Raw genomic sequence first — 144179 nt, forward strand, 5'->3', positions numbered from 1 at the left:
AGCTGGCTTCAATTAACTACATTAAATCGCCTTTCAGAGTTTCAAGTACCTAGTTCGTGTGCTGTTGTAAAAGCAGCCTGTAAGCCATCGTCTTCTATGATAGAGCAACTGCGGTTTAGATCACAAACTGTTCCCACATCAGCCATCCCAAGAGTATCACATGTCTTGGCACCGCAGAGGTCCTGTAAAAAAAGGCAGTTTCATTATTAATCGGATCAGAGACTTAACCTTGGCAAGAAACATCCAGCCCTGGCAGTTTGCCTTCACTTATGGAAAGAGCATAAATATTCAGCACTTCAATGGGTATGATGGCAAAAACCTGTCTTTGGAACCTACGCAAGTGTTACAGGTAGAAATAAAATGCATAATTTCCACACTAAATCAGCTAAAAATATATGGGGCAGAAATATGTTGCACATACTGTGAGTTTCACCTGAGACAGCACAAACAGCAAAGTAAATGACTAAATCAAAAGCAGTTCATTTCATTTTTAGCCTACTTTGCTGAAGCTGTCATGACACAAGACTGCCTCTGAGCGCTTTTTCAGAGGTCTCCTGGCAGAATGGTCCTCTGGGGGTAGGGAGCAATGAGCGTGGGCATGGATTTGACCTCTGTGTCCCTCACCTGCCTGGTGAAGAGGATTGCTGTGTCGTAGTGCTCGGCATGCCGGTCACTGGGTGGGTTGTGCTGCCTCTGCCAGCTGCAGAAGTTTCTCAAAGTCAGGGCAGCGTTGGAAGAGATATCAGGTCCCTTCCGCTCCTCATAAATGACCATGATTTTCACCACCACGAGGCTGATGGAATTGCGGATGCTAGGGTGCTTGTACAGCTTGGCTGCCACGGAGAGCAGCGTCAGGAGATAGTGCTTCAGCCCGCTGCCGTGGAACTCGGCCATGGACTGGTCAGCTACCAGCATGGTCTCAACATAGCGGGGGCTGGACACAAACCTCTTCTTTCTTCTGCTCCTCGTTTCTGCATTAAAAAGGGAGAGGCAGAGGCAAGGAAAGTGCATGTTAGCGTTGAAAGAGAAAAACCACTGCAAAAGACCACCTTATGGAACCCAAACTCCATTGATACTCAAGATTTTCACCTAAGGGATGTACTGCCACGCCCGGCTGCCGCCCCCAAAACTTCTGCAACCTCGGCCGAGCAACTCCTCTGAGTCGCCGCCGGGCAGACGGGCGATAGCCAGACCCGCACCCAGGTGGGAGCACCCCCGGGCCGGGGCTGAGGGAATGCACCGTCCGGGACCCTGCAGTCCGCCCCGTCGGGGCGGGGGCGCAGACAAATCTCCCGTTCCTCCCTTTCCCTCCCAGTGGAGGGCAGCGCGGCGCCCCGACGGTACCTGCGTGCCCGGCGGGCTCCGGCTCCGCCGCCTCCGCCCCCGTCTCGCTAACGGCGCAGCGGGCGGCGGGGGCGGCCCGGCGGGTCCCGCGGAGGCGGAGGAGGTGGGCTCCGCCGCGGTGCGCGGTGCCGGGAGCCGGCTGGATGAGGTATTGGCGACCCCGCAGGGAGAAGGCTCCGCGCATCCCCGCGCAGAGGCTGAGGGCGGCGGCGGAGCTGGGGTCCCGGTTGACGGTGCCGGAGTAGAAGCAGCGGGAGAGGTCGTCCTCCGGCGGCGGCGGCGGCCCGCCCAGGTACTGCAGGGTGAAGTCCGGGGCCAGGAAGCTGCTGTCGGGCTCCAGCTCCAGCGTCAGCCGCTCCCCGAAGGCCTCCAGGCGGAAGCGCTCCCGGCCGCCGGCAGCGCCCAGGCGCCGCGGCACCACCAGCGCCTGCCGCTCGGCGGGGCGCTCGGCGCTGCACAGCCCCAGCAGCGCCGCCAGCACCGGCACCAGCACCGGCGGGCGCCCCCCGGTCCTCATCGCGGTCCCTGAACTCGGGGCGGGGGAGGCTTGTTGCTGCGGCCGCTGGCTTAACGGAGCCCTTTTTATTTATTTATTTGTTTATATTTTTAAAAAATTAATTTTTTGCTTTCAGGTTTTGGGGGGATCTCAGTTTCTCTTTCCTGGCGGAGGGGCGGGGAGGGCCGGGCGAGCGCCGGGTCCCGCGGTCACTGAAGAGGTGGTGTCGGCTTCCCCATGTCCGGGGCGCGGCGGCGGGGAATGAGGGTCTGCGAGGGGAGCAGCCGTTCCCCTCTGTCCGTCTGTCTGTCCTCTTTTCTCTCACTGCCGGTTCTCCTTCCCGCCGCCTCCTCAGCTCTCCCCAGCAGCAGCAGTCGGGGAGGAATCTCCGGCGAGTCTCCGCTCGCTCCTCCGGCAGCTCCGGCACGGTCCCGCCTGCACTTCCACGGCTTCGCGGGGCGGGGGGAGGCGAGCGCCGAGAAACCTCCCGTTCTTGCAGAGCGGAGCCGAAAACAAAGTGAACACCACCCCCAGCCCTCGGCGCCGGGCCGGCCGGGCCCCGTTCGCTGCGATCCGGATGGCTCCGCCGTGCGGGTTGAGTGCAGCAACCGGGCTGGCCGCTGCTGCCCTTTATGGGGTTTGCCTGGGCCGCCCCCACCCTCGGCGCGGCCCGCCGCCCCCCGCCGCGCCGCCCCTCGGCCGCGGGCCGCTGAGCTCACTGCGTGCGTAACGCGCCCGCGGGCGGCCCCCGCCTCCCCTTCCCCCCCCCACCGCCCCCGACGGGGCGGGACGGGGCGCGGCGGGCAGAGCCCGGGGTCGGGCCTTGGCTGCCGGGCGGGGGGCGGGCTGCGCTGTGCCGCGGCGCGGCCCCTTCCCCCGCCCCCGCGGCTCCCCCTCTCTGGGGCCCGCCCGGTGGCGGGGGTGTCCTTCCCCCCGGGACCCCGAGGGCAGCGGGGCTCGGCCCGGGGTCTGTGCGGGGCAGGAGGGGTGCGCCGCTGCCGTCGGCTCCGCGGGGACGAACGTCGCTCTGTGGAGCGGCTGGACGGGCTGCGAGCGGCCGCCGGCCGGGGGCTCGGGTCGGCGCCCGGGGCTGGGGAGTGGCAGGTGAACAGCCCCGAGCTCCGGGGCGAGAGGGAGATCCCTGGTCGCATTCGTGGCTTTTCCTATTTATTTATTTATATATATATATATATTTATATATTTATGTATATTTATTTATATATTTATTATTCTTGCCTTTTCACAGCCCTAATAGCTACAGTCAGCCGTGCACCTGTACTTCTGGGAAATGGTTCCTTTTTAAATTGCTTAAACAGAGGCATTTACGTAGGTGCAGCCAATATTTTCCTTTGAAGCCAATAACCAACCATAGTGGTACAGCTAATCCGCTTAATTCTTTATATGGAACGTGCTTGCGATGTGCGCTGCCCGAGTAATACTTCCTTCTCCTTGTTGAGGCCTTTTTGGAGGATCAGGGTAAAGAATGGTGAGCAAATGTGTGAATGAAAACAGAAGCACTCTACCTATTGCTGACAGCTCCCGGGCTTCCTAATCAAACAAAGGCGCTTCAATATCAGTCAATGCCGTGTCTTACACAAGCGTGAAACTCAGAGGCTGAAAACAGACATAGAAAAATACATCATCCTTCTGACAGAGCATTTCATGTATCCACCGTTCTCTTAGGATAGAATGTCCTATTTATGCCACTAAATCTAAACCAAAGGGTTTTCTGTCTCATTTAAACCATGTCAGATAAACTTGGAGCCCTGCTTCTGTGTCAACTGCACAGCCTAATTGCCTGCTAAGTTCCGGTAGTACATTAATTTCCCATGGTGTTCTGTAAATGACACAAGTTTAGAAACATACTTTTTTTGAAGTTGTGCAAGAAGACACACAAAAAGATGAACCCAATTTTCCAGTTGCGTATTCCACTAAAGTCCTGTTGTCCCACACAGTGATGAGCAAAACCAGAACTGGGCCTCAAATGAGGGATTTTCCTTGGTGTACAGCAGGAAATGGCTTTGAGAGGCTGCGACTGCTGCCCGTTAACATGTCAGGAGCAGAAATATGCATTCAGTTACAGCAGAAGCCTAATTTTTCACTGGAGTTGGAGGCTAGTGCCAATTTCTGCCCTTACCTTCGAGATCTGGTAACGCATACCCAACTGTGTCAGGCTTTTCCTAGGACAGAAAATTCACAACAAAAAAATGGTTCATTCATGTTGTCAATTTTGCGTTGCATATGATACATACCTAGCAGTTGTACGTATTTTGAATGTTTAGGGAATTACAAGCTTAGAAGTCTAGAAATATGGTATATAAAACATAGAATTGAAAGGAAAGCATTTTTATAATTTACTTTTGAACTGATGTTACTTTCAAAATAGTTATGCTTGCAAAGACATTAATTAAAAATACGCAACCTCCTAGTCTGTCAGTGTGATCAGTGTAGCGCGTAGATCAGCAAGAACCAGTGCTAGGACACTCTGGTATCCACCCAGAGCATGTTCACCCAGCTGCCTGGTGCACCTGTGTGATATTTTGCTGTTACTTTTTGGTTTAAAATCTCTGATTTGAAAAGGTCCTGACCACCTTAAAAGAGCTTTTTTGATGTGAAAGGCCTTCTCAGTGTTCCACCAGGTGGCACTCGCCTATAAAAATTTTTCTCTGGACTGCTTCACGATTCACGTCCTGGGTTTCAAACTGTACTCAGGTGGGAAAGGCTTACACTTTAATACTGTTCTCAACAGTTCTATGATTAAGAAAACAGTTTTCCTGGCCTTTGCATAATATCCAAGAAAGTGTTTCAGTAAAGAACTCGGCAATTGCCTTGTTTTCCCCTCATTGCCAGTTGTGCTGCTGTGAAGATGCAGGCAGGCATATAAATTCTTCGGGGTACGCGAACACAAATCGTGTTGTGAAGGAACATTTACAGAAGGCTTGCTTCCTCCCAAATGTGCAGTGTTATCACACACCATGAGTATAGTCTCATAAGTGCTTAAATCTATTTCTGTGAATAACCCCAGTGGGTTTAACTGGATTATTTAAGACCAGAAGGCATGTGCATGCATACTCGCCACGAATGTTGTATCTAATCCATACCAGCTCCAGTCGTATTTTGTGTAAATCAAGATTTAGAAAGCTAAATGTACCGAACTTTTGCAGAATTTCACTCAGTGGAGTAAAAACCTAGCAAAGGCGTAAAAATTATATTTTTAATAAATATCTGGTGCTTCTTGGAAAAAAAGAAATCACGAAAAGACACCAAAAATTGTAATGCAGGGAAGCCACCAGATGGAGCTAACAGATCATCGTATTTTAGGCTACAGTGCGGGAACAGGTTTTTTATGGCTTAGACCTCAGTGTTACCCGTACATGAGCAGTGTTAACAATGGTGGGTTTTTAATTTCTTTGCCAGTGTTTGTATAAACTGCTGTATCCAAAATCAGAAGAAAAAAACAACACCAAACTCACGTTTTTTTTGCAGCCTATTTGTTTAAATGCTGCAGAATGATAAATTCCTTCAAAAATTTAGAATTAAAACAGCAGATGGCGCATTAGGCCCACTGAGCAGAGGATGAAAGATCCGATGCTGTTAAAAAATCCTCAGTAGAACACTTCCAATAACCTTAAGCCTTTTCTATTTTATTTATTTATTTATTTATTTATTTATTTATTTATTTATTTATTTATTTATTTATTTATTTATTCATTCTCCTGAGGAATTAATCTGTTTTTACAGAGCTCTTTCCCATCACTGCTTGTGACTAAGTAAAGGTTTGCCCATAATCAACACTTCTGTCCTAAGCACTCCCTAATTAGTTGTTGAGCAGCGTAAGTGGTTGGGCTCTGTGCATACAAAGGGAATTTGTTGTCTTTCAGAGTGAATGATTGTACCAAACAAGATTATTTATGGAGATTTTTTTCCTCTATGGCAACTTCTGTGATATGCATGATTAGTTTATTATTTTTGCCATTTGTTATTGATTCTGATGTCACTAACAGTTGGTTCTTGTTAATCGGGATAATAGGGATAACAGAGAAAATCTCTAATTTTGCCTAAGTGTTTTGATAATCAGCAGTAACAGAAAAAAACCCCACAATGTCCATCACCACTTTGATGAGAAGTATACTTTTTTTTTTTGAGGAGAATGGTGATTTAACGTGATTATATCTTTTCCCATAATATCTGCTTTTACTTGTGGTAATTACCAAAGTTACTGAAAAAATAGACGCAGAAATTTTGGAAGGCCCCAAATTTTATTTCTGTATAGCCATATAGACCTGTATGTACTCAAAACGAAGCACTACCAATTCTTTCTGTTTTCATTAGTAAACTTTTATCAAACTTGGATTAAATGGGAACTTGTTCTACCTCTGACTGCGTGAGTCAAACATTTTACTATTCAGCAAATACAATGCAACAGACTTTGAGGTTCAGGGTTTAGGTTAGTTCAATTTATAAAGGTGAGGGCAGCCAGGAAGCTTGATTTAATTTAAGCTCAGTAACATTTGTAGAAATAAGTATCCATTTATTTGGTGTTAGTCCTTATTCAGATCACAAATAAATTTTCTGTAGATATTTTGCATCACTAAAGTAATACTACTTCTATGAATTTAACACAATTATGGGCATTATAACTGATGGCAAAATTGCTCTCTTTAGCAGTTTTTTACTACGCACAGGTAGGAGCGTAAGTAATCCAGGTCACCTTACATATCTCCTAAAGACTGCCAAACTAGCTTTCAGCTGAATTTTTCTTGTGGCTTTTTCATACAAATTTTTACATCTGTTTTTTAAACCAGTTTTTATTTTAAACAAGTTTTTGTCTGTTTTCTCCTAAAAAAAAAAAAAAAAAAAAAAAAGGCATAGTGAAAAATGTATTGTGTTTGTCCATGGCAAAATGTTTTCAACCATTTTATCGTTGGGCAAGAGAGGAGGAAAATTAAAAACAGGGAGGGCAAAAGTCAGTTCCAGAGTGCAGGGATGGCAGCTGGGGGTCTTAACATTTCCTTCGCTTATTGGGCAGCTGTAAAGTCCCCCATGTCACCTGTGGTTCTCAGAGTTCTCCTCATGGTACAGCCACGAGTCAGCTTTCTCCTGACACTGACCGTAGGTCAAATCCAGTGGTGAAGAGGGTGATGTGGCTTGTGCCGGGACCGATGAGGAGTGTCTTTCCTTCCACTTGATGCTTGTAGTCCCTTCCAACCTGGCATTCTGTGATTCCATGTTTCTGCAGGTGCTTGTGCCCAAAGGAGGATGGCAGCACACTGCTAATCGCTGATTGATCCCACTGGCTCTGTGGGGAAGGGCAGGCCTGGGTCTGGACCAGGAGTTGGCCACGTTCATAAACACGTGTATAACTGTCTACTGTAGCATCCCTATCTGATCCGAGACATCAAAGGTGCTGTTAGCACCTCCAGGCTGTTTGTTGATTGATGTGCTTGTTAGAACCTGTGAGTTAATGTATTTTAAGTGATACGTTCTGAGAGCAGTGGAGGCAAAGCTGCGCATATATTTAATACTAGTTTTCTGGCTAGATCAGCTCCTAGGGCATGGCTTAGAATTTAGTTTTATGTTAACCTCTCCCCCAGCTGTTATCAGTCACATACCACAGCAAAAGTCTGTTATCACAGCACATTAAGTCTGAAGATGGAGGTTTACATAAAAATGTGAATTCAGATATGGCTGTATCACACATAAATCCACAGGCAAGTGGTTTAAAAGGCTGTTGAGGTCTGACATGTATCTCACTCCCTGGTGGTAGAAGTATTCCTACTGAAGAATTTGTGTTACCATCTAAATTGCTTGTGAACAGCTGATCTAAATCCAAATTTTCATGGTCAAAACAACTGCTAGTGTCAGATATACAAAAAATTCTCTCTGGAAAGAAGAGATCAAATAAAAGGAATCAGGCAGAACAAAATGTTGCATTATGGTATATCTGCAAAAGTGTTTCAGAAGTTAAATATAACTATACCGTTGGCTGTAAAGTCCCTCGGCACCTGGCAAGGAGCATATTCATGCATACCCTGAGCTCCACGACATTTTGATATTTTTATCACACTGCGATTCCAACAGATACCACACTTTCTCCGTGTACTTTGGACAGAGGATTTCAACAAGTACTGCAAGAAGTGTTACAGTTTCCATGAAAGTCCTCATAATGGAAACTCATCACTGTGCCTATTAATAATTTTTTACCTTTGAGACATCTATGTGAAGTAGGAGACAATTACCGTCACTTAGCAGATGTGGGCATTGGCCACACTGATTCCAAGGAAATTTCCATCTTGCTAGACGGTGCTCTGCTTGTTGCTGTCCTGATCTACCTGGACACGTGCTGGTAATTCTTTGAGATCAGAGCCTATATAATGCTGATAGACCCTATAAAAAGTACCAAGAAATTTGAACATAAACAACAAATATTTTCTGTAGCATTACATTTCAATCCGAGCAGTTCCCTCACCCTCGTTTTAGGGTGCCATGCCAACGATGGAATCGGCTGAGCAGAGGGTTTGATGCATCGCAGCAAGTGGTGGAAACAGGCAGCTCAGCCTGGTCTGCAGGAGAGGGCAGGAAACCCTCCGAGCTGGTGCTGCTGTCCTACCTGTTACTGGGTCTGTTAGCTCCTTGCAGTGCTGCTTCCAGACCTAAACTGCCACATACACATCGTATTGTACTGAACTTAATGTGCATGAGGATATACTAATGTGAGGATCTATTTTACTAACTTTCCTTTTCTTCTTCGCATTCTCCATCTGTCATTCTAATAGCCTCATTTACAGGTTTTACCTTAGCCATATTTTTGCTTCACCCCTTCTTACCCCACCCTTCCTCCCTGTTATACTGGATAATCAAGAGTTGGCAGTAAGTGTATTTAACAAAGGTAAAAACATTAAGGAAAGTGATTAACCACTCTCCACTCCCCAAACAATTTACATACATGTTTAGACTCACCTAATCTGTGCTTTGCTAAAAACTGGGTTAGATGGGGTTTCCTCCTGGTTTGCAGCTATGGGGCTGGCCCTCTGGAACTGCAGTTCTTAGGGCTCCTCTGGGTCTCAGATTACTTGTTCCGAGAGGGTTCTTTTCTGTCCTCTGTCTTTCCAAAAAGCCTCACCTTTCCTATGTGTCTGAAGTTGGATGCTGCTTGATAAATGGCCTTTGTTGTAGGCATTTGTGTGAAAACCTTTTGCCTGGCACAGCTTTTTGCCTCTTGAATAGCCGTGACATCTAGGGAAGAAAGTTAGACCCTTTCATAGAATCACAGAATTATAGAATGTCCTGAGTTGGAAGGGACGCAAAAGGATCATTGAGTCCAACTCCTGTCCCTGAACGTGACAACCGCACAGTTCACACCATGTGTCTGAGGGCGTTGTCCAGTCTCTTCTTGAACACTGTCAGGCTTGGGGCTGTGACACCTTCCTGGGGAGCCTGTTCCAGCGCTCCACCACCCTCTGGGGAAGAACCTTTTCCTAATGCCCAACCTGAACCTCCCCCTTTCTAACCGTGGTTATAAATTTATGTGTGTGGGTCAGTGTATTGTCTGATCTCTGTTATAGTCCAACACACTGCTTGAGGTTACCTAAAACCACAGTTGTCACAAATACGGACTTGTACTCATCATCAGGTTCTCAATCACCTATGACAGATATATTACACTAAACACAGTGATCAAGCTAGTGTTTAAAACATTAGATTGCAATTTTTCTCCCCCTCCCCCTCTCTCTTTTTTTTTTATGTGGGTCTTGCCTTTCTATACCTTGTGAATTTTTTTTGCACTTATTATAATGAGAGGGAATTTCCCAGACACCAGTCCCAGGGATATTTGGTATCCTTTGTAAGAGTTAGATATCTTGCATTTTAACATCCTAATATGTTAGATCACTCTGTCACCTTTGCTGATGCCATTTATAGTCTTCTCAGCTTGTTGTTTGGGTTCTTTCTCTGAAGTCTGAGGCTTCAAACCAACACACAAGAGTAGCTGTTTGAGAAGTAAATGGGGAAATGCCTTTATAACTCAAAAAGCAGAGTGAAACTTTGGAGAAAAAAGGGTACAAAATTGAGCAACAATTATGCATTTCTGCGTCTAGTGCCAAATGCTCTGAACTCTTCTAAAGAGAGGGTGTTTGATATGCCAGTGAAACTTTTTTAAGGCCAAAAGAGTTGCTAGTCCCAGTGTTTTCACTGATTTCGGCACTAGCTGCAAGCAATCGTAATGGAGATCATCTGTTAGCTTCTATCAATCATGCTGCTAACCTGGACTTTTAAGTGGAGAAAGTACTAGTCCGCCAAGCATGAAATACTCTTGCATGCATTTCTTATATCCAGAACTGATGGAAATAACATGTGAGCAAGTAAAATTCTCAGCAATACATACCTCAAGAGAGAGAACCTTAAAAGGCAACTTCACTTAACAGCAAATTCAGGGATTTGCATCAGGTTCTTTATTTAGATGCCTGAATCCAGGCATTCATCAATTTGTCCTGTGACCTAAGCAAATATTTCAGAAATGCTGCAAGACATGATAACATAAAGTCATAGTTTTAAGCACAGTTCTATGTGTCTTTCTTTAATATTTGCTGTATACCCAAGTAGCACAAGATGTCTCTGTAGCTTTTGGCAGACCTAGCTGTGCTACGGGCTCCTTGTGAGATGAGGACAAAATCAGCTAAGTTTAAGTCCAACAAAATCCATAAGTACATAGAAGTCAGCCACTGAATCCAGTAGCTGGGTCAACTCTATTTTTAAGAACTTGTTAGCTTTCAGGAGCCATTATTAATTACCTCCTTCTAAACATGATATTTTGGACTCATTGTGCTTATACGGCTCTCAAACAAGCAACTCACAATCATAAAGAAGTATCTCCTCAAAAGCCCCTTGCAAGTGATATCCTCGTATAACAGGTAGAAAACTGAAATACAAAGACATTCAGCAATTTATTAGCAATAAGACAAAATACCTTTGTTACACCAATTCAATTCATAGACATTTGTAGAGCCTTTAGCTCTGCCATAACTTGTTTGAGCTGTTTCAAGACAGGGCTCATGATGTTGCTAATGTGTTCTTGCTTTTTAACAGTTTTGTCCACATTTTGAACATGACATGGGATGGCTACCTCTCTTTTTTTTTCTGCTTTCAATCCCTCTTGTTTTCTAATGTTAGGTTGAAACTCCAGATTGCTTCTTTGCACTTCTTTAACGTTAAGGAAAAAGTAAATAAGAAATCCTTGTTTGCTCTCAGGTGCATGGGCAGGTAAGTCAGTAAGACTTGTGTAGATGTCTTGGGGTAGAAGAGACACCTAGAAGGTCTCCCTCAGTTCTGGATATCTCTATATGGCAATGCTGACATGTTTTAATTACAAGGTCAGCTGAGATGGTGACAAGACTTCATCACAGATTTTGCCTGATGCATTGGGATGCCTAGTATCTCCATTTTATCAGTGAAATGAGTAAAATAAAAGGTTGTAATACTCATATTAGGCAAAGAGCTATGGAGTATTGTGGTAGGTTGCTGTTGGCTGGCTGCCAGCTGCCCACCCAACTGTTCCCTCATTCCTCCTCCTCAGCAGGACAGGGAAAAGAATATAAGATAGAAAAGCTCGTGGATCAAGATAAAGGCAAGGAGATCACTTACCAGTTACGGTCATGAGCAATGCAGACTTGACTTGAGAAAAAATAATTTAATTTATTGACAATTAAAATAGAGTAGGATCATGAGAAACAAAGACAAGATCTAACCTCCACTTCCTCTACTTTTTTTTTTTTCCCCAAGTGCAAAGGCACTCTTTAATTCCCAACTACTCTGCCTCCCTTGCAAGCGGTGCAGGAGGATGGGGAATGGGAGGTTGTGGTAAGTCCACGATAGTTCCTCTTTGCTGCTTCTTCCTCATCACATGTTGTCCCTCCTCCAATGTGGGACCTCTCCACGGGTTGCAGTTGCTTCAGATAAAACCTGCTCCACCATGCTCTCTCCAGGAGCTGCAGGGGATCCCTGTTGCGGTACCTGGAGCTTCTCCTCCCCCTTTTCCTCCCCTTCTCCTCTTAGGGCTGTTTCTCACATCTTCCCCTCACCGTCAGGCAGCATTTTCCCCTTCCTCACAGAGGCCCCGGCAGCCCCTAGACAGCACCTGGGCACCTGTGCATGGTACAGGTACTCTGCTGAAAAATGTTGCAGAAAGGGAAAGCAGAACAATATTCTGTAGTTTTCACTTTCTAACTCATTGCCTTTTTTCCACCACTTCACTGCAGCTGTCACTTGCTGCCCTTCCCTTTGCCTCTTCCCTCCACAAGTCCCTTTCTATCCTCAGAGCACCACGGCAGGGGGCAGCAGGAGCAGGGAGAAAGGCCACTGCAGGGTGTTGTGTCCCTTGGTGGCACTCCCTCTTGTGTGTGCACCTGCGGCTTTCCGCCATCATGGGGCTGGATGGGGCCTGTAGCTGTCAGCAGGAGGAGTGGGAGCAGGGGGGCAGCATGGGCCTCCCCTCACTGCTCCCTCCAGTTTTCAGAAGATTTAAAGTCGCTGTCATAGTTCACAGCAGAGTCATGCTCGCTATCTCGCCAGGCCATCTGGAGTGGCTCATGTGAGCCTCTCCTCTGGCATACAACCTCACTTGCACAACTCCATATTAAGACTATTAATACACTTTGCCCGCATGAGCAGCCCTCGTTGTAGCAATGTAACACGTAGCTCAATCACATAATGCTAACAAAGAGAACTGGGGCAGACACGTAGGCCCCAATCCTGGAAATATTTATAGTTAGGCTTAACTTCTAGCATCTTGCTAACCCCTCGAGTGTTTGCAGGAATTGAAAACTTAATAAAATGTTGGCTAAAATATTCTGTTTACAAATGATATCAAGAAGAAGCATGTGCAATGGCTTATACAAGAAATGAAGTTTTTAAAACAAAACACCCTTCCATCCATCCTCTGTGTCTGTTTATACCATAGACAGTGTAAGAGAGCACTGCAAGAAGTAAAACAGACACTAGTAAACCAGTACCCGGATTTGTATTTTCATTCTTGTTATCAACAGGACTTCTGGAAAAACACCATTACAGCTTGAGACCAAACACCAAGAAGCCAGCCCCCCCAAACTTTAACTTTCATTTAGTATCACTAAATTTCTCTGCTTCAATATGCATATGCTTATACAAAATCTTTGCTGTCATGGTGTAGACAGGCTCTGTGGTTTCCAGTGGGTATAAAGCTGAGCATGTGAACACATGTTTGCAAGAGATGCTTGGGACCCCTCTTGATGTGCTGCCTTTGCTATACCACCAACCCCTTTTTGCATAGCGGGGCATGAGATATGTTACTGGTTTTGTGTGATGAGGAACTAAAGTCAGGAAGTATGCAATGTTCATGAAATCTTTTCATTCAGTCTTGTTTCCGTGAGTGTCATGAGAAAGTCACAGCACGTTTGACTGAATAGTTCAGATTGCCAAATTCATGCTTGGAAGTTAAAAGCTATACTAAAGGCAAAAGTAGAGGTTTGGGTAAATGATTAATGTTCATCAAGGAAAAAAATTACAGGTTTTAAAAAGCCTCGAGTCTTCTAGGATTATGTGGGCCTTAAAGGGAAGGGATAAAGTAGGCATGGGGAAAAAATTTCCTGATATTATTATATCTACTAATTAGTCTCAGTGTTTTGACTCATTCTCTTATTGTTGAGTTCCACCTTCTGTTTATTTAGAGGTTTATAAGTTTTAATTTGAAATGTATTTAAATGCATGATTAAAATATTGTGGACAGAAAAATGCATCATAGTTTCACATGGAATAATTTTGTTTTAGCAGAATAATCAATTTTATTGCCTGCACAAACTCAGCTGTCATTTCTGATCCTAAGCCAGGCATCATGGGAAGGTGGGCATCACATTCCCTCGCCGGCTGGCAATGCACTCTTCTGTTGTGAAAGAGGCCTGAGTCTGATGCCTAGTTTGGCCACTGGCCCCCTAGGATCCGCGGGGAGTGCAGCTGAGGCAACCCCAAATTCTTTGGGTTGCAGTTGCCCCTGCCTGCCTTCAGCTGCAGGCTGAAGCCTGGGCAGAGGGACATCTTTATGTGAATCACATGAAGTTCAACAAGGGCAAGTACTGGATTTTGCACCTGGGACACTGCAACCCTGGCTGTGCATACAGACTGAGGGACTGCTGGAGAGCAGCTCTGTGGAGAGGGATCTGGGAGTTCTGGTCGATGGCAAGTTGAACATGAGCCAACGGTGTCCCTGGCAGCCAAGAGGGCCACCCGTGTCCTGGGTGCATCCAGCACAGCATTGCCAGCCGGGCCAGGGAGGTGACTGTCCCGCTCTGCTCTGCACTGGTGCGGCCTCACCTGGAGCACTGTGTGCAGTTCAGAGTGCCATAGGATAAAAAAGATATAAAGCTACTGGAGAGTGTCCAGAAGAGGGCTACAAAGTTGGTGAAGGGTTTGGAGGGGAAGCTGTATGAGGAGGGGCTAAAGTCACTTGATTTGTTCAGCCTGGAGAAGAGGAGACTGAGGGGAGACCTCATGGCGGCTACAGCTTCCTCACAAGGGGAGGAGGACGGGCAGGTGCTGATCTCTTCTCTCTGGTGACCAGTGACAGAACTGAGGGAATGGCAGGAAGATGTGCCAGAGGAGGTTTAGGTTGGACATGAGGAAAAGGTTCTTCCCCCAGAGGGTGGTGGAGCACTGGAACAGGCTCCCCAGGGAGGTGTCATGGCCCCAAGCCTGACAGTGTTCAAGAAGAGACTGGACAACGTCCTCAGACACATGGTGTGAACTGTGGGGTTGTCCTGTGCAGGGACAGGAGTCGGACTCAATGATCCTTGTGGGTCCTTTCCAGCTCAGGATATTCTATGATTCTATGATCAGTGTGCCCCTTGCAAAATACGAGGGGGTGAAGAGGCACAAGAGTGTCCTCCAGCTGCTTGTGGCCCACCCAGGCTGTTTTGGGCTTGATGGAGCTGCTGGCTGATGTCATGTGGCCGCTGATGGGCTCCTCTTCCGTGGTGTATCGGCATGAACAGTGTGGCACTGGCCTAGCCCAGGGGCAGTCCTGGGTAATCCCGTAGGAGATAATGAGGGACATGAACTGCAGGAAAATTTCTGGGGTTCTGTGGCTGACATTCCAAGGAGAAGCATGGTCTGGTTAAATATTAAGTGGCTTCCAAGGCATAAACTAAAGCATGTAGGGAACCCCCTTTCCTGAGACCTGCAAGGGCCCATAGGAGGGCTCTCTCTGAGCCTGGACTTGTTCTTATGCTTATGAAGTAAAACAGCGCAAAACCTGATCAGCTGGAAAGAAGAAAATCAGTGTTACTCTGTGCTGCTCCTCTCACCAACATTTTCTTTCTTGATTATTTAAAAATCTCACAGGTTGTTGCTCAATAACATTTATGAACTGGGTGTAGTATAAAAATCTAGCTACAGCGCAAATATGCACAGCTGTCACATTTAACACACCTTTTAAAACCAAAGCATCATCAGGTATTTTAGCAAACAGAGAGGTAAAAAAAATTCCACTTTATAAACCCACAAATTTATATAATTCTAGTGATGCCAGCTGAGCTGTAATTTCTTTATATGGTAAATACATGAGCTAAAAAAGGTTGTGTCAAGAAATTGCTAATAAGACAAAAAAGTGAAACCAAATTTAACTGAGAGGGCCCTGCCAGATTTATTAATGTGGATTTCAAAGCTCTCCAAGAAAAATGTTCTCTTTTTACCTTTTCAAAAAAATTCAAACTCAAACATAGTATTGGAAACAAGCTGAAAATCTAAACATGCAAGCTATGACATAATACATTAAAAGCTTAGAAACCGTAAGAAGTAACAGCATTAACTTGTGCTGTTTGCTTCAGGGAGGGCAAAAAACAAAAGTCAATTAAGGTGAGGACGTCTGCTGCTAAAACTGCCAGCATTTGTTGCTTTATGCTAATCTCCATGCCCCCAGTCCCACAGTATTTTTCACATATCGCCGGACAGCTGCACTTGAACAGAGGCCCATTGACTTCGTGTCATTTAAGCATCTCTTTTGCATTCAGTGGCTTTGATCTGTGTGGCTGGAAGTCTCTTCTTAGCTTCTGTCTACAGCAGTTCCCAGCACACACTTGTTGCTTGTTTATCATGGTGCAATTCTTGACTACTGCAACTCTGCAAAGAACTATGGAAATACGTTGCATGTTTAAGATACATTAATTCACTTGATTCTACAGTTACAATTTGAGCAGTACCAAAAGCTCTAGCTGTAGGCAATGTAAATGGTGGTTGTCCACAAGCCAGACATTTAATTATTCGTGCCAATGAAAAGAGAATAGACTATTGATGTTGGAGACTGCTGCATCCATGGGCTATGTGGCCTCTCACAGGTGCAGTTTCATGATAAGACCTGATAAGGCCTGCTGTAGGTGGGCATTGGTACACCTGCTTTCCAACAGGAGGAATGGAAACAAAGGCCACAATGGCTGTAAAATTGAAGTTGATTAATTTCTGAATTGAATTATGTGTATCTATGTCCTATCACAGCAGAGGAAAGGATACACCAGGGAAAGAAGTACCGTCCAGGCTCATGTTCCGAAAATGCTACAAACCATACATACACAAACTCCCTGCTTGGACTTGTTTCAAGATCCAAACAAACGTGCGAGCAGTGTTTGATTATCCAAGAGCAGGGGAATGGAAACCTTCTGACACCTCCAAAAAGCCTCCAACAAGCACTTGGACTCGGAAGTGGTGCCTGGGGAACATTTCCACACAGAGATAAGCTTACTTGCAGACATCAGCATTTTGTTGGGGAGGCTGCCTTGTCCAAAATTTTGCTGTGTGTGCATGTGTCATTTCAACCCTAACAGCTAGCAAAAAAGGATCAGCTGGTGCTCTAGGCTTCAAGGCCAAATGCTGTAAATATCTACAATAAATGTTGTTCCACACATGAGTAATTCCTCTGGCTCTGTCTGTGCTGTCTCTGGGCCCATGAGTCAGGGAGCACAATATGAACCTTGACCTGCTCTTTGTGGGCCCATGTTGCTGGGAAGGGGGTAGCCCAGCTACCTCCAAGCCCTGTATTTTCCCTATTGCATGTGAAATGTGGCTTTGCTATGGAAAACAGCTTGTTTGTCCCAAGGTAGAATGGGATAAGGGATAGAAAGGTCTCGCATCTCACCAAGGGAAAAGGAAACCCTGATGAAAGCATGACCTGCTTCACTACATGGAATCTGTTCTTGCCTAAGATGAAACCAGTTGTCCACTGACTTTTTCAAATGGACATTGTTATCTAATCCTGTTTTAGACCATCTGTGGAAAAGGAAGAGTTTTATGTCTAGAGGTGGTTATTAGTTACCACGTACCAGGAGTGTTAATATTTAATGTACACTTTTAATTCTATGGCATCAGTGTGGGTGTTAATTTGGATTTTTGGATGCCTTTTGTTTGTTTGTTTGTTTTTGACATATGGTCTGATTTTAGAGCTAGCAAGGAATACAAAATAAAGACAGAATGTAAACAATTAATTTAATGAGTTTACTGTTGGTCTTATGTTAGGAGTCAGAAGAAAGAAATTTGGTGACTGGGATACATAGATAATTATCTTATAAAATAGCCTGAACATTCGCCCAAGTTGGAAAAAAACAGTGTTTCTAAATAGGAAAATATTTTGCTGCTGGGGATTTGGGGATTTGTGTGCTAAGAAAGGGCTGGGGGTTTCTTTATGCAGCATGGAAACACTCCCAGCAATTTGTCCTCACGTTGAGTTTCTTTGTCATCTGACTACTGCCATTCAGCTGTGTGCGGCCTTCACTGAACTGTGCCTGTGGGGAGGGCTGGAAGCATTTTGGTTCTGGAAGAAGGCTGAAATCTCATAATTAAAGGCACATACTTTAAAACAAACAAACAACAAAACTGAAAAATAATTACAATAAATGCATCAGACTTCAGATGTTACATAGGTGTCTGCCGCCCATCAAGTTAATGTGGGGTTACCATGAACTGAATGGTGTAAGCAGAGGGGGAAATTTGCTTGATTTTACAAGGGTGCACATATACACCTGCACCATAGGAGTGGCCTAAAGGGACTTGTAGAAGCGGTAGTATCTGGCCTGTTTCAAAGAGCTGTTTTGGGGGGTGAGGCTCCTCTGACCCATTTTCTCCTTGATTCTGAAAGCTGGTAGGAGGTTGCTACAGGCACTGCCCATCCCCAGCAGCTCCACAACAGCCTCATGCCAAGCAAAAGAGGCCTACATGTGTATTTTCTCACCCAGCTGTCAAGCATCAGTCTGTCCCTGTGGTGCGACTACACCTGCTCACGCCGCTTGTACCTCCTCACCTTCCTCCCACTGGTTCTGCCAGGTTTGTCCCACAGTGGCAAATAGTGTCCCCGCTCCTGCACCCCCCGACCAGCGCAGCCCCCCTCATCTCTGCCCCTTTGTTCTTCAGAGAGCTCATACACGTTAGAAAGCAAAATCTTACAGAGAGCCATAATGTAGGATAAAACCCCCAAACTCTCTAGGAACAAGTTTATGGAACTAGTAACACCTGGCTTCCTTGCCATGTGAACGATGGCAAATGTGTAATTGATTCGATTAAGCTGTTCTGTAGTATTAGGACCACCCAAAAGATGGCACTAAACAGCCTTTAGTCACACACACATTTACACACACATGGAATTTGCTAATAATACTAAAAAAATAGTTCACCAGCTTAATTCTGTAATTTTGTGAGCAAAAATAGAAGTAATCTTGGATAATTCTATGTTAGACCAGCAGGAAAAGTGAGGACAAACACTTTTATATAAGCAGATAAACTTTGTACTGTAAATACTGCTTTTCTAAACCCACATGAAAGCATTCATATTTTTGTAAACATGACAATGTGACACTTGACAAGCCGTGCAAATGTGTTAAAATTACTCAGAAGTTAGGCACTGCACTTAAAATATTTGTTTCTTTAGAAGCCACTGATGCTATTGCTGTACATTGACCTTTGTAAATCTGTGGTTATTTGGCTTAAAGTGCTTTTCTTAATGTGGGTGCAGCATGGAATCATCACACCAATGCCCACAGAGCTACATGGAGTGACAAGTGTCATCAAAGAAAAGCTCCAGCCTCTTGTCACTACCTTTCTTAGTAGGTAGGACAGATTATTTTGATCTCTAATTAGCCTAGTTGTCTGTGATGAGAAGAATAAGGCATGTTTCTGCTAGTCACCTTCCATCTTATGATGGAGTAGGTGAAGGAGGAAAAAAATTCCTTTCATATTTATAACCTCTGAAAACTCAGTAATGGGATTTAATTTATAATAAAACCTAAAGATGAGTGTTCACAAAAAGTGCTGGAGGAGGAATCCTCACATCCTGTAGGATTAATTTTTTACTATGACTTCAGTTTCATGATTTTAATCAAATACCACATGCTAATAATAAACAACACAAATGGAACAACACCACCTTTGCTTAGAGCAGAAATCATTTGGGTACCAAAAGGAGTTGAGAGTTCTGACGCTTTCCACAAATGTTTGATTGCCCTGTGTTGTGAGGCTTCTCTTTGGAATGTGGTTGCCTACAAACCTACAGCTAAAGCAGTGAGATTAAAAAAATCTTCCCAGGAACCAGGTGAGATGAAGTGGGAATCAAGCATGTAAAGTCTGCCTGGATACAAAACCTGTTTCCACCTCTTTCTCCAAAGCTTGTCCCCTCCACGAGTCTAGTGGTTTTGCTCACTTGTGCTTTTCTTACTGATACAGCCAGCATGTATTCATATGGTGTTGAGCTGTCCATAGCTCTATGCACTCATGAAATTATAGGCATTTAAATCAGCTGTATCAAGCCAGAAAAGGGAGTAAAAGTTTTACATTTGGAGAAGGTGGGGGTTTTGTTTGTTTGTTTTCTGATAACTCAAATGAGGTACTTGGATCATAGAATAGTTTGGTTATGATATGTTTAAATTATAACCACTATTTGGTTATAACAAAATGAAAAGAAACTTGGATATTGGTGTTTTCTTCAGGGAATGAGCTGGAGCGTATTCAAGAGAATTTAGTGGCACCTGCAGAAAAAATGTCCACAGACATGGATGTAGCAGCTGGCTTGATACATTCATTCACCATGTGATAAAAAAGTCGAAAAAGAGATTGTGGAAGTGTACACACAATGAATGGGCGAGGAGCTGGCTTGTCTTTGTGCTTGTAGCACAGCAACGAGACCTACTCACTGAGAGATTCTGCACAACGCATAGTATTCAAAGCCACCATGTATTTCGTGGTTACACTTTGGATCTCATTGTCACAGCCTGTGGAAGCTAAAGGCTTACCAATATTAGATGTGCAATAAGGATACTGAGTTGTAATAACCAGTACTAATATATAATTCAATAATTGACTTTAAAAGCTCTGTAGTAACACACAAATTTAATATTGTATATCAAAGCTAAATGAAACAAATACTTTTGCATCTCTCCAGGGCCTTCATAATTTGATTTTAAACAACTTCATATTAGTAAAAAAAATCTGCAAATAAGTTTTAGCATAAAAATTAGATCACTCCACAGGAATATAGTTTGGGCGAGGGGAGGGGAACAAAGCATTTTTCTGACAATCATTGCAATATGTATAATCTTCACATTTGGAGGGGTTTTGAATTCACTGCAGATATTTTCTGTACCAAAAAGGATGTATTGTTTCTTACACAAGCTTAAAGATAAATTTACAATGAAGTAAGAGCTGGGGGACTTATAGGGGAGGGATGATAGGGAGGGAAAGAGTCTGAACTAGAACATTACTAATTCTCACGATGGTAGCTCAGTGAAAAAAAATGCTGCAGAACAAACCTGCCTTCATCCAGTCATTTTTTGGAAAGAATTATAGCCATTTGGAACTGAGTTTTTACTTGAAAAATCTTTGGAAACAGGATACTGCTCTCAAGCACTTTCAGCCCTTTTGAGACCTGGAATGAGATTCATCTCACTCAGCTTCAGACATCTGCACCGTAGTTGTCTACATCTGGACCCTCTGTCCCTTTGTCACTGGAAAGAAGTACACATTTGTAATGTGTAGTTCATCTAACCTGTGATGGACAACTACTGTGGGGTGAAATTAATAGCATGTGTGGAATGCCCATTTTCTCTCCATTGAATATAAAAGGCACCTGTGAAGACTGATTCAGATGCAGATTCAAGAGTCCATGAGAGGAAACTTGTCCCCAGTGTCAAAATATATTATTTTAATTTTTGAAAGACCATGAAATGGTTGCAACAGTTTTATGTATTTAGACTTATAAAAATAGTAAGAGGAACAGTGTAATCCACTCTTGGCAGACTACATGCCACTGGAATGGCTTATGAGAGCAGTGTTTGTCCTCATAGACCAACCTTCATAGGAGTCAACCAGTGTACCATGAAGCAGCCTGAGGCCAGAGATGGATTTGTCTGGTCAAAGGTGGAAGCCTTCTCCATATCTAATAACCTAGACCAAAGAAGAGAAACACAAGCCTGTGGGACACCATCCATCTTATCCCAAGGCCAGTGGGAAAAGCCACAAGTTTATACATTTCAGATGCCTGCTTTGCCAATCAGCAAAGGTGCCTGGGCTGACTAATTAAAGAGTTGCTGTAGCAAGACCAGTGCTCCTGTCTGCAGTGGGGAACGGCTTCTGGGGATGCAGCTGCAAGAGGCGACTTGAATAAAAAGAATAATTGAGAACGTCAACCTGATGCTGAAAGCAGCTGTAAAAAATCCTGGTGAAAGAGGAACAGTTGTTTTATATCACTATTTTGGAGCCTAGAAGCCCACAGTATGTTCCTGGCTGTGCTTGTGCTCACTGTGTGACTTAAAACAGAATAAATACGACTTTTTTGTCTTCCAGTTGCTTCAGCTGGGAAATAGGGGTAGGGATATCTTCTGGTGCATCTTTGTCACCACTTAATTCGACTTTGTAAGCACAGGCAAATTCTGAAATCTTGCAGTTCAACTTCACAGTAAGGGAAGCTTGGGGATATTTGATTAGGATTATGCTTCAAATGGTGACACTGGTGATAGCTTAGTTCTGGATCAACCCAGCATAACTTGTTTGGGAGAAAATCCAAGCAATGAATTAATCAGTGAAATCACTGGAGATACAAACTTCATTTTATTTTGCAGCATCATATGCATATGCTTTGCCTTTTCTTCTCGTTTGTTTTAATTTTCCTGTTGCTGCAATGCATGCTGGCTCAAGTTTGGGAGCTGGAGACAAAAGCAGGGAGCAGACATCCCTGTTGGGGTACACCTTTCCTCTTTTTTGGAACCGCTCCACAGGGTGGGCTTGTATAACTCCACCATTAGCCACAAAATTCACTTGCACGCTAAATAAATGCTTTAGGGGCCACTTGATGACTCCTGCCATTAAGGTAACCAGTGGGAAGGGATTTTTAAATACTCTGAAGTCCTATTCCAAGAGCTCTCCATGTTTATTGTAGAAAAGAAGCTAAAATGCCTAACATAGCTGTATAATACATCACCTGCATGGAGGAAGTGTAAATCATTTTGAAGGCAAAAATCTCAGTGAGGTAGGTACTTCATGGGGACAAAAAGGGTTTTTATCAGTGAGAACTGCATTAACAGAGAATACAAAGTGATGCAGTCTCATTGCTGAGCTTGGAAGCAAAATTGTAGTAATATCGGCTTCACAATTTTGGATTGGACCTGTCTCTCTGCTGTTATTTTTTCCTTCCCTTCTATTTCCTGAAATTTCAGGCTTGTGTGTGCTTTTTGGGTGCTTACTCTGTCTGCAGTGTATTTCTGCAATTTATTTGCAAAATATCTTGTAGGCTGAAGCTGCTCTGGTGGAAATTATTAATGATCACAATGCGTGCGATGCCTAATTAGTACTGGAACTCCAGCCTTATCTTCTCACATGTAGCGAAAAAACTCAAAGTGACTTATATCATGATGGTTGTGTTGCATTTTAATAAAACTTCCATATTCTATCTATAAAAGAATTCCTGCTTTATAAGTGGCAGTTCGTCTCATGGTTATAATGATTCTTGTTTCATTCATTTTTTTTTTTTACATTCTTTTGTTATACAGGATCTTGAAAGAACAGCACATTAAACTGTTTGCTCAAGTGGTCTGTTACAGTGTTTTCTCATAATAAGAGAGCATGAAATTATCCAGCTATCTGCTGGAAAATGTACTAATTATTTTGTTAGTGGGTAACAGGTCACCGCCAACAGGGCAAGGGAAAGACAAGTGAGCTCCACATAACTGTGCACTGGAATTACACCTGGGGAGGGAAAATAATACTTATAAATACAGTCCATAAAAACAATTGTAAAGCTTTTCCAAAAGCTTTACCATGTTGTCAAACAGGAAATTTAAGAATTATTTTGTGTCCAGACCAGAAAAGCCTGCTTATAGAAGCAGAAATTTGGTACTACCAAAGAACAAGAACATTTCATTTTCAAATTCTTTAAGCAAACTTTGATCATCATGCAGGAAATACACCAGACTTAAGAAAGCCTGCCACTGACCTCTATGGTAGAATAAAACTAAGAGAGAAGGGGAAATAACCCACCAATTTTTTTAATTACTGTTATGCCAAGACTTTTGAGAGAGTTTGAATCTCAAACATGCATTCTAAGAAAGGAAACTGTTTTCTCTCATTGAACAGCCCTGAGGGGTGGCTGTCTTTTTCTTCCCTACCCCAACCTCCATTAGAGTTTTTTATTTTCTTTTTACTTCCATGTACGTGTAAAAATACGAAGTCATTTGTAAGAAGTTCACTTAATTCCTCTCCCTCAGCTCACATTTGTTACAGATTTTGTTTGGCTTGCAGTTTGCCAGAAGGGAAGGGAAGAGTGTGCTCCAGCCAGGGAATGCTGCTGTCCACTGAAAAATGTGTTTGGATGGAGCAGCTCTTTTTCATGGATGGATTGTGGGTTTTGGCAGCAGAGGTGGCAGGAAGCAGTTGCCATAACTACTATACCATTAAAAAAAAAAAAAGGCATTAAGTAAGGAGACATTTTTGAAATTATGCTTTTACTAACCATCCTGGTAGAATCAATCAGTTCAATCTGATGTGTGACAGGATACTGGATGTGGCCTCTTGGGTGTATGCTAAGGATATGCTTTTAGGGCTACATTCAGGCATTGGCTTGTAAGGTACATAGGGGAGGAAAATATGTAGACAGCCAGAGAACCGAACATAATCTGCCTTGCCTGGGATTTCAGGGTTTGGCTAGAATCACACAATGGTGTTAAGTAGCACACTAAAAGAAAAAAAATAAATGTATGTGTTTCAAAAACTTTAAGGGTGGGATTTACAAATTCACTGAAATGATTTAGAAACATGAGTTACAATGTTAAGTCAACACTAAGTACTCCGCCTTACGCATAGACATAATTTAATATTTATCTATATTCAAGGGACAGATACTACTCAGATAAGAAGTCCAGATATAGTTGGTTGATGGTGAATATTACTGGGGTAGACCTAGGCATGGTTTATACTGGGTCAAACCCAGCTGAAGGTTTTTCATCCCCAACATTACACCACACATTATTGTCACTGGCAGATTGCTTTGGCACTTTTTTTTTGTGTGGTATTGGAATCAGAAAATATTTCACACTGCTAAAATAACCTCTATCTATTGCCATATGGATACCAACACAAATTTTGTGGTCCTCCTGCAGTGCTTTGAGTTGTGACCCGAATGACCAAGCTATTTGTTTACTCATGGGACCTTTACTGAACCAGTCAGGTGAATTGGACTCATACCCCTGCTTGAGCACTGGCTCCCAGGCAGGATTCATCCCGTCATTCTCACAAATTTCTGGGGTCAGCATCTATGAAACTGTCCCTCAAAGAGCCTTTGCAACCCATGGTCATGGTGAATCTCCAGCCAGGATCCTTACCCTGGTCCCGCGGAAGAGAAGTGCTCCCACATTTCTGTTTCATTCAGCCAGTGGCTTTCTCTTGTGTTATGACACCAAGAGCCCTTGGGGTATTTGTTAATCAAGCTTAAGTCTAAATCCCTTGTCTGAGAGCTGCATTTCCTGTGGTACATCTTACCATCCTGAGCACGTGTATCAAAGAAACTTTCTAGTCTACCTACTAGCTCTTTGTTTTAAAAGCAAGTGTTACATTAGGAAGTACATTAGGAATTCACTCCCCTTTGTGAGCTGTAATGTATATTACAGCTACAATTGCTTCCATGCAAGAGTAGGAACATTTAGGCATATCTAATTAAATAAATCAACTAAGATTTTATTTCAGGCTTTAAAAAGATTTAAAATGATAAACATGCCTGGGCTGCAATATCCAGGTTTTTGAGTAAAAGTATCCACATTCTCATAAATACTTGGGCTATGAAGCCTTCAGCTGCTACTTCTAATGGAAATCCCTATTTATCCTTAAGAAATTTTTGTTCCTTACATTTATCTGATAAGTTTAATCTTGTATGAAATTATACTAAATTGTCTGAGCTCCCTTCTTAGTTACTTCTTGTCCCTCACTGTATCTAACTGAAAAGTAAAGCATTTTTTTCCTCTATTGCTATTCCATTCTCTTATGTTAGTTGTTCTGCTTTATATTTCAAAGTTTATATGGATTTCTACAAGATCTAAATTAACTCCCCAAGTTTTCCGGAGTTTGTGGATGCTTTGTAATTATGTCTTACATCCAGATTCAAGATAGAAGAGATGTTATTCCTTCTTGGGGCTTTTCCCCTTTTTTCTTTTGTAGGCGTAAATGAGAAGTAACTACCTCTCCTAACTTTTTTTGCCAATGCCTTTTTTTGTTTGTTGGTTTTCCAAATCTACTAGGTCTTTAACATCCTCTTTTACATATTTCTAGAAACCTGACTAGCTCTGAAAACAAACCAGGTGGTGATTTAAATAAACATTGTGAATGCAGCCAAAGGAAATGGCTCCTGGGGTAGAAAGTGCGGGCTCTGGGATGCAGAATCCCGAGACCAGAGCCATACCGGGAAGGCCTTCAGCACGCTGAGGCAGGCAGAGACCTTTTGGAGGCAAAGTTTTTTCCACATTAACCTCAGAACTTGTCTTAGGTTCTGGCTCTGTTTTTGCCTTGCATTAAGAAACTATTTGGGGGAAAAAAATAGCCAAAAATACACAGTGAACTCATCCCAGAATAATAATTATTCTGATGGAAAGGGAAACAAAACATCCTTTGGTTCCTTCTCCTCTCTTCTGAAGGAAAAGTTCTTCATAGATGCTACTCCAGTTCACCGTTTCGTTGTGCCTCGATGCAGGGCTGGTTCTGATGATGATTTCCTGCACACATGAAGGGGCTGAGGTTGCACGGAGAAGTCCCACCACTTCCCTTCTCCCTTTGAAGTGGAGCTGAGGAGCATCGCAGCGTGCCTGTATGGCCCCGAGTCTGACTGTGTACTTTGGCATTCAAATGCCAGACTGGTTGGTAATTTCCCCGTAAATCCTTTCATTGCTCAAATTCCTGTCGAAAGAACCTATATCTCTGTAGCTGCTGGTTTACCATATGGAGTCTGTCTGCGCAATCTGTGGCTGCTCTGCCGTTCGGTTTCCCCCTCAGAACCAATGCCATTTCACGTGCTTTTACTTGGTTCTGTTGCAGCGTATATTTAAAATGAAATATTGGCCGAAACCCCTCTGGATGGCTGTCAGATCTTAGCATGCCACATAAATATCACTGTGAAAACATTCCTCCCAGCCCACACAGAATGCATCGAACACTGTTTTTCCTGGACAAAGCCAGCCCTAGCACAGCGAGGCCTTCAGCAAAGGACCACTTCCAGTGGGCAGGGCCCTGTCTTAAATTGACCACTTTAAAGCACTCTGGAAGTTTCCAGTATAATTTTCCTTACCCTTTAGTTACAGACCACCTTTACTAGGCAATGAAGCTTGTTTGCCAACCCACTGGGTCGCTGCCATCTAAGCACTTGCCTCTGTGGCCTGCTGCCAGCGTTCAACTATGTCAAGATGTGAGTTACCTGGTGCTCTTGGGCACTGTGGGGCCACAGGGATGTCCACCATGCCTTCCTGCTTGCCCAGCGGATATTTCCCCATGGAACCTTCAGGTCTTGATGGGCGCACAGGGCCGGTTTCTGATGGCCCTCTGCTAGATTGACAGCCATGGGCAATTTGCACTTTTTTTTTTTTGTTTTGTTCTTGCAAGGATATGCACTTTATGTGCACTAACATATGCATATGGCCCTTTTGTGGTTCCTGGCACGGCTAGGACAGGAATTATATCTGCAAACCTCACCAGGGCATATGGCCTTTGGTCATTGCAGCAGATCAGTACAATTACCAATGGGCACGAGGACACCCAGCTCCCACCAGCTGAAGGTCTGGGCAGAACACCTGGTACTACAGCAACTTAAAGCTTAAAAGGAGTAAGTGCTTCCAGAACCAAAAAAACCCATAAAATCCAGTTTGAATGTGCTGTCTCAAAATAACACGACAAAAGTGTAATGGGCTGGGAAAAAGGTGACTAGCAGAGCCAGTGCTATAAAAAGAACTAATTTCTGATGTGCATCTGTGCGAGGCGCTCAGATGAGCTGGAGGTAGGCATGTTCTTGCACATACGCAGGATCTTAAAGCTCAGCTGGCTTCACCACTGGACACAGCCCGGGAGTCGATGCCATCAGGGCTCTGGTGTGGCGCTGCTGGGCTCAGTCCCCCATCCACCTCTTCTCCTGGCAGCTGCCAGGGCTGCGGATGTCATTTTCTCAGAGCTTGTCTGGCAGCTGTCATGACTTACCGGGAAGTGTCGCTACTAACATGAGTGTTTAGGAGAACTCAGGCTTGTGCAGACAGAGATGTGCCGGAGGTTTTGGCTTTAATGCTATAGATTGGGGTCCTTCAGGTAGAGTCTTATTGAGACAGAGGAATATGTGGAAGAAATAAAAGAAAGACACACCAGTCAGCCAGCTTACAGGTAGGCAAAGGTGCGTGCTTATGAGCTTCCTGTGGCAAAATGCATTAAAACTAACAAAGCTTACAGAATGCAGCACTTCTTACCTCTTATGCCCCTCTTAACTCTTCTGAGGCACACCTCTCTCTCCCATGCCTAAATACACATGGATTCTCCAGAATTCCGTCTGACTTTCCTATCTTTCTGCATTTGTTTAGCAACACTTGGAGCAGTGAGACTGCGGTGGCAATGACCGCAACGGCTGTTTTAATAAGTTCATCCTCAGGTTGCACATGATTGCTACAACAAAGCTTTACTAAGCAGCTGCTTAAGAAAATGTCCATGCGCTTTCACTTAGACATTTCCTAGAATAATCAAGGGAAAGCAAAGAGATCACTGCCCTGGTCCTCCAAGCATGGAAAATAATAATTTTTCCTTGGCTTTTGTTAAATTATTTTTCCCACACATTTTCTCTTCAACCTCATACTTGGGTCAGCTTAGAATGCCGAGCGGTCTAAGTATGATGAATTTATTACTTTAAACTTTGCAGAGCACAGCATAAGGAGGGTGAGGTAACGATGTAAGCGATGTGGAACGACTTGAACACTTTCTAGTTTAATTATTGGATATATTTAGAGGTCTCCAAAGTGTATGCTTTTTTAAAAAAGGATCTCTTTGGCTAGTGGACTGAAATCAGATCAAATCCATCTTGCATCCCCACCTAAAAATGAGATTGGGGTCTACAAGTTCAGAGCCTTGGGAATAGAATATATGTAATTACATATAGTTTCTGAAGAGGTGAGATGTCACATTATGAAGAGATGGAAAACACATTAAGAGAGAATGAGTTCATCTTCCTGATACAGAACAGTCCCTGAGCAGTAATGGAATTATGGCAGTGTTGGACATTTGAGAAAGTCTACACTGCTGTGTCTGTTCTATTTGATTTGTATAAAAATGGATTTCCGTTCCCCATAACAGCTTTCTCTGAGCTACTGCAAACTCTAAAATGGGAAATAAAAGTGGAATCTTGGGAAGATAGGACCTGCCATAATCACTCAGTGACACTGCAGCTTTCTATGCAGACAAGAACACAGAGGAGGTACTGAGGTATCTCTGAGGTGGTAACAGCTGTGGAGTTCTCTGAGAGGCAAAAAATATCTAAATGTAGACAACACAGTTGTGGCATAGTTTGCATATCTGCTATTTCTACCTGCAGGTGGGCAGGGGGAGACTAGGAGATGGTGAAGATTTTGCTCTGCCCCAGCACCCTGGCTGTGGAAAGACACAGGGAGGGATAGAAACCTGTTGGTCAGTTTTTACCAAAGAATGTAGCAGATGACTCATTTCCCGAAAGCCTTTAGGCAGGATAAAGGGTAAATCTGCCTTCTAGCACAAGTTTCTCACTGCACCCTTCACTGATGTTGACCACTGTATTCTTTCTGATGGGCAATGACCAGTCGTATATCTAGTGTAAATGTGTAAGCAAGATTTTCTGAAAAAAACTTTACATACAGACTATATAATAGTAATATTACAAATATGTAATATTTTGCATATATATGGACATACACTGTACCATGCAGTAGCAGGACAGCTCTCTTGTAACACGGTTCAAGCAGATTTGTATGTAGTGTAACAGATTATTAGACAAAATTTTCTTAATGCCTTGGGCATCTCCATAGGTACTGGCAGCTCTGTAAAGCTTCATGGCTGTTTTTTAACAACCTAGGAAGAGAAGCAACTCCTAGGCACGTATAAATTGTTTCTGTAAATAAGAATCAATTGCATTTACAATTTGTAAAACAGAATAAAGCAAATGCTCCTTTGCCTTAAGAAAAAGGTAAAATCCCAAATTGGTAAAAATGCCAGCAGTCAATAGATTAGACACACACATGGGGTAAGATATAGACAGGAAGAGGTTGCTTTCACTTCTGGAAGGAAAGCACCGTTTTCAGGAACAAGAAAAACTCCAACTTAGTGTTGTGGAATGAGAAAAGATAAGCAAGAAATCTGCGTTAAAACTGGATTATAACGATATGCTCCTATTAGAAAAGTAAATCTTGGTAATAATGCCTCTTAAGAGCCACATTTCAACTGGAGTGGCAGACAACTCTGTCTCACCAGCCCAACCCTCTAATTGCTGCTGTGATCTTTCCTTTGGCACACTGGCTGTATCGCCACTTCTGCGCACATTGTAGGCCAACAGTGCCTGTTCTGGAAAGTTTTTCCTACTCTTAGACTGGTCCATATTGCTAATTATCAATCTCATTCTGAGTATCTTAATCTGCCCTTTCTGCAGGATGTTGCTTTTGGAGAGACCCCATGGATTTCATGGAGATCGCCAGTATTTACCATCCTTCTGAACTGCAGCAAATGGGAACTTTGAGGCTCTGGAAGAGCACCGAATGCTGCTCTCTGCACTTTCCTGCTATGTTTCATGACTCCCAAAACCAATTTGACACAACTCCCCCCCATCACAACTGGAGTGCAATGTTTACACAAAGACAGAGCATTTATGCCTTAATGTAGGGATCAGCTCAATCTCTTTACGCTTGTCTGTCTCCAGTGGGGCACAAATGGCAAACACCAGCCCAGAAATATACCATATAGAAAAAATCTTTTGGACCTACGATACAGTTTGTATTTATTACTTTTACTGAAATCACAGAATCAAATGATTTAAGTTTACAACTGGTAAATTATACATATGTAATAGTTTACAAAACAAAATATTGGCCTTCAATGTGTCATAGTACAGTGTAGACCTTGTACAGTTCAGTTCAAACGAATTTATATTTTGCATAACATATTATTTATGATGTAAACTGGCTGACATAGTAGTGCTCTGAAAATGTTAACTCTCTTCAAATAAACACATAGCAGGATGAAAAGAAGTTTTGTGACACATCTTGGTTTTTCAAGGGGTGTTTCAGCCAAGTTATCTGTAATGCGCAAAGCGACACTTCCCAGAATATGCTGACACCAATAAAATGTATAAAGAGGCACATGAAATAAACTAAGCAAAACCAAACGTTTTGCTTTCCCGTTGGTCTTGCCTACAACACCTCTCTTGTTTTATCTCATCTGATGTTAGGCAGATGACCTGGCAATAGATATTAAATTAATTTATTGCTGTACAGGAGTATACACTGTCTCCAAATTACTTGAATTCAGTATATTATTTCCTGTATCTGATGGCATTTCAACAATGCATATAGGCTTGACTGCCAGTAGGTTCCCTATGATAAACTAGCTCAAAATTTCACAGTTCATATGATAAATTGTGTAAACCAGTTCCTATAAATTAAAAGACAAATTATGCTGTCACTTAAAGTGGTATCAGTCTGAAGCAACTCCTGCGAAGCCAAGTGATGTAATGAAGTTACTCTGAATTTACATAGGTATAACTAAAACCAGCGTAACTATTTTGCCCTGTGAGTGCGAGTAATGGGGACCCACAAACTCATTTGTGTATATATACGTACATGGATGTGTTTATAGATACACAAGTATACGCATGCACACACAAAAACTATGCGTTTGCATTTAGCCACAGTTAAGTTCTACATGTGCCCATGTACGTGTTTCAGCATAGACCATGCAACACTGATGTACGTGGAAACGATTTTAATGTCCTTATGGTGACCATGAGCCTCTACAGGCAACTTCCAGGGCAAAACAACTGTGAGTTTTGTTTTCGACCTGCAACTCTGCAGTGTGCAGAGTGGCGGGACAATGTCCAGATGTTTGGTACAGTGTCTGGAGAGAAGTTCGTACACCACTCACCTGGAAGACTACGAATATGTTTGGGGTGTTTCAAATTTTGAATGCTATCACTGAAAACTTGTACTTATAGTAACATCTTCTAACCCCCAAAGCGGAGGTCCTAATAATTTCTCATATGTTAAGAGTCATTACTGGTACACGTGACAAACCAGAAACAGCTCCATTTGCAATGTTATTCGAAACAAGAATGTTGAAGTAGCTTTACTATGTAAGCTAGTATCAGTGTACCCACAGGAACAAAACCCTCTTGAAAATATTACCAGTAACAAGTAAAAACGTAATTATACACTCTGGTAGCTCTAAAAAACTGATCACTTAATTAAGAAACAAACCCCTCCAAACCAGCAACTTTTTTTTCCTGAAAATTGCAGCCCATGCTCAGAGAATCTAATTTTGCCTCTTGCCGTAGGCTCCATCTTCCTCAGTGACGAAGAACAACATGGCATGCATTAGCACGAGGACAAACACTCACCTAAACGTATTGCTGAAAACCCACAATTATTGATGTTTCATCCTTACAAAACCTTTTTAAAGCCTGCCCTAAAGATCGCCAAAGGCCAGCATCACCCACTGGCCATCGCAGTTACATCCAAAGCCTTGTGGCTGGCGCTGGGGCTTTGGTGGTGCCCAGACGGCAGCCGTCACTGGGCAGAGAGGCTGAGCTGGAGTTTAACCCGGTGGGCACTGACAAGCAAGATAACTTTCAACAGTTTGAAATAGATTATTTGCAGTTTGTAGTTTTGTCCTTAGGGTGAAGTGGCTACAGAAGTCAGTTGTATTGTTAAATAAACTGACTGTAGAAAAGCTGTAGGTTTGTCTATATTGCATTTTTTTTCCTTACACTGGGCTCGATACCCGTTCCCTTGAGTTCAGCAGTAGTTGGACTGGACGAAAAGTGGAAGCAAACATATTGTTATTTTCAAGGAAACGCATGCTTTGCTGGCTTTCTTGCATCTGACTTTGCCTGATGTCGTGCAAAGAGCTAGAATACAATGAAGTAAAACATTGTGAAGCCTTCCAAATCGAACTTTTGACTTTTTATAGCCATATATACATATTTATGTATGTATATAAATGGTGAAAAGACTGAAAAAGTAGCTTAATGGTTCATAACCCAAATGGTACGTTGTTTCAGCTCTGTTTTTAAAGAGGCACACGAGAGCTTCTCCGCAGTGTTTTCACTTAAATGTAAGAAGCTGCATGAGAGAAGACCCACTTGCCAACCTGACAACTCAGAGAAACTTCATTCACACAGAGGACTCTCATTTCCTACAAGTCTGAGCTTGCTCCCGTTGAAGCCAAGGGTAAGACTGACCAGCTTGGGTGGTAAATCGCTGAGGCAGCAGCATCACCTGCGTGCACCTCTGCAAGGCCAGTCTGTTGTCTGGCTTTTCTAGGAGCTTCTGTGTTGGGTTTTTTGTCTCTTTTTGGTCCACAGCCATTTATGACTTGCTAGGTGAGAGATTTTCAAAGTGAATTGTAACAAAGAGCTTTGAGCATGAGGTGTCGCTAAATTAAAGACCTACAACTTGTCTAAGAAAAAGATGGTAGCAGAAAGAGAATATACATCTACACAGTGGGCACACACGTATACACATATACTCTTGTTTCTTGCAGAAAGCTTTCTAAATAAAAACATACAAAAAATAACCAGTGCTATACATTATGTAAACTCACGAGGCGTACTTTCAACATAAATTTGAAGCATAAATTAAATGAGAGTGAGAAAGAGAGAGACAGAGACGATAGTAAAACATTTTAAATATAGAATTTGCACAATTGGTATTTTTGTTAAATAAGAATAAATAAATTCATTACATCAGTTCACATACCAGTTGTAAAAACAATAAATTATTTTATTTTTTTCAGTGCTGTGTTACTTTTTTTCTTTTTTCTTTTTTTTTTTTACAATTGCGATTAATCCACAAGATTATTCCCTCTCCCCCTTGTGATAAAACTGCTTCCACAGGAGGGCAGCTAAATTTAATTTCTTGTATACAGTCAAACTAAAGATGATAGGCTCTCTTCTAATGAGAATGTCTTATTTGAAAAGCAGATGCTCTAAAACCCACTGATCTTAGGGGTCCAGCTCCACCCAGGGGCACTGGGGACGTGTCCCAAAAAGTCAGCAGTGAATGTAACACTGAGGATTGTTTCTTTCTATGCAAAGAGCAACACTCTGGGCTTCTAACCCCTAGATGCATTTTATGACTCCTGTTTGGCAACAGTCAGTAGTAATGTAAACAATGACATAACAGTGTGAGTGACGAGGAATTTAGCTGAGAACAGAGGCTGAGGTGACAAAGTCACATACCTTGCACCAATTTTTCATTCATCAGTTACATGAAATAGCTCTGACTGACAAAAGCAAGGTTTGGAATCGGAGTCTGATTACAAAGAACAGCCAAAAAGCAAGTGTTAACGACAGCAGGGCTGACCCGGTTTATCTCACACTTCCAGGGTTGCTTCCTTGGTCTGTCCCCTTTGCTCCCTCACCGTGTAAAGGCAACTGCTTTTTGCTTGTGCCAATTTGCTTCATCACTACCCTGGTGAAAAGGGAAAAATCACTATAGTGGTTCGTTCTCATACTTATTTTTTATAAATAAACTCTTTCTATGAACAAAAGATACTCTTAATCTAAGGAAGTTTTATTTTTCTACCCGCTTACGATATCACTCTTCTGGAGCCTGAATATCATCCAAAAGCTTTACTCGTCCTGTTGAATATATAATAAATTATTACTATGATGCAAACGCAAATACTTGCACATTCTGCCTCTATTATGATAAAACTCAGGAAACAAATGCCACTTAATAGAGCAGCTGTATGCAGAGACAAATGTTAAGTCTACACTGAGACACATTAAGTCTCCTTATTTTTCCTCTCATGATGTTTTCTATTTGTTATGAACTTTTTTGAGAGGTTCTAGAACATATGTAGTACATATGTAAGTACAAAAATTAGATTACTTGAAAGGAAAATAAGACACTTCAAAGTGATCTATGTTAGAGAAGGCATAAATCTTAATTTTCCAGAACTCTGCAAATATTCAGAGCCTTGATCTTACTTCTTAGGTTGGGAACAGAGATTAAGTGGGGAATTTTCCTCAAGATCCACAGTTTTGCATAGGACTACTCCTAATAAGAAGGCCATGCCATTCTTGGAAGGTGAAGATCACTAGTTTGCAATTCACTTTGACAGAGGAGGATGCTCTGCCCGTATTGCTGTTTATTTAAAACCGGGTACAAAAATAGATCCTTTTCCAGGTTTCGTACTTGCAGATGAAGCAACTTTATGCTGTTTTGAAATCATCACATGCTTTCTAAGAGCTCATACAAACATGTCACAGTTGCGAAAACATGTTTGTGTCAGCCTGGAGCGAGACCTGCCCTTCTTGCTACACATACCAACAAGTTTACTGATTTCATGACCGGGATTTTCAGAAAAGCCAGGGGTATTTCAGTGATCGAGTACCCCTGACTTTACAGCTGTAAGGCTTGTCTGATAATCCTCCCCATACCCTCCTTTGTGGAGGAACAAAGGAATAAAAAGATGGAATTCTATTTTCATCAGTGTGTTATATCCCTTTTTTTTTTGGTTCATGTTATTTTAGGGCTTAATTCAAAGCCCGCTGATATAAAATGAAGCAATTATAACAGGGTTGCTCTCAGGCCTCCACCTGTTATCTGCATAAAGTGAAATGCCCATTCTTGGGTCACAGAATTTCTACCAGACAATAACGGGATTCAGAAATTGCTGCCAATGAAAATTATTACCAGCTACTGCCTGTACTGTGGAAACAGTCTTATTGATAATGGGCAAGTCCTCCACATCCTGATGTGGTTTGACTTCCTACCCTGTTTCCCCCAAAATGCGACAGGATCTTATATTAATTTTTGCTCCAAAAGATGCTTACTTTTTTACATGTATAGCTGCCTGGACACTATTTATATTTACTTTTTTTTAATGAACTGTAACTAGGGCTTATTTTTGGAGTAGGGCTTATATTTCAAGCATCCTCAAAAATCCTGAAAAATCATGCTAGGGTTTATTTTTGGGGTAGGTCTTATTTCTGGGGAAACAGGGTAGTGACCCCTCTTCTTCCCAAATGTGGTAGATATACGAAACATGAATGTCTTCTATAGCTTTTTAAAAAAAACAAAACCCAAACCACACACAAAACAATAAAAAAAGACAAATAGTTACAAACTTTTGCTGGTAAGATGAATACCAGAGTTAGACATGATGGACAAAACAGTGATAAAATATTAACTGCTTGCTGTGTTTTTTTGACCTTTATAGCCTCTTCAAAAGATGTAGGTACATTACACATTGTTAGATTCAAGGTGGAAGCCATAGAGAACATAACAGAGAAAGCAGTTGAACACAGTTTCAGAATAACTGAGTTAGGAGATGCTTGATTATCTTACCTGTAATTTTTGGTTCTCTAACTAGTTTCTACAAAATACAGTATGCCTTTGCTTTATGGAAAGAAGAAGCTAGCAGCTATTGTTCATCAACAACGAGGACCCCAGGCTGTGACACAGCTGGAACTAGTGGAAGGTTCACAAGCAAAGTGTACACAAATTCCTTCTAGCAGCCAAATCCTCCTCCTGCGTGTCAGACATACACACGGTGAGGAGTTGCTGGTGGTACTGGTATTTGAGCAATGTATACGTGGGGATCCTTGCTCTGCAAGCTGCTGCAGTGCTTCTTCTGAGAATTTCTTGGCGAAAACACAATATTTGTCATAGAACAATGATCCGTTGTCAGGAAATTCATAGCATGAAAATGTGTTTCCTTTTGTCAAAACCAAAAGGTATTACTTTTTAAAACCAGCAGCAAGCTCTTCATTTTCCAGTAAAACATCTGCAGCCCTTACTGAAGAATGGACCAAATCCACAAGGGCTGCAGATAAACTTTGGTCAATCACTTTGCTTATGAAGTTCATCTTTTGATTTTTTAATAGAACCAAGTGATATAAAGTGACATACCAAATGAAAGATATTTACAAAACAGTATAAAATAAGCTACTGTGGTGTCATGGGTACATGTGACATGTTCTAAGGACATACTGTATTAGAGGTAGGTGAAAAAGGGGAGATGATTCTGTAACCTTCAAATATCCCAGGATCCTCCATTCACTAGTTTTTCTTCTTTTGCATTATTTTATCTTATATTTTTGCAGGCACAGAGGGCTTATAATAACTTTAATGCTTTTTTTTTTTTTTGACGTATTAAGATCACCCTATTATTATTTAAAGCAGTGCACATCTTCATTTGGTCCAAATAGGCAGATTCTGCCCATAATTTGAGACTGTATGTAAGTACATTGAAGCCTTTGCTTCTCTCTGTCTGGGCAGACCTAATACCAGTATGTCAGCAATGGCTTAATCAAACCTCTTTTAAAGAAGATCACAACCACAGGTTAACACTTTTTCAACAAGCACTGTTTAAATGCTGACGGTCTCTGAGAGAGAAGACATCCCTTAGCTAATTTTCCATGCCCGTCTTTGCACTGGACAGTCCTGGTGTGCCATCCTGTGTCGCATGTTCGAGAACATGAAAGCCACGGCCCCGTAACCCAGCGGGGTTGCGTGAGCTGTGGAGTTACTTTGCTGCTGCTGCTGCCACTGCTGAAGACAGAGTTAGTCATTTGCCCTTGCTTCTTTGGCACGAAGAAACTGTAGCGGACATCCACCGGTTGAGTTGGATCAGTGGCGAGTATCTGCACAATAAGAACTTCTTTTGTGGCAGAGTGTCCCATTGCGTGCAAGAAATCATCTTTGTGGCTCCAGCCGCTGTAGTTCATGACAGTCCCGTTGATGTCAATGATTGTTTCTGATGTGGAGATCATGTATTTTCCATTGACAAGGTACTCACCGTTTTTCTTTTTCAGGGCCAGGTAAGCAGTGAACCTGCTCTGGTCCTTAGTCTTGAACTGCCGAACTTTGATGTGAGTTGCCCCTTCTGGGATTTTCACTATGTCTGTGTAGCCCTTGCTGAATGAAGGAAAAAAAAAAGAGCATTCAGTAGCTAGCGTGAAATAAGCCTCAGGTCTTAACTGCAACGCCTAATGAAGTCGCTGGCATGACACATCTTGCTTCGCTTTAGTTCAGGGCCTGAATCCATCTGGCTTGAGGGTTGTCTAAGATTAATTTAACCAGGTTCCACTGTTCATCTGTTGTATTGTTCTTTATATTCTTGAAGAAATTTCTACTGCACTTATTTCAAATTGTTTAATCTTTAGCTTTAGTAATGATTTTATGTGAGTCAGATAGATATAAGAGGGATGAAAAATAACAGATAGCTTATATATTTCAGCAAAGGGTGGGAGATATGAAATACGATGCATGCTTCGCCTGCCAAGGAAAGATAATGAGATATGCATTGGTTACAGATGTTTCTTGCTGTCTGTGCTATAATGATGATTAAGGAAAGCATGAGCAGAGTAACAGCTGGATAGAGGTACCTTGGGAACATTTGAAACTAATCTTGATCACTGAGAAAAAATTTGTTTACTTTTAAATTCATAAATCTGAAGATTAATTGTCAAGTGTCTAGTATGAGCTGCACCCAAATGTTTAATTTGTACCCTCACAGAGTTCTCTCTGTTGCTACTTATGAACGATCTTAATTCAGATTTAGAGAAAGATGTTTAACTTCTCTACTGAAAGTGACAAGCATTCAAAACCTGCAAGTGTGCTTGAACTTATCACTATTTCAAGTATGTTATTTATTTTAACTTTACTGATACATAGACAAAATGTATAGACTATATATAGCTATAAGCTACCAGCTGGACTTCGGAGACATATATTTTTCCTTCTAAACCTATTACAAAACCGTTCTGTAAGTATCTCATATCTGAAAAGTTTAGTGCTGAAACTTCTAGAGAAAAAGGAATGAGAAAATATACTAAAAACATCTGAAAGTGAAGGGGTCACCTTTGGGGTTTTTTAAAGAACAGACTGATAATTTTGAGAATTTTTGACTGCACAAGTAGAGTCTGCACAGAATACAGATTAAACTCCTGTGCTATTCCCCTGTTATGGGACAACAACTAAAACTCTATTGATTTAGCACCTCCACAAAGCTGAAGGAATATCGTGCGAAAAACAGGCTGGAGGGACTCTGCTCTACAGCACTGCATAAATATTTTTACATAACACTTGCCAAAATAACTCTGTTAAAACATGTTATTAAAGTTACAAAATAATTTGTTCAAAAACTAAAAGCAATACTGGAGAATTCAAGTCATCTGCACAAAGAAGCACGTGCAGCATTAATTCTCCTCTTTTCCAATTTCTGACGATTTGGCTTTACAGCCTTTAAAAACAGTTCTTAGGAAGCAAGCTTTCCAGAAGATTATGTTTTGACTGCTTTAAAAGAAAAAAGTACAAACAAATGTTATTATAGCAATTGTCTGCAATGGAAAATACTAGTTTTCCCTTGTACATTTAATAGTTTCCCTGTACACTTAAGGTACAGATTGCTACTGTTTGGTTTATGATAGACAGAAATGCAGGAGCTGCTATTTTTCAGTGGAGAAAAGATAATTTTACTGTAGCCACTGCCCTTTCATATGTAACAACAGTTTACAGACAATTAAGATTTCATTATTTTAATGAAAGGCTTATTTTAAAATAAATTACTTGCATAAGGGAATTATCTCAAACACTATTTCCAGTAGAAAATAAAACCTTGTTACTCCAAAATTCAATCAAAATTGAGTTAGAACATACTTGTCACTTACAGGTTGACTATTACTTTCTAAATGGGGCAACTTTTTGAATGCATTCAGGTTGAATGAATATTTTACTCTCTGACCAGTCTCATTTCAGTTAAAGGCATGATTTGAAGAGTGAGACAGTATCTTCGTAGGAATAATTATAATAGGATCTTTCCATTTCCAAGTATATCTATGCTACAGATCTGGCCTTAGTGACATTCATGGGGTTCCTTTAACATTATTGCTGGAGCCTGGATTCCAGCACAAGGTCCATTTCTGAATCACATGAACTATATCTCACACTGTCCTCTTCATTAAGACATCCCAGATATTTCAATATTTACAAATTGGAAAAGATTTTATTTACGTAGTTAATAATTTGGATGGAAAGTAATTCTTTTTGGCAGAGGTGTTTTGTCATCTCTAGGTGGTTTACCAGGAAGAAGATTAGTTACGTTTATTTTTAGAATAAATTCATTCTCAAAGCCATTCTTCACTGCTATTAATCAGTATGTCAAAATGTATAGAAACTGAAGTTCATTTCAGGAGTCAGATTTCAACTTCTAGTAGCTTTCAATGTGCTGTGTAAGAATATGGAAGACATAAACCAGAATCAAGTTTATGCACAATTTAAAAGATGGTACACTAATGCAGTCACACATATAGAGTAAAAATTGTCAACTGAAAGTTTCTAAGAGTAGGTCAGTACATCAGTCCTTTGAGATCTTAGAATCTATATAAATGATAACTAAAAATCTTAATTTTTCTACTAATCTTAAGACTTGAAGAGGGAGGGAAACGAGTTGAGACAGGAGGCAGACTTACTTGACAGTGCTATCTCAGTACAAAGCTTACTGCTGCCCACAGTGTGATCAGGGAAAACCATGGGTTAGTTCCTTCTATTTTACTTGTATTACATTTTATTATAGTTAAAAGCAGAACTCTGGCAGAATAATGTCTTATGGATAACTGCTATAAATATTTTGGCTTAAAAAAAAAATCCATCTGGAGACCAATATTGGACAATGGACATGAAGGGATATAGCAAATACCATGTTTTAGCCTATGTTTACTTCTGACATCTCATCTAGTCATCTAAACTCCATATATACTCAGCAGTGTGGAAAGGTATTTTTAGGTTATAATCCCTCTCAGCTATTAAGGAAGAATTTTACAGCTGTGCTCTAATGCTGTCCACTTCTCTCCACTAACTACACAAGGAATCCATGTCACTAGATCAGGTGAGATTTCCTCATTGCCATTGAAAGTCAGATGAGATGAAACACGTTCTTAGTGTGTACTTGCCAACAGTATCATATGCGAAATGCAGAGTTTCGGATGCACCCAGATTATTCTGACCCCAACAACCTTCTGATTCATTCCTCTCTTCCCTTTCCTCTCTTCTCTGAAAACCACAGGCCATCTGAACAGAAAGATCAGCAAGTAGCACAAGATGCTATGCCTAATTCTAGGCAAACTTCCTCTTACAGGGTCTTCACATGTGTCACTGGCCCTTGGTGTCAGAAATGGGCTGGGTAGAGTGTTTTGCCCATTGATTATTTGCCAGTTTCAGGGTATTGTTAAGAGGCTAGCTGTAAACATCTGGAAAGCGCAATAAAGCACAGGCAACGTACTTCTTTGCTGAAGCTTCATACAAAACTATATTGCATTTAGTGACAGAAAGCAAGCAAGAACATAGCAGAGTTACTATCTGCACAACGAGATGTATTTACTAATACTCAAGACCAATACCTCTTTTTGGTAAAGGTTCCCATGACTTTTGTACAGCTGGAATTGTCTCCTCCGCACACCCCGCACTTGTCGTACTGGAGCTTTGAACCGATGATGCCATCACAACCAGTTCGGATGCATTTTCCCCGGACGCAGACTGAATTACTGTACGGTCGACATTCAGTACCATCAGTTACCTAGGCAATCAAATTACTGTTAATTAAAGCTACTGTGGATAAAAGTTGCTTTTGTGAATCTGATCAGCAAAACCCAGTTATTTATTTATGTCACCTACTCAGAACAGGGTGCCTACCCTGACAGCCCATACTGAGTTTCTCTCACATTCCCAGCACAAAAGCAGATGAAATTTAGCAAAGGGCTGAAAGCAATGATAGATAACTCCACCATAAGACATTAAAATCACCCTGGCTTTAATGATGATCTCACAGGTTATTAAGAAAACATCAGTAGTTAAAGACAGCCTTGCATTTGAGCTAAATATTACCTTCTCAACATTTAGAGGCAGAAAACTGCAAATATTTGCATGGCAAACCTTTCAGTTTGAATTGCATCTGATATAACAAATTGACCACAAGTCACATCTATACTAATTGGCTAATTATTCTGTATTAATTTGTACCATAAGAGTTACTCTGGATTCAATGTAGTTCATGGTAAAACTTATTACTTTACTCATAGTACTCTCTCCTCCAGAAAACCCCAAATGACAGATGACTCTCCAGGCAGAAACGCTTTATCCACTACTGAAAACAAACTAGCGCAGAGCGCACTAAGAGGCCCATATGTTTCATGAATCCACTTAATGAGATGTGGAAAAAACTTAACTAATTTCAGAGGCCTATGCTGATCCTAATGTATATCCAGTGGATCAAACCATTAAATCTAATTACACAGCTAAATTTTTGAATCATACGATTAACTTCTTTTCCCTCATTGTCGGGAAAGCTCTTTAAGACACAGGTAACTTCTAAACTGGAGCATGAAATCAAGATTGGAGATGCCGTTACCTTCTGAGAAAATACCACGTAATATCCAGTTCCTTTGGCTCGGCAGGTGAGCTTGCAAACATCTCCGGGAAGTACTCCAGCATACTTGGGGACCCATTCAACAAAAGTCTTGACACCCTTTGCATCAGACTGAAAGCCATTCCTTGCTTCACACTGCTCTTGCCGAAAAGATTTAGCTGTAGAATTATTCACATCATTAGTGACTATTTCAGACCATGCTGCAAATATCATTATGCTCATATATTATTCCAATTTCTTTTTAAAGTAATTTTAAAGTTACGTTGCTGTATCTCTTTACTTAGAACCAGCCTTCAAATCCTTCGACTGTTTTAGCTTGGCAATAACCATTAAAAGACCAAAGTCTGCATTATGGTTCATTTTCTATGACTGAAACTGCTTTTCATTCAAGTGTCCTTTCTGTATGGCACCACGCTGGTGATGGGGGAAGAACTGTGTTACTGTATTAATGACGAATGTCTTGCCTTGGCAAATACATTTTGGAGAAACTACAATGGACCTTTGTTGCTTCCTTCCGAAGCTGATGTTCAGTATTTGCTATATGTGAACACAGAGGCTGGAGCACAGAGCCCCTTTGGCACGCAGGCACTCACCGTTGGCAGGGCAGGGCACGACGTTGCAGGAGCGGTAGATGGCCCTCTTGCCCGTGCAGTACCGGCCGTTGTTCCTGGGAGCCGGGTTGTTGCAGTGACGATACGCAAACTGAACTCCTCCGCCACATGTACGGGAACACTGGCCCCAAGGTCCCCACGACCCCCAGTTACCGTGGCTTGAAGCCTGAAATATATGGAATGGTGGGAGGTAAGGACATCACCCACGTGTGAATAAAGGCGCTACATCTCAAAGACACTGCTAATATATAATCCTCAGCTGAAGGCATCTCCTTGGTCATTTTAATCAGGGGTAAAAGGCCTTCGGAGTCTTCTTTCTCCCTCCCGGCACAGTTAATTTCTGTCTTTTATCTGTACCTTGACGACGTTTTATTTGTCACTGGGCATGCAAATGCAACACCAGGCCTGCCTTCAGCCTGCTTCATGGAACACACCATGCACCAGAAATAGTGCCCACAGTCTCATGTGTTGCTCTCTTATTTTTGCTATTCCCACCAATGTCCCCCTTAAACTAGATCCAGGGGATCTGGCTCCCAGAATATGTTCATAAGGTTAATCTATGATTAATTAAGTGCAATTATTGTGATATGTAGGTATTGTTCTGAATTGCTGGCAAGAGATGGAGTGGTCAGATATAGTTTGCAACTGCTAAATTGGCTACCTAGAAAGAGTATTGCAACAGCACGTATAAGCATATAATTCCATTTAAAATGGTGTTATAAGGTCTGTAGCTTGATTTGAATGAGTTTCATAGTTTGCAAATATCTTTTCAAAGCTCTAAAAATCCATGCAAGGTCCCTTCCAACCTAAACTATTCTATGATTCTATACTTCCGTGGGTATAACAGGAGGGGCAGTACTACTGTCTACGCAGTAAATTCAGAAGTCTCTGAACTGTGCAGCTGACAGTTCTCATGAGCCTGAAGACCCTTCAGATGTATAAAGTTGGCAGAGAGGACTCTGTCACTGGAGGTACAAACTTTTCTGCTCCAGAAATTATATTCTGCATGAACTCCATCCACCTTTCTCTTCACTAGAGTTAGGGCCCTGAGGCCTTTCAGATGTGGGCTGCAAATTATAATTACAGATTTAATTCTGCCTCACAATCCATTGCCATGAAGTCAGGAAGGTAAGAATAGGTCCTTGACAATCTTTCCTTCTGTCCTGAGACCTGATTTCCTGAACGGGCAAATCCACTATTCTGAAGGGATGCTCTTAGTTTTCCAGGAATGAAGGCTTTCATACTTCAAGAAGAAAACACGCTTCCTGAAACTCAGCAGTGTTTTTCCTATATCTCTCACCAGTAACACTTCAATTACATGATAAAAATAAGGCAGCTTTCAATCTGACTTCCATAAAGTCCTTTTCACTCCCACAAAAATCAGCACTGTTGACCATCATGCCTTCCAGGATTCCCTAGGGTCACAGCTGGTAACTTACTGAGTAGTATTTCTTCTTGGTTTTGTCAACACATTTTCCCTGGAGGCAGATCCTCCCTTTTCCACATGGTGTTCCCTCCACAGCAGGCAGCTTCTTAGTCAGACAAACCATCTGACCTTGGCGAACAACTGCACACCAGAGGCGAGAGCACACATCCATGCCGGGACACACGGTGTACTCAGGTCCAAACGCCAGTTTGCACTGACGAATAGCATCGTAGGTTTGTCCTGGAAGCTCCTCGGGGCCCAGGATCTGCTTTCGTGGTTGGTCCAGCAAACAGTTACCTAAAAGAGCAAACCAACCTGCTATTACTCATTTCCTAGTTTTCTCTGCAGTGGTGCAAATCTGTCATTCAAGTTAGGCAGAGCGATGATGGCAGTGAACTTCATTCAAAGGATGCTGACGTGAACGGAAAGGCTCTCTGAGAGGTCATCAGGTTTTGGACAAGGTTGTACTATTGAAACTGTGTTCTCACCAAGCAGCACACCAGGTGTCGAGCAATGTCCAGTCCAAGAGTGTAAATGAGTTTTACTCAGGTCCCTTTGGCCTTTCCTCCTGGTTTCCTTTATCTGAATTGACTCTGCATATATGCCACTCTAATTATCCATTTATGATATAAGAAATGGTCAAGACTCATGGCAAAATATGCGAATTTTGAGACAGAATCAGAAATGATAAAGCTTCTAAAGGGATGCCAGAAAAATCACAAAAGCCAGACTTGTAGCCAATGAGGTACTTTTTTAAAAAAAAGAAAACCCCAACAGATCAAAGGAAAAATGTAAGCCGCATATCAAAACTAATGTTGGCGGTAACTCTGGACTGGGCTTTCCTTGTAAGTAATGATACTTGGCTGCTTCTGAAATTAGTTTGAAGAGGGCTATCCATTTCATACAAAACTACATGAATAACAGAAAGAAGATTTGTCTGGCACACTCTAAAAGTGAGAATTCGCATTTAGCTTCTAGAAGATCTACCGATAGATTTTTTTTTACTATTGAAAAACTTGTTGAGATTTATTCAGTGTAAGCTCTTTTACACTTCATGAAAAGGATATGTGGTCTGGGCAAGCTTCACTTATCCTTGGCCAAAATAACTTACCACAATTTACCTCACTTTGGAACCTACATGGATGTTCTTCAGTTGGATCATGGGTGAAAAAAAGGCTATCCAAAAAATCCTCACTATTTACACAAAAATGAGAGACTTTCAAGAGACAGCAATGAATTTAAACAAACCAAATAGCCCATCTCTCAATGGCTTGTGTTTTTCCTCTAGAGCACACACTTGGTGCAACTGTTCTTTTCTTCCTCTAGAGACTAAGGCCAAATCAGCCAAAAATTTTTTCTGTATCACGGTTCACTACCAAAAAAGTTTTAGCTTTTTGCCTTGTTAATCTTCTTCCATTTGTCCTTTGCCAACCCAGATTTACCCTAGCCTTATCTTTAATCAAGGTGTGCCAATGCTAACTGATGAGCTGAGTACCATGAGATAAAGATAACTAAAATCATTCAAAGCCTGGTGTAGTGTAAAATATGAAAGCCATGGTGAAGAGTGAGGAAGCAGTTGTTTGTTTGGTTGGTTGTTTTTTTCCCAGGGTTTCTGAAAAGGACATCATTGGCAAAAGTCGCTGTCAAAAATATAGTCTGTTAAAACAAAAAACAAAGTCCTCTTTCATATACCTTGTGATGAGGGAGGAAGCTAGTACTGTGTCAGGGCAGTGATGGGAAGGCACTAGCATGTAAACACTTAGTGGTATACGCTACTATTATATATATACTGCTTGTTCATCAAACTCCCAACCATTATTTAGTATTTTAACACATCGTAATAACACATAATTTTGTCATGACAGATACTGCTGCCCATTCCTGAGATCTACCAAGACTGACATAACTGGAAATATACATTTAGAGAAAAAAGAAAAAAAAAGTCACATCCTAGCATATACTTGACTTGTCAATCACTTTAGTTAACGCTTGTTTTAGTATCTTTCACATGCGAATAACAAACAGGTTTCACAGGCTTACATGGCAAATATAGCATTTTTTCCCCTTCAGAATACAGAGGAATGAGATCCAAAGTTCTCCTTAACCAATACTGCTTCGAGGAAACATATATTATGTCTATAAAGCCAAGTGTTCCAGCTGATCCAGCTGATCTCACGTGATAAATTCAAGAGTGAAGATAGGAAAGGTCCCTAAGGCTTCCCCACAGGAAAACAACCCAAAACTTTACATTTATAGATAGTACCCATGGTAATCTATGTTTAGACAGGTTGCAATGAAATGCAGGTGTCTTCACCACCAGCTGGTCCAACCTCCTACTTGCAATGGTCAGAAAAGACAGAGTTGAGAAGCGAAGAATGGTTTGCCTCAGGTCCCCTGATTGAGAGGGCAGAGAGGGCTCCAGTTCACTACATTATATCACAACACACAGAGTGTGTACATACTGCTATTTCCATTTTTTGCCCTGAATACCAAAGAACATCTGTGTGGCCTGGAAGAGAGCACCATTGTTGTCTAATGACAGTGTTAATGAAGCTGTCTCATTTATCTCTCCTCAGTGTTATGTGCAATATATCTTGGGTAAAAAAAGGCAGAATAAGATCTGTGCAGGAAGCAGATAACCAGGATATAAATTAATTAAAAGAGAAACAGCCTTTGTTTCAGGTTGCACAGAGCACTGAGCACTCTGACTAAACACAATAAATTGCAGGCAATCATACCACAGCCTAGTGGTTGGCATGACAATAAAAGCAATTAGTACCTTAGGAGAAGGTTGGCTAAAAGCAGATGCAAATAAATGTCACTGTCTTCTGGACACTAAGTGAGTCTTTTCTTCCTAAATGTCAAACTGCTGTCTGGGGTCATCTCATGAGTGTAAAACAAATGGAGATATCATGACGATGATGTTTACAGTTCTCAGAGTGGGCCTCAGGAGACAGGGAATCAGCACCTTGATCCTCCACAGACCTCCTGGTTGACCTTGAACAAGACATTTATATTGGGATTTATTTAGCTGACTTTAACCGTATGTAATGCTGGTGTCTGCAATGCAGTCTGCTGTCAGATGTTTCACTACTCAGGCAAACGATTTTACAATGTAATTCGGCAGCAGTAATGCAACTCATGAGATCAGTCAAACCATTGCTGCCTTTGATTACATCCCTCTGCACTATGATGGGAACTTAAATACCCAGTTTAGGAGTAGCTACCTGCATAGGTGAGCTTTTGCTCACATTTTATAAGATAAGCCTGCTCCCCAACATCGCTTTCCAAATTTAGAAAACATCAGTATTTGATAAAGTGATGCTAAAGAATTGCAGTTGCTCTTACAGCAGTATGGTGTGAACATCTATATCTATATAGGAAACTTACTTTAAGCCTTATAAGACATGGACTATTCTTTTGTAGTAGAATACTGTACACAGATCCAAACTTATGAACTTCATTCGCACTTCTTTGTGATTAGCTGTACGGAGCAGCAGGTGAAGCACTTTATTTATTTCCCCACACCAATGCTGCCATGCCATCTTTGTCACAAAGCACAATCCATAAACTTATGCCTGTTCAGACCAAAAGCCAGGTGCAAACTGCTTATGCTGCCTATCAGAGAACAGAAGACTCTCCTTGTTCCCTGTTTCCCACATAAACATCTGTGCCAAACCTGGTCACAGATTTCCTAGAAGAAAGCCTGGCGTATGAATATCCGTATTCTTTAATTACAACTGCTATTTTCTGCTTTCCTCATCTATGTTATGCCTGCGGCACTGCCCAAAATTACACTGGGATGGTTAAGATTTTTTCCTCTGCCTAGCAGCACTTGACAGAGATAGGCTTGATGGGAAGATTGCAGGGGAGCATCTTCTTTAAAATAAAAGGGGGGGAGCACACTGCAACTACACAACATTACATCTACCCCAGGTAAGGAAAAAAATGAGCAACGCAAAAAGCAGACACACACTTATTCTGAAGAAAATATAGAAATATGGCACGTTTGCACTGTTTCTTTATCAGCCCAAGTGGCATCATGCTCTACTAGGATCCCGTGGTTGCTAGTACTCTCAGCATACGTTACAAATGGGAATTATGGAGCTATTGATTCATTCACTGGCTAAAAGAAGAAGAGAAAACCCAAAGAAGTTCCCTTCCTAAAATAATGTGTGCCCTTTCAGCACAATCATTTGAAGAAGCTGTAATTTAAATAATTGAGTTCCATTTTTACTTCACAGATAGTGTTTATAGTCTGTTAAGACAATTCTTCGATTTCAAATAAATAACTAAAAAATCATAAACTTCAACAGAAAAGAAAGACTGTTACTTAGAAAAGATCTCTGAAGGCCCTAAACAATGTATATTTGTAATCACATCAATAGCATCAGTAATGAAATCAATTCCCAGGGGACTGTGGATCTCTATGATGAGAGGTTCAAATTTTCCATGAATTATTTAATCACATCGATAACTCTTACTCATGAGCATTAGACAGGGCAACATACCATAACCCATGCATTAACAGATCAACAGATCCTAAGTCCTTTCTGTACAGCAAAGAATACACAGACTTTGTGGAAAGTGTCAGCACTTGAGGACTACTAAACTTTGTGTACAGGAAAACAGCACTTAGGCTGAACAAGGAGACCATCATGCACCTCTGAGGGGCCTGATGCTTCTATGTACTTTTACTGAAAGAAAAAAAACCTTGGCAGAGGTAGATTCCTAGACCTTTAGGACTGGTTGTTACAGCCCCTCCTTACTTCTATTATACTTTGAGACTGGGTCCAGCTCATGGATAACGGTCTAAATGTTAAGCAAGTTACAAAGAAGTCAAAGGTGAGATAGGTGGCAGAAACGCTCTCTTTGCTTTCTTAATTGTTGGAGAAAGTAGCCAGCTGGATGCTTAGTAAAGAGATGTCAGGTCACAAAAAACAGGGATATAATGAGAATAACCTTTCTACTCGCCTGTAGCAGGAGAGGAACAGAAGAGACAACGTAGTTCAGAGCTCCTCGCACTCTCTAACAGCTCATCCATGGATTGCAAGGGAGGTCCCTTTTTTTTCTACCCCACTGAACTGTACCTCAGCAAATAAACTCAAAAATGAAAGTTCTTTTCATATGTGGAAACTAACTTGGTAATATTAGGTTGATGCCAGGGCAATATGGACCGTAAAACAGGACAGTGCAGATTAATGGATCTAATAAAACTGAGAGAGAAAATGAAGTCATTCTCCAGCAGAGGAAAAGAGGAGAAAATATTTCAGGGAGTACTGAAATTAGCCGACAAAATAAAATATTTAAAAGCAAAAAAACCTTTACATTCAACAGACATACCATACTTTTTATCCATAAGCATTTCAGTTACCATAGCAACTCAATCCATTCACTCAATTATGTCATTTTTATCTCAGCATTTTGGAATTTGAATGGTTTGTTTAAGAACTGCAGTTGCTTTGGGAGCACAACGAAGACTTTAAAATGCATTAAAGGGTGAAGACTATGCTTTTTTATTACTACTTTTGGAAAAAGAAAGTTTTGCACTTATTCTCCAAAGGCTAAATGACATATGTAACAAATATTAGTTACATGACTTGGAAGATAAGCTCCTGGGGTAGGAGTAATCTTTTATCATATACAACACAGATAAGTCCCAATTCTTGCTTGCAGCACTTCTACACAAACATAATAAATAAAATGGCATTATAAATGTAATAAATACAATGGCATTACAAACATAATAAATGTCACTAATGGTAACAAGAACACATACACTCTAATGCTAAGTAGACCATATCACCTATTTTAATGTCTGTAAGGAAAAAGCCATTTCCTTGCATCCCCTCTTTAAAGTACTCTCTGAGCTCACATCTGTGGCACTTGGGAAGGCAAGAGTAATTTCATGCTTTTAAAAAAACCTCTCAATGTTTCAAACGCAATTATTGCCAACACACACTACATCAACTCTTTCTTTTCTCTTGCATTTGAACCATGCAAAAGGAGGGTCAGACTCTGCCAGCCTTTTAGACTTTTGCCTTGTTTTGCAAGCACTTCCAAGATAGTCCTGAAGACCAAGCAAGGAATGAACAAGCTGGTATAATATATTCTTATTAAAAAATAGATCACAGTAAAAACTAACACATAGCTGATAGAAGGTGTGATAATACATACCATGACCATCATCGAAAAATTCTGTTATAGTTGCTGAAGTGCATTTGGACCAGGGTTTTGAAGAATCAATGCTAGTCAGAATGGAGGACATCAGGCGCTTATCTTCCATGGAGCCAAAGTTCTCCTCACAAAATTTGGAGTCATCATGGGAAAGCCCAAGCAAATGACCTATAGAAATGAAACAAATAAATAAAATTTTCAAACAGCAGCCCAAAACAGGACACTTGAAACAGGGTATCATCTCTGCTTGGAGGCAAAAAAGCTGTGACAGTTTACACCATTACATATAGCAAGGAAGTAATGCCATCCATTGACATGTCATTGAGCTGTGCTAACTGAAACCTGGTGAAGAATAAAGTGAACTGTATTCATTTATATTAGTCAACAACTTAGTTTTTACTGTTTTTCCAAATCATCTGCAGCAAGAAAGATGAACACTTCACAAAGATGATCTGCAACTGTCTTGAAAGGTGCTAAAATATCTTTCTAAATGGCCAAAATTGTCAATATTTGCGGAGCAACTAAACAATCAGTATGTAAATTCTTGAAGGGCACTCCTTGCTTAAGGATCAAACTGAACAATGTTTTCAAATCATGTAGAAAGTCCTGTTTTGTGGGAAGGTGCTTTTTAGTATTGTTTTGATTAGAGTTATAGTTTTGCTGTTTTTTGTTTTCAAATGTGTATGGTTTTGGATATTTATACTGCAGAACACCAAACAACCTGCACACAAAGCAGAACATGATGGAACTTGCAAAAATCCTTAATGTCCAAGGGCGTTTAGTCCAGTGCTAAGTTAATTCTTACAAGTGCAACAGCAACCTTTACTGTAGAGTTCAGTGATCCCTATCTTCTCTAGTTTTTGGGCAACAATAACAGATTGCAGGACTTTGTTCCCTCTGTAAACATCATGTTTAATTTCCATACCCACACTGGATTATTTCACAGCCAACTTACTATCCAAGATGTAGAAGACTGAACGGGAACCAAAACTGCAGGAAGCTCAAGCCTGAACTTAACATTCACAGTCTTCAACCTAGGCCAGGAGATGACTAATCAGACATCCAGGGCAAGACCAAGAGTGCTTAATGATAAGGACAAAGACCACCCATCAAAGCCACTGCAGAGAAACAAACCCGATGCCCTCAAATAGCAGCTTGAGAGACACATTGTATTTTTCTGCAATAACTAAAAGCCTTGTGCGTACCATCAGCTTCACGGTTTGGTATAACTGCTGTAGACTGCCTGTAAGGTGACACAAGTAGGGACACTGATTGAAGGATACCGTATTTTGATATCCATAGTAATACACATGACAATAGTAATAACAATACCTACAATACAGGATGAAAAAAAAAAGAAAATCAGCATGTTTTACCTATTTGCCCTATATAAACTTGCTACTAAGTTGTTTGAAGCTGCTTTGGGGGACGAGGTACAAGGAAAGAGATGGAGGCAGCTCTCACTGTTGAGCTGTATCTGAGATTAGGAAAGCAGCTGTTTGACCAGAAGTCTGTGTTAAGGCTGCAGGAGATCAGGGTTTCTGTCCTGAGAGAGAAGCCAAGGTATCATCTGGCAGCCTTACTCCCAGTGATACTGGGTTTCTGATCTAAGGATGGAGCTACAGGAAAAGTGATAAGAGGAACTTGATCTGTCACCAGTGATGACTGAGAACAGCCAGTGTCTGTCTTCTGCAGCTATCGAATCCCCAGGGGAGGGGAGGTAGGAAGGAGAATGAAGGAGGCATTTATCTTTTTCTCTCTCTTTCCCTGATGTGCACAAATTTACCAACATCATTCAATTACAGCCACTATTTGAATAAAAGGCCCTGTAGTATTATAGATGCTAGTAAGAAATTACTCAAGGAACCTCAGTGAACAGTGATGAGAGTTAATACTCCCTTCCCTGTTATTACTGTTGTTAATTGCTATTGAAGAGATATACCACAGGTACACTGCCGCAAAAACATAATGAATTTAAATTTCATACTGAAGGCGTGTCTAATTACTGGTGTGTTTTATAGGCAAGATTTGGGCTTATTTTTTTGTGATAGGTAAAGCCACTTTCCTTTGGCAATGCTTAACAGATACAGGCCAGATAAAGCTATTTTTATTCTGCACTGAGAAACAGATGAGTATGAGTAGGTACATGTCAAGTTTCAAACTCATCTAGTACTATATAAATACTTGCTCTGAAAAGATGACAACATCTTTGTTTTATTTAAGCTAAATGCTGGTGCTGAGCAAAATAATTCACTAGTTAGATTATGATTTCAAGCAGACACATTTCTCTGACAGAGTAATCAAATAATCAGTGCAAGCCTTCCAACCTATAGAACAAATTCTGTGGAAGTGTCATGGGCTAAGCGTTTAAGGAATCAGCAGCTACTGTGCCAACAATGACTACCTCTGCCTCTGCTAAAGTCTTAGACACCGATGAAAGTCTTTGGGGAAACGCAAAGATGATGTTATTTTTGGCTGCCGTTCTACACAATGCTATCGCTAAGCTTGTATTTGTGCTAATGCACTGAATGGCACCAGGTCACACCTCTTGTCTGAGAACTCTGAGCAGAACTGACAGGTTAATGAACCTCAACGCATGCCTAGTAGTAAAATAACTAGAACCATTTTCTGCTGACGTTAAGTAACTCCTTGTAGCATGTTTCACCAGTGTTTTGCTAACTTAAGCAAACATTTACTAGAGAGGGCTTTACCCTGATCCCCTAGCTTTTGTTGACGTACCCCTGAATATGCAGCGCAGCTCCTCATTTAAATCAGGACCGCACACAAACTGCTTTGCAGGAGTTTCAGCCAGTTTCTTGTACTTTACTTGAATCTGTGCACATGAATATGCATATATTACTAATCAATTATACAGAAATATTTGCAAAAAATTAGTCCAGCAAGCATGAAAACAGCACACTGGTTGATTTAAGCCTCACTATAGCAGCCTTCTCCAAGACAACTTGCGTGCTTGAAGGCGGCAAGAGGAACCATTTGTATTCAATGTCCCAAGACACTAACACTGCAAGAAATTCACTGGAGCATGCTTGTGAAGTAAGGTAATGAGGTTCTGCCACTGGAAAAGGAGTTTCATTTCCAAGGTACCGAATAACAAAAGCTGGAGGTTTGTTCAAAAAGTTTGGCTGAATAGCATCACACGGCACACAATGCATGTTCACTGTAGGATATGAATAACAGTTAGGTGCAAACCCGCAGCTTGAGAACTAATTTTTTTTGAATGCTCAACATTTTACTACATCATTCAAAACTACTCAAAACTCTGTGATGTGAAGGATTCAGTCTTGTAGGGCAGAATTGAAGTTTCTTAACCTTGACAGCTTCTGATACCACTCGGCAACACTTCACCCATTTAAGATACATCACACTCTGTAGGAATGCCTTTCTTGCATAATGTACTTCACCTTTTGTAACTCTGTTCATCTTATGTGACAGACATCCCACATAAGCACATAACAAAATACGTACACTACAGTGCAGATACACACAAGCCCTGTTAACGCTGATGCGTCTGTGTGCAATTTAGACCTCTCTGAGTTTTTCTGCTATCTGTGACATTCTTCTAACACAGTTTTTGTGTGTGTGAGTTCCTCTTTGCACCAACTTCATCAGACCCAGCTTCAGAAAGACCCCTTCATCTTTCTTTTATTTGTCTTCTTGTTTTTCAGCCCACACTCCTCCTGCAGTGCAATTTGTAAGCAATCTCAGCTTAGACTACTTGCTGTCCGAGCCATGTGGTCACACCACATCAACCTATGGAAATCTTACAGCTGGGCAATGCGAATGCCCTTGGAGCAGACCAGGGAATATATTGTGCTTTAGCTTGCTCCTGGCTTCCCTGCCTAAAGATGGTATCACTCCCTTCCCTCTCTGCTCTGAGAGACGCGCTGACTCTGCAGAGAATGCAACTGCTGAGCTGTGGACTCAAGTTGTTCTTTTTCCCTCCTCCATATAGACAAAAATATATCCTTCAGATATGAGAAAGATTGCAGACGACTTTCAAGCTCTTTGCTTTGAGCAGAGAGACTGCAATTTTTTTTTCCATAAAATGATTGCAGATTAGTCTCCCTCTCAGAAATGCCTGGACAGTCTCTGTGGAAAAGTTCAAAGTAAATAAATAAAATGAAATGCTTCTCAGGCGACTATTCAGCACAGAACATTTCATCCCAAATACTTTGGCAAAAGCACAGGAAACTGAGACAGGGTCATCTTCTGGAAAGTGTCAAGCTACTGGCTTCACCTTTAATTAGAGTGCAGCATAACTTCTATCCTTTAAATGATAAATCAGGTAAACTGAGCACATACCTCATTACATTATCTACCTTGTCATATTAAATTAGGCAACTATCCTAATGCATGACAAGAACTAGTCACTTAGTTGGCATACTTCAGCTTTTTGAGAAGAAGCTTCCCAAAGTATCTGTACGTCTCTCTTATTTTTTTTAATTAAAAAAATAAATTAAAAAAACTATGACAAGGAAAGAAGTAGTAAGTAGCCAATAATTTCAAAAATACACAATTCTGATTGTTAGTATTTGAGCTTCTAAATTAGCTACCAGTGACGTTAGTGGCAGTAATATCTGTTCATGGCATTAAATATACGGATTCTACGTGTCCATACGGATTTGCCAGTCAGCTTTGTATGTATGCTTACAAACACTAAAAATGAAACTTTCAAATAATTTTAGGGAACAAAAATTCCTAATTCTTATCACAACCTAAATCTCTCTCCATCTTAAATTTGCCTTTTTTTGAGGCACGCTGAGCAGACTTGAACCAGATTCAAATTTATGACAAATGTCCAATGGCTCTTAAAACTGTTTTTGCCTTTCATTAAAAATAATCACAACTCAAAATATCACAGCGATCTGTTATCTCTAAATACTGCCTACAGAAGTGAGAACAACAAAGTATTTCTACACCTGTGCCCTTTGTCCTTTTGCATCCAAGAACTAAAGAAGGGACGCTTGCCTTTCTATTTGAAAAGTCTCTTCTCGCCACTCCTCACATCCACGAACATGCTGATATTGCCACATATTGCTCAGGACATTAGGGTGGTTTCTGGAATACACTGGTCAGGTGCTTCCTTTCATAAGAACCACTGTGGAAAAGTGACAGGTGATCCCTCAAGTGATCTTGTATGTAAGTATAATTCCAGTGAAAGCTTTGGGCAAAAGCAAAGGCTTAACAAACGCAAATCTTATAATGAAGACTTTAAAAAGCGATGCCAATTTTTGCACCACAAAATTTTGTACTGCTATGAACTTCAAACCAGGCTATTGAAAAAAGGAAAAACAAAAAAAAGACTCCCAGCAGCTGTGTAAAATGATGACTGACTGAGAATGGGTTAGTAGATCATCTGATGTTTTCTACTTAATGAAGCATCTTACTGGTGTTGACAGTTCCCGCTGAGTGAAAATGACATAATATAATTTTACCAGCAGGATGGTGTTTAGTTAAGTTATGCTGTAGGAATGCAAAAAATGGTAAAAGAAACAGATGGCGAGGAGGCAGGGTTCACCCTCGTGCAAGTGAAGAGGAGCTAGCCTTCTTGTAAATTGGTTCCTTCCCAAATGGCAGAAAAACCAACCAGTGAAATGGACTGACAGCCTTTCCTGACTGCCTGCCTTCTCTCCTTGGGGTGAGACTACATCAGTAAACTGTTGAAAGCAGTACAAAAGCAACCTGCAGGCTTTGGACCCTGTTATATTTTGGAAGATCATCTGCAAGGGACTTTTGGCACAGGCTCAGTCTGTTTAGATCCTGAAGCCAGAAATGGAGAAATCAACAGCACTCACCAGTCCCTAGATCCCCTTTGCCTGCACTGTCTGAGTTTCTGACAGTGGACCTTGCACTGCACAAGCTTTCCTACCCCAACATCTACTGAAGGTCAACACCTGTTTTACAGCCCAACAGGAATTAATACCCTCAATGGGTTCAAAAAGAAGTCCTACACCTTGTAGGAATGGGGTGTATATTCCTAGAATAAGGTGGTGGTATTCCAAAGCAATTATGACAACTCACCGAAAACTGAAACCCTGTCTAAATATCAGGAGACAAAGAGCTCTGCAGGTAAATCAGGAGCACAGCAGAACTACGCTGGATGTGTGGTGAAGCACATTGCACTGAAGCTATATGGATATTCCTGGATATTTCTGATTTTTTAAAAATATGTTGCTGGACTATCTGTAGAGGTTCTCTTCATCAACAGCATGCAAAAAATGCTCTAATCTCATTTGTTTTCCACTGGTATCTCAAGTACAGGAGTAATAAAAAACAAACAGCACCCCTAATGTACAGCAAGTCGAACACAGCTTTTGCTAAAACACAAATTGTGGCAGCTCTTTCTTCTGGGAAAAACAAAACCAAACCCAACCTTATCTATGGACACACACAGTTCTCTAGTGCTATAACTGAACAGCATCTCAAAGTACAGCTCTTGCCCTGAATTTGAACACAGGACACATGCAAAGTGACACAGCACGCTAAAAATGCTGCAGGCATTGTAATTTGTTTTCTTAGAAAAGCTCAGCTCTGATGAAGCACATGTTTTTCAGCGAGGTCGTGCCTTTCACCTAATTTCCAGTGGGGATGACTGGGGTACAAAAGAAGGTCAAGTGATTTGCCCAAGGTTACCCAGTGAGTCATCGGCTCTCATGGGATCAGGAATCAGGAAGCTCCTGGCTCAACATTCCTTGGTTTAATCACCAGCCCGTACCTTCTGCAACAGTATCTTGCTCTCTCCTTCACTGAAAAGGGATTGCACGGGGTAACTCTTTTTAAATAAAACATTTTTTTTTTTTTTCTGTATGTACTGTTTTTCTAACTGGTGTGAGCACTTGGCTCCTCGTTAAGAACTGCATACTGATGTTGCTCAGAAATCCTCTTGAAGTCATGGGAATTTTGCATAAAAAACGATGGACCTAAGCAATAATGAGTAATAAATTTGCCTTTTTTTTTTTTTTTAATAAAATGTAAGTGTTTTGAATTACACAAGCTTAGAAAAAGCACGCATAGAATCTAAAACTGGCTATTCCTCTTTCTTCATCCTTGAACTTTCCTTCTGATTTTCTTTTCTTTGACTGCTATCCATCACTTGTGAAAGAAAGAAAAAAATCACTCTTTTAAATCTCCAGCCCAGAGGCAGTTTTTAATATTTCTGGCTTAAAAGAGTTCTTCAGACTGAATGAAACAGTAGTCTGAAGTGCAGCTTCTTTTCAGGAGCAGGCATAAAAAAAAGCCACAATCAGACATTCATACAGCAGTCCTGCAGACTTTACACAAAACAAACTTCTGCTGAAATGGCTTGTTTGAACAGACTTCTGTGGGAGATCAGAGATACAGCACCCCCATCAGACAGACAATTTGCAGGAAAGATTCTGTCCAACCAATGTGGACTAGGCAATCAGAAACCACTGTGTCCACGTACACTCAAATATTCATTAAAAAGATGTGGTCTCAGAGGTCCACACTACATCTGCTGTCCTAATTAATGGGGCATGTAGAAGATAAATATTGATCTTAATTAAATAGTGGGACATGGCAACACCCATTTCACATCTGTCCAGCTCAGAGAATATAATTCATGGCAGCTCATAGTAAATGAATGAACTCTGGGAGAGTAGACAGTGCAAGAATATAAAAATTGCACTGCCTGCTGCCTGTTTATTAGGTAATTCTGCCTTCCTCTCTGTACTTGAAGTACTTTCTGCACTAAAACTACATGATCATATCAGCAGAATTTACCTGTCAAGGAGGAAAGTAATCCCTACTTTCCCCTGCAATCTGGAAGACTGAGGGGTCAGGCACACACAGCTGAGGTGGACTTCTTTTAGAATCAGAGAATCATTTAGCTTAGAAAAGACCCTTAAGATCATAGAGTCCAACTGTAACCCTAACACTGCCAAGTCCACCACTAAACCATGTACCTCAGGTAATTCTTGATAATGCTTGTTCTGATACATTAGGAAAAACCCAGTTTCATCCTCAGTTCCTTTATGGTTGCAGAAATACCAATACTTAACTCTGTAGAAGCTTTTCAAAGCATAGCACTTGTTTAATCTAATTCTTCAGGATGTTATACCTAGATAAAGATCAGCACAACTCCAGAAAATCCCTGAAAACACGGGCAATGTTAGTGCTGTGTCTGAGTCGCTTCCTGAAGTCTCTGGTTGAGAACTTGGCATTTGATCACCTCAATTCTCTATCAGAATTGCTTCACAGACACTAAGAAGGCTTAGAAGTACATACTAGATAAAGAAAACTCAAGCATATTCAAGCATATTCAGATTCAATTTTTCTGCATCATATCAACTCCCCCCTTCCATTTCCTGACTTTTCCATAGAAACTGCCTCAGCTTCAAGTAAAAAAGTTTTTTTAAGCACCATATGTGCTGTAGGTGGAACAATTATATATTACAAGATTTCTTACCCAAAATTTTAACCAGCAACCTTTTGTACAGCTGATGTTTGTGTTTTGAAGCACCAGTTAAACTGTCTGCCCCATTCTTCACCTCTTGTGAAGGTTTAGCTTTGACTGCCCATCTTTTCTTTTAACCAAAGGGGGATATGTTTCATGAGGGCTTAATTCAAGAGCTTTTGCAGGCAGAAGTTCAGATAGAACTTTGAAGAAGGTTCAAAGAGAAAGAATCAAGCAATTTTCCTGATGCATGTCAACAGAGAAGACTTGGATAAGTGCACTCTTTCTCTCTTTTGTTGTTTTAAGAAAGCAAATATGCCTAATTATGATTACCTGGATATTTGCCTGAACTTCGTCTGTCATGAAAGAAACATAATACGAAAATCAGACAACCTTCACCATTTTTTCATGTCCCTATGAGATTCTGTGCCCTTGGCAATGTAACCTTCTTGAAATGAAAGGCTACAAAAGATTTGTACCTGTCAAGTCTGAAGCTTGTCTTTATCTGCTTTATCTTGACAGCCCTGAAATCAAAGGGCTGCATGTTCAGCAGTGGAAAAGAAAAGACAACTGTATTTAGTTATTTTGAATGCATATGAAATGAACACATGTGGCAAAATATGGACGGTATTTTATGACTATTCTGTGTACATCAAAAGCAAGACAACCATTTACACATCATATACATTGTTCTTGGTTTCAGTTTATTCTGAAGAAGTGTCAGAATTGTACAGTTTGCTACAAAGGTTACATAGGTTACATGTGGTAGACATGGCTGTCTCTATACAGAGGCCTACAACTCAAATACAGGCTCGAGCTCTGAATAAATACTTTCAATCTACTCAGAATTCAGCAAAATGGTATTTTGATGTATTTCAGTGAACTGCTTGAGTAGAGACTCCAGGAGTGATACCTCCCTTCTAAAATGACTTCTCTACATAAATTTGTGTTCTCTAACAAAGGACTAAATTTTGCCGACAATGCTCAGTGATGTCAGATGCCACAGAATGGTGGCATGGTGAAAAAGATTTTGTATTAAACACTTTGTTTTCTAGTTTTATCTTCTGTAGAGTTCCTTGATTTTAGGTGTTACACAGAATCGCTGTGGAGGAAGTTGTGATAACTTCACATAACTGTAGAAAACAACCCTGAGAGGAGACCTTGAAAAGCCATCTCGTGCATCCCTCCACCCTAGGGTAGGATCAACCTCCCCAAAGTCACAGCTGCCTTAGGCAGCCAGCTCCTGAGAACCTCCAGTAATGGAGAACCCACAGCCTCGCGAAGCGATTCATTCCTTCCCATAACTGTCTTTCTGGTCAGACGATTTTGGCTAATGCTTAAAGTAAATCTCCCTTGCTGCAACTTGAGGCCATTACCCCTTGTGCTGTCCCAGGTGGACAAGGAGAATGATTTATTATGTAAATTTTTGCAATGATTTTTTTAAATGTATTTGAAGTCGGCTTTTATGCCCTCCTTTGGCCTTCCCTTCTCTAAAGTCACATGTAAAAGATAAAAGAAAACTAATGATCAGAGGTTTAATTAATTCCATGTAGCAATTTTAAAGCTATATTCTAAAAATAAAATACTTGGAAAGAACTTCAGTAAACTGTATTACTCAGGAGGATAGAAGGAGTAATAGCATGCCAGTGTGGTTGCATAGCAGAGAAATACGAACTTTGCAAAGGGTCAAATGAACACTGAGCAAAAAGGCAGCACTTTATCTGTACCTCCTCTTAAAAAAAAAAAAAAAAAAAAAAAAAAGAAAAGTTCTTCAAGATAAAAGAAAATAATAAAGATACATATAATTTAAGTGATTAGACCCATGTAACTCTCACTGAACTAAACTGGAACTTTGCCTGCCTAAAAACTGCAGGAAGGATGCTTTTGTATTTAAGGACTACATCGAAACTCAGGAGACAAGTTTAATTCTTGGCTTTGCTTTAGACTTCCTTTGTGATTTTGGGATATTGCCTATTGATAAAACAAGAAGTAGCTCCAGTTATTTTCTCTTGAACTCTTCTCATTTTGTTTCGGTAAATGAGAAACCCTTTAGGATGGTGGACTGTCTGTACTGAAGCAGAAACTTCTGACCATGACTGCATCACACAATGAAATACCAGGCTACTAAACAAGGAATTGTCATGTACTGGGTATATCCCATTCCAGGAGGTGTTAAACCTAACTTCAAATTGATGGACTGTGCCTGTTGGTGATGTTGGATCATGCCTATCTTCATGGGATACACAGGTTGGTTAATAATTCAACACTGTAAAAGTAACAAAATCTCCAACTCAAAAGTCCAGAGTATTAGAGTGAGAACCTAGCTATTTTGGTTTCCTGATGGTTATTTTAATAAGGGATGTATGGGGAAGCAATATGCTAGTGCTGACCTACGAAAAACATTAAATAAATATCGAGACTATGAGCAATCACAAGTTCTTTAATGCTTTTCTCCAGATATATCTGTGAAGCAGGGAAGTGCATGAAATAAGGAATCATAATTTTTTTACAGACAACAGGCTGATGATAAACAAAGACTTGGAAAATGTCTACATACTGTGCCTAAGCTAGCTCAGGTATTCGTGCAAAGCTATGGAGGCATGGCTCATGGAGTTGCTTCAAGTCAAAGAAGCCATACATATGCCACAACATGGAGCTGAACTGGTGATTTCAGGCAAGAATGCATAAGTCCATTTTTGTGACAGCAAAGCTACTGCTGTTCAAACTGATAGCAGCACATCCCCTGCTAGAAAATAACCATGTATGGATTTACCATTAGTGGCTGGATGTCTGGACAGACTATGACTTAAAAATAACATTTATGCTATTAGCACTGCTTCACTTTATTCTGAGGAGAAACTGGATTATAATCTTCAAAGTTACAAGGTTTCCTCCTGTTTTTTTGGTTGCATTACCCTCACTCGCTGCATTTGACATTGGAGATAAATTATTCCTGATTTTCCTACATACAAGTAGGACAAGATTCAGGTCCTACCTTGTCAATCTTTAGATATGGATCTTCATCTCTGATTGTCAGCTAATCAGTTGTACTAAGAATTTGGTTGCATCTATTTTGTGCTCTCATTTACAGCTCTTTGGAGATTTTGCCTGTTATTGCTGCTCAGTCATACTCTCCTCCTCAAAAACACTGGTCAAAATTCATCTATTTTATCTGAAAGAAATAAAATAAACATCTAACACATAATGCAGTAGAAACCCTGGCAACAGAAGCAGCAGGCTTTATTCTGTAGCAGGCTGCATTTTGGCTCCCTATGCACATATCCAACGTGAGCCCCTGGGCTGTGGATTGTCCTGTTTGGTTGAGCTGCAATTCCATTTACTTTGGTCACCTTCCAGAGAATGAATATGATCCTCAAAAATGCTCTTGGTTCCTTCAGAGAGGAAACAAGAGCATTCAGATCCCCTTGAAGTCAAAGTGAGGACACACAGCCATTCTCTGGACCAAGGCCATGTTAATGCTGCTGCATCTGCTACACATGCACATACAGCAGGTTATTTAAAAAACTGCAGACGATGACTCTGATTCACTTAGTGGCTCACCTTGCTCTTCCTGCTGACAGAAAGGAGCATCTTCAGCTTAGAGTCCTTAGCATCCCCTCTGTCTTACAAGGCATTTCCTACGTTGCCAGGTGAATTCCACCAAGTAACTAAGCCGTTGTAAAATCAAAGCTACACCATAACCCACAGAACAGGGGGAAGTTTAAGACTTCTGAATTGTAAGAAGAAATGTGGTCTCCAAATAAAATAAAGCAAGGTTTTCCCCAAAGTGCTTAACTAAAGGGTATCCATGCCACACTTCTATTTTTCATCTTTTTTTTGACCTTTAATTTAATGCAAGTACTCAAGCAATTTTAGCTGTGTTTTCTTCCCAACTTCTCCCACTTTAGGCCACACACACAAAGATTATTCTGTGACTTGACACCCCTCCTTACTTTAAATCTTATGGTGAGAAGGAAAAAAGGATGTTATTTTAAAGAACCTCAAACTAGATTTTTTTTGTCCATTAGGCACTTATTTATCCATTTCAACTCATGCCTTTTTTACATTGAAATTATAGGTTTTACAGATTCCTGTAAACGCCTAGGTATGAAAATGGCTCTTTTTCAAATATGTGCTTCTAGATTACTAAAAATAATTCATTTGTGTTTACATTTTCTTTGTGTGGAATTAGAGTAATAATATGCGTATTTACTGCTCATCGCTATCTTTATTGATCTGTGTTCTTTCATTTTTGATCTCTCTAAACATGTATTTATCGTTGATAAAATGTTATTTGAGACACATTACTCGCCTCTTCCCACACCAGATACACGAACACTGGCATCACAAGTAGGTCCCTCATCCAACCCTGACAATGCCCACTAACCTTCACCGGTAAGCATCACTGCTGGATGCAAGAAGATAGAAGCAGTCCCTCCAGCAGACTGGCCTTTGAATAATGGGCTAAGTTTGCCAGTCTATCTACTTGTCCCAATTCTAGAACAGGTTCCTGACAGGTCATTAGCTTCACAGCATCCAGATTTGATGCCACTAAACTCATCTGACGTGAAGCTGCATTTGGTATATTGCTGTACTTATCTCCAAATGCTCTGAATTAGTGATTTCAGAGGACTTTTTCTTTATATATATATATATATATATATATATTTATATATATGTGTGTATATATATATATATGTATGTATATAAAAAGCAGTTTTATATATATATATATATATATATATATATATATATAAATACACACATACACACACATATAGGGATCTTGGACTATGTGATCTCCAGACGTCCCTTCCGACTCCAAACATCCTGTAATTCTGGGATATTCTTGTTTATTAAAGTAAAATTTCTGGTCTGGGGACTCATTTTGTCACAACACTTTATGCTTTCCTGGAACACACAATCCCTCTCCAGCCACTTCTGATTTCCTTTCTTTGTGGCACCACAAGAGCAGTAGGGTTAAGTTCACTAATTGTTGAAGGGTCAGGTCACTGACCTGCCAGCTGCTTTTTCATTCTTGGTGACCTCTGGTTGCTAAGCCAGGTATATATAAGGCACACAACTGTTGGGTTCTACCTGCTAGCTACTTGAAAATTGAACTACTGCAATGATACTCCCAAAGCAAACTTTACTTTGGTTTGGCATGAGGTACAAGGCAATTCAGAAACTGGCTCTCTCTGAAAGTTCTCCTCTTCCTTGTTATTTCCTTCCAAGAATGTTAAAAAAAAAATGTTCTCCACTTTTAAATTGCTGTTCACACAACAAAGCCCTCAGACCAAATATATTTCTAGTGAACACAGCTCACGCAATATTAGTAAATTAAAAATAATCAAGATGGCAGTAGTGTCTCTCAAGGAATACATAATGACAGCCATAATGTCCCAGAATATGAACTTTCTTTTGTCAGTAATTCTGTCTTAAGCCCTTCTGAAGGCTGTACCTAAGGCGCCTACATTAAATTGCTGTCCACTGAGGTGGACACTGAAACAAAGTTAAACAGATTTTTCACCAAACCTTTATCATCTAAATTCTACTTCACTTATTTCAGCATTCACATTAGTACCATATATTACCGTAAAGGTGGAATTTCTATACACTCAGAAAAATATTAGAATCCTGTTTTCTTCCGCAAACCCCTTTTCATCGTCCCAAGAAAAAGCTTCATAACAGCAGAGCATGCAAGTAGTTAAAAAAAGGTGAGTTGTTTTCCACCCTTTATGCACTAAATGCATGCGAATTACAGTAGATGGGCCGAACGCTTCCTCAGGAGGAACACATCTTAACATCCTTGGACAGTAGCAGCAGCCTTTGAATTTTCACTTCAACTGCTGCTTAGAAATGACACTGTTAGAAAGGAAACACCTACTGTGCGCCTTCACTTGCCTTCTGATCCCTTATTAGTTAACCCTGAAGTGCATATGTATACAGCCTTAATCCCCAAGTGAGTAGCCGGACCAGGGGAAATCTGGAATTAATTGCCAAGTATTTTGGTTACTAATGCAGCTGTTACAAGTGTTTGATTTGGCAAGCGAACAGAAAAGGCACTGCATACCAATTTCGTGAGCCACTGTAAAAGCTGCATGGAGGCCATCATCTTCAATCACTGCACAGCTGCGCTCAGGAGAACATATGGTCCCAACGTCTGCCATTCCCAGAGTATCACATGAATGATGCCCACATAAATCCTGCCCAGGAAGGAAAAAGAAAAAAAAAAAATCATTAAAATAAATTTTTACACCCATAAGGTAACAACAGGTTAAAGTCACGAGCCCTTTGCAAACAGCAGAGCCTGGATAACAACATCAATATAAGCTTCCATCTAAAGATGTCAACGCAGTAGAGTTAGTGGGAATATTTTCATTAATAGGATTTGTATATATTCTGTAATTGATCACTGTTATTTAAATTTGTATTTCTGTAATACATACAGGGGCTCAAACTTGCACTGAGTTAGGTACTCAAAATAAATGCGGTAGAAGTATTTCTTCAAATAACATCAAAATACAAGAAGTACTCTCTTTATTTTCAGAAACTGAACCAAGGCACAGAAAGCTTCAGATTCCCAATCAGCCCTTGAACCAGAGATCACCTTTCTTTTCAAAAGGCAAGTCTTATACTCGCACTAAAAGAAATGTCATTGTTATATATTAAACCTCATGTCACACATGTCAAGTAGTACCATGTTTAATGATGTATTTCCCAACACACCAAGTATTTAAGCAATTCTCATAGGTTGCTTAAAGAGTCAGTGATATGACAGAGCATAAAATCCCTAGTCTTACTAGTGCAACAACTCTATCACATGCTTCCTACTTGTAGATATGGGGTGTTACCAAAACCCAAGCAGGTAGCATTAGTTTTTTCTTTCCATTCCAGGATCATAGTATTTTAATTGTCAGCAATAACTTAACCCTGCTTCAGGAGAAGCACTGAAAAGAATAAGTCTGAATATACAAATTTATGTTTTTATGGTTGAGAAGGAAAAGTAGGCACCATTTCATTTGGAACACTCCTAGACATTCCATTGTGGTTTCAAAGCACGACAGTATTATCAAATGTTATTAACCAAATGATCAAAGAGTACCTTTTTTTCCCCCCTTCATTTTTAAGACTCTGTTCTTCCCTTGAGAGCTCCTTTTATAATGACTTTCTTTCATGAAAGCTTTCATAATTAATCCATCTAAATAACAGATATCCTGCATGAGGCTCCAGGTCAACAATATTCACTGACTATGACAGTTTCAAACTTAGGCAAACTCTAAAATGCACAGGAATCAAATGCCACTGAAGTCAAAGAAAAACACATTGAGTTCACAGATACTGTGACAGAGCATCTCTTTACATTTTTTTTTCCCCCCCAAGATGAAAGAAAACAATCTTCAAGCTAAAATTACAAGCTAAAATGGAGGAAGGATTTTGGGATCAGTCCTCTGGCTTCCAGGTATCTGAGAACTTTGGCAAGTGCACTCTTGGTGCTACTTAATGTCAAGATTTAAGTGCTACAGTACCAATGAACGAAACAGTCTCACAAGAAGAGAAGGAATAAAGTTCAAAAGTACTTTGATTCTCGAATTTTCACAGGTATAATCCATGGTTTAAGAAAAACTTTCGTTCTTTAGCAATGCACATACAATGCAGAGAATTTCCTCTCTAACGCCACTGGCTACCAACCTTGACATCCGATTAGCTCCCCAGACTTCAGTTCTGGCTCTGCATGGGTTTTGGAAAGGTACACTATAAGGATGCCAATTTTCAAGTATTTTAAAAGAAATCTATTTTTTTTTTCCATTTTATTTAGACAAATAATATCATTTTCAGCATTTATGGACTAATGTTAGAAGAGGCCCTAAGTGAGGTCATGTTACTGTAGCATACATCAGCTGGGACATATTCAACAAGGAAGATGCAATATGCAAACTTAGCACTTTATGTATCACTTCTGAATCTTGCTCTTTCAGTCTTGGTACGTTTTACATAGAGTAAAATCTATGTAAATCTATGTAAATCTATGTAAATCTATGTAAAAAAGGTGACCTCATCACTCTATAACTACCTGAAGGGAAGTTATAGCCAGGTGGGGATTGGTCTCTTCTCCCAGGCAGTTAGCAATAGGACAAGGGGGCATGGGCTTAAACTCTACCAGGGGAAATTTAGGCTGGATATTAGAAAGAAATTCTTTACAGAGAGAGTGATCAGGCATTGGAATGGCCTGCCCAGGGAGGTAGTGGACTCGCCGTCCCTAGAGGTTTTTAAACTGAGATTGGACATGGCACTTAGTGCCATGATCTAGTAAACGGACTAGAGTTGGACCAAGGGTTGGACTCGATGATCTCTGAGGTCTTTTCCAACCCAGTCGATTCTGTGATTCTGTGAAATGTAAGTGGTTTACCTACAGCAGCATGATTAACAAAACTCAGAAAAAATGCATGTGTATGGCACCAATAAAAATGCCTTTTCTTGCTGAAATAATTGGTCTAAGTAAATGAGTGTAAGCTGTATAGGAAGTAAGGTACCTTTATACCAGTGCAATTTGAACTGAATCCACAGAAGCAGTTGAACTGATGTTCTTACACAAGTACCAAAAAGCACACAAATAAGACAGAAGGCAGCTTACTGGAGGTACTTTCAGGTTGGTAGTGCCAAGAGTACTATGAAACACATTAATTCAGGCCCTGTCTTTGCATGCAGATTCTGTGTCATTTGGTCTTTTCTAGTATTTGGCTGTCGTTATTACGTAGATGCTTACATCAGTACTGCTCCTAGTACGGGCACAATTATATCAGAACACAGATGTCTTACACCAATGCATGATTTATTTCCATTTACGTATAAGAAGAAGCTATGCCAGTGATATGGCTATGAAGCTATACCAGCAGACGAAACCAGACCTCACACTGATTCTCCAGATATGATGACACAAGCATAATTAAAATAACACAATTTTTCTAAGCAGGCAATCTCATAAAATTCCTTATAGTTGCTTCTGATGACATGTGTGGAGTATGGAAAATTACGACAGGGACATTAACCATAAGCAGCCCTGCTGACTCTTGGCTGGTTAGTAATCTCACCCTCAAAATTTCCAAAGCTATGCACGGAATTGCATAATGCCACCTTCATTAGACATCAAAAAAAATAGTTACGTACATACACAAGCACTAACGGACACAGCAATATTTGGTTACCTTTCATGTTACGTTTTACTGACATTTTACCACACTGCATGCCCGGCTTTTCCTCAGAACTCATCACTTAATCAAACCACTGGTCCTCCATTTCCATAATTTCCCAGAGTATGACACATATCCACAAATCTCAGCATCCCACTAATGACTTTCAAGGCAGTGTTCATCTGTGTAACAGTTGTCTAGACAAAACACAGCAGGCTTTGCACTTTCTTTATGAAACACCTTAACTTCAGGTCAGATAAACTGAATTTATTGAAGGGCTGTGTTAGTTAATCATAGAATCACAGAACCATAGAATCTTAGAATCATCTTGGTTGGAAAAGACCTTTAAGATCATAGAGTCCTACCGTTAACCTAGCACCGCCAAGTCCACCTCTAAACCATGTCCCTAAGAACCTCAGTCACTTCCCTGGGAAGCCTGTTCCAAGGCCTGACAACACTTTCCGGGAAGAAAAATTCCCTAATATTAAATCTAAACCTCCCTTGGCGCAACTTGAGGCCATTTCCTCTCATCCTGTCACTTGGTACTTGGGAGAAGAAACCAACACTCTCCATGCTACAACCTCCTTTCAGGTAGTTGTTGAGAGCAATAAGGTCTCCCCTCAGCCTCCTTTTCTCCAGGCTCAACAGCCTCTGTTCACTCAGCCACTCCTCATCAGACTTGTGCTCCAGACCCTTCACCAGCTTTGTTGAATGGTCACTCCTAGGAAATCCCACAGCAGAAATTATTCTGAAAATCACTTATCTGTAAAATTACCTAGCTCCTCCAGCACCCCATAGACTTCTGAAAAACAGCTGTCCTTGGATGGCATGGTCGCAACGGTCCCCATAAAGAAGAGAGGAGAGCGACCACGCTGCGGTCAGAAAGCGGTGGGCAGGGACGGAGGAGAGCCCCGCTCCCTTCAGCCAGCTCCGTGACCACATCCGCGCTGAGGCAGGCGGCGTGGGGAGCCCTGCGGCCGCCCACCGCATCCCAGCTGGGCAGCACCAGAGGAGGCTTGTCAAGGACCTTGGGAACAAGGACAGGAAATATTTCCCAGCGTCAGCTTCTGTGTGTGAAGCTGTTATTGGAGGGATGTCTATGGGTTGCCCATCTGACGGCAGAGCAGGGTGTGCGCTGGCTATGCTTTGAACGGGGAGCATGGGCTGAGCCTTCTGTTTTCCATTGCAGACTGCAGTCCTCAGCGACTACGTGAGGATGCGTTTTGTCAGCTAATGCTGACATTGTCAGTAATCACTTAGGCAGATTAGTGAAGACTCAGCTCCTTTATGTTCTCAACTTATATCTCATTTATTCTTTGTTTCTCTTGCCTCTGCTTTATTTGAACTGTATTTCTATTCATAGCATCACATAGTATATACTATGTACATAATTTAAGCCTATCAAGTGGCATCTCTGAGATAAATACTCTGAAAAGTTTGCTATTGGAGCAACTCACCATTCTCCGGGTGATTTACAACTACATGGTCCTTCCCAACAGCATGCTTTTGAGTGACATTATTGAAAACCACACCTGTTTATACTTCAGCTGATTTAAATCTTTATGGCAAAATTTCTTTTCACTTAAACACCTTGTAGCTGTACTGGCCATGGATTACTTGTTACCAGCATCAATAGCTATATTTTTAGTTTTCCTGGGCAGTGTTGGAAAGAAGTCTCAGACTTTTATGAAGTGAAGCTTCTGGGAATACATGAAAAGTTTTTATTTCACTTGAAAATAATTTTTTATGTTAAAACAATCCCTGATGCAATGCAAAAAAAAATCTATGTGGGTCTCCTCAACTTTTCATATTCCAGCTAAAGCACTAAGAAAGCAGGGACTCACATGATACTTCAAATGAGTTTCCAATCATTATTTCACTCTGGTGTGTGGCTTCTATTTAAAAAGTTAATTGCCTACTCCTATCTGTCTACTCATTTGATTGTCTCCAAATAGTGGAAGAAGCTTTGAAGAATAAGTGTTTCTTGATATTTCTAAAGAAGGAATGGTCCTTGATCTGCACAACAGTAGTTTCAAAACAGAAGAATGACTAGGAAATGCATTTGCTACACAGAAGGCAATAGATGTTAAGCTTTGGCAAAGGAGACTTAGGAAAACTGAGCTGTACATCATAAGACTAGTAGTTAATTAGACAGCTTATTAAAGGCCAAGTTTTCTTGGCATTTGTAAGTACATCAAGAGCAGCTGGCTGTTTGCCATGTATACATGGCATTGTTGTGAATGGAGATAACTGTCGTGGCTCCCTGCTGGAACAGTTAATTTATTTTACCTGAAATTCTTTGATTTGTGAAGTAGGCTTAAAAACAAGAATAAACTATTTAGGGAAACATGATATTAGGTCAGACTCTGTGGACCAGATCCAAAACAGGATTTAAGCACCAATGTGGACGGTTTAGTGGAATGTAAGGGCAGAAGAACAAAACTGGCTCCCACGTCCTCTGGTCTTCGAGTTACCCAGCCTTTACAGGGCTTTGCAGTTTGTGACCTTACGGGCCCCGAAGTGCCACAGTTTTACAGTCCTGAGCAACTTAGCACTTAGCTTATACTAAAGCTTGATTGCGGTTGAGATGCTTAATGTTTCTCAGTCTTTGCCCCTGAGGGAAGCCAAGCCTACAGAACTTCTGAGATCAGATGTACAAGAAACCAACAGGATTAGGCTTTCTCTCAGGTCCAGCTGCACATAACTTTTAAAGAACAGCTAACAGCTTTTACATCTGTCCATGTTTGCTTGCTTTTCTGCTTTCCCTACAATAGCTCATCAGTTAAACCCTTTGCTCAATACGAAGGCGATTCAACTCCACATTCCTTTGAGGGATGAGGAGATTTTGAAGCACACTTCGCACGAGAGTGCCCGGCGGTCTATGGTCTACATCAGACTAAGGTCTACAGCGAAGGTCTGCACGTGTCCCTACACGCAGGGAGCTGTGGCTCCTCTTGTTGCAACCCACGTGCCAAAGGTTTCCCCAGCCAGGTTGCAGTTCGTGCTTACAGGGCTTGGTTGAAGGGACCTCACTTTCGGTCTCTATTCCTCAGCCTGCTTCTGGATTTTACACTGAACAGTCCTTCAGTAAATTACAGAAACAGTTTTCTCTCCGTGCTCTGGGAACACGAGCCGCCTTGCTCTAAGCAGTGCGATCCAGTCAGCTGCCTCAGGTCACGATTTCTCTCCTTCTCACCATATGAATCTTGAATTACTTCCTAAACAGTGACATAGCTTTGGTCAGAGGGGTGGAAAGTTTCCTTAACACCTGGAACAGCTTACAACCTACCAGTTAAGGACCTCTCCTGGGAGGTGGGCGATACAAACCTAAAATCCCCCAAGCAGAGGAAGGAATTAAATACGACTTTCCGACTTCCTGCAGCAGCGTTGCCACCTCAGGCCTGTAAAGGGAGGTAATTGGGATGGTATTCAGGACCCACACATCCACCCTCCCCTGCCCCGCTCTGCAAGGTGGGTGAAAGTTTATTAATGTCACAAAAACGCAGGATGGCACATGTGGAGGAAAGTAAGGTTTCACCCAAACGGAAAGTATTACAGATATCACCTAAGAAGCACATTATGTTCAGAAGTCAAAAGGAGCACAGGACCTGAGAAAACTGAAAAGAAGGGCTAACTGTTAAACAAAGTAATTGGGAATCATCTATTTTACCCCTCAGCTGACACTTAAAAAGAGAGACTTTACAAGCCAAAATGGTGGAGCATTGCCCTGGAGAAAGCCTGCTCTGGAAAGTCCTCTTCCTGAGGCACTGGTGGGACTCGCTCATAGGGATGTCCACCTTACGGCAGCAGGGTCAGGGCCTGGCCATCGGTGTGAAGCAAGGAAGGACTCCCATCAGACTCACAGGGATACTGCTTCGACCTCCCATGGCCGTATTTTGAGAGGAAAGACTGATGTCCAGTTACCTTTTGAGGAAAATAGGAGTGGTGATACCTCTCATCCTGACCAAAATAAAAATAATGTATTTTCCTTAAAACCCGAGGTCATCTTCCTTTGAGGTTAATATGCTAAATTCAGGACTGAGTTTTGGGCATTTGAATCTCAAATGCACAGAGTTGTCTTTCTGAATTCTAGATAAGGTGAAAATGAAGAAAAAATAATGTATCGGTGATGTCCTGTTGGGCTAACTTCAGCACATGCATGCTACATTTTCTCCTTCAGAAACCACCTCCTCCCCAAAGTGAATATTTAGGCATGTTCTTACTCTGCCCTTGCATGGTGTGGGACCCCTAAGCATTCGTCATCTCAGGATGCTCTTCAACAAAGTGTTAGAAGTAGAGTCTAAAGTGGATTAAGCTTTTGCCTTCTGGAGGTACAGATTGACAATTTTTTTTTCCCTAAAGTATATAAAGAAAAAAATGCAGCAGCATTATGTAAGCCACAGATTATTTAAAAATATTGACAAAATACGCATAAAGCTTTGGACTCTACATGTTGAGGGGAATGGCAAACAAAGTTTCAGTTATGAAACTGGTGACTGGTGAGCAAGGCAAAATATGTGATTTAACTTGCCTAATCCATAGTTCCTCTGTGAGGAAACTCCACACCATCTCTGTAGATTAGTGTGAATCATGCTACTTCTCCCACACAAATTATGTCCCACTTTATTTTCCCCAGGGACATTATCTAAATGTATTAGATTTACAACAAAATTGGTGAAAACATTATGAAACTGTCAGACACATCACATTATAATTTGTGCAAAGTAATAATAATAAACATTAGTGAAATATATTCTATTGACCATTGATACGGTGACCTGTTTTACTAATATGGGATAATAATTGTGGGAAGATGATAATCTAGAAAAGAAAAAAAGAAGAAAGAACAAGAGCCAAAGAAAGCATGTGTTCCATGCAATGAAATTATCATCTATAGAGCTGAGATAATCCAAAGCTTGCTGTTAAATTTCAAAAGAATTGTCAGATTGACAATTAAACTTTATCACACACACAAGGCCCATATAATTACTATGTAGACAAAGGCAGGAGAGTGGCCTTTGGCTCTACTATGAAGTTTTTGTTAGAGCCAGGCACGAGGGTGCTATCACAGATGATGCTAACAAGCACTTAGGGAAGTATTTTTTCTTGCTCTTGTTGCCTGTATCTACTGTGAGAAATATCTATTTTAATTTTCACATGATTCAGAATTGGGGGAAAGGAAAGGAAGAGAACTGGATTTTGTCCAAATGCATTCAATAGTTCACTTGAAATTTAACTAAGGGTCACTAATGAAACAGACTGGATGAATACTAGAGGATAATTGCAGAGCAGGCTAGACCTTAGAAAAGAACAGTCTGAGTTCAAGTGCAGTTTGCAAGGCATGCCTAATATGTTTTTCTACTGAGTCAGATGATCAGACAACTATTTTCATGCACCCATAAAAACCTGAAGATAACCTGCTTCCAGCTTCCGAGAGCTGTTCACAATGAAAAAGCCTGAGAAAACTAAATTCTAAACTTGTTGTTGACTTCACTGACATCAAGAACAAAGCCAGCTAATCTCCAGGGGGAGAGGGCTTTACAAGCTCTCCTTCCTTCCCATCACACAGTCGCTCCTCTACCACTGCACAGGGCAGAGGACTCACCTGGCCACCAGATTATCAAATCCTTGCATCACCATATTCCATGGAGGATGCATGTGGCCCAAAAATTCAAAGCTGCTGTCAAGGACTCAACCACAAAGTAGCTGAACAGCAGGGGACTCATGTACTCTCTAAGGTTGTTAAGGCCAAACTACCTTAACGAGAGCTCTCACAGGACTGATTAGCAAATTATCAGCTTTTGGTATTGACAAATCAGACCTCTGTCAGGCTTGAGACTGGCCATCATGAGTCAAAGCAACACACTAAGACCACTGGGGAAACATACTTATTAGATTTTGGGAATTTAGATAATCATTAAGGAACCCAACTATGTTTCTGCAGTATTTTGTCCTAGATAATTTCTGGGTCCATTGAGGGTTGAAAATAATGACCAGACACATCATTGTAGTTTTCCTTGCAGTTACAGGGTAAACGGACTCACTGCAGCTAATGGATAGTTACATGGTTCTTGCCACCACTGATAAGCAACATAGAGCCTTAAAATAGTTTTAACACCAGCTGTCTGTGACCTGAACCAATGTTCATATTTATTTACTATTTACTATCTGCAGCATGATTGCTTTAAAGCCCTTATCAAAGTAAATACAGATTATGACCAAAAGTGAGTGAATGTTTTAATCCAGAACCAGTAAATCTCCTAAAAATCTTTTTGTGTGGAAAGTACTTCCTAGTATTAATGATGATGATAATAATTTGAACCGCCTTTACTGATTTTACTATAAGGGAGAGCTGCCAGCACACTCTTAGCCTATGAATGGCTATTAATTTATCTTTAAACAAGTAATGATAACAGAAGAGGAGGAAGCAATGGTGCTGAATTCTGACGTGATTATTCTTTTATAAAGAACTTGAATAAAGCTACTATCTCTTCAGAGATCCTCTATTGGTGTCAAAAATATCATCCAAGCAAATGACACTCCAGAATGAAAATAATTATTCTCTTAGAGACTTGTATGGCAACAGGCATGCATAGTTTAGATTCTAGCTACACATAAACAGTTACATACAGCTGAGGACATGCGTTCAGCTGACAAACTATTTGCAAATATTGTTCTGTTGATGCAGAGACACAAAGTTCAAGGTGGCTTCAGTTAGTAAACAAAGACGGAAAATGTACCTCACACATTTACCCCATGCCTAAAAAACAAGCCATTAAGAAGACATCTGGATGTTAAAACATTAGGATGACGGTATTCAGAGCCCATCAAAACATGCAGCCATGGCTTGGCGTCTAGTAGCTAAGCAACGTACTTCATACATTCAAAACATAGTTGTAAAAGTTGGATCCTCCTGCCAATTGCTGCCACTCTCACTGAAAAGCTAAACTGGAAAAAATCTCTCTTTAGTTCAAAGCAGGGCTGTTTTCTACGGGAAACATCTCTACTGCTTTTTCATCCTTTAACCCTTCTCGTGTTTACATTCCATGAGGAGCAAACAGATTCATGTTGACATTTCAAGCATAAGCATATAAAAATCATGTGGACTCACACACACACCCTGCAAAGAACATCGTGAACACATGTAGCAAGATTCTACAGTCTTGTTCTTATTGAGTCAAATACTGAAATGCAATGCCAAACAATGTGCATGTGCACATAGCAAATCATTAAAGCAGATTAAGTTATACTGAATTCCACTGAGGAGCTAATCCCATACTTAAACGTGTTAAAATGTAAACCAAGAAAACGGAAGCCTGTGCTTTTTTCTTGCAAAGCGTTTACATCCTTAAGTAACAGTTCAAGCAATATTTGCACCTTAAGAGTGAAAAGAGACCACAAGAACGGTGACATCTTGTTTAGTTTAGGTTCTAAATACATCCAAAAGAAGTAACTATGCATGGAAGATACATTGCTCAGGAGTCTTTGAAAGTGGATTACTGATTAGCAGCACACTCTTGTTCTGGCAGGAGGGCATCCATGCAAGGAATTACAGATAAGCATCTGTAAAGCAAGTGCACTTTAAATGCACATCCTATCTCAATCCAAATTAACTTAATAATTGATGTTAAGATTCACCGTCTGCCACCCTAAGAGTTTCCGAACTGTAATAAATCCCAGGGAAATAAATGGGAATACTGGCAGAGAAAACCACTCTTCAGTGAAAAGTGAAGAATTCTGGGCCAGGCTTAATTAATAAGCCATTAGAAAGGATGTTTATAGAAAAAAGCAAGACCAGCCTAGGTAGCCTGCTTTCATTCCGATTATAAGGATAAAAAAATGAAAGCTTGCAAATTGGACTGATGTGCTCTAAAATGTTAAAAAAAAGGCTCCTGCTGTACAAGTGATGCCTGACACAGAACCTAATGTTTCAACTATTTACAGCTATAAAAGCAAGCCAGACGCTTTTTTCCCCCAATCTGGAGCAACTCCTTCCACAAACCATCCAAAGCATCCTTTTTGGCAGGCTCTTACGATGCAGAAAAGCAGGAGAACTCAAATGAACGGAAAGTCAGGCAGTTATTTTTTTCGTACTTGGGGAAGGGAAAAAAAGAAAACACCAAACCCAAACCGCTGAAGGGATATTCTTACAGAAGAACTTCATTGCATAAACTCGGCCACATGTCTACTAGAGCAATGTCCCTTAACGACCTCTGGCAATGCAATTAATTAACAACCAAGCAAGGAGCAAGGCACAGCTCTGCATGAGTAAGACTGGCTGGATCCGACCCACAGTTGACCCATTCTTCACTTGGGGAACGAGAAAAAGACTGCATCCCCTTACCACCAGCCCAACTCACTCAACTTCAGCTCTGTTTACCTGTGGTTTGCATTTACGTCCTACCCTTGAACCACAAGCGCTGCCAGCTTCCAGTGTGGCGGAGCTGTTCTTGCTGGAAATAGCATCCCAATGCACTCAACAAGGAAGCTGCGCATACTTTTAAGGTGTTCTCCACCATTTTCCCTAGCAGGTTTGTTTGGAGGCTAATTTACGTTAGGGAGTGCTATCAGCCCTTTGCCTGGACCACCTTCCCAGAGAGAAAGAGGGGCTGTGTGTGAAGCATCTCACTGGGAAAGATGGAACAACATCGTCTCCCAAGCAGAGATGTTAGGTGACCTCAGCCAAGTCCCCCAAGAAGGCAAATTACCACCCCTCCATGCTGGCATGAGTCCCAGCATGGCACTGGCACCGTACCCACAGTGGGGATGACCTTGCAGGGGAGTGGGCACGCATAAACGCAGACACAATCTGTTGGGTTTTCAACCCCTCTTCCATTCCCGGCAGCTGTGTGCGTGGGTGCTGGTCCCTGAAGATGCAGTGCAACCTGACAGAAAGGCCGAAGGCATGAGTCCGGAGGCGACCCCCGGGCAAAGCCAGGCTGGAGAGGTGCCCAGTCACCCCACGACACATTGTTCGAGGGACACCAAGTCAACATCGGTCAGGGTGATGCCTACCTCACGGGTGAAGAGGATGGCGGCATCATAGTGCTCATCGTGGTCATCGTCGAGGCGGTTGTGCTGGTGCTGCCACTTGCAGAAGTTCTTGAGAGTGGTGGCAGCGTTCCTGTTGACTTCCAGGCCTTTCTCCTTCTCGCCCAGGGCCACCACCTTCACCACGGCCAGCCGGACGTGGTTCTCCAAGCTGGCGTGGGCGTAGAGCCGGGAGGCGATGGAGGACAAGGTGAGCAGGTAGTGCTGCAGCCCCTTCCCGTACTTGCGCACCATGGAGGCGTCGGCCACCAGCAGCAGCTCCACCTGCCGGGCCCGGGAGACGGAGCGACGCCGCCGCCTCCGCCGGCGATCCCCTGCGGCCGCCGCCGCCGCCGGGTCGCGGGTCTCGCAGCTGGTGCGGGCCGGCAGCGTCTCGAAGCTGAAGCGCTCCCTGCGGAAGAGGTGCGGGACGCGGGCCGGGCCCTCCCCGTAGATCCGCGGGCCGGCCGCCTCCCCGCCGCGCCGTGCCGGCCTGATGGTGTAGCGGGAGCGACCCACGGCGAAGAAGCCGTCGAGGCCGCCGCAGAGGTTGAAGACGGCCAGGGAGCGCGGGCTGCCGTCCACCGTGCCGCGGTAGTAGCAGCGCGGCGGCCCGCCGGCCCGCGGCGCCCGCGCCCCCACCGCCTCGTCCCTCTCCAGGTCGAGGAGGAAGCGCTGGCCCCCGGCGTACAGAACGTAGCCCGCCTTGCCGCCCCCCGCGTAGGTCGGGTCGAGGCGCCGCACGACGCCGCTGGCCCCGCGGGGCGGCCCGGGGGGAGGGCCGGGCCGGGGCCGGGGCGGCGGGGAGGCTGCAGCGGGGGGCGGCGGCGCTCCGTCGTCGGCAGGTGCCGGCGGCTGGGCCAGGGCGAGGTGCAGCTTGGCGACCAGCAGCAGGGAGAGCAGCCTGAGGAGCATGCTCGCCTCGCCGTCAGGAGCGGCCACAGTGGTGGTGATAATTAATAGTAGTGATAATAAGAGTTGGGGAGCCGGGGGGTGGGGGGGGGTGGAAAGAGCCGGTCGGCGGAGTGCGGCTACGTAGGAAGGAGAAGGGGGAAGGAGGTGGGAAAAGAAGAAAAAAAGAAAAAGAAAGTTCTCCGTCCCAAACTCAAGTGTGAGTGGGAGAGAAAAAAATGTCAACAAAAGCCGCTCGGGTGTGAACTTTGTGTTTCTCTGCAAGGAAGAGCCGGGAGCACATGGAAGGAGAGAGAGAGGCAAAAAATCCCAAATCACTGCTGCTCGGGAGGCAAGGGGGTGGAGGGGGAGAGAGCAAAAGGAGGAGAGGAGGCTCGGACCCCGTAAGTAGAGAAGTTTGAGCACTTCCCACTTCTCTTCCACTTCTCTGTTGCAGTCACCGGATCATCATCAGCAGCAGCGGCAGGGTGCAGGTCTGCTGCGACTCGGCACTTTCTCGGGCACCGGTGGGCTCCCTTTCCTTCTTTTGCCCCCTTTTGTTTTGAAGAGAAGGAGGAGAAGGGGAGAGAAGAAATTCAGGCACCAAAACCCGCCTCGATCGTCTCCGGTGAGATGGTTAAAAAGAAAAAAAAAGGAAAAAAAAAAAGGAAAAAAAAAAAGCTCAAGAAGCGGCAAGCGTCCCAGATTTTTGTAAAAGCCCCCTCCCTGTATCTTTTCTGTTGTTGTTGTTGTTATCCCCAGTCTGTCGATGTGAACAAGAGGAGAAGAGAGAGAAATGTGAAGATGAGAGGAGGTGGAACAATGAATTTATAGCGGAATGCCATCCTGCAATGGCAATTTCAACAATTCGTCACTGCAGGCTGCCTCTTAAAGGGAGAGCTTCAAAACCACCACTCCCACACTTCCTTCTCATTTAATCAGACAGAGGGAGAAACTTGAGGGGAGGGGGAAAAAGGAGAGGGGGCGGCGGGGGGAGGAGAAAAGGAGGGAGAGAGAGCGGGAGAGAGGGAGGCAGGAGAGTGGAAGAGAGGGAGGAAGCCGGGGAGGGGAGAGAGACCGGGAGTAAAAATGTTTGTGTATGAAAAACCCAAGATTTCCCTTGAACCGCTTAAAGCCACAGAGTAACCCGGCGGTTGAGGTGTCACCGCTGGCCGGGGACGGTGAAGCTGCGCTTACCTCGCATCCTGCCCGCTTCCCCCTCTCTCCTGCCCGGCGCTGCCCTTCATTTTGCGGTGTTCAGCGGAGGAGGCAGGTTTGCGCTTGGCTTTCGGAGGGAAAGGGGAGCGGCCGCGGCTTTTCCGAGAGTGCCGGTGATGCTGATCGCCCAGGGGCAGCGGGAGGGTGGGACGCGCCCCCGCCGCGGCCCCCGCCGTCCCGGCCGAGGGGACGTGGCTTGTCCCTTGCCCCTGCACCTTTCTGGGGTCAGCGGCAGCACCAAACTTCCTCCCTTTGTCTGGGCGGCCGCGGCTCGTCTGCACCCAGCCTGTCATTAAGTCTCGGCAAGCTGTCATCTAGTTTGGGCAGACTGTGATTTCCCCCGAGCCCCCGAGGACGAGGGCGGGCGGGAAGAGTTAATGCTTGCTTTGACCTTTTGAATGACTTCAGATACTTAGATCATCTCCTTGCTGACTGACACACACATTCACTCACCCTGTCCCCTCATCTTCCTTCCCACTCTTCGTGCTCCGCCGGGGACACCACAGAGGGCACATGTCTGCATTTACTTTTTCATCTGCCCTTTCCACCTTAACGCTGCCCGGAGAGCAAGAGGAGATTGGCAAGCAGCTCACTCTCTGCCGACATCAAGGGCTGGAAGGCAGCCTGGGCTCTGGAAAAGTGAGGGGAGCCGGACCCCAGAGGAGTCCAACTCTGCTGGCTTCCCCCCTGCAGAGATGTGGGACCCAGCATCGCCAGGTGCTGTCTCTTGCACCAGGTCAAACACGGACACTTTGGGACACAAGTGCTTGTTGTCGTGCATATCCTTTCCACGTCCCAAGATGGGTGCCAGGAACAGGTAATCTCTGGCTGCAGGACTCCAAAGGGGATGCAGCTCTCCCATTTCATCATAGCCTGCAAACAGCATCTCAGCCCGACCACTCTGTCTGCAATGGAGTGATGTGCACATCTGTCATACTTGGCAGGATCAGGACCGTGGTGGTCAGCTGCACAGAGAAGGGCAGACCATCATCTACCTCCGTAGCTTCCAGAGGCTGCTATGGGAGTCTAACAATTCTGTAAAGAAAGGGTTAACTAATGCCACAAACATTTCAAAACTTAATATTCCCATGTAAATTATTACATTAACATAACCCTGAGGTTATGCTTATTAAATATTTAACGCACCAAAGCTTTGCAGGTGTTCTTTTTTCTTTTTCCATTTTTCCGGAAATGGTGATACCCATGAACAAAAGTTCATTTCTCAACCTCCTGGCATTTCTTTTTCTACATTTCAGTGTTTTACCAGCACCAAAAATCCTTGACTGGAATCAGTAAGTTCCAAAATTAAGAGTTATATATCTGGAAGGTCACATGACATTTTTTGGGCATTGGTCCAGGACTATTGAACAATTTAAAATTTAAACATTTTCTCAGTTACTTTAAACTAGTTATAAAGTTAAGATAGTAAGAAAAAAAATTAAAGGAAGGGACAGAGATGAAGAAGGCATATTTTGATTAAAAAAATAAGCTGTAATCTGCCTCCCACATTTTCTTGAATGGGTTTTATTTTTCATTTGAGCCTAGCGAATATCTGTTCAGCACCAATAATATTTGTATTGACTTCACTGGGACCTGGTCAAGCCCTGGATTTGCATATATGTCGAGGCCCGAACTCCCAGATATGTCTTGGAGAGGTGCTAAAGATGAGATCTGGGATAAGGAATGTAGTTTGGATAACAACCTTAGAAACTCACATTAAAAAAGTGTCAGTTTGTCAATCAAAAGGCATATGATACACAGGAGGCTAGTGTAATGTTCTCCCATGCTACAGCATCACTCCAACAGTCCAGCCATATAGCCTAGGAAAAACAGGAATGCTTAGAAGGGTTAGTGGTAATTAAATGGTTCAGCCAAGTGCTTGTCTCTTGTGTTGTCTTTGATTTCCCAAATGACAGGAAAAGTTGGCTAAGCTTCCACAATGCCCTGTTTCATCAAGCAAGGATCTAGGCTCTCCAGGAAGGTACAAATTAGTCCATGCAGATTACCCAATAGATTATGAGGTCTTTCCTATTTGCATTTCAAAACTAATAACTCAGCAGTGCAAGAATGGAAAGATAGGTCAGTCATGCTTCATACAACAAGAGGAACCCTCTTTCCATCTCAGAGTCTTGAAGTGTAAGAATAAATCACTTAAATAAATTATCTTCTTTTCCCCCCCCCGTTTTGCCCTCTTACCCTCTTTTTACAGTTACAACATTGCCTTTAAACAAGAAAACCTGTTAGCTTGTCCCACGTTGTGGGTGACACCAAGTCCTTGTCAAACAGTCCTGACCTGGAAATCTCAAAGCTGACCTTTCCCAACTGAGAAAGAGAGAAACACAAATCCTCAATTAGTTTTAAGGCACAACACAAATTCTGTACACTTTGGACCAAATTCAATCCTGATGTAAAAAGACATGGTCCTCTTTTAGTCTCTGGGACTTGCAATCTGCTGTCATTGGAGCTGTTTTTCACCTCCTGGGTTTGTCCATGACACAGTTTAGGATCCTTTGAGTAACAGTCTCGGTAGCTGGGGATTTCTGATTATATAGTATTTAAGCCACATAAGAAATATTGCTCTAAGCATTATAAACACTTACATGAAGCAAGAGCTTGAGACAAATGACAATACTGACAAAGTTGCTAATCATTTTATCCGCATGTCCTTCAAACTGTCTTATAGAAGGGTCCTGTTTCATATTACCTCTTTTTCAGTTTTCAGTCACATTATTAGGGGTAGAAAACCTTGAATCCAAGGTGTCAATGAATCAGTCCTGTGTCTGCCTACAGCCCCTTGACAGTAGTCAAGGCCTACCAGAGATATGCTGCCCAACACCACCTGTTTTTAACATTAACTTATCTCTTTCTCCTTGGGAATTAAAACAAAAATTCTGTTCATCTTTTATTGTTCTGGTGTTAAGGTGTCTGACATTTAATATGTTATTACATAGGGGGCATAGCAATTACTATGGGATATATTAGTTTCTTTCTGTAAAATTATAGAAAGGTCCAATCAAACCCAAGAAAATTGCCTGCTCAACATATTCTAATATAATATCAATCAAAGAGTGTTTGATAAACTTGTGATCAGCACAGGCTTATAAATGGGAACCAGACCCAGGTTTGTGTAAGTTCCTATCCAAGAATCTACCTGTAGCAATATGCTTCTTAACATGGATCAGCTCTTTCCTCCTGGGAATTGAAAGCCTCTGTTAACTTTATGGGACATTATTAATATGCGTATCAGCAAGAACAAGCTTGCCTGCAGCAGGAGGCTGTCCAAATCTTCATCCCCCAGAAATCTACCAGTGATAATGTACTGCCTTTCAAATTCACCATGGTTTACTGGTCTTGTCAGCAGTTTTAACAAGCCAAACATTATGATTATAATGTTCAAGACTATTCATTTTAAAGCTTTCGTATGGTGATGCATTAAAACCACTGAAGACATTTATTTCTAAAGTGATAATTATTAAATAAAATCCCCATTATAAGTAATCATGCAAAGAACTCCTGAAGATGAATATTTTTGGTTAGTGTTCTGGAAACTACTAGATAGAGTGGCATTTGGAATAAGTTATACAGCCTTTGACCCCCTTTCTAGGACAGCGGCATAGTCGACATTGTCCCTTATTTGGACTCCGTGCCTCTACGTGGCTTGAATGCTATGAAAACCCACTCATACGGAGTCCTCCTGGCAGTTGTTTTGACTGACTCCAACTTACTTGTTGATATTGAAATAGGTTTGTGGTTGATGAATAAGCCAACATCACCATTATTGGTGTATCCTTCCCGTCGGTCTTACCAGATGCGTGGGGAACCGAGTGCTTCTGGAGACCGAGCTAACTTCATCCTTCTCATATTGCATGTGGCAAGGGCAGTAGCGGGAAGGTTGCTGTGGGCTGCACGTTCTCTCCTTTCCACATCTGGCACTTCCTCTACACACACCTGGCATTTCTAAGGAGTTCAGTCCGAAGTTTTCATAGGCTCTATATTATTTATTTAAGGGTCAAGTAATGTCTACCTCAGAAAACCCAAACAATTAAAAAGTATTTTCACAATAAAGACACAGGCTGGTGTTCCTCAGTGCACGAGTTCCTGGACAGCATTGGTCAGGTTGTACCTTTGTGCCCCTCACAAGCCACCACTGCATATGACCACCAGCTGCAATTGCAGTTGCTGCAATTGGCCAGTGTTTGAATAAAAATTTGGTAAGAAATGTCTTTTTGGTGTTAAGCACTGTAGCTTTAAGGCAAAATATTTTATTTGCTTCTTTATGGTCAATGACATCTTCTTCAACTACAGCCATGTGGGAGTGAAGGAGACGCCTTTGGCTTGGGTTTTATGTTTTTATAAGTGGCATGTGCAAGTAATGTATCAAATATATAACAGTTCCAGCAGACTGAAAATTTTACACTTGACATCAGCTTCACTTTTATGTAAGGGCTAAGGAGGCAGCCATAAGTGGTATAGTGTTAAAGCTGGGTTGGGCACTGTTTAAATAGCTGATTGTTTTAGTGTAACAACACAAGAATATTGTGAATTTATGAGTACTATATCAAATTAAAATAAGGAAATTTCTGAGGCCTGGCTAGAAGTCAAATTGTTAGGGTATCCACTTATGGAGGAGGAAAAGAGATTAATCATTATAAAAATACATCACATAATATAACTATATCTCTTGCCCATGTAGCAGGGTCTGGAGGAGAGGTGAGTTTACTGATCAAAAGGGGTGATGACATTGCCCAGTCAGGAGGAAAAAGAGGCACAAATGACAAATTATATTTCCTAGGTATTGACCTAGAGAATAGACTGGAATGGGGTCCTCACCTTCCTCCAACTGATGCAAGAAATGAGCTCACATAAACCATAACATAAATGAATAATTGTGACCATTGAACCTACTATGAATTTTGTTTAAAAACATATGCTGGGTGGAGGCAGTGCTCTGCAAGAAGTATCAGATGTTAGTATAGTAAGTATCAGACCCTTATATTTTTTTATTTTTTTTTTTTTCTGAACGGCAGCAAGATAATCAGAGGAAGGGTAAGATGTTAAATATTCCTCATAAAAAAATGACACTTGTTATAAAAATACATTTTAAGAGTGCAAGATATGCACATGATGTATTCTACAGCTGTTCTTTCAGAAGACTAGAAGGCCTGAAAAACTCTGGAGTCTAGTTTGTATGAGGAGCAGCAGACATTTAATTAATCTCAGTCCTAGAATTTTACAGCCAATATGTGGTCTCTAAACATCTCTGCTCTAGTTAGCAGAACATCTGTAGTAGAAAAACAGAACTTGAATAAATCCAAGTATTCTTGTACCCCTCCAAGCCTTACTGCTTTTTATCATCATTTCTTTAAATATTTTTCCAAAGATTTGTATGTTCAGCTTCTTGCTGTCCTCCCAGCTCCATTTGTGAATCTACCCTTTCAGCCAACAATGTGCCTTTAATTTTTAATGAGCCACGTCTAAACAAAAACTAATTCAACACTGATTTAGCAAGTAAATTATTCCCCCTCACTTTTACCCAAACCTTGTTTGTTCTTTTTTGCATAGGCTGGATATACATTCTTCCAAATATTCTGAAATAGCTGGATCTGAAATACTAGGGCAATTATAATAAAATAAATGCCTCAAATGGTATTTTTTTTATTTCAGTCAAGTTGGGATAGTTCCATGTGGGCAAACTGTTAGAGGCATAGCTTTATGAATTTACACATGTATAAATGATATTCCAGTACTGTAGGTGGAATATCTTTTTCCATGTCATCTGAGGCATAAACCAGAAAATCTACTTCCCTAGACTTCAAAGTCAAAACTGAAAGAGTGATTAAAGAGAAATTTAAAACAAACATTCACTTGCCAGATCTCACCTGGCATTAATACACACGCTGCACCACTTAAGGTATCGAATTCCGGTTGCTGTGTGCACAGATTTTTCCATCCGAATCCTGGTTGCCCTGAAACTTTGGGAGAGAAAATTTTGCAAGTCTTCTGAGGCAGGAGCCAGGGGAAGTGCTGTCAGGTGGCACCACTGCCTGCCACAAAGCTTCATCTGACTTGTCCTCACTTGAAACAGAAATCTCTGCCTTGAAAGGGAAATGTGGAGACCTTGCAAGCTGCTCTTCCCACAGACACGTCAGTAACAGTAATCCACAGGCAGGAGTATTTTGTGAGCCCTTCTTTGTCTTCTTGTCGTGGTTTAACCCCAGCCGGCAACTAAGCCCCACACAGCCACTCACTCACTCCCCTGGTGGGATGGGGGAGAGAATTGGAAGGGTAGAAGCAAGAGAAGTCATGGGTTGAGATAAAGACAGTTAAATAAGTAAAGCAAAAGCCACAAATGCAAGCAAAGCCAAACAAGGAATTCATTCACCACTTCCCATGGGCAGGCAGGTGTTCTGCCGTCTCCAGGACAGCAGGGCTTCCTCACATGTAATGTCCACGGGGGAAGACAAATGCTATAACGCCAAATGTCCCCCCGCTTATGTCTTCTTCCTCTAGATTCATATGCTGAGCATGATGTCATATGGTATGGAATATCCCTTTGGTCGGTTGGAGTCAGCTGTCCCAGCTGTGTCCCCTCCCAACTTCTTGTGCACCCCCAGCTGGTGGGGTGCTGTGAGAGGCAGAAAAGGCCTTGGCTCTGTGTGAGCACTGCTCAGTGATAACTAAAACATCCCTGTGTTATCAACACTGTTTCCAGCACAAATCCGAAACATAACCCCATACTAGCTATTGTGGGGAAAATTAACTCTATCCCAGCCAAAACCAGCACACTCATACTTTGCCTAAGAAGGCATGAAGGTGAGCAAAGGCTGTATCTATGGTAGGATCATGAATATGCTTTTGAAGTGGTTTTTGCTATGATCTCCACTTACTGTGCTTTGGTTTGCACCAGGTAGGTGTCACGGAACACACAAACGGGATTCCTTTGGGGTTAAACTAAACCAGAAGATATGCTCCTGTGGGCATACAAGGCATAGGGCTGGACTAGAGCTAGACCAAATAAATCCACCTGAAAGCATGCAGAGTGGATGTCACAGCTGGATAGCACCAACTGTTCTGCTGTTCGAATCTCCTCCTATCGAGCTGCACTACTCCCTAAAGCAGGCAGTCATGCTGCTACTATTGAGGAACATCAGGATGACAAAAACAGGCTACAGTGTCAGCTGGAGGCTACACAATATTCCTTTTCAGATGGTAATGTTTTAGAAACTTCTGCAGGCTAGGATGCTGTATGAAGAAACGATAAGAGAACAAATACATAAGAAAGGGAGGTATTTTTCTGAAAGTATTTTACTGTTTTTAATAATGGAAAGCATACATTTTAATGATTAGCACATATTCTGTAATGCACACACTTCTGTCAAAATGGTCAGGAGGTTCATGTAACATTTACATGCTGTGTTAGTCTTACTTCGAGGGCTTAAACGGGTCTCAAATAGTGCATAAAGCTTATGCTGGCCTTGGGCATAAGGTCAAAATTCACCCTTAAAGAAGAGACCAAACATACGTCTCATCACAGCTGCAATATTCATTTCTGGAATGCACCCAGCAGGTCTTATCCAAGCCACTACAGACACACAGTTTGAGTTTTTCCAGTTCCTAATGATTACACAGTATCCTGGAGTCAGTTGGACAATTTCCACCAAGAGTGAAACTCCTTGTATTTAATATCCCCCTAAAATAAAAGTGGTGTAAGAGAAGGGCCTCAGTCTTTTTCTTCTTTTATTGCTGTTATTGAAAAGGTTTAGCCCACAGGGATTGGAGAACTGGGCAAAACTACAAACTATGCAATACATCCTGTTACACCAAAGTGGGCAGATCCTCTCTCATAACAACCAGACTGGTACAATGGAAGACTTTGTCTAGATTTCCTGACTATACAGTATTATAGCGTGCATGGTATTTCATTATGGTTTCCATGTCAGGAAGTTTAATGTTGGAAATCGTTAAGTATCATGACTCCATTTTCACCATTGTTCCGGGAGGGGGTGTTTTTAAAAGGAGTGGGTAGATCTCCCTCGAGCTCTATGACATGATACTGCAATGTACCAGAGGAAATTAATTCCCCCTTCACTGGACACCCAGAATATAATCAAATATGAGTCTTGGAAATATTCAGCAGCCATGTTGCAAATAAATCTGCAAAGAAATAAACAAACGAGGTGCCTCTCTGATGTATTATATGACCAGAGCAGAGAATAGCTTGTTTCTAAGTTGATCTGAACAACTAGTCTTTTCAAAATCCATCTATCATGATCTTCAGCAGGAGAAAAATCAGAGCAGGTCCACAAGACAACAACTCTGCCTCCATTATAAATCACACTACAAAATGTCATTCCTATCTCTTGTGACCTGGATTAGATTTACTAAGCAGTATACAAAATGCACGCACCCATGGAGGCAGCCTGTCTTTCAATGTACTAGGGCAACAGGGCAAGAAACCTCTAAATAAACCCAAATTTTTGCTCTCCTATGTAGTCCAAGTTACAGAGATTTCATCATAGCCTCAAGGGCTGTTTCTGAAATTACCTACCCTCTCTCAGAACCCTTTTGCTTCTCTGCTCCCTTGTCTGCAATATTTTCAGATTTTTTTTTCTCCCAAGAGGACATTTGGAAATGTGCATGTCATGGTCCAGATCATAACCACACCAGGCAACCTTCTTTCCTCCCTGATGTTTACTGGGTTTTATGTTCTCAAATATGAACTGAAAAATGTGTGTACTCAAGCACTTGCCAACAAGCAGCATGACTTTTCATGGTTCATAAAAGCTCACCCATCCCCTGTGTAGGAAAACCATTCTCCTTTGCACAGACCAGGAGTTCACTACTTCAAAACACGGAAACCATATGGCGACATATTTTAAAAGAAAACATGACATGACAAAGTCCCACCCATGACCCTTCCTAACAAAAACCCACCCTTTTCGTCCTGGAAAACTGACCGGTGCAGTCACCTAGTCTACCACAAGGTCCCAGATGCTGTTGTGCAAGGAAGGATGAGTGTTACCACCATGTTTGTGTTTGGCAGCTGTAAGTCAGCCTGTTGTCAGCCTTGCCACCTTCTTCTTTGGTCACCTTCTTCTTATGGCCCAGGCAGACGGAAGGCAGAAGGACATTAAGGAGTAGTTTTTGCTTGAGCCTCTTCCCCTGCTGTGGCTGGGAAGCTCTGACGCCTGAGCCTCCAGGCATACGTGCAGGAGTGTGCACCTGAAGTTTGGAGTCAATGTATGTTTGGGCTTGAGAAGGGCCATGTATTCACACCCCAAATACTCAGCTTGACCCACTTGACTCATTAAAATCAAGATTTTGGTATTTCCCGGGAAGGAATAACAGTCTTTGGAAAGGTGTTTCAATACTTCTTAACTGTTAAAAAGCTTCATCTGTCTTCTAATCTGAATTCATTTAGCTGCAGCGCTCAGCATTAATACCTTTTTAAACTTTTGTCTGCCAGTCTGAAGAATCTGCTACTTCTTTTTCCTAGTTAATAGAATTAGAGAAAATAACCATGTCACTCTAACATTTTATTTGGGAGGCTAAAACACAGTAAGAACCTTGTACCTATGCAAGGGTCTATTTTTCATGATTTCAGTCATTCTCAGAGTCCTTGTCTTAGGCTTCTTCAATTTATCAATATTCTCTCTAAGATGTGAAATTACAGGTGGACAAAGCAATGCTGCTCATGCTAGTGTAAAATATGCATACAACTTGACTTGCCCTAACTCTGTTGGTCAGAGCACCACACCAGGAACTCACATAAGCCACAGTTACTCCCTTTGCTTTTGCAGAGTCCCTGCTTCTCTGGAGAGAATGATGTTCTTCTAAGGCCATGGCTTACAGTCTCTGTTTCCAGATGTACTGCTCAATACATATTCTTCAGGATCCTAAATTCTTTATGTCAGTGTCCAGCCCATTTTAAAGCTCAGACTGCCTTCCAACTTATTTTATGATTTTATGTCTATTTCCGGGTCACTGAAAAAAATATTAAATTGTTTTGTGCCAAGAACAATATTCTTTGGTATGCAGCAGAAAAGTCTTGCTTGATAATGAGCACTTCTTTACAATCACATGTAGAGGCCTATAGGTTTCCAATATAGTCGATGTTTGCTGCATATTTTCTATGCCTAGGCAAATCCACATGAACCACACTGAGCAACTACACTGTAATAAGACTGAATAATAGTTTTCTGTCATATAGTCACTTCCTTCTTCTTATCCCCTGTCTGCTGGAGGGTTTGTCATTCAAGCTCAGGGCTGCTGTCTAGAACATTGCTGTTGGGGTCCCACAGAGCCAAGTCAGGCTTCCCGAGTGGCACTGACAAAGACCTGACCTCACTCAAGCTCTGTTTTGTCTGCTCCTACACATTTCTATTTACAGGGCCCAGATAGCACCTCCCTCCTGTACTTCACAGAGACATAAAAAGCCCTGTCCTTTCCTGTTTGCATCTTCTGAAGAACTCTTCACTTTTTTTTTTTTGGTGTGTGTGTTGTTGTTTTTTGTTTGTTTTGTTTTGTTTTGTTTTGTTTTCCTCTTGGTTAGAACATCTGTCTACACTTCTGTGTGATCTTTAACTCATCACTCTGCTCATTGATCCAGTTCAGACCAATTTCTAGTGAAGAGCAATATAGCAGTCTCACCTACTCTGGGGTTTTAGGAATTAAGGGGAAAACATTTATTTAGGGAAGAAAAATCTGCATATCCTTGATAAAAAGCCTAATGCATATCATTGTGCATAAGCTGTGTTCTTCATTTCTACTTTCCCTTGTGAAATAAAGGCTGTGAGGCCATATTTTCTGTTGTTCTGTTTTTCGTTAACCTGTATGTTCATTTACAGTGATACGGAGTAGTCCCCATGATAATCAGCCAAGGAATTATGACACAGCAGAGTCTTGCTCTCAGTTTGCACATGAAGAAATTAATGACTGCATGAAATTCAAGGTAGTGGCATATCAGACTGTCTGTTCCCTGCAGTATAACTCTTATGAACCTTTCTCCTCTCTCATTTGGCTATACCTGTTTAAACAGGCACCTGGAATGGTGCAGCTCAGATGTTCCTGCTGTTCCTGCTCTGTAAACCCAGAGTGACTCCTTTACATATTTCTCTTGAAGCAGTGACTCGCATGGGGCAGAGGCAAAATTCCAAAACAAAGCAAGCAGACGCTGTGGGTCCATGAAAGCCACATGAAGTTGGAACTCTGATGGCTTTCATTATAATGTGGTGTGAGTACCCTGTCTTCACTTGGCCTGATAAATTTTAGTAAGGTCTGCCATAATTTTGAGCTTCAGACTTTTTCTGTAGATTTGAAGGCACTTATGTGCATGTATATTTGCCTGCACATGGTGGTGATTTTATTTTTTTAATGTTGGAAAGCAAAACACTCATTCTCCAGCTTCTTCTACTTTCCTGGGCTACCAGGGAAACCCTAGGAGAGTTATTGGTCAATAGCTCTTATAGTAAAAGTTAGTAATGTTTCCCAGTAGTAGATGTTGTGGGAAAGACATGAATTCCTTTCAAGTTCTGAATTGGATTCTTTTTGTCCTTCAACCCATTCCTCTGATCTGGGGAATTCCAAAAAGAAGGGTTTTCATACTGAAACCAAACCCATCTATATTGTTAATGGAACTGTCAAACTGCTATATTTACAATGTGTGATTCAGAGAACTCAGCCACCCACGCTCTTAACTGTAACCACAAGAGACAACACTTCAGAGCATCCTATCTGAAAATCCATCTATATGGACATTTCAGACAGACCTGAGGCTCCTTTGCTTATGCTTCGAATTGCCTGGATGTGAGCCAGCTCTAATTTACAAGTCCTGTAGACATGTTAGCTCAGTTCTGTATTTGAGCTAATATCAAAGCCCTTGCAATCATCTGGACTGCGATGATGCCTTGTAGGTAAACCTCAGTTCTCAGGTGATTCAGAGCTATGTTGCCTTCATGGATGTCAGAGGAATTTTGCCTCAGAAGAAAAACATGTAAGGGAGTACGTGCTTTTCTGCTTTCTGTCATGCATATGGCATAGCCGTTGCTCTTGCCCAACACATTTTTCTGCAGGACCAATGCTCAGTCTACAGCCAGTTTCAAGGAGCCTCCTTGCACCCAGCAGCCTCCTCCGCGAACATGAAGCAGCTTCTCTAACAACCCCCACCCCCAGCCTGTCTTTCTTTCCCTTCCTTTGTACCCACTCAGGCCTGGCCAAAATCCAAGCCCCAGCCAAAGCCTGTACGACTGCTCTCCTACTGCACATACTTTACAGATAAAAAAAAGTAAGACTTGCATCAGAAGAAAAACAGCCAGAAAACCCCCTGCCTGCAGTCACGTGTCACACCCAGAAGCAATATCAAGGGCTCTTGGCTCTCAGTCTCAGCAGACAACAAGTTTGCACCTGAATCATTTGGAAGCAAAATCTTTTCAGGAAAAAGGCATCCGGTCCAAAATATAGTATCAATTCCTTTGTTTACTTTAGCTGAATCCCATGGTTTTGCATTTTCATCCCTCAATCCTCCCTACCAGAGAAACAAAGCTCCAGTAATTTGAACACATGTATGCTCCTCACTAGCTCCCAATACTGGTAACTTGTTCCATATTCTCGGCATCATTTGCATTAAATAGTTCGGCCATGTTTCCTCCTTGCTCCAAAAGTGGAGAAACAGATGGGTAAACAAAGCAAAGAACAGCTACGTCTCACTGTACTTGATTTTTTGTTTGAAATCTATGCAAACTTTGAGACTAATTAGGTCATTTCAAAATAAGGGAAATTCCTGTAAAACCTTTTTTTACTTCTTCAAACAAAATGAAACGTGAAGCTTTCTGGATTATGGCATGTAAACTGATGTGGAGATAAGACAGGCTTTGTTTTGTTTCAGACTCAGAAAGATAGTTTAGGTAAAGTTCCTTGTTGCTGGCAGCCTACTTAACTTACTGAAATGCAAGTTAAAGGTATCATTTATCAGCTTTTTTTTCACAACACTTTTACAGAAGTAGGAGGAAAGTGGTAGTGGGAAGTCTTTCTATGGGAGGTTTGCCAAATGATTATGAAAATTTTGTTACACTTGAAAAACTGCAGAATAACTCTTCTGCTGCTTTTTATGAAAAGTCAGACCCATGGATGACTCTGTCTTTCACATCATATTGATACTGTCCGTACCCTTGAAAAACCCCCACAAAATGTAAACAGAAATAATGAAACTTCTCTTCTGTAAAAGGGTGTGCACCAAAAGGTTGTTAGGTACTGTTTTAATCTGAGGCTGAGACAACTGGTATTTTACTGACTCAGACAACAGTGCTTAATGATTGTTAACAGTATCTAGTGACTGTGAATGTTCAACTTGTGTTTGCTTTGCTTTCTGTTTTGCCTCTGACTGCCTCCAGGAAAGATGGCATGAAAACCCCTATGAAAGTCTGAGAGATTTTTTTTTTTGCAAAACCTTCACAAAAAGGCTGGGAGATCTTTGTGAACCTTCAGTGCATTTGTTACACTTTGCCGTTTCCAGCTCTCTGACCTCCAGCTGGCAGATGTTTTCTTAAAACCTCCCTGACAGGTGCTAACTCTGGATTCCCGTTTCTCTCTATCAGAGGCATATAGGCAGCACAGGTAGCGTGGTCTCCTGCTGCCCTGGCTGTGTGGGTCAGTTGGTTCTTTCCATCTCTTTCCAATGCCCAAGAGGCTGTTTGCTTCCAGCAGCATCCCTCAGGGAAGGACATATTTGACTTGTTGCTCAGCCTCAAAGCCCTTCCCTACTTGGGACCTACTTGTTGTTGGAAAGCAGGAGACCAATTGCTGAAAGAAAACTTCACAAAATAAAGAAGTTGCCTTCATCTTAAAAGCTACAGGATATTTTATTTTATTTTATTATATTTTATTTATTTTATTTTATTTATTTTATTTTATTTTATTTTATTTTATTTTATTTTATTTTATTTTATTTTATTTTATTTTATTTTATTTTTAAGGGCTGGGACCTTTTCTTCTTGTTTGGCACGACAACAATAAAAATTCCTCCATTAAAAATAGATACAGATTTGGTATCTGGAAAGGCTAATTTCTGCTTGCATAGATTTAAGAGACTGCAACTGTTAATCAGAGGTTTTCTGGCAATGAGGCAACTCCGCAAGCTGAAGGCCCACAGCAAGTGGTCTTGAAATATCCCATGCCTCTTGTATATGCATAAAAATCTGTACACATTCTGGTGTTAGCACTGTGCTTGGCAAATAAGCATTTTCCAAAGCTCGTTTTATATACCCTGCCACTGCTATATGTTTTTATTGCAAATTTCTCTATTCCTTCTCTGGCCTGCAAGTAGTCATAGCAGGAAGCTACAGAGATTCAGTAGGTAAACATGTAATCAGGCTAATAACAGGTGAAATTCTTCATAAAGGGAGTTACATCAGGCAAGGAGACTGAATGGCATCTATTTCTCCAAGGTCCTCTTTGTCAGAGGATTTGAAACTCATAGTCATTTGCTACATGGCACTGTGGCAAAGGGAAGTTCCTCTTACTCTTCTTTCCAAGCCAAGCAGCTGAGACAAGCTGATACTGTAACATCAGGTGTCATGGTCAGAGTCCTGCAGAGAGCCTGGGCTGGAGGAACAAGCCCCAAGAGCCTAGGGGAGCTCAGTAGTGAAGCTGTTTACATTTCAACGGGGACAAAAAGTCACCTCCATGAGTAGCCAAGGACGGATACATTAAACTGCTCTGGGAACACAGTGACCCCCATTATAATAAATTGTTTCCTCTGAGACCTACTGACAGCCTGTAAAACAGGACAAGACTGGGCTGCTGTCCCGGACACTGCAGGTGCAAGAGCCAGGAGGGCTTATCCTCAGGGCTGGGGCTGACGAGGAGCTGTCGTGGCTTCTCCACCTCCTCCCACCACCCTGCTCACTGCACAGACCCTGCTGCATCCCAGCTGCAGGTGTGGGGCAGCTGCCTGTCAGCAGGGAAGGGAACAACCTTGATACCTCTAAGGATCTTCTGGTCCCCTCATTTACTGATTGAATCCCCCTGTTACTTCGTGCTGCTCAGGGCCTTGTCCTTCTCTTTCTCTTTACCATGTTTGGTGTCAGGATTTCAGCCCTTTGGCTTGCAGATTCACAGGGGATCAAAGCACACACAAAGAAGTGAGCAGGCAGGTGGCTGTCATGTCAGCTTGACATCCTGGCTGAACCACGGTACACTGAGTGGCCTTGAAACTGATAGAAATGAGTAATCTTTCTGAACTCAGGTTTTCTTTTCCTTTGTTTTAGTTCTTGGGGATATCCAGGATATGTTGAGTAGGGCTGATCCCTATCCAAACTCCCTAAGTATCCAAATTTGCAATGAGTTGGAGTACCTAAAAATTACCTATACAAGAACTTTTGGGAAAGGGCAGCAAAACCTTCTCCACAGACTCTCACACTCACATTCCAGATGAGCCGCTGAGGCCTTACTGGAAATCCTAAATGCCACTGAAAGTCACTGAGAGATGGTTATAAAGTTTTCTAAAATCCAAACTAATTATGAATACATTTAGTAATCCCTTGGAATGGTATGCTGGTATGCTTAGGAAAAGCCTAGGACCCTGGGAGGACCTTAGGAACTACTGACCTGTCAGCCTCATCTTGGTGCCTGGGAAGATCGTGGAACAGGTCCTCCTAGAAGCTATGCTAAGGCACATGGAGGACTGACTTGAGATAGCCAGCACGGCTTCACCAGGCGCAAGTCCTGCCTTACCAACCTAGGGGCCTTCTACAATGGAGTAGCTACATCAGTGGACAAAGGAAGGGCTACAGATGTTGTCTATCTGGACTTCTGTAAAGCCTTTGACAGGATCCCTCACAAAATCCTTCTCTCTCAATTGGAGAGATATGTATTTGATGGGCGGACTGTTCGATGGGTGAGGAACTGGATGGATGGTCACATCCAGAAGGTAGCAGTCAATGGCTCAATGTCTGGATGTACATCAGTGACAAGTGGTCCGTACTGGAACCAGTAACATTTCATATCTTCATCAATAACACAGACAGTGGGATTGAGCACACTCTCAGCAAATTTGCGGATGACATCAAGCTGAGTGACACAGCTGACATGCCTGAGGGACAGGATACCCTCCAGAGGAACCTGGACAAGCTCAAGAAGTGGGGCCATGTGAACCTCATGAGGTTCAACAAGGCCAAGTGCAAGGTCCTGCAGCTGTGTCATGGCAACCCCAGATATCAATACAGGCTGGGAGATGAAGGGATTGACAGCAGCCCTGCCAAGAGGGAGTTGGCACTGGTGAATGAAAGGCCGGACATGAGGTGGCAATGTGCGCTTGCAGCCCAGAGGGCCAGTCTTGGGCTGCATCAAAAGGAGCATGGCCAGCAGGTCGAGGGAGGTGATTCTGCCTCTCTGCTCTGCTCTGGTGAGACCCCAGCTGTAATCTTGCATCCAACTCTGAAGCCCGCAGTACAAGAAAGCCATGGACCTGTTGGAGAGGGTCCAGAGGAGGCCACAAAGATGAGCAGAGGGCTGGAACACCTCTGCTACGAGGAAAGGCTGAAAGAGCTGGGGTTGTTCAGCCTGGAGAAGGCTCTGGGGAGACCTTATTGTGGCCTTTCAGTACTTAAAAGGGCCTATAAGAAAGATGGGGACAGACTTTTTAGCAGTGCATGTTGCAGTAGGACAAGGGGTAATGGTTTTAAACTAAAGGAGAGGAGATTCAAGCTAGACATGAGGAAGAAATTTTTTACAGTGAGGGTGGTGAAACACTGGCCCAGGTTGCCCAGAGAGGTGGTAGACGCTCCATTTCTGGAGACATTCAAGGCTCATTCTGAGCAACCTGATCTAGTTGCAGATGTCCCTGCTCATTGCAGGGGTGTTGGGCTAAATGACCTTTGAAGATTCCTTCCAACCTGAAATATTTTATGACCCTATGATTTTATCCCAGCAATGTGGATTTATCATTCCAAATCAGAGATGATTGTGGAAAACCTGAGACAAGACAAATCATTTTAGTTGTCTTTAAAGACCTCAATTGGCATATTTTGTCTTACTCTTCTGCATCTCTATGTCAATTTGTTCTCAAATCCTGAAATATAAGCTCTTTGGTACCCAACCAATTCAAAACTATTTTTCTTACATATAAAATTGCATGTCTGAAAGCATGTGCCTCTTGAATCTATTAATATTATTCCTATATTGAAAAGGCTCTATGTCATGCATTTGATATTAGGACTATGCTGACAGATCTACAGCTTTGCTTAACAACAAAACTTGAAAAAGATTTCAGTAAGCATTAATTTTACATGACACAATTTTATTTTTGTCATTCTGTTTGCCTAAACAAAAGCAAACTTGCCTTGCATAATTTTTCCTTTACTGATGTTAGCTGTACAAATATTTACTGACTCACCTAAGCCAGAGTTTCAACTAAAACCGTTTTCATCCAGCTAAATAAGGTAATTTAAGTGGTTGTATACCATTTAAGCCAAGAATTTTCACATACTTCAAAAGTTAAGCTTTACTTTTGGTGAAATGGACGGTAATTTGCTACCTTCAATCTTGAACTATGCTTTATTTTATAATACAGTAAATAAATTCATTTTGCTACTTATCAGCTCAAACCCAATAAATATGGCATTGGTATATTATCAGACTGTTCAGAACCTCATTCTGCTGTTTTTGTTCAGAGTAAAAGGATGAGTAAACTGTCTCTAAAGGGTGTTTTACCTAGGCTGACATTGCAAAATGAGCGTTGTGTGTTTTTTTTTTTTTTCATTAGTTTGTTTGTTTTGCTGGAGATGGAGACTTGTATCCAGGTTCCCAAATAATGCAAAAATACAATCTCATCAGTGAAAAGATGCACAGCATATAGCAACCGGGGAACCTGGAGGAGATCCATCCTACAGGGGGAAGGGGTAAGGGAGGCACCCATTGTACAGGTTGTCTGAGAGGCCCTGAGCATAATGTAAGCTCTAATTGTAAGGATTTTTTTTTAATCTCCTGCTCCCTCATTTTGGCTTTGGCTTAAAACATAAAATAAAAATAAATAATGCCATTAGTCACAGCTTTGTTAGAAGGAAGCCAGCACTAAATCGTTCTTCCTCCTAGGCTCTGCTTTATATTTTGGTGGTGTGAAAAATGAGATCTGAATGCAAATGGGCCCATTGTTTATTCTGATGTTCTTTTCTATTTTTCTCTAAAGTTTTAGTTTAAAGGTAGCACTGATTGTCTGTTTCTAAGGACATGATTAATGAGAGCAGCCTACATCCTTAGCAAAACCGGGAATGCCTCCTTGACATTTTCCAAGTCTGCAGCAGATACCATATTCCCCGAAATGCAGAGGAGTCATCCAGCTAACCTCAGTGGTTTTGAGCTCAGACCCAAGGCCTGTGGTGGAATGTGCAGAAGAGAGGATCTGGAACAAATTCCTCTTTAGTGTCTATTTTATAGAGGAAGGAACTTGTTAGTGGGCCTTCCCACTTCAGGTCTCAGTTTTAAAACCATTTCACCATCCAAGAAATGGAGGAGAGTTATGAAGAGTCTCTGACTGCTGTTTTCAAAATAAATGCCTTTCTAATGCCTCTGCACTGGAAGCATCTGTTCTTATTTATGAAGTTTTCCATATACAAGAGGATGTCCCACATTGTAATTCTGGAGAGCTTAAGCAAACAAACAACAAAACCCAATAGATGATGAGGTAGTGTCGCCCAGGCTGGCCTCGGTTCATCAAAGCACTCAAGTGCATCCATGTGCCCTGTTCACTCCTGTGGGCCATTAAGATTCACACTGGACTTTATGTAACAGCTGCTGAACAAACTCGTAGTACTGCCTCCCCACAATGATGCAGGGAGAAACCTGATCCAAACTGGTGTAAGAGACTGCTAATGAAAGCCAAGTACTCTGTACAACAACAAGTTTTGTTGATCTCATAGAACTCAGGAACCCTTCTGTTAGGCAACCATCTATTTTTGACTGCCATATATAAACAACTAATCTCCTATTCACATATCTAAAGACGTAGAGCACTTTTGCAGTAAGTCCCAACATTTAAAGTGCACCATACAAGGAACATCAGGACTCTCCACACATGTGCAGCTAAACAAACCTTGTCTCTCATTTGGATATGTCTAAGTGCATTTAGGCTGCCAAAAGTTACTCTGGCTGCTGATTGCCAGGTGCTGTTGCACTATGCAGCAGAGGTAACAAGGTTGGAGAGCCTCTGCAAGTGGTTACAGTGCTCACTGCAATCCTGAATGACCAGGATAAATTCTCCTCTCTCCATCACCACTCACCACTCTTACTAATACCAATACTTGAGCAGGGAATGAACCACTGCAAGTTTTAAAGTTGTGCTGTATTCAGGCATGTGAGGTTTCCAAATTGGAGGTATGGAGAAAAACAAGGCTGTAGTAGAAAGTAACCTAGGATGGTAGAGAGAAAAAGGATGAAGTAGGGAAGTCCTCTTCTGATACACCACCCATTTAATCCACTATTGTTACCTGTAAATTTATTAATTTACAGAGTAACTCAAATTTCTTTCATTGCTTCTGTCCTGGTTGTGCAGGGGGCTAGCTAGTTCCTTTTACTGACAGGTTTCAACATCAGCTGAAATCAGATACTAGAGGAAATGAATTGGATTTATGCAGGTGTAGAAGAGTTGCTCAGGCAGAATCTATGTTTATTAAAGAACTTTTTGGCAATTCTCATAGGATTTCTTTATAACTTGCAAACCTTTAATACAAAAGAAGATTTAAAATACAATCAAGAATACAACAGGGTGTATGGATTCATGCAGTTATCCATCTCCAATCCTATAATCCATCCTTACATAGTGACTAGCATGATTTTGGCCTGCTTCTACAACCCTATTCATTTGGAAATACATATGTTCATATGAATAACTGTTTAAAATCAATGCTATTTTATTACTTGATTTATACATTTCAGAATCAGACCTTCTGAGAAAAAGACAATATTGTTTGCAGACGAAACAGTCAAGACAGAAAGTATTACTTATGCTCAAATGACTGAATGGGAGACTATGTATTAATTTATTTCATATGGGGAAAGCAGTGTAAATAAAATATTTCTATAGTGAAGGGAGAACACTTAAAAAAAAGTGTTCACTTGAATATAGACGTGTGAAGATAAACCTTGGAGAGGTGTGAAGTGGTCATCTAGTCCATGTGTCTCTTGAGGACTGGCTTGTAATGAAAAAGAATGAAAAGAAAACTGTGTCTAGTTAAGTTTATTAACATAAAATATACTTTTACTACTTGGTAATTACTTCTTATTGTGGTTTAACCCAGCAGGCAGCTAAGCATCACACACAGTCATTAATTCACTCCTCTTACTGCAGTAGGGTGGGGGAGACAATTGGAAAAAAAAAGGTAAATCATGTAGGTTAAGACAAAGACAATTTAATAGGAAAGAAAGAGAAATAATAATGATAATAAAAATAACAATGATAATAATACTAGTAAAATGCATGAAATGAGTGATGCACAATGCAATTGTTCACCATCAGGTGGTTGATGGTCAGTTTGTGTCTGAGCAGTGGCTCCCCCATCCAGCTTCCCCCAAAATATTTACTGAGCATAATGTCATATAGTATGGAATATCCCTTTGGCCACTTTGGATCAGCTGTCCTGGCTGTGCTCCCTCCCAGCTTCTTGTGCACCTGACACAGGGTGAGAAGCTGAGAAGTCCTTGACTACTTAGCAATGACTAAAACATCAGTGTACTATCAACATTATTCTCATTCTCAATGCAAAACATAGCACTGTATCAGCTACTAGGAAGAAAACTAACTGTATTCCAGCCAAAACCGGGACAGTTCTCATATTCTTAGAAGAAAAAGACAGCTCTGTTACTATATGGCTGAAAAGGGATGTCATCAGCATGAGTTTTATTTGAATACCTTTTTTTTTTTTTTTTTTTCAGTGTACACAGTGCTTTTTCACTTCTGAATCAAAGATAATTTTTGTTGACTGGGTATCCTAGTACAGAAAACTTGGAGTAGGCAAGTAATTATATTTTCATTTGTGTTTAATTGCTACTACTTATTCTATTAAAAAAGATATTTGAACATGTTTGACTTGCTCAGCAATGTTATCAGTTATTCAGAGCAGATAATTGACGAGCAAACAAGATTACATTTGGGATGAAAAAAAGTATAAATCTGTAGTAACTAAGAACATGACTTTGCTGAAGAAAAAGTCATTTGGAATTAGTACCCTTAAATACAAACTTGTCTCTGATACCAATAAAACCTTTTCCCTAAGAAGAGCTTATTCTATGGCAATTGGCTTCTCTTCTGAGCCTGGAGAGAAAAACAATTTCTCGCTCCTGCTAAACTGAATACTAAAACACAGAATTTTCACCTTCCCACCAGTCTCTGGAATAAATTAAGCCATAGAAGCCTTAACTAGGGAGAGTGCCTGAGCCTGCTCAGTGACTTGCTTGAAATAACTGATTCTTGGCACAAAAAATTATTTGAGATGCTCTTTCCATTGTAAAAAGGATTAATAACAACCAAATATCACTAGTTAATTTCTCCAGAGTCCTTAAAGGGTGGAAACAGTGTGTAGATGACGTAGAACCCTTCCCTGCTCTCAGTATTCAAAACCCTGCTGGGTACTCATAGTCTTTGAAATGTCTGCTTTTAATTATGCACATTGCCTTTCTGCCAGATAGCAGGTGGAATAGCTTTCAATTCAAGTGGGAGCTAATATAAACTCCTCTCAGCAAAGTCTCTTCAAGAGGATTTTCTTTCAAGGCTGCCTAAATCAAGCTGAGACTCGAGATATGTGCGGGAGAATATTCTCCTTTCAGTTGATTGTATAAGAAGTAAGGTCTTCTCCTATATACTGACAAGATTCAGTAAAACCTTAACTTTCCCTGCTCCTCTGTATCTGTCTACTAGCCAGCTATGTGTCTGAGCTGAATTTTGGTCATATAACACTATCTCTTTGTGTCCAGTCTGGCATAACTAATGCAGACCTGCTGTTTGTTCTTATTCATTCTCACCTTCAATTAAATCTGTTGGGGAAAATTTTTCCCCTTTTATGGCATTTATTTCCAGGTTTCCTCTGCATTGTCTCTGGACAGAATGAACACAGCTGCATACGTAGGCATGACTGAAAGTCAGGCATTCAAACTCCTGATTTCATTACAAGCCTGCATATGCCAAAGAGCTTTTGTGCACAGGCTACTTGTTGACAGACATAAGGAGGTAGAGGTTTGAAAATTCCTGGAGATATTATTTCACTGTACCAAGAATATTTGTCAAGAATCAGGAGAAATCCTATAGACCCAGGGTATGATCCTCCAAAATGACTCACAGCACTTTGGTGAAGTTTAGTTAAATAAGACACAGCTGATGACAGACTAAAAGAACATCACGTTTTTAAAGTCCTGATTCAAGAAAAGGCAGGTCCTATATATGTGTATAATTACTTTGCTGAATAAGTATAAATTGAAATAAAAACCCAACCAAATGAAAACCACCTAGTAGCCCTAACCTCCCATAAGCCTCTCATCACCTCGGTTTCATCTACAACTAGTTTCTCTGGTGTAGATTGGAGATGAGAGCTTGTGAGTAGACAGCATGTGCTTAGAACAGCTGCATCTTTAAAAAGTGTCAATATTTGTCTTGGAAATGAAAAATATAGGATAGTGCCACTCAGTAACTGGATTTTACTATGAAAACTATAAGAATAAATCCTACTTCTGTCATGTTGTCTCCATTGTTGTGTACAGCACAGGAGTTTTTGCAGTTTGAGGCCTTGGTTTTGCAAGCACATCAGAAACAACTCTCAAGAGTAGTTCTATAAAAGTGGTGGATATTCCACACCAGACTAACTTTTTATTCAAGAAGAAACTTTCCCCAGAAAAGATGAGTCTTCTGGTGTTATGAAGTAGTAATTAAGAAGAATGCAGTCAGGAACTTGGTATTTCTGGAAGGTCTCTGTGATCTAAGCAGGAGAACAGCAAATGTAAGTGAAGGGGGGACTAGAAAAATAGGGAAGGAGACTACCTGCATTTCATTCAGTGAGGCTGCTTTGAAAAACAACTGTAATAACAACAGTTTTTAACTTCAGTGTTATTACATTTCTTTCCCAAACTCTTAAAAAGTCATTTTTTTATACAGATATTAGCATTTCTCAGATCAAGTGATCAGCTTCCCAGCAATTGTATGGAGATGTCACTGTCAATTTTCACTAGTTTGAAATGTAGGCAAAAAAATCAAAGTGGGGCTTAAGTGTGGTTTAAGATGGGTATAAACTCTTTGCAAAGCCTGAGGAACAGCTGGCACGGAATATAGGCTTTGTTCAACCAGCATGTAACAATTCTGTGTCTGCTCCCCTTACATGAACACCCTCCCGAAGAGCCTGTTAATCCCCGCTGTGACACTGAGTACCATAAACAGCACAAGCACCATAGACAGGGTAACTGAAGCATGCACAGGACTATGAAAATACTTACATGTGACAGTGAAACCTATCAAACTGTAAAAAAACCCACCCCAAAACATGCGAAGTAGAATAGTAGGAGTGATCCCACTGCTCCTAAATGCCCTATCTTTAGCACTGTGATAAAATTTTGTATGACTGTAAGACTCCTCCAAAAAAAGGTTTGACTCTTTAGCATTTGAGTTTTTTTCAAAGATATATAATTGTCCAGATAATAAAGCTGGACACTGTGGCAGAAGGCATAATGGAAAGAATGTGCTTTACTTCTCACCTGTCTTTCCCAAAACGTGCTGGCAGCCAAGTATGATATTTGAGATAGTTTCAAAAGAATGCTTCTCAAACAAAAGGAAGCTTTATACAGATACTTTTTTTAATTCCAAAGTCCAAAAGAGGCCATGCACTTAACATCCTCAGAAGCTGGGCTGGGTTGAAATGGAAATATTTGAGCCAGCACATGTGCTGCTACTTCTTTTGGTTTTATAACTTTAAAAAAAAAGAGAAGTCATTATTAAATCTGCTAAAGTGTTCACTTTTGCATGGTCCTCAGTGACCTGAATCTCCAGGAAGGCAATAAACTGCTCAGCCTCTTCGGGGAATCTCCATATGGTACCTGACAAGTACATGGCTTCCTGACATCTGCTGGAGCAGCAGTACCTGTGAAGCCATGACACTGCTTGAAGTACTGGGAGAGCGCTGGAATCCAACTCTTTAATGATGAATACCACAAATATCCCAATATATCAAGTAAGACATCTGTAGACAAGAGAACCGCTTAGCATCACAGTACTGGGTAAGAATGAGCACAGAAATACATATTTAAATTTAAATGGAAACAGACATAAGCATATATCTTACTCAAATCTACTCTCTAAATTTCCAGTCATTGCAGTGGCTTGCAAAAAATCCATTACCCTCACAATAAGCTGTTCAAGACCACAGAATAAGTCCTGACATTTAATCTGACTCAGAAATCACTTCCTTAAGCTTTTTTTGGGAAAAAAAAATGTAGAAAAATGAATGTTACAAAAGCACCTAATGTAGTCACAAGACTGTATAAGATAACATTTACACAGGTCACTGAGAAATTTCTCAGGATTTACTAGCACATCTTTTTGTTTTTGCTTTCCCACACCTCCTTCCCTTTAGAAAGTTGGGAGTTTTCACAGAACAAACCCACACCCTGAGAACTTGTGCTTTCCTTTTAGAATGACAGCAAACATTTCTTTGGAAAAAACAAAGATTGTCAGCTGAGAACTAATTATTTTTTCATGTTTTTGACAGATTTCAATTGTTGACATTTTTTTAATCACTGCCAGCATCTTGTTTTTCTTTCTTTTTCAAAGCTTGAATTTGATTTTATAGTGAAAAGTTAACATTTTCCATTGCACATTTTCTTGTGAACATCAGTAGTTTTCAGCAGAGAATGAAAGTTTTCTCTCCTGTCCTCTTCATATCTGTTCCATATTTATTGTTCTCATTCTCAGTGGAAAAAGGAAGGGAAAAGTAAGGATAAATACATGAGAACTAGAATCAGTTGAGCAAGAATGGTTTTGCCGCATCTCAGCTTCTCACTCAGTCCCTCTAACAAAGTGTCTGTCACCTCATGGCTTTCCCTTCTGTTGGTTTACCATCACACCTTTATTTCCACATCAGGCTCCATGGCTCGTTTGTGCCTGTAACCAGTGGAAGACCAGATCTCCATGTGGTCCTGCCCATCCCACAAGGCAACAAGACACAAGCACTGTCCTGAGTACCTTATGCTAATAAACTATCCTAAATTTTCATCAATCTGCATGGCTCTTTCCCAAGATAATTTTTAATCTAGACTGGATCACACTCGGAGTTTACAATAATTAGCAAAGAAAAGGAGCAAAGGATTTTCTACAACTCTGTTTTTGTTTGGAGCAGTAGTACAACTTTGAAGCAAACAACCCTGCTTGTCCCCACTTGCTGCACCCAATTTCTGCTCTCAGGGTTGTTTCAGTAACCGTACACAGGTTTCATTTCAGAAGCACCTAAGGCTCATGGTCATTTCTAGTTGCACTCCAAATGCATGCCAGCTCCTAATGGAGACAATGACCCAGAGCAACAACGCGTCCTTTTGGCAGATTCAGACATGATGAGCGTGGTCTGTCCAGCAACCCAGGCTAAATTTAGTCCAAGGTAAAACCACCGTGTTGCATACAATGGACGTGTAGGGGACTGAGCACCATCCTCCCTTACAGCATCAAGCTAATGTAAAGTGGCCAGAAAGTGTTAAATGTGTATTTGCAGAATCGGCTGAATTATGTCTTCTCTGCTAGGGAGTTTAAGTTTCAATTTAAAACATACTAATACCTTTAATAACAAAGACATGATTACTATTATTAAACCTCCATTATTTTTGTTTTCATTTGCTACTAAACAGTTATTACCCTATAAAGCACTTTCACAGTCATAACTTAACTGATCGTCGACAGGTGCATTTTACTATGTATTAACCTTGTCTCCTTTCACTGAGTTCAGCTCATTAGCATATTTTCTCGACACAATCGTGTTGCACCACACATCTAATGACTGAGAGGGAGGTCTTGCTCTTCTTTATGCCTTCCAGAGCAGCCTAAGTAATTACTCCTTAGATGGATTAATTTCCCTGGCTTTACCTCTCAGTCTTTTGGAAGCCTTTCCTCTCACCACCCCTTCCAGCTCCAAATGTTCTTGTCTTGTTATTCCTTGTCTTTTCTTTTATTTCCTTTTCTGCTGTGAATTTCTACATAGTTATACTATCCACTAGTGAAGTAAAAATTTTATGTCATTGTAGATCTCTTTGCAATGGAGAGTGGCCAACAGTAGCCACTGTCCCAGTAAGGTTTACTGGCTTAGTGAAACAAGGTCATACAGAACTCCTCCTTCTCCCAGGGTTTCTTTTCCCACAGAAGTAGCTGGGGCAAAACCTGAAAAACAAAACATTTAGAATTTATATGCACATCACTGTTTTAATTCATATATCAGTTAATGACATTCAAAAAACCTCAAACCTTTAGCAGCACCTGCCTCAGTTCCTGAGTACATGCAGGCACTGTGCAAGGCTCGTGTCTCTATGATTTCCTAGAGAAGTTCATGAAAAGCTTTCAGAAACATCAATAAAATGGAGCTGTTTTATCTTTTAAGACAGATCAGCTGTATTTTTCTCAGTTTTATTTAAGGATGGGGAGTCAATTCTCTTAAACAGCATTCTTCCTCACCAATAAAACATTTGCATGTTTCTTCCTCATGTGGACCTTTGTAAATAAGAATGCATGCAGCATATATCGCACTTTACAAATATTTTGTTGGCTTGTCCATTTCTTCATTTTAAAGATCTTCTACTAATTCTTTTGGCCATTCAGGGTCATTGAGAACTTTCTACTTGTATCTGAATAGACAGGTGATCTGCGTAAAGATAACCTCAAGGCTCAAGAAGCAGAGGAGCAAAAAGTAACCCCATTCTTACTCACAGATTACAAGAGCAACTCAGCAGGCTTGGTGCCATGGCAGAGGCAGTCAAAAACAGCAGGCCTAAGAACAAACACTCTGTGTCACTTGAAATGCGGGGCTGGCAGCACTGCCAAAGGTCCTACGGGAAACTTGTGTACTTCTGGATCAGCAGTTACAGGCCAGGTGGGATCCCCAGGGCATCTCAGACATCCCTGAACACTTGTTTTTTTAACAACTGAATCAGTACTGAAATGCTGCATTCTGATTCCAGGAGGCACGATTCTGATTTAATTTACACTGATGCCACTCCTGATAGAGTTAATGAGATAAGGACCAGCTTTTCAGCTCTACAGGCTGAAAAGAATTATGCTGAAAAGTGAATAAGAAAACCATGTTGATGTCTCATCAGATTGTTAAACATATAAATGAAATTCCTTTCTTCTTTGAAACAATTATATTTTATAAAAAGCAATTCACACTCTTGCTCTAATTTCTTGGTTTTGTTTCTAATGTATTAAAACATTCTTACTGTGCTTTTCAGCTTCCCTCTATAATTATAAATGTTCAGAAACTTTTTTCACCATTGGTGTTCCAAGACATGCAGAGTTTTAGGAGATACAAGTTTAACAATGAAAAATTGCAAAACTTACAATATGAAACATTAAAAAAACCCCACAAGTCTTTTCAGCACTGGAGCTACTAGTGCTGTACTGATTAAACATGACTTTGCATAGCTCAAAGCTTAGAACTGCATATGTTAGAATCTGATTTTCTGGAAAGCTTGCACGTTTTAGCAAAAAAAAAAAAAATGCTCCAGGTTTTGTTGCCTATTAGTAAAGTGGAAATACGTGATTCTAGAAGAGTAAAAGTAGGTCTAATTAAGTGTCTCGTCTGATTGTGATTTGATCATTTCAAGAAGATACAGAGTAATTTGCAGAAGTCTTGGGTTGGTAGTATCCACTTTTGGCTTTGAATTTACTACCTCTGTGACAGAAGTACAAAGTATATTTATGGTGCTGATAAGTCAGAAAAACATAAACTTTAATTCTAAAAAGCCAGAAGAGTGTTTGTTTTTCACTAAAGAAAAATTAAAAAGTTAATAAAGATTGTTGGTCACTAAAACCTTCATTGTTCACTCTCCTTTCTTGTCTGATTTCAATTCATTGAAAGAAATTGAGTAAATGATCTAGCATTAATTTGTGTACCTTTGTGGCAATAAAACGTATTTTCTAAATGCAGCTAACCTAGCTCTCAAAAGGAGTTGCTTTGTGTCTTAAGCTTGAGAACCCATGCTGTTTGATTAGATCTTGGATTCGTGCCTTCTGGAAGACTGGAAGAGCAAACAGAATTTGTAACACCGAAAACCTGGATAATTTACAGGCTTTATGGAAACTGCAGAGGGTTAAGCAATGAGGCCCAGTAACTCCTTCTCTTTATAACTCCTGCCTTGCTATCAGTGCTTGTAGCAAGAAACCATTTTATCAGGCAGGTGGCCCTGACAAGGAAGAGTCACCTGATGGTAATCTAATCTCTGAGAGAGTGTTTTCAGTTGCAGAGAAGATGTGAATTATTCAAAAAACCTCTCAGTGAGAAAATTAAGTAGAGATGAAAAAAAAATCTCTAAAACTCATAATAAACTAAATAAGAAGCAGAATCTATCTTCTATAAAAATGCTGTGTGAAACTGCATTGGAAACACTGATAACTGTTTTAAAAATATTTTTTGTTAAAATTAATTTCTCAGGTTGTCAACCTGCTTTATGAAATACAGCTCAACTCCAAGAAGAGATTCTACAAGTTCTGTACAGCTACCTGAAAGGAGGTTGTAGCATGGAGAGTGTTGGTCTCTTCTCCCAAGTAGCAAGTGATAGGATGAGAGGAAATGTCCTCAAGTCGCATCGGTGAGGTCTAGATTGGATATTAGGAACAATTTGTTCATGGAAAAGGTTGTCAGGCATTGTAACAGGCTGCCGAGGGAAGTGGTGGAGTCACCATCCCTGGAGGTGTTTAAAAGACATATAGATGAGGTTCTTAGGGACATGGTTTAGTGCCAGGTTAATGACTGGACTCACTGATCTTGAGTATCAATTCCAACAACAATTCTATGATCATAATTACCTTACTTTTCAGTCAACTACTGTCAGCTTTTCTATTGCAGAAAATATTTTCCTTTTGATTGTTCTGCTTTCCATGGGTGGCTTGGAAACACTGACAGAAAGAAGTCTTGCTTGGTGGAGGATGTGGGATTTCAGAAACAGAGTGGGTTGGGGAAGCTTGTAGCATTATTATATTATTGCACTTGCCACCACTGAATCACATTTCTAAACACTATAGAAAAGTAAAACTATTATATATGCATGGTCTTACTCTTCACATATAGTTCACTTGCCTTCTAACATAGACAGAGGCTTAGGAATATGTTTCTGAAGATATCATCTAAGAAATTTGTTAAAGGGAGAGGAGATGCTGCTTAGCATGCTATTTTGAAGCTCCATTGCTCACATTTTTGCAGGGTATTATGCCACTTTGCAATTGCATCTCTGATCTAGTTTACACACACTTCATGTAAAATGGCACAGCGCAGTCATAAGAGAAGGAAATATTACTGTATATGAATTGGCTATAGAAGACAAGCCTAAGTCTGGTGCCATGTAATTGTGAAAACAGTGATATTCTGTTGGCTAGAAGAGGATTAGCTTCAGCGTTGATGTATACCTTTCCCGTGATTTACATTTAGTTCTGCTTAGAACAGATATTTTGTTTCAGTCATGTATAAACTTCACCTGATTCTCAAAGTTGAAGCTTTAGGCTTTCCACTTATAATTAACAGTAACAGCATGTAACACTGACTAAGGCACATATTCAAAGCAGGAATTTGGGAGAGCCATAGTTGGGGAGGGAGTCAGCTCAGTTAAAGTGGAAAGCCTGGAAACGTCTGGAAGTGTGCTTTAGTTGTCTTGATTTTCTTCTTTTCCTTGCAAGTATCATTTGTTACAGCTGCTTTCGTTCAAAATTCAGGTCAAGGCATCCAACAGACACCATGGTGTCTGGTAACCAGTCTGGCAGCTCTAGTCAACCATCACAGCTCCCTTCTCTGCAGAAGAGCAATCTGGATCCCGGTGGCAAAGTAACAGCATCAATTTTTTGAGAAAGGTCCCATTTCACTCCTAACTTTTCTTGAGACAGCACTGAACTTCTCAGTCAGGAACACAACACTGTCATCTTCTGAGGAAAAAAATTCTGTGACATAGTGTAAATAATTCCCTGGCAACTGCAAATGTCTACTGTTCTTTAGGAGAATATATATTTTTTATATTGGATGATTTTCTGGCAATTTGTTGGTGTATTTGAAGAAAACACTGGTTATTAGGCATTAAGGTACACAACTCCATCTCACAATGACTTCCTGGACATTTTAGGAAACATATATAGCATTGCTAAATGTTTCAGTAGTTTGTTCCTTGAAGTATTGCCTGTAGTCTTTATCTTCCTGTCTCTTGAGGTTTAAGTGATTTAATTAGAAAAGGTCTGTTAATCCAATCTGCCCTGCATGGGCGTCAAAGGTCTTTGGCCAGCACTGACCAGGGCTGTGCTGACAGCCCCGTGCCGTCTGCCATGCTGCCGCTCCAGCTGTGCTGATGGTGGGTCACTATGTAGGTACCTCAGCTCAGGAAGATGGAAATTCAACGTGTGGCAAGAGGTTATTTATGTTCCTTCTGAAGGGAAAGTTACTGCCTGGGACCAGAAGGAGAAGGCTGCTCCCTGAGGGAGGGCAGCCAGGAGTGACCCGAGTCTGGCAGTGCCTGTCTGTCCTGAGCAAGGGAGCAGGACAGACCCAGAGGCAGTGGCCAGATCATAGAATCACAGAATGTCCTGAGTTGGAAGGGACCCACAAGGATCATTGAATCCAACTCCTGCCCCTGCATATGACAACCCCACAGTTCACACCATGTGTCTGAGGGTGTTATCCACTCTCTTCTTGAACACTGTCAGGCTTGGGGCCATGACACCTCCCTGGGGAGCCTGTTCCAGTGCTCCACCACCCTCTGGGGGAAGAACCTTTTCCTAATGTACAGCCTAAACCTCCCCTGGCACATCTTCCTGCCATTCCCTTGGGTTCTGTCACTGGTCACCAGAGAGAAGAGCTCAGTGCCTGCCCCTCCTCCTCTCCTTGTGAGGAAGCTGTAGCCGCCATGAGGTCTCCCCTCAGTCTCCTCCAGGCTGAACAAATCCAGTGAATTAAGTGCTCCTCGTACGGCTTCCTCACCAAACCCTTCACCATCTTCACAGCCCTCTTCTGGACACTCTCCAGCTTTATATCCTTTTTACACTGTGGTGCCCAGAACTGCACACAGTGCTCCAGATGAGGCCGCACCAGAGCAAATGACCAGGAGTCCAGACCATCAGGCAATATCGTAGTGATGAGGCAAGTCTGGGGTCAAGCTGGGAAGTTAATCCAGTGTACATGGCCAGGAGCAGGTCCAGAGACTGCTGGGCAGAGCCCCAGGGGTGGGGATGGGCTAGGACATGGGTCTGGCTCATGTTGGCCCATGGCCAGGCAGGGCAGAGCTGTGGAGAGCTGGAGATCAGCCCTGCTGTGGTGTCACTGGGGCAGGGGCTGAAATGGGGTCCTGGGCCATGGGCAGAGTGTGGGATCCCCCAGGGACTGGACAGGGACAGTCAGGGTTAATGGTGGCCTCAGGGCCCAGACAGTTGCATGTATGTCATCAGAGTACCCTAGGAACCTAACGGAGGGGCTGGACATACAATAGTTGAAACGCATGTGCGGGTGAAACCTGGGACAGAGGAAGAGGGTATCTCAGCACTCCTTGTCATCTCAGTTATTCCTGTAATTCTTCTGCTAAGAAGTTTGAGTTTAAAGGTCTTTCATTGTTGCATGTTCCTCCCTCTGTGTATTGATACCTCTTTCTCAATAGTTGGAAGGTGGGGAAGTGTTCTCTTTGGGAGATCATCTGAATCATACAGCATTTGTGCCACAGGGAATGGAAAATATTGCAGAGGAGAACACCATTAACAAAATAATCTGGTACAACAAAACTCATCAGTGTGGAAACTGGAGAAAAGTACGTTTCTTTTCTTTTTATCTGTCCTTTCTTTTTTTCAGAACATTCAAAATAAACAGTGATAAGATCTCCAGATACTGAGACATACATAAATCCTATAGTGGTAATTTTTTAAAAAATAGCAATATTTATATTTATTGATTTAAAATGTACATCATAGTTAAAAAATTAGAATAAATAAAAATGAAATGTGAAATTAATCTAAACCAAATTACAACAATAATTCTGCTGAAGTCAGCAGCAGTCTCTCCGTTGAGTTCACTGGACTTTGATTCATTGCAACTCATCTGCCCTGAACCCCTTTTGCTATTTTTTCAGTGTATGGAATGCATTTCAAAAGTATTTTCCATCTTCATGACTGTCTCATGGAAACAAAAATGAGAAAACTTTGTATTTGTGAACCTGTCCTACAAGCTCTCTCCTTTATAATTCTGCTCTTACCCTGGAACCTGCAAACTCTTTTCTGTTCAATTTTACTCTTACAACAAATGGTGGGTGACTGTTCTCCAATTCCTAAAGCAGCAGCAGAAGAACCTGATGTTTTATTAAAAAAATATCAAAGAATCAAACTAAAGATAACATAAAAATATTTTTCCTTTTAATTAGACCAACCTTGCATGTAACTCTTAAGAATCTACCCTTTGTTCTCAAAATAATGCTTCCTCTTTAAATAAAATTACCTTCTAGTCTGTTCATAAAATGCAAGATCATTTACATCCTGTTTTACATCATCTTTTAATGCTGTAAGATGAGAAGAAAATAGTGTCTGGCATCCCTGCTACATAGAGGTCTATCTAAAAACCTTTGCATTTGTTCTCATACAATAGTCTTTGTAAAATGATATCTCTGCCCATGGATGGGAAGTTCTCTAAGATTAAGCAGTCTTCAACTAGCAAAATGCAAAGCCCAATTTTCCTCCTTCTCGAGGCCTCTTGCACTGTACGCTTACTACAAAATCCAACTTGCGATGATGTTACTTTGTAAAAGTATAATGAAAGGATTCAGAATAGCCCTTTTAAGTGAATTGCTTTGCATGATTTACTGTAGTTCATTGGAAGGCACTTCTCATTATACTGTGTTTTATCATAGCTATTAACATTATCAGTCAGTACTTGATATAAAGATTTCTCTTGTATAATGAGCATGATGAAAGACCTGTTTGTGTCTCTCATATCAAGCACACTAGAGATCTCTTGCAAACTAATTACCTTTATGAGAGCAGCTTGCAAATACAAAGCACTCTAAAAACCTAAGCTCATATTTCTCACCTTGTATGGAAATAGACTCAAACATTAGCCTTAAATGAACTACTCTTTAATTTACACCTAAATATATACCAAGAACAATTTCTCCAGTGCAACTTTGTACAATCCAAGGGATCTTCCCAAACAGCTGTAATTGAAGGACTGAGGGCTTTATTTTTTAACTCAGCATTGCCAACACACTAGTGAGTCATCTGGTGACTGTTATAGATCTAAAATTACACATAACTAGGGCTACTTTTGTTCCTCATCCTGATCCCAGACTGTTATGATCTGATGGGTTCTGATTTAAAGGAAGAACAGTTTTAGACCAGAAATGTCATGACAGCATTTAGCCAAGACCCTTCTTATGTAAGGCAAAATGTACAAAAAACAGCTGACATTATTTGTTCTCTGGAGTAAGTCCAAAGCAATTTAACAAAAGGCTGTAAGCATCAATTATGATAAAATAACATAATTTTCTGGGTTTAAAAATCCTTGTATCAAATCAAAGCTTGTAGCCTTTCATGGATTTTGGATTTACAAAATAAGCTGCTAAGGAAATAGATCCATAACTGGCCTAAAGTCAATTAACTGATGGTAAGTTTTCTCTCTGAGCTATGCTCACTCTAGAGTCTTGGTTTCCTCTCTCAGGAGCTGCATCTCTCTATCTTTGTCTCAAGATACCCATAACAGACACTGCAGAACATTAACAGCAAGAATAAAATAACACAAAAAGATTTCCAAGATTGTGATGGCAAATGTACAGTTATAGCAGAAAGGACTGGAAAAGGCCCTTGAGTGAAGTAATGGTGTTAATATGAATAAGCAGGCTGACTGTCTGAACTATGTGATGGCACTGGCTTAAAAGGTAATATACTCTTCAAACTGTATAAAATAATTTAATTAGTAGACCACATACTGGCAGTGTTCATCAAGCTATTACTTAGTCCCATTAGAGGAGGACAAGAACATGGCTTTTGTACAGTAGTGTAAAAACATTATGACTTGTGCAGAAGCACAGCAGTAATGGCAACACTCAAGCTGGTGCAAGAGGCAGCTATAAGGGCTATTCGCATGTACGGCAAGAGGGGGACTCCGTGGGAGGAGGGCAGGAGCACAGAGCTGAGAGGCCTCCCTGGCTCTCAGTAAGAGCTTGAGCAGATCAGGTAGTGAAGGGGAAGGCGATGAATGGCCTGAGGAGGCAGGTTTGACAGTCAAAATGAGCAGCTATGAAGATGGTTTTGGCAGAAAGTGCATGTGCACTTGTGCATTCAAGAAGAAGAGAGTAGGCTGTGATGGGGAGAGATGAGGGATGAGGGAAAAGCTGTTTGAGCAGTGGAACAAGATCTTGGAAATAGCTTGAGAGGAGAGTCAAGAAGAGTTAGATGTGTGAGGTGATGGAGAAAGCAGTCAGAGATGTCATCTTTTTTCTAATTCAGTAGGATAGAAGAGCAGTAATATTTCTAGCAGTGACAGAAAGGCAGGAATGCAAAGTGGGCTGGGATCTTGGCCACAGTATATTTAGGATAAACTCTTCAGGAGAAAGTGTTGAAAACACGATGATGTAGGAAACAATGAAGGTAGGCAGCCTGAGTTAAAAGAAAAATAAATCAGGACTAAGGCTGACTTTTTCTAATCTTGCATCCATTTTTCCTCTGGCTCCAAGCAGGTAAACAAGTAATGTATTTTTCCATATTCAATCATAAAATCACTATCTCTCCCTCATTAGCTTCAGGAAAGAGGAGAAAGACGCAGAATGAAGAGTTTAGTGACAAAGACCCTTATACTATTGCCCTCCAATCAACAGGATTAGTATTCCTGTCCAGTGTATCCTGTACAGTACATTCTCCCATTTTATGTTCAGCCAGGTAGGATTTTATTCTCATTTTCACATTTTTGGACCATGCTTCAAGTCTGCACAGATCACAAAATACTTTAGCATAAGAATTTCCTTCTCCCTGTCAACTAACAGCACATATGGCAGTTCACATAGCTTGTGTCAAAGCAAGTCAAAACTCATTAGAAATTAAAGGGTGGCCATATACTGTTTTCTTTAGGCACTCAATTAAAGGCAGGTGTCTGGCCCCTCATCCGCTGTAGGTGGTCTTTTCCTCTTAGGTTGTTTTTCTTTTCTTGGTGGTGACTCAAGTGCTTTCTTCACTTCCGTAACCTGTAAAACAACCCACGATCACTTTGTAATATTCTCTCTGGTTACATGTGCAAAAGTTTCCAAGGAGCAGTCAGGACTTGGTAAATAATTTTTCTCACATCTTCGCCTAGGTACGCATTTATTCTAGATTCCTAATGGTGGTTAGTGATCTCAAAAGAAATGGAATAACAGATGCACCAGTGTAGATGGCAGACATGCCAATTTTCCATTGATGAGTTCAGAGGACACTGTAAATTATGCCTGCTGCCAGAAGACCTCAGAAATGGAGCAGTCAGTCAAAGGATTCCAGCTATGTTTACCCTACAATTTTGGGACTTGAAATGTAACCCCTCTCTCTGTCTCTTTTTCTCGACAGAAAAGCTGAGAAGGCACCACATGTTTGGATTTAGCCACTTTTGGATGTAATTGCATGGAATCCACATTGACTTTGGGATGTTTGCCAGGGTACATGCTGACAGAAGACAGCATGGACCTTGGTTTGATAATGAACCTTTCTTCAGTCATCAATATTTTACATTACGTAGTATAATCATAGAGTAACACTGTTTGCCTGAGGGCCAAGAATTGCCGAGTTCCAAGCCTGGCCTTTGCTTAGTGCAAAAAGATCAGAAAATGCTCACAAATCTATCTACATGACTAGGATCATTTGCTGAAAAATGAATTTAAAATGAACCATTTACCAATATCAGTTTACTAGAGATAAGGTCCTTCCTTTGGAAAAACACTTCCCTTCAAGAAACAGCCATTCACTTTATAGTCAAACCACATCACACTTATCTTAAATAAAAAACCCAAACACCTGCGTTAGTAGCCCACTGCTTATTTTAAGCAGTGGTGCAGAAGTAAGTTTTGTCTAGTCTATACACAGCTGTGCTTTGCAGGAAATGGTGCATGGAGCTGTTTCCCTGACCTTACCAAGGTCACCAGCCCTTTATGCTCTGGAATTGAAGAACTCACCCCTCCAAAAACTTCTTCAGCACACAGCTAACCAAAAGAGGGTGGGCAGGGAAGGAGCAGGAGCAGGGTGGCAGAGGAAAGAAGGAAAAGAGGGAAAGGAGTCTGGCTGTGTGTCTGGGAGTTTCCAGATGGCAGGCAGGCCAGCTGGGGCAATTGCTGAACCAGGCAGCCTGACACCCAGAAGTCCAGGACAAACGGTTGCTGCATACGCACAGTACGCCCAGAATACATTAGATTTGTCATGCATGTGCAGGCCATCTGTGAAGCAAATGCTCAGTAGTCCCGGTGAGCTGAGATGGAAACGTGAGGGCCCCTGCAGAGCACAACTGTCACTGGGAAGCAGCTCCCTCCTGAACTGGGTGAGGAAGGACTCCATCACTCCCTGGCATCCGTACTTATTTCAGGATCAGGCTGCCAGCATTTAAGTTTTTTTAGTGACAGCATGACCATGAGAATATTACATATGTCCATGGAGTAAGATGGATGTCAAATTGTGCCCACAAAATACATCTGTTTTTAAAAGTGGGCAATTGCATGCGCCAACAACTAGTTTAGGAAAACTAAAGCAACCATTTGCTTTTGCTCTTCTTTATACAATGCCAGCTGCTGGCAGTGAAATGTGGAATTTTAACCTTTTTTGACCTCACTCCATTCCATGGCACTGCTGGAGCATAAGGAAAGCATACTCAGTAGTCTGGGTGTGATTTGCTTCTTGTTATTTTGAATTCTTCAGGAACAGATTTCAGTGAGATATTCTAGAACCACAAAACCATAGAAAAATTTAGTTGGAAGGGACCTCTAGAGGCTCTGTATTCCAAATTCCAGTTAAAGTAAGGCTAATTGCAGAATTACACAGGGCTTTGTCCAGCTGGATTTTGAAAGTCTCTGAAGATGGGGACTCCACAGTGTTCCTGGGCACCCGTGCCAGTGCGTGGTCATTGTCATGGTGAAACAGCCTTTCCTTATGTCCGGCTAGGACTTTGTCTTCTCTCTAAGTCTCCTTTAAATAGAAAAGGAAGAGTTTTCAATGACATTTCTATACTGCTAGTTTTTCTCCACTTAAAGTCTTATATTCTTTGTTCTGTATTTCACAATCAGTGATAGGTTGGTGTGTGGTTGCACTTAGCACTTCGTATATAGGCCCTTTTCTTCACCATGCTGGAGTAAGCTTACTATCAGGAAACATGGCTAAAGAACTATGCCTAAGTATTAGAACAAAAGACAGGTTTTAAACTTTAAGGCGTGACTTTTTGGGGGATAATTTCTGTATAATCTGAGCAAACCACCGCACTAACATCTGTATTTTTCTCTCTTTGCATGGCATTGCACAGATGTATTATTACTCTCACTTTTTTACCTTTGATTTATGGACAGGAAAAATGGACATTTTTTTAGGTAGGATTTTGTCTACATCACAGGGATATAATGAGTACACATGCAAAAATTGCTCTATGCACACCTCAGAGAAATATGTACCTTAACAAAAGAAGTTCTGTATACTTTAATAGTTATAGCAGCTTTCCAGGATCAAGTCAGGAAAAATTTTGAAGGGACAGAATAATCACTGAAATGTACTGGAAATTATACAACTGTTAGCTGTTTGTATCTGAAAATCTTCTTTCCATAGTTCAGATCCTCTTTGAATTGCTTTGAATACATCTCTGGTGGCAGAGTGGCATCTGAACTTTTCTATAATTCTGACAAAAAATTTGCTACCTCTTTAATTCAAATTAACCTCCTCAGTTGTGTTTTAGGTTTCATGACATGGCAATGCTATACCATGATGCAAAGATGCATGATACAGAGGTCTTGTCCTTCCTAGTCAGCTTGTTACACCAGTAAAATATGATCTCAACTTGATATCAGAAATACAAAAATGTTAATGATGCCATATTAAACACAGATTTATCTGGTTAAACAATTGCAAAAAATACTTTGCAGCTTGCCTTAAGCAAACACTTTTTTCTCTTCCCATGTGTAGAACCTAAATGCATATACCATGTATATGGAAAAAGTAGATCCCATGGAGATCCTCATAACTGCCCTCTGGTGCTACATTCCTGTGGTTTCTCTCTACCTGAAATATCCCACTACCGTTTACTTTGTCTTTTAATGAATTTCTACAATTTTAATTGCTAGATGTAAAGATATGTGTTATAGGCCATCTTTAATATACAGTGTCTCAAAGAAAAATGTATCAGAGTTCTTTCTGTCTCTGTCATGTATTCATGATGAATATTCTACCTCATCTTAGAAAGGTAACAATGAAGGAATTGGTCACAGAACACCACCACGAAATGAGACAAAAGTGAGTCTTTTTATGTGGTCTTTCATTAGTAACCTTTGTAACACAGGAACGACACCCACAATGAAATGCAGACATCCCTCAGGTTACTGGGTTTTAAACAGTAACAAAAGTAGGAACCAGGTAAACAGAGACTATTTATACCCTGCTGGAAACAAGTCACAAGGCTGTAATGGACAGCTATAGACAGGCAATGACATAGTGACTAATGAAAAGAAATAGGAAAAAGCAATTGGAAAATTTTCTTCCTTATTCCTTCTATGAAAAATAAGTAAGAAAAACACGATGCTAACTGGAAAAAAATGCAAATCTTCAAGGTGTCTGATATCCTTCCTGTTATGCTGACAGAAATGGGAATCTGGAATCAAGCAAGAGGGAAAAAAACCCAAACCAAATAATTAGGTTGTTTACGAGGAAGATCACAACAGCTGGATGAACAGCAGGAACGGAATGGGACGGAACAGGACAGTCTGGCCCAAGCCCGCGCTCCCCACATGCACAGCCTCCTTGCAGGAGTGACAGTATCCGTGGCCAATAACCTCTTAACAAAAATATAACTTCAGCACTCCTCCCACAGACTGATGAGTAATGCTGAGCATGGGGCCATGCAGCTTCTGAGACTGAATTAACTGTCTCGTGGGTTCCTAAATCAGCTGTTGTTGAGCCAGATGTCCCAGCACAAGGACACAGCTAACCTGTGATCATGGCTGGGACTGCACCTCCTGGAGGGGCACTGGAGCCTGCGAGGGTGCTGCCAGCAACGTTGTTAGAACAGCCTTGTGAGCAGCCTGAAAACTTTTCAGGCATTTTATCTACAAAAAAAAAAAAAAAAAAAAAAGATGCAGGGTGATTTGTTTCACTCACTTTGCATCCATCTTCCCCTTGATTTTTCTCTGTTGTTTTTCTCCAATTTATATATTTTTTTTCCTTTTCTTTTTCCTTTCTCTTCCCATTACCTCTTTGCTTGTTCCATAGTCACTGTAGTGCTGCTATCCCTCTGTACTGTTCTCTCTTCCCCTCATTGTACTCTTTACCACTTTTTCTCTTTTTACCTCCCTTTTGCTTTACTCAGTCAGGTGGTGCTTTTTTTTATTTTATTTTTTATTTTAAATCTTGCCCTGTAACTGTAATAGTTTCATTTGTTTTAAAATTCACTTTTCATGGCAACACACAGCAAAATAATAGCAAAACCACTTGCAAGCTACATAAAGAGTGGGAGGACTTCAAACAGCTGAAACTCTAGACTTCCTGAGAAGTCCTTGGCTCGCATCAGTCCTGTAATAACTACTGATGAGACGAAAATGATGGCCAGTTAGCCACAGTGGCTTCCTCACTGCAGTCCAGTCTGCCCTCCCATGTACATTGTCCTTCCCTCCTGCTGGCTGTGATGGAGTGCTGAGGTGGTCAAAGCCCAGAAACAGCGAATTCAGCTCGCAGAGAGGGAGTGTGTCAGAGCTGTGCTTGGCACCGGGGTAGTTCAGTGCTCGGACACTCAGCAGCTGAGTCAGGGAAGCAAAAGTTCAGAGAAGGGCAGCATCTGCAATCAGAAACATGTTTTGGGCCTGAGGACTAGGAGAGTTAAAAATAGGGACATGTGGGCCTAATTATAGAACAAAGGAAAAAGGGGCTAGAAAAAGGAACAATTTGGGGAAATTAGGAACAGTTGATCAAACAGAGCATTGCAAGCTATGTCAGATACTGCTCCTGCTTTCCTTGCAGAAGACATCCGAATCATGTAACAGATCACCCACAATTTTCATAGGAATAAAATGCACGGGGGGCTGAAAACATGACATGTGCATGTGACAAGATGATCCTTGCATAGAAAGGAGTTAACTTTGCCCTTGTAGAAGCTGCACAGGCACAAAGGCTGTAACAGCCTTCAAAGCCCACAAAATACACAACCTGCTGGCAGAGACCTGCTTCAACTTTGCGTAAGCTGGATCCTGCCCTCTTTCTCAGGTCCTCATGACCTTGCTTCTTGTAATCTGTAGAGTGTAGAACTCGATGAATTCTTCTTAATGGTTTAATGAAATATATGTTTAAGAAATCTATTTCCTTAATGTTTTAATTAAATACATCTAAGACTTTAAAGTGTGTGTAGGCACTTTTGGAATATGATGCTTCATCTCTTATATCTGTATGTATACGACTGTTTCTAGGCATTAAAACTCTAATTAATACAATAAAGAATTGGTAGCAGTTGCACTACAATTTAAAAATGCAGTGACCTCATGATGGCAGACTGCAGCCAGACTTCCTTGTGACTCGGACCTAAATCTTGTGTTAGGGCATGGGTTTCTTGACCCAATTATACTTGCCTGTTCCAAACGGCTTCCATGCCTGTACAGATGGTAGAAGATTGTCTCAGCTCTAAGGCGAAGAATCAGCTTATCAGAGTAAAGTAGTGACCAAACCAAATGTGGAAATTGCTCCATCAGTGTATTAGACTGCTACTTTTCTCTCTTCTTGCTCCGATCCCAGCAGGGCATGTCTAAATGCCTGTCTGGTTCTGTGCACTGCTCCAGTGCTCCAGCTGGAATTTTTATTTCACTTTTGCTGGTACCACCCAAGGGTAAGTGATGTAAAGTGATGTCTTATTTAACAGTGGTGAAACACTATTATAAAACATTGTCTTTTTGTTCCAGCATTTCTAGTACAAGATTTTGTGTACTGAATCTAGATTAAGATGAGGCTCTCATGCAGATACATAACTTGTTTCTTTCCATTAAAATCTTCCCAGAACAAATCAGAGAAATGCCATGATATTAACATGGTAAAGTCAGAGTCCTTATGAATTTTCAGACAGCACAGGAAGCCTTTATGGCAACAATCCAATGTATAATCTAACTAACACAGAAACAGTAAAAAACTGGGTGATCAGTTGTGGTGATGAACAGTGGTGATTAGATAGGAAAAGTACCTTATTTCATTTCCTAGCTCATTTTATTAACATAAATCCTCTCCCCTCAGAACAAGAAGAAATCTCAGCCAGCCTTCAGAACTTGCACTCCTAGCCAAATTCTGTCCCATACAAAAGAAGTACAGAAATTAATGCAGTACTACACTGATTACTCAACCATACAACATTTTATCATTTTTTCCTCATAATTGTTCTTGGACACAGAGATACTCTCACTAAATGCTGATAACTGAATAGTCATTTTATCATTGAAGCCTTCTGCTGTGCTTTTCTATGCCCCTGGAGCTGGTCAGATACAGCAGAAATCTGTACTTTGAAGTAATCTGAAGAGATTTATTTTGGATCAATTTTTCTTGGAGGACAGCAAAGGAAAAATCAAATTTTTTAAAATCAGAGTGACTCAGGAATCACAGAAATTGTAAGAGCTACTGAAACCTATTGCAGAAACCTGAAATTATTTATTTATTTATTTATTTAAAAATTTACTAACTTTGCTAACTAACTTTGTTTATGTCTTGCCAGTTTGGTTGGGACAGGGTATGTATGGACAGACACATCTGACTGTAAATGTTTACAAGTCTTTGAATTACTAATGGACAAGAATTCTCTGGACTCCTCTCACTTTCCTACACATGGGTACCAGTACCAAAGGGCATCCTTCTTGTCATCCTGCTGTGCTTGACAAGAAATATCTCCTATAAATCCTGTATGACATTTGCCTGCCCAGTGCTGGTGGCTGATGTACAGCATCTCAAATGGCACTGAGTGACTGAATTAAACTCATGAAGTAAATATTCTAGATATGTAAAAGCAAATTTGTTTTCAGCAACTTTATTTTTGGGATGGTCTGGGTACTGGATATGTGCTTGTATCAGTTCTCCAAATAGCCATGTATTTACAGTCTTAGTTTTAGGTAAATTTTATTATGTGGGATTGTAAAATGTAAATCTGAAACCATTATCCTCCAAGAAGGGAAATGTATTACATTTTCTGTATTTTTACTTTTTATTTTACTCCTGAGTGCTTCCAGCAAAGTAACAGCATTCCGTGATAAATACCAGGACAATTCTAAAATACAGTGTCTAATCTCATACATGATTTTTCTGAGAGTTTACACCTTAGCTGAATTATTATACTGCATCATTTTTATGTTACTCTTGACATCTAGAAAGGGTGGGAGATATATTAAAAATATATTTTCGAACTAATTGCACTACGATCAACTTTCCTCTAAACACAGATGTTCCTTATTTGCTCCAAATAATAAACAGGATATGAGAAAACATTCTTTTAGGTCCAGATGGTCTCCATGGCCAATCTGGCTTCCTTTTACACCCATCTGTATCTTCTACGGACAATGCCACCCATGCCTTTAAGAAAGTGGTCATCTCCACCAAAATGCGTCCATGGAGGACTCCAGCATTATATGGTATGGAAATAATTTTTAGTCACCTGAAAAAGGGAAAATGGTTTTAGACTACAGCATATAAGTTGCCTCCTATGGAAATTAGAGAATGATAAGGGACAGGCTGAAAATAGTATTTTCTAATTTCCAAAGGAATATTTGAAATAAACTTTCCTCTCTCCTCCCTGAGGTACTACTGAAATGACAATTTCTGTTTCCAAGCAAAGAAAGTTTCCAAAAATGTTCTCTTGTTTAATCCCAGTAGTCTGCTAAGACAAAGTTTAAAGACTCATTTTCTGCAACTCCCAGAGTTTTATTTCTCCTTCTTTTATGTAGGACTTTTTTGCAAAGCTTGATCTCCAGTGCCTAAATGTGGGAAGGCTGATAATTTACACTGGAAGTAGCATTTGGAGAGCTTGTATATCTGGAGAGCTCATGTGAAAAGAAATTGTAAAAATGCACTAAAGAGAAAAATTAATTGTCAAAATTAGACTGTCACACTTACAGATTTTAAATGCCAGGCTTACCACATAATGGACTGATTAGCTGTGTCTAAATTCATTACTGAAATACAGTTAATGCTGGTGTTCTTCAAAACTATGCGAAAATAACAGCAAACATTTGGATGCATAGAATGAAGCTTTAGGGTATTCTTTTAAAATCTATAGTGTGTATTATAAAGTACTGGACATGTTCAGACAACACTCTACTAGGAAGAGGGCTAAATATTCTCTTCAGTTTGACCTCAGGGCACTGTTCTTGATTTAAGTTTACCTCTTCCTTCAGTGGCTGTGGAACTCAACTTTGCTTCAGTGGGAAGGTATTATCTAGCAAGCTGGGAGTTTACTTTCCTTGTTCCTCTAGCAGATTTTTGCATTTCAGTTTGGAAACAAGGTTTCCAAGTACCACAAGAAGTTTGTTGTCCAAACATTTCAACAAAAATGCTGCTTCAGTTACTGCCTTGGTAGTCTGGATGAGAATTTACATTGAAGGAACAAAACATTTGAGACTCCAGCCTGAATTCAGCAATTCAAAGAGCTGTAGGAGGTTAAGGCCTTCTGATTCCCCTGATATCTGCCCATCACCTCTATCTGAAAACCCACCCTTACCACTACCAAAAATGAATACCCTAGGCTGTGAACCGAGCATGTATAAACATGTGCAGATAGGAGTATGTTGTGGTTTAACCCATCAGGCAGCTAAACAGCACACAGCCATTTGCTCACACGCCCTCTCCCTCCAGCGGGATAGGGGAAAGAATTGGAAAAAAAGTAAAACTTGTGGGTTGAGATGGGGACAGTTTCATAGCACAGCAAAATAAGATAATAATAATACTAATAATGATTTTAAAAAAATGTACAAAACAAGTGATGTATGATGTAGTTGCTCACCATCCACTGACCAATGCCCAGCTCATCCCTGAGCAGTGATTGCACTGCTGGCCAACTTCTCCCAAGTTTATATACTGAGCATGATGTCATATGGTATGGAATATCCCTTTGGCCATCCCTTTGGGTCAGCTGTCCCAGCTGTGTCCCCTTTAAATTTCTTGTGCACTTCCAGCCTCCTCACTAGCAGGGCAATAAGAGAAGCTGAAAAGTCCTTGACTTGGTATAAACATTGCTTAGTGACAACATCAGTGTGTTATCAACACTATTCTCATTCTAAATCCAGCACTATACCAGCCACTGGGAAGAAAATTAAGTCTACCGCAGCCGAAACCAGGTCAGAGTACAGTAACATATTCCTTCCCTGCTCACTCTGCGACAGTAAAATATCTGTGGGAGGACTCTATGGACAGTTGAAATCAGGGTGACTGTGCCTAACAGCAAGATAGAGAGGTGTGCCATGGTCTTGCAGTGAGGTTTCCCAGTTTCTCCCTGGACAGTTCCCACACTGTCTGTTCTCATAGATGGTACTTTGAGCAAGGAAAGAGTTGCATATGCTACAGGCCAGCGTATCCAGTTTTCACCTGGCTTCTCCATTTGGCTTTTAATCACGAAATTTCATACACAAAACTGCTTATGGAAGAAAATTCAGAACACACAGCTTCAACTTTCCCCTGTACTGGCTCTGTTGAAAAAAAATCCCCTTTGAGTTAAAGGGAGCAGTAATAGAAATTCCATGCTTACACATGCTGGAGTTTCATTTCAGTGACATCATTTGTCAGTTTGACTTTGCCAAACGGGAAGAAGTTCACATTATAGGATTCAAAACCAGCATCTAGAACAAATTCAGTTAGAAAGATCTCAGGTTTCAAAAGGACTTGCCATACATGGACCCTTATTCCACTCACTTGGGTTCATTTCTTGAGATTTGTATTTGTAACCAAAACTTTCTTAGTTAATGAATTGCAACCTTGAAAACCACTTAGAAAATGACAACACATTCCAGACAACAAAAAGACAGCTCATATTATTTTTTGGAAAGGCATAAAGAGAATTTAGGAAGATTTAATGCAGATTCAATAATGAAAAGGCATGCCAGATTAAAAAAAACCTTAATCATGTTAACTCCCTAGAATACAAAAGGACAAATACACTTCATGTATGTCAACTTATAGAAATCCTATAACTTCACAGTAGTGTTCTCGTAACTTAATACATGCTGTATCCTATTTTTAGTTCCTGGAATACGCTTTCTAATACTAATTTTTATTTTGAAGCTTACTATGTAAAATCTAAGTAAAACCTGTAAAAAAGACAATTAATCAAATACAAAACCCACAGGTGTCCAATCTAGCTATATCTAGGAAATGGCTGCAATTAGCTGTCTGAATAATATATAAAATAGTTGAGCTGATTTAGAAATGAAGTGAAGGAGATATCCAGCAGAGGTGATTTTTATTCCCATTTCAAACTTTGACTGTAGACATTATGACTGAAAGAGAGAAAAGAAAACTGGGGTGCAAGACTCTCTTTTTACCAGCATCTTCTCTTCTGAGCTGATATTACATTTCTCTCTGTTTTTGTCACTTCATACCCTATTGTGCTCACTTCCACCCACTTAGACCGCTTGCTTATGGGCATTTGACAGCAATAAGAGCAAGTGAAAGGGCAAAGAATGAAAAGGAAAGCTGGTCAGAGAGTAGCAGATGGCACAGTTCTGCTTGGTGCTGGTATCTCTAAAAGGGTCATTTAAATACCAGTCTAGAAACAAGGAATCTGATATGATTTTTAGTTCATTGTCTCTCAATGTTACCAAAAAAGTTGCTTATTACTTTAAAGGAACTGTATTAGAAAACTGAATTTTGTGAAATCAGCCAATTATAAAATGTAGTAGAGGATGGGAAAGTGGTCAATTTACTTGATTTAAACATTTTCCCCTCATGCAAATGTTCACCATTTGGAGAAGTTCTCTTACATTTGCCATCCTAGATGATAGCAAAGCTTTGTCCAAAATTCTTTGCTTTATTCTGACCAATGCATAGGAAAGAATTGGTGCACAGGGGTATTTCCTCCCCAGGACTCTCATTCTCTGGCAATTTGTAGCTGGGAGATCACCTCGCACTTCTTTTGCTTAATGACCTCCAGTGGCTTTTTATTCTATTATTCAGTTGCTTTCTGAATCCATTTAAACTCTTCAGATCCACAAAGAATTCTATAGTTCAGCTAGATAATTTATAAAGACATATAATATTTTTATTTTGTTTTGGTTTGTTTTGTTTGCATTTGAATCAGCCACTTATTAATTTAGGCCAGCTCTCCTACGACAGGTACCTGAACTAAAGCGAGCAGAGTTTTCCACTGAAGGCCCTCAAAAGGCAAGTCTGTTGATGGTATAATGAACTTAATTCAGAACTGATGCTTTACTTTCACGGACAAAACTGAGATACAAACTCGATGCTTATGTCAGGGAGCCACTGTAGCAGCCGGAATAATTTACCACTTGTTTGCAGTATTCTGGAGCCTGTTAAGGATGAGAGAAGGGTTTTTATGTGCTACACATTTTCCATGTGTGACAAAGTAAAAAGTAATTCCTGAGCTGCTGAAGTACAGTGGCTGAGCAGCCGAGGCAGCATAAAGAGTGGCAGTTTACTGAAGAACATGTATGCTGACTGCAGTGTGTTGTGCTCAATGAAAGCCAGAATTAATGTAGTTGAAGCATCAGGACTGGTTTTGTGAGGCAACACACATACTGTAACTCCTGGGAGCCTGTCATTGTTAGATTTAATCTCCTGTTCTGTTTTTAGTTTCCTTACAACTGTCTGGAGAGAGGACTTTCTCAAAACAAATATCTCTTTACGCTTCAGTCAATGTAGAATTCATTTGAACTAGGGCTTATGAGATGATTCTTTAATAGGATTAATGAGCAGTAACTGAATACATGACAGTCACATGCAGAGATATTTTGGGAAAGACTTCAGAAGGACAAGTGTTTCTGTTGTCTCTGATCTGAGTGGGGGAAGAGCACAGAAGAGTCAGGTCTATTCCTTACCTCTCCCTCTTGTACTTTGAGTTTTTGGCAAGTATTCTGGGTTTGGACTTCACACAGGGGAATGGAGTGTTTTCCATACTGATGAAAACACAGAAGGGAAAATTGGTATAGTTCTTCAGGACTGATGGGAAAATGAAGATCAAGAATGTTGTTAAATTATAATATAGACCTAGTAGAAAATGGGGCATGATGGAAAATACTGAGTCTAGCTGAGCTTTCATGAAGGATAACATTTTCTATTATAGGAAATGTAAATCACTGGAAAACATTTTGAAGAACTATCATTTAACATTTTGGGTTTAGTGGGAAATATCTCTGCTCAAATTATATTCATGATACAATCTCATAAATATGGGAACATAAGTTCCCTTTAAAGTTCTAGCCTTTCTTCAGCATATCTTTTTTATTCCCTTATATTATATTAACTTTTTGTTTGCTTTGAAGAGAAAAACACGCTCCTCTCTGTGTTTCCATTCCCCTCCCAATTCTCTTCTTTTAATGAGAAGTTTGACTCAAATATCATCCTCCGTTTTACCCTCCTAAATTTTTCTGCTCTCTCTGTTCTTGTTTCTGGAAACATCAGAGCCTGCTTTCTCACTTCATATAGCCAAGTGGCTTTCTTAAACTCAACAGTTCTCAAATCAGCACCTGAACTGTCATTTCTGTTGCTTTTAAATCTCTTGAGCATATATTCTTTTTCATTTATATCACCTTAATTTTCATCAGTTCTTTCCTGATTGTCCAATTTAATTTAGTCTATTATTCTGCTGTTTCCATCCATAGATGCAAAGATTATTGTGACCAAATAACCATTAAGCATTTCACATGATCAGCCTGTTAGTGCTAATAGATTGTTTCTTTCACACAGCCAGACTCTACCAAGGACCCTTTTTCAGAGGTACTTCAGGCTGTATTTAATCTAATTTTAGGCAACTACCTGTTCCTTGTATTGGACATATAGAGAATTCAGGCTCCTAAATGTGGGCACATCTTATTTCAAGGTCTCAATGAAGGCAGTGTTACTGTCATACCTGCTTTTTCTATTTCCATTTTGAGTCTTTGTCATTCTCTCTAGATACTTGTTCAGAATATATATGTCCCAATCTTCCATCTCTAATTTATTTTTCTAATTTATTTTCAGCAACAACACTGTCTTCTCAAGTTGTGATCCTGCCATTGCCCCTGCTGGGTCAGTTTTCTATTCCTGAAGTTGGTTTCCTTTTACAGCCTGAAGGCTACATTCAGCTGTGGCAAATTTTATTTCTTTAGACTTCCCAGAATGGACAGATACTGCCTTCTGTACATGATCTGCTAAGAAATGAGCCATATTTTAGGCTGTTATAGAAATGCAGCTTTCCTGTCAGAGCTGTAAACTTTTGATATGATAGCTCAGTTTATGAAGAAATACACTTTGCAAAGAAATGTTCTTCAAAGAAAATGGAAAAGATTAACCTTTGTCCAAAATGGAGACATATGGTTCAGATATTCTGATTTAATTCCAACTCAGCTACCAAATGCAGATATCTTCTGTGAGTATACACATTTCTAAATAAGATTCTTCATGACAAAATTAAACTCTTCTGATGCATTACTTCTCAATTAAAAGGAAGAATTCGTGTACCATTGAACATACATTTTGATCTGAAAATTAACTAAAAAGAGGACAGGGACCACTAAAATTATAACACTGAGAAATTTGGCAGCAGCAGTTTCTGATTCAATTTGTTAGTTTCCTGTCAAACTCATGCTAAGAGGAAGATGAGGTGAAGATGAATAAAACAGATTACCAAAGCAACTCAAATTTCTGTGATTGTTGATGAGATTAAATGTACAGCAATCTCTAGCAAATCTCTAGCAAAAGGTGACTTTTGAGTCACCTCTTGAGAATGTATACTTTACAATTACATTATTTAGATCAAATTGTTACCATCAAAATAGGTGAAGGTGCTGTTAATGTGGATGTAAGGTTCACACAACACACTACACATCCTAGTCATGAAATATAAGGAGTTTTGTTTTGTTTCCTTTTTCTGTAGTTGAAAGCTCTGTGGCTCTACCAGCAATCTAGTTCTCTATTCCCAGCTCTAACCAGTGACTTCTATGAGATTCTGGAAGACTTATTGCTGTTTTTCTAGAATTTCATTACTTGGGAAGAAGGAGGAAAATATTTGCTGTCTTACTACAAAACTTAGAATTATCTATACAGAACGGCAGACAACTGTGCAAAGATCCTTGAGCTAGTGGAAATCTGAGCCAGTAATTCTATGTGATATACTGAATAGCCCTGTGTTACTGGGAGCAGTCTAACTGCTATTACATGGCAATTTGCCAGAGGCTGGCTCTGGATCCCTAACAATAGTGATTTTTATCTTAAATTAAGCCTTTTGGTCATGTAGACATTGCATTGTCTCAGCATACATGGGCTGTACAAAGCTGTGCTGTAGATTTGGTCTCAGTCTATTACAGGCAAACTCCAAAACTTACACAAAGTCAGTACGTATAGCCTATATATCTGATCCTCCCCTCCCACCCACCCTAGCTGAAACATGTTTTACACTATCCATGTTACCTAATCTTGTCATAATAACTACTATGATTATATCTTTTAAAAGACAAAACTTACATAACCTCAATTGTATGAAACCTACACAGTCTCAGGGGGACCAAATGTTATTTCTCTCGAATCAAAATTACCTGTACATGTTACATGTTTTCAAGGTGAAAAACAAACTTCCAATTACCTGCTGGATTCAAATGTATCTCATATAAGACTACAAATTGCCTGAAATTTTCTCACTAAAAATTGAGGAACATTGTCACCCGACTGTGAGCACAGTTAGATGTAAAAAGCTTAGCTAAAAGCTTAGTAATTACTGTTGCTCTTTTTTTTTTTTTTTTTTTTTTAATTAATGAAGGCAGTTTTTGCACAAACATGAGCTTGGTGGGACTTAGAAATTAATGTAAAATGAGAAAATAAGTTTCTAATCGACAAAATGCTGTAGAGTGTACTTGCTTTTTCTTAGCAGTCACAAAAGTGCACAAGCATTTCAGGCAGCTTGACATCTGTATTACATAAGCAGAGAACAATTCAGCTGCTTGGAGAATATAAAAAACAACTTTGACCTTACACTGGAGTCGTGCTTCAAAAGCCTGATTATTCATACGAGGAAAATTGCTCAAAAACAACTGCTCGAAAAAATTCTCAGAAAGAAAATAGATAGATTGTTCCAAGGCAATAATATAATTATGATATAAGAAACTAGATTTTTTTCTTTTTATTCCTAAGGCGTTTTATTTTTTCACAATAACTGCTAGTATTTGAAATATTTTATCTTTCAAAATGTTTCCCTTGTTTATTCAGCATATTTTTTAACCTGCTTGAATGAAGTTCTTCAGGAAGATTGATTGTTGCAAGCCATTGCTGTCTAGTTGCTAATGAAAGAGTTTCAAGCAATATTACCCCTTGTTACATTAGATCAGAAACCACGAAACTGCAGGGTTGAAGAAGCTTTCTGTTGGTAGAAAATAGTGTAAAAGTGTCTATATAAAAAAAATTGATTCAACAAATTTTCAAAATATTCTTGACATAATGGTAGATGACCTGAAATTCTGAGTTTATTTTCAAGTAACGTTTTGCCTCTGAAGGAGAAGGATTAGTTGTCTGGTTGAGGAGCTGAGTGGAAGTTTAGGAAATCTGTGTTGAATTCATAGCACTGCTACTGATTTCCTCCATGATGCTGGGTAGATAGTTCAGGCTCCATTCCTGAAAACACTTGTGCAAAGCCTTAACTTCGCTGCTGTGAGCAGTCCTGGGATTTCAACAGGTCAGACTGTAACCTAGTTAGATGTTAAAGACCGAGGTCATTTCCTCAGCTATCTTCTGTTAACTGTGGGTACTAGTTCTTTAATTTGTCCCACCCTTTTCCATCTTTGAGCCTTAGCTAGATAAATCTCTCGATCCAGGACTGTGCTTGGGCCTCTCTACATGAGCAAATCGAGCTGTCCTAGCCTTACCAAAGCACTTGAAGCAGCACATCTCCCTAAGTGGATTTGATTGTTACAGCACACACAAATGAAGAGGGCTTCAGCCTTCTCTTTATTCTCCAAAATGAACCGTGGTGAAAAGCCAGCCTCGCATTTCCATAGATCTTTTGTGGACTTTCAGTAAGTGTTTGTGCAGGGCCTAACATGGCAGAACATGTGCTGTCAGCGTGGTGTCTGTGCATTAATACAAATAAATGCTGTTTTTTTGCTGTAATCAGTAGATTAATGAAAACAAGTTTCTTCTTCGTTTACATCTGCTAATACAAATACCTTGGCACAAATGTAAATGTGGAAGTGAAAGGTCAGATATTCTGCTTGACTTTCAAGCCAGAAGACCTAGTGTAACTATTATGTATGTGCCGAGTTTCTTGCACCTGTTTTGATCTGGATTACTTTATGTAATATTAAGTATATGTACATAAATGCTACTTTTTTTTTTTTTTTTCCCAGATTGCTACTTCAGTAACAGAATCCAGCTCTATAGTTTGGGAATTGCAATACCCAAGGACTGTCCGTCTTCATGTGGAAGACACATCAACTGGCAGAATACTTGAGGCCAGGGAATCAACAAACTTTAATAGGCCAAACTCTTTTCAGTAGTGCCCAATGACAGGATAAGGGACAACAGGCACAAACTGAAACACAGAAAGTTCCGTCTGAATACAAAGAGAAACTTCTTTACTTTGAGGGTGCCAGAGCACTGGAACAGGCTGCCCAGAGAGGCTGTGGAGTCTCCTTCTCTGGAGACATTCAAAACCCACCTGGACACATTCCTGTGCCATCTGCTCTGGGTGAACCTGCTTTAGCAGGTGGATTTGACTAGATGATCTCCAGAGGTCCCTTCCAACTCCAACCATTCTCTGATCCTGAACTCTGTATTTATCTTAACTGTTCTGACCTGTGTCAGTGAACTCCTATAAATCAGTTGAAAATAATTTGTATTATATTTACCGATTAAAAAAAAAAACAACAACAAAAAACCCCACATCTGTCGCTTGATCTTATGGTCTTTTTAGTAGCTTTTCTACTTTTATAAGTTCAGTATAATTCCTGTTTTGTGCTGTTTCGTGAGTGCCTGCTGAGGTCCTGGGATACAGAGAGGACCATCTCGGTTTTTTTAGAGGGCAGTTTCTAGGAACCTGCTGCATCATCAAGCTAAGCTTCAATTCATGAGCAAATCCTGTAATTTGGGTTACAGGACCTAGTTCATAGCCAAGTATTGGGGTTCAATTTTTCTTTAAATACTCATTCATGGTACTATATGGTGGTCTTAATTCCTTCCTAGCAGTATTGTTTTTACATAGTTTATTAACCAAGTCAAACTAAAAAGTTGCCCTCTGTTTGAAATGAGAAGTTCTCAAAGTTTTTAGTATTCTTTGTGAAAGAAGCCAGATATTTCAGTTTAAACACAGTAAAAAAAATAATAATTAAAAAAAAAATCAGTTTTCTCCAAGATAGCTGTAATTCACCTCAGTGAAAGCATTTCAGACAAAGGTTTTGTCTCAGGCTCCTGTGATCTGGTAACATAGCTCTGGACAGTGACATGAAATTCTCTCGTACTCTAAACTGCTTTTAAACGGTTTGTGCTTTTGATACATATCCTAATTTTACAGCATCACAGTTGAATGGACTTGTCTCCTGACAATGTCAAAGTTTGAGCTATTCTTTTTCTACCTTACATTTTTCAAGTAGTTTTTAAAACCAGGGAAGGAATTTCACACCCCCAATCAAAATAAGCCAATTGGCAGAATTGTTTCAATTTCCAGCTCTTAGTAAATCACACAGAGTTAAATCAGATTCATGAATTCCAGAGTAGTTATGCATTTATGTTCTCAACTTCCATAACAGAAGTTGCAACCCAATGGGAAAATCTGAACTCTCTAATAGTCACCTGCTGAATTTCATTTCAGGCAGAATCATTTGTTTATGTCTGCTAGTCTCTCAGTGGGAAAAAAGCTTGTTTCCTCATTCACTCCCCTTTGTTTTGAGCTAAACAAAAGCCTTTAAATTTCCCCCCTCTAAACTCAACACCGCTCTCTATTTATTACACATCGTATCTCCCTATTAACAGAGTTCAAGCAAAGACCATTTAAATATCACAACTATTGACTTATGAAAGCAAATTGTAGGACTGTAAATCTCCTTGAAAACGTCTCTCCACCAGGAGACACTCAGTGTCTCCTTGTATGTAATATCCGTAGCTTGATCACCTGTTTGTGCCAGTGATTGTCTCCCCAATCTGTGTTAGCCCTGCTTCTCATTAACTTGATTATTTAACTTATGCATTTTGATGAGCACTGCTCCTCCTCTCCAAAGGCTGATACTGCTAGGGCCTTTTCCCCAGAGCCAAGAGGAAGACTGCTCCAGGAGCTCTTTGCCAGGGATGCTGAAAGTGAAGCAATGGGGTCCCACCCTTCCCCTGTGCGGAGTAGGGGGCAGAGGAATCTAGATTGATTTATTCCACAGATGAGGTCTCCAAGTTCACAGCATAATGTGCTGCAGCCATGTCCCTAAACTGGCTTCCTATCAGACTTTAAACTGAAACATTATGCTTTTTCTCTTCAGTCCTAACTTTGCCAGAAAGGAGTTTTTTATTTTAAAAACAAAAGTGTGTGTGGGAAGAAATACTGGGGGAAAAAAAAAAGTCTGTGACCTGATACCTGTGCATCAGGGATGATTAGAGTCACTGAGGGTTCATAAACATATGTAGAAATTAATTCAGCTCCTTCTTGGTTACAAATATCACATTTTCTTTTTCTTCTGTTGATTACAAATGTTGCGTGATTACTTTTAATCCAAAAGCAATAAATTTGTACTGACTGCTTAATCTGATCTGTAAGCTGAGCTTTTGGTTTCATCAATCACAGATTTATTGCATTTTTGAGAGAAAACAGGCAATGTTCAATTCTGCTCGGTTTTAATGTAATGCATCTTTTTCAATTCTTACTTTTACAGTGTTTCTGTTTACTTAAAATTCCTTCTGCAAACAAATTAAAACCAGTAATGATCATCTTTGAAGTTCCAAATCTATTTCTTCAAAATTTCTTTCTTCCCTTCCACCCATTTTTCCACTTGGGTTGCATATATACTACCAAAGACATTTCAGATTCTGCAGCATTAGTTGAATCTCTGAATGTGTTTAAACTCTCTCTGTGCAGTTCTTATATTGGCCAAATTCAACATTTTACTCTGCCAGAAAATGCCAGGTGGTAACAGAATAATTTTAGGTACTTTCTTAACTGTACACCAGGTAGCGATAACACAGATGATAATATCAAACAAGTTTTAACTTGTTAACTTGTTTCTAACCCCTGCTTTCACATGCTATAGATGCAAAAGGCCATTCATATGAAGTGCTTGCCATGTATTGTGCAGTATAGAATAGGCATCCCAGCAAAACCTGGTCCCTGGAGTATCCAGAAAGCACCCTGGTTGAAATTCCCCAATGACAATGGAAAAGACACTGGAAAAAAAAAGTCTATTGTTAATGTTTTGTGGTAATGATTTGAAGTGAACCATGTCAAGAACTTCACAGTTTTCTTTCACTCAGTAGCCTTAACAAAGTCTCTTTGTTCTCATGTAGGCTACATTTTCAGCTGTGTTCTCCTGCATTTTCAGATACTAAACCACAATGACCACATTAGATCATGATACTGAGAAATCCCCTCCTCAGATGTTTAGCTAGAGTTTGCCATGAAACTGGTGTAAGAACGACTATGGAGAATTGAGAAGAGTGCTAACAATCTTCTAGCCATATTCGATGGCTGTTCTCTCATCTAGTGCACATTAACATTGTTAGTAAACGAAGTTATGGTAGTTTAGATCATTTCAGCGTGTGGTCCGGTATCTCACTCCACATACGTCTCCTGTCTAAGGCACCGGTTCTCTGAAGGAAATTAAAGCAGTGAGTGAGATTTAAAGGGATTGTTCTTTACTCTTTCAAATGAATGTGCCATATAATAATATTGTAATTACAGGCTGTATCTTTGCTCAAGACTTACCTGTCTAGAGTGGTATTTGTAATTTACTTAGCTGTGAAACATCATAGAAAACCATTAAAAACAAACCCATGAAAGCAATCACCTAAAAATAAAGAAAAACAAATCCTTCCTTTCTGCACCCTCCAATAAAAGGAGTGGTTGGAGCTTTCTGCTTCCTGTGGAAATGGATAAAACACGGGTTCCTTCTGTTTTAATTTTTCTTGCACATTTCTGGGTCCTGAATTTTTCTTTCCTCAGCAAAATAAGACCTGGAATTATGGCCTCCGTGCTGCATTACATGCCTTAAGAATATTGGAGTGCCTTAGAAACTGTACTGGAATAAGGTCATCCAAATTGCAATGTCAGAGGGGCTTGCTTATAGCTTGAATATGAGAGTGATCCATTCCAAATGCTCTGGAGAAATATTTTGTTGTTCAGCCCACACTTCCTTCCCCTCAGCTCCTCCTCCAGGCTTCCTCAGGTTATTTCCAGTTTGCTTTTAATGGAAATTCCTTCTGACCCCAATCTGGTGCTTGAGGAATTCAACCTCTTGCATGTATCAATCATACTAGCCTTTAATCTAGCTTATGGAGGGCTGGGGAGAGCAGAAAGGAACAAATATGTGGGAATCAGTAGAATCACAGCAGAATCAAAATCCATCCCCAAATGGGAGTAGTTAAAGAGTCTTCTGACTCTGGCAACTGAGACAAATTTTAATATCTTACTGCTTCTTACCTGAGTTGGAGCCAATATTCAGGATCTTCTAGACTCATCAAGTTACGGTTTATAGTTCTGCTTCCAAAGTCTGCCTGGCAATTTCTCCTCAGTGCTCATGTGGTCAAGGTCTCATAGGTAATAAAGGCCTCTGGCTGATCTCTTCTTGAGTATGCATAGTTTGCATGCCTGACTGCATAAGAACTCCTCATGTCTGATCTCCGGCATAGCCAAATAACAGGTCCAGACAGCCAGCCATCAGCACCATCTTGTGGTGCTGGCATCACCAAACCTTTTAGTACTGTCATGGCACAAAAGCTGGATGATGAGTTCTTGAAAAGTCAAACAGGCAACGTCTAAAAATCACACTCTGAATTAAAAACTGACTTTGACCTACAGCCCTATAAATGCTATGTCTCATGATTTCTTTACATAAAACCTCTGATGTATTTCAAAATAATAAAAGTTTAGTTATATCAACAAAAAAATACAGTTGGCATTTTTTTTTGCTTATGCCCATCTAAGCCCTCATTACATTTATTTCTGCTGTAACACATTAATTTTTTTATTTTTGTGTAATTCCATTATGTGTTTCAGAGGATGTGTGTACTACTTGTCATTGTTTTGCATTTAGAAGACAAAAGCCTTGGCCTCACATCAGACCAAACATGGGATTTGTGAAGTCTTCTGTGGGATATGAGGTGTTCTGTAGGATATGTGTCCTCTAAGTTTAACAGTTTTGTCAGTAAAAAATATTATGACATTGATGAGGTTTATTCCAATCTTTCGTATCAGCCTCAGGGCATGGAATTGTGAAAATGAAGTACCAAAGAAAAATCATTTGTATCTGTGCTTAGAAGAGGTTTTGTGACACCCCTTCCACAACTTCATACTGATAGCTCCTTTTAGAGGGAGGGGATATAATAGAAAATACAAGCCAGCACATCACCAGAATCAGACAGCAATTTGAGGAGTGGGATTTAACACAAACTTTTTTTTTTTTTTTTAATAGGGTAATAGGATTCCTTTTCCTCAAACTACTCAGTATGCCATATGGCAGCTTTGCGTTACTCATCTTCATTGCTTAGCTAAGTATTCTTACCAGTTGAGAAGGTGTTAAGATTTTGTAGAGGATTTCCCTACCTAGAGTCATTTGCAAAGAAGCACAATCTTCCGTCTTGCTCTCTGGACCAGTAGTTCACCTGGCCAACTAATTCCCTCACTCTTGCACCTGCTTTACTCTATCATAAGGAACTAATATTTATTGAGAAAATAAAAATACCCTTTGAGCTGTTGATTGAGGCAAATTTATAATACCCACTTTAATGAGATATAACTCACGAAACTGCTGGACTTCTTGTTAAAATGGAGGACCTCAATTTTAACCTTCACCTGCTCATAATTATTTTCTTCTCTAAAAAGGAGAGTAAAAGGATTTGTTTACAAAACAAGTAAAGTTGAATAGGAAAAATAACTGGAGTAACTTTAGCAGTATTCTTCAGTCATAACTTCAATGTACCCTCACTGCCATGAGACCACACTATCACAGAACATATATTGCTTTATTCCAGAATAATTAGCATGCTTTCAAAGCAAAGTAATTCTTCTTGGGAAGAAAAAGGGAGAGAGAGATAGTGCAAGCCACTTTTATCCTGGGTTAGAATTCCCCAACAGCTATTACATGCTGCTCAACAGAGAAAAGAATCCTGGACAAAAACATGCTTTTCTGGGATTCAGAAGGAACAAAGTCTTACTGTTAAAGAAGCTGGATAAGAAACAGTTAAAAATGAAAAGAAATAAACCACCCAACCTCCAAATAAATCATACACTGCCCTTATACAAAGACTTCTTATCAACATAGCTGAGCCCCAGCTGTTGCCCAAAATAAGTGCTATTCCTTTATCAATAATCCCAAACCATAAGACCAACTCCAAACCCCTTTGGAAAAGAAACACATGCATTATGTAAGGCTCAGATAACGTACCAGTGCTTAATTTGAGCCAATGCAAGTTTTTGAAGTGTGCACAAAACTAGAGATGCTAACAAAATATGTTGAAGCACTTTCTGTTAGTTTTGAACTGAGTCCATTACCACAGATGTTTCTGCAAGATATTGTTTAATTTTAGTTAAAAATGTAGACAAAATTTTAATAAACATAGTGATATTAATAAAAACTTTGTGAAAAGTTTTGAGGAAAATTTGTTCTCCCCCTTTTCTCCTCTCACTAAAAGTTGCAATTAAAACAACACCCAACCTATAAATGCATGAAAAAGACTTCTGTGAAAAGCTTTGATTAATTTTATCAAGGGAGTAAAGTTTTCAGATTTATTTAAAGAAATATATTTTCTGTGCAAAACTAAGACTAGAAGGTAATGGTTCCTCAATGGTATTTTCTCACTCTTCGTGATTCATTGGTAACTTTGAAACTAAAAACTGGTTTCAGTTTTATCCCACTGAAGAGATTAATTTTCATGGTGTCTCATAGAAATACCTTATTAACTACAGGTTAAATTTTAAGGCACGGTAAAACAGTCTCTCTCAAGAAAGTCTGTCCTCTTCAGGAGTAAGGAGACTGCACAGACAGTCAGATGCTAAGAGAAATACCATAATAAATCTCTGGGATACAGGGTGCTAACCAGATTATATTATCTGGTCCCATTTTCTAATCACAAGAAATTGTGATGGGAAGAAAAAGAGATCACATCTTCTAATTCTTACACACAGAAGCTGCTGTGGAAGACACTGAAACAGAACAAAACACAACAAGATATAAAAATAATCAACAATTAAAGGGCTGATGTAAAGTATAAGAAATGTATAGAGATTATATATAGTGGAAACACTTCAAGCATTTTATTACCAGAACTGTCCTCTCCTCTTCTTTGGATGGAAAAAGGTAGTGGTTGTGGTGAGAGGGAAGAAAATGAAAAATGGAAAGAGAACCTTCTGCAGTAGAATTTATTCATCAAATATTTAAATAGCCTATCTGTTTTAACCTTTAGCAAGTTATGTTTGAGAGGTGATATTTTTCCTATTGATTATCTTGAGTGTGTTCTTAAAAAATAGATGGATTTTGTATGAGTTACATATTGTTTTGTGAAAATTGTAGTTTTTATCCAAGAAATGTCTTCCTTCAAATATATTATTTAATAAAATATCTCAGCTTTCTGTAACTCCAAGACCATTGAGTTCCACACTTCTGGTGTGATAAGCACCTTTATTTTCTCCCCAACTTTTAAAGCCTGCTTTCTCAGCATAGCATTCAGTGGACATGTTAACACAGCCAGCCACTTGGTAAAAACCTTACCACTTGATTTGCCAAGAATTTATACAGTCAAATCTGAAGCATTTTTTTACTGTGTAGTTAAAAACAAAGCTGTGCCAAAAAGGAAGTAAGGAAGCTGAAGCTGTGCCTGTGGTTCGGTATTTCAGACTGCCTCACATGTAGGATCTGAAACATGTTATAAGGCAAGTCAGCCCAGATGTTCTTTCTAAGTGGGCTGGCTCCTCATGATCTGAAGTTAATTCTTGTGTCATCCCTGACAAACGTTCAGTATATTTGGGAAGACAGATGCTCCTTATTTAAAGAATCATCTCCATGGAAAGGTGTCTCCATTGCTAGGCTGTGCCATAAAAAGACAAGTTTCTCACAACTTAATCTTGAAGAGATAGGTATATGAAGAACATGTGTCGGTATTTATAGACCTATGCACAGACAGCATCTCCATAAAATCATAGAATAGTTTGGGTTGGAAGGGACCTTCAAAGGCCATCTAGTCAAACCCTCCTGCAATAAGCAGGGCATCTTCAACTAGATCAGGTTGCTCAGAGCCCTGTCCAGCCTGGCCTTGACAGGGCATCCACCACATCTCTGGGCAACCTGTGCCAGTGTTTCACCACCCTCATTGTAAAACACTTCTTCCTCCTATCTAGCCTGAATATCCCCTCTTTCAGTCTAAAACAACTTCCCTTTGTCCTAACACAACAGTCCCTGCTGAAAGTCTGTCCCCATCTTTCTTATAGGCTCCTTTTAAGTACTGAAAGCCTGCAACAAGGTCTCCCTGGAGCCTTTTCTTCTTGAGGCTTCTCTTCTCCAGGCTTCTTCAACCATCCTTTTCTAATAGGAGAGATGCTCCAGCTCTCTGATGATCTTGGTGGCCTCCTCTGACCCCTCTCCAACAGGTCCCAAGTGTTTCTTCTGGCAGTGTAAACATGGTGAGAATCATATCCTTCATTCAGAAAAAAAGGCTTCTAAAGGAAGGAAAATTTATATTAAAAAAATAGCATCCTGTTACATGAATGTATGTGGGAGAGAGAAAGGACTTGAAAGTATCCTACTGAACCAAGTCCTGGTATGTACACAAAATAGTAATGTAAAACTTACATGCAGGGTATTGGAGTGTCTACTTCCCTCACTCTGTTACAGGATTTTGCAGATGAACAGTTCTGGCCTAAAATATAAAAATCATTTTATAAATTGTACAATACAAGTTTGCAGAGTTACACAAGCTCATCAACAAGCAGCAGCTAGGAACTCTAAGAAAGGCCTTAAAAAAGCAGCTTTGTGTCACTTTTCATGTGTGATGGCTGGCTGGCTGAGCATGTGGGGTGATGTGCTATAACAGATTCATTCTCTTTTTCACTTCAGGGGGCAGGTCTAAGAGCAGTTGCCCCAGAGTCATCTATCTTTTATATTTCTTAGTCAATGCAATGGCTTATTCACTGCATGCCTACAAAACAGGCTGTGACAGCACTTACAGTCACCTTGCTTCAGTCTGCTGTATTTCCTGCTGTCCTCTTGCTGCTATAAAATGTGTCCTTGCCTGGTGCTGTGACTCAAGCAGCCAAAAGCCTCTCTGCGGTGCATATTACTTTGCTGTCCTCAGTCCAGGCTGTGTGTGTCTTAGCAACTGTTATGCTTCAAGTCTCAGTTCTTACACTTGGGATTTTTTGCCCAAATTCTCATCTCACTGATGCTTTTTTTTTATACCAATGTAACTCAACCAAGTTACCCTCATGATGGGATGAACTACCCTCTGGCTTTGATTGGCTGCCTGCTTCTCAAAAGCTGAAGTTAGGCAGTGAACCCAGCTGCAAGTGAGCTGACAGAAGCCCCTGATGAGAGTAGTATGAGCACTTCTGATACGGTTTCAAATTTAATAAAAAGGTCACAGGAATGAAAGTTCCTTCTAATGTTATGTTCCCAGTGAAGATTATTCACTAGCCATTTGCTCAGGTCTCCACTATTTATTACTGCACAACACAGTGCCATCATTTCTGGAGGTGTTGTTCGTTACCCACTATTCATTTGAACAAGACAGAAATATTTCTGTTCTCTGCCATCGTGCCTGGAAGTGACATTAGCCAACACAGCATCACCCAGTGAGTTGGCTCATGTGGCTGTACCACAGCGGTGTTCCTGGAAGCACCTAGTCTCACTTTTCTGGGCGACCACAGATGACAGCAAAACCAACCATTTAAAAAGCACACCAGCAGTAAACCCACACCTTTGCTCCTTCCTACAGTTTTCTAAAACCTGCGCAGGCTGCCTGAAAATGAAATTCACGTAACTCCCCTTCCCCTTCCATTACTTTTTCATAAAGTGCTCCCATGGTTTCACTAATTTTGGTGAAGTATGCAGCAAAGCAATGACTCACATCTCTTAGTTTCAGGAAGAGCTAGATTTGCTCAGTTTTTGACAGTTCCAGTATCTCCCACAATGGTAATACTGTACTGAAATACCTTCAGATAGCTCCAAATATTATGGTACAGGATTACATAATAAGTGATATCCTTCTCATTTTATTATTCCATAGTTAAGCATATAATGTTAGCAGGAGTAATTTAGTTAGCACAAAATACTTTGTTGCTGCAGCAATTAATTCAAACATAACTACTTTGGATAACTCAAAAACAAAACTGTGTCACCTGTCTTTACCGCATCAGATGTAATTCTTTAATGATGTCATAATGTTTTTGAACCGTTCAGTATCTTCATTTACTTCCAGAGCTACTATCCTCTCAGAATTCCTTTATTATAAGTATATATGCACATACAAACACACAATGGGTAAACATTTTGACTGAAAAATCCAGGACAACAAGCACAAATTTAACTTTGTTGTTTGGTCTAGTACAGAAGGGCCGTGACTCGCTGAAACAGAGGAAATATCCATTTTGAAAAGTGTTTCAAAGAAACTTACTTATAATAGGAGGGCTGCTATCTGGTGAAGATTATTTTGTCCAAGCCCTGCTGATTTTCTTGGTAGAGTTATACAATGTTTTCTAGGCATAAACCAAGCAGAGACAGATTAAAAAAAAAAAAGCTGGAGAAATTCTCAAAGATATCTTCACTAACAACGTGCCTCTCATGTCTAGTAGCATGCACAGTCACTTAAATGGAGCCTACAAAACCTCTTGAGAAGGCACTTTTATTTTAGCAAGGTCAATGCTAATACTGGATAACATGACAACCAGGTTTCAAACATCTACCCCACAGGGTAGTTTTATTATGCAGCTGGTATAGAATGTCTGTAAGTGATGTGCATTTCCCTTTTGATAATGGAAATGAAAGTTTAAATGGGGTCAGTGTCTTAAATTCTTCATGCCAAACTAATGTTGATCGGTTTGAAGAAGCCCCCTCCATGCCATAGCCAGCACGCTTTGTCAGTCAGAAACCTTGTCTTACCTGGTGTTTGCCACAGCTGGATGCTCTGCTGAAATGCTTGGGATGAATGGAGGGACTGTTCAACTGTTGTCTTGCTGTATCAGCTTAGAACCCCCAGACCTCATTTGCTGGCATGAGAGTGAGAAGGATTTTGTGAGAGGGGGTGGGGTTGCAATCAGTGGGAGCAAGAGCTTCCTTTAAGGACAGCTATAAACATGCATCTTGGTGTTCTAACTCTCTGGGTGGTCCTCTCCAGATGGACTCTTAGTTTGTGTAATTTGCTTTTGACATTACCTGGCTGACAGTAGCTATCATGATTCTGCACACATACACATCCTCTCTCCCTCCTTCCTGAAGGGAGGGTAAGGCTTGAGTGTCCTCTATGGCTATGTCCAGACAGGCCAACTTGTTTAGCCTTATGTTTTTTTCCTGTGCTATAAAAAGACTTATGAGTTCTTCTTCTTCTTTTTTTTTTTTTTTTTTTTTTTTTTCTGTAAAGAAACTCCTGGACAAGAAGAAAGAAGAAGAAGAAGAAGAAGAAGAAGAAGAAGGAGAAGGAGGAGTGCCCCATCCCCTAAGACCTTTGACTTTTTAGTTTCACGGTAATGTAACAACTATATTCCAAATGCTATTCTTTACTCTGTCCCAAATCTCTACCAACCTGTTAATAAATACATCTTTATGTAGAAAATTTAACATGTTGTTTAATGTCAGATTTGGCTGCAAAAGGCTACTTTATACATCCTTGATATCTTTTAAAAGTTGTTATTAATGTATCTGTTTTTTTCTTCATCCTAAACCAGGGATAAAAACATCTTGCATTCTTTCATCTTGCAGGGCTCCTCTAAGAAGATTTCTGATGTTTTCTGAGCAAATGTAAAGCATTTGCTTTCACAGTTCCTAGTACCAGCCTACAGACTTCTGTTTCCCTTCAGTCAGAGGATTTCTTGATTAATTATTATATTGCTGCTTTTGATAATGATTTCTGCCTCACAGGATATTACATATTAATGGATGAAGAACTGTGTTGAAAGTTGTCTAACTCACATAAGCATTTTCAAGAGTGAATCCAATCACTTTAAGCAGTCAGACTCTAGAGATCTGGACTTAGGGGCAAGACTTTATGAAATTAACGTGTCTCCCTCTCCATACATAAGTTAGTTTCTGCCACCCAGCTCAGTACTCAGAGCTGCTTGTCTCAGTGTAAGTAGCTGTGCCCTTAGCCATAAATGATTTCAGGTTACTCTACAGCTTTTTAAATTGGGCAACCAAGACGGAGATAAGTGAAGAAGTAAAATATACACTGAACGACCAAGATTTTCAGAAGCATCGCCATCTGTGCACTTATGCAGTGCTCCTCATCCTTGTATCAATCATCAGCTGTGAAATGGTGTACTGACTCATCCTCTCTTGGGTAGTTTTTCTTTTTGTAGGAAAAGCAGAGCTAACCCTCAATTTCAAGTTGCTTTTCAAATAGAACAGATGGTCCTACAGAGCAGACTGCAGTACCAGTGAATAAGAAGTCCTGCGGGCAAGCCCTTTTGAGTGTTGCACTTGAGCTTTAATGGATAGTATTATTTCCTTTACAAGCAACTACACTTTTCAGCAGATTGACTCTTGTGAATCTGTAAAACCTACTGCTTTAAAAATATACAAACCAAATACTTTCTCCCCCACCCCCATTTTAAAGGGAACAGTTTCTCCAGGACAAAACTTACAACTTTCCTCCTAAATTACTTACTCTGCCTTCAAATGTAATATTAGCTGTGTAGAACCATAAAGAGGGATAGGAGTCAAACAGAAAACAGGATTTTTGGAGACTACTGCCAATATAAAACCTACAGTATCTGGTGCCTATTCAGTTGTTGCTGAATTTAATCTCAGACTGGTGAATTGTTTTTGGTTTTGTCTTTGTTCTCACAAATGCACTACACCAGCTCTCTCTCAGCTGAAATTGTATAGCATGTACAACTTGCACAGAGGCCTCACTTCACCCTCACCAACTTATTCCTTGGTTATAGAAAATGTAGCTTGAACATGCTGCATTTTATGTAGTACCAAGTTTTTATTGTTCCAGGTTGGAACTTGTGCAAAAAATGAAAGTGTACTAATCTTTAACTTCACACTTTGCACTAGATAAATATGTTATTTCCATGTACAGAGTGGGAAAGCTTAGGAACAGAAAAGTATAAAAACCCAGACTGAATTATGAGGAGATTTATTATTTTGTAAAAGATTCATATTTACGGATGTACAGATATCATTGCTCCATTCTGGTCTTCAGCCTAAGAAAGAAGACTGAGCCATGAGGGAGAACTACTTCTAACAGAAAATTGATGCAGCTCAACTGAAA

The 144179-nt window shown here is 40.8% G+C and overlaps 2 protein-coding genes and 2 long non-coding RNA genes across 5 annotated transcripts in view; 1 reads left to right on the forward strand and 3 right to left on the reverse strand.

Annotated features, from left to right (window-relative positions):
- Positions 1-2445, reverse strand: part of ADAMTS1 (ADAM metallopeptidase with thrombospondin type 1 motif 1) — an 8556-nt gene extending 6111 nt beyond the window's left edge. Inside the window, exons 1-3 of the mRNA XM_065065731.1 lie at positions 1345-2445; positions 625-971; positions 50-182 (exon numbers count right to left, since the gene is read on the reverse strand). Of these exons, the coding sequence (XP_064921803.1) occupies positions 50-182; positions 625-971; positions 1345-1861 (997 nt within the window). The 5' untranslated portion in view covers positions 1862-2445. The remainder of the gene's footprint in view (positions 1-49; positions 183-624; positions 972-1344) is intronic.
- Positions 2446-30330: 27885 nt separating this feature from the next.
- On the reverse strand, positions 30331-77794 carry ADAMTS5 (ADAM metallopeptidase with thrombospondin type 1 motif 5). Its single transcript, XM_005511521.3, has 8 exons — positions 76865-77794; positions 64732-64864; positions 50222-50389; positions 44058-44341; positions 42601-42784; positions 41990-42165; positions 40983-41158; positions 30331-37500 (listed from the first exon to the last, which is right to left on the reverse strand). Exons 1-8 carry the CDS (start codon positions 77792-77794, stop codon positions 36927-36929), a joined length of 2625 nt encoding a protein of 874 aa, XP_005511578.2. The 3' UTR covers positions 30331-36926.
- LOC110365343 (uncharacterized) lies at positions 77693-80138 on the forward strand. 2 transcript variants are annotated; one of them, XR_010473207.1, is made up of 2 exons: positions 77693-77828; positions 78228-80138. It is a non-coding gene; the product is annotated as an uncharacterized LOC110365343 (long non-coding RNA). The 2 variants fall into 2 exon arrangements; XR_010473208.1 differs by having other exon boundaries at positions 77694-77825.
- Positions 80139-111087: 30949 nt separating this feature from the next.
- Positions 111088-136613, reverse strand: LOC135579650 (uncharacterized). Its single transcript, XR_010473214.1, has 3 exons — positions 135181-136613; positions 116204-116351; positions 111088-114394 (listed from the first exon to the last, which is right to left on the reverse strand). It is a non-coding gene; the product is annotated as an uncharacterized LOC135579650 (long non-coding RNA).
- Positions 136614-144179: the final 7566 nt, after the last annotated feature.

Source organism: Columba livia, chromosome 1, assembly GCF_036013475.1.
Source record: "Columba livia isolate bColLiv1 breed racing homer chromosome 1, bColLiv1.pat.W.v2, whole genome shotgun sequence".
NCBI classification, from domain to species: Eukaryota; Metazoa; Chordata; class Aves; order Columbiformes; family Columbidae; genus Columba; species Columba livia.

Bases quoted from the DNA above. Each gene is read 5' to 3' on its own strand.
- ADAMTS5 (XM_005511521.3), bottom strand. From the start codon at position 77,794: ATGCTCCTCAGGCTGCTCTCCCTGCTGCTGGTCGCCAAGCTGCACCTC. The intron at 42,785-44,057 runs GTAAGTTACCAG...CATATATTTCAG, and splicing joins CCAAGAAGAAATACTACTCA to GCTTCAAGCCACGGTAACTG. The intron at 37,501-40,982 runs GTATTGGTCTTG...TCCTTCATTCAG, and splicing joins GGAACCTTTACCAAAAAGAG to CAAGGGCTACACAGACATAG.